Source organism: Bos indicus, chromosome 3 (genome assembly GCF_029378745.1).
Source record: "Bos indicus isolate NIAB-ARS_2022 breed Sahiwal x Tharparkar chromosome 3, NIAB-ARS_B.indTharparkar_mat_pri_1.0, whole genome shotgun sequence".
Taxonomy (NCBI): Eukaryota; Metazoa; Chordata; class Mammalia; order Artiodactyla; family Bovidae; genus Bos; species Bos indicus.
In genome coordinates this window covers 39,088,486-39,232,664 of record NC_091762.1, presented here as the reverse complement: position 1 = coordinate 39,232,664, position 144,179 = coordinate 39,088,486, and the positions used below count along the sequence as shown (strand labels likewise).

At 37.1% G+C, this 144,179-nt stretch overlaps 1 pseudogene; it reads left to right on the top strand.

Annotated features, from left to right (window-relative positions):
• The first annotated feature begins 96,384 nt into the window (after nt 1-96,384).
• Nucleotides 96,385-129,628, top strand: LOC139180206 (large ribosomal subunit protein eL43-like; annotated as a pseudogene).
• The last annotated feature ends 14,551 nt before the right edge of the window (nt 129,629-144,179 follow it).

The following is a 144,179-nucleotide window of genomic DNA, read 5'->3' as shown; positions in this document are numbered from 1 at the left end:
ATATATTAATTTTTTTTCTAGATATTCCTATGTGGGGGAAGGAAAATAAAAGGTGAGCACAAACATTTACTCTGGGGATGCTGCTGTTGGTGTTCAGTTGCTAAGTCACGCCAGCTCTTTGTGACCCCATGGACTGCTGTGCACTAGGCTTCCCTGTCCTTCATTATCTCCCAAAGTTTGTGCAAACTCATGTTGAGGAGCCAACTCATTTGAAAAGACCCTAATACTGGGAAAAATTGAAGGCAGGAGAAGGGGGCGACAGAGGATAAGATGACTGGATAGCATCACTCACTCAATGGACACGAATTTGATAGATATGTTTCATTTTTCTTTCCCAAATAATCCTGCGAAATAAATATAATTACCACTGGTTCAGAGATGAAGATATTGCTATTTAATTTCACAAAGATGTTAAATGACAGAGATAGGATATGAATTTGGTTCCAATTGCATACTGTTTATTTTTCCTATTATAAACCCTCAAAACACTATTTTAACCAGGGAGGAGAGTATATACTACAGTGAGTAATCATGATATGGAAAATTCATAAAATTATAAAGAATTACTTCCTTACATCTCTTGTGGTTTTTTTCTCTCCTATCATACATGCTTACATTGTAATTACTTTGACTTGGACAAAGTGTAGGATATTTTATTATTGCTGATAATTTTAAATAAATTATTTATTTGAGGTAATAAAACATCAACTGAATGCTCCCTTGAGTTCCTTATTTTATATCCTTTAAAATACAGCCCAAAGACCAAAAAAAAAAAAAAAAAAAATGTTGAATCTACACCCTAGATAGCCTAGTTTCCTTTGAATTTCAGACCTGCTGAGTTTTAACATTTGGACCCACTGAATCAGGTTTAGGGTTTTTTACTTACAAGCTTCCTTACAGAGGATAACTTTTATCTTCAAAAAAAAAAAAAAAAAAAGTAACATTTTTAACTGCATAGCATGTCCTGGCAAAGATTTCGCTTTATATGAGAAACTCTGGCATTATTCACTGAAATTTCTTAAACTAAATCAAGAAGTCAGCATTGGCAATTAGATTACTGGAATAGTTTACCTTTTCTAAATATGAGAGTGTGTAAAACAGAGACCGCATACAACAAACAGACGCAGCAGGTGTGAGACAGACTCAGGTTGGAAAACTGCCAACTGAACAGCTCCACCAAAGTTTTATTATCTAACCAGAAACACATTTTGTTGATATTTAGATTTTATCCCCATAGATTAACTTCTGCCAACTGGATACAGTTCAGTGAACATGACGGCTGTAACCATTCCAGATTTAGGTAACTAATTGGCATTATAATCTGTGCTGTACCCAAGAATTTTCCCTGCTTGCATACAAAGACATTGGTAGACTCATGCAACTTCAACCATTTCTCAGAGTCTTTATACCAGTCCACAGACATACATGCATGCTTTCCATCCATTGGAAAGGTTTAACAAATAACTGAGATAATAATCAGACAAATAAGATGCAATCAATAACTGCTTCTCAACTCAGTTTACAAGATTGCTTGTGAATTAATGAGTCCAAACTGAGGAATTTATAAAGTTAAATTCATAAAAGTCTTAATTTAAAAAGAGAGGAGGTATGGAAAGGACAAGACTGTATCTATACAGTAAGTCTTAAAAATTTTATTATCTGTGATCATTTATATCTCTGAATTAGATATGGTAAAAAATGTAGACTTCCTTGGCTCCATATCTCATTTATATTCAACAGGTATATTCAAATATACATAAGCATGCTTCTTTCCTGGTAATAACAATTTATGCTATTTCTCATATACAATGATAACTCAGTTTACTCATAAATTTGCTCAAGTCCCCACCTGCAAATACCATCAATGGAGATAAGGTTTCAACAGAAGTTTTAAGGGGACATAAACAGTCTGGGTCTTCCCAGGTGGCTTAGTGGTAAATAATTCACCTGCCAAGCAGATGTGGATTCAATCCCTGGGTCTGAAAGATCCTCTGGAGAAGGAAATGGCAACCCACTCCAGTATTCTTGCCTGGAAAATGCCATAGACAGAGAAGCCTGGGAAGCTATAGTCCAGAGGTCACAAAAAGTCAGATATGACTTACCAACTAAACAACAAATATTTAGCCTATAGCAATCACCGCGATTGGGTTTCATTGTTCTACAAATTTATACAACTGGAATCATAGAGGATTCACTGTTTTTTTTTTTTTTTAATCTCTCTCATTTTTCACATATCTCATTTTTCACATATCATTTTTCAGAATCTCATTAATTTGTTGCATATTATCAATAGGTTTTTATTTTTCTGACGATCATTAAAATACATTTTTCTATTGGCCTGTTGATATTCTATGTTCTAATCTTTCACTTCTATGTCTTACCTTATTCAACTGGAAAAGATTTCCAGTAGAATGCTAACTGGCAATAGTTAGCATTGACATCCTCCCTTTATTTCTGATTTTGGGGACAAATCTCTTAGTCTTTAAAATTATGTCATTACATTAGCTTCAGTTTTTTTCAGATATATCTTTAGATGGTGGAATAAGTGTTTTTCTATTTCCACATTCCAGAGAGTTTTTTGCCTTCAAAAATAAACATTAAATTTTGTTTAAAACCATTCTTTTTTCTGCCATCTATTTAAATGAACATTTAATTTTCATTCTCAGTAAAATTTGGCCCATTGGAGAAAGGAATGACAAACCACTTCAATATTCTTGCCTTGAGAATCCCATGAAAAGGCAAAAAATTATGAAACTGGAAAATGAGCCCTGGTTGGTAGGTATCCAATACACTACTGCAGAAGACAAGGCAGTAGCCTCAGAAAGACTAAAGAGGTTGAGCCAAGGTGGAAACAATGCCCAGTTGTGGATGTGTCTGGTGGTGAAAGTAAAGTCTGATGCTGTAAAGAACAATACTGCATAAGAACCCTGAATGTTAGGTCCATGAATCAAGGTAAATAGAATATGGTCAAATAGAAGATGGCAAGAGTGAACATTGACATTTTAGGAATCAGTGAACTAAAATGGATGGGAATGGGAGAATTTATATGAGATGACTATTATATCTACTGCTTTGGGCAAGAATACCTTAGAAGGAATGAAGTAGCCCTCGTAATCAACAAAAGAATGCAGAATGCAGTACTTGTGTGCTATCTCAAAAATTACAGAAAGATCTCTGTTCATTGCCATGGCAAACCATTCAACATCACAGTAACCCAAGTCTACACTCCAACCACTAACACTGAAAAAGGTGAAAAGTGAACGGTTCTATGAAGACCTACAAGACCTTCTAAAAAAGAACATAAAAAAACGATGTCCTTTTCACCATAGGGGACTGGAATGGAAAAGTAGGAAGTCAAGAGATACCTGGAGAAATAAGGAAGTTTGGTCTTGGAGTACCAAATAAATCAGGGCAAAGGCTAACAGATTTTGCCAAGAGAACACACCAGTAATAAGCAAACACTCTTATTAAACAACATGAGCTGACTCTACATATGAACATTGCCAGAAGGTAAATACTGAAATCAGATTGATTATATTCTTTGCAGCCAAAGATGCAGAAGCTCTATACGATCACCAAAAACAAGACAAGGAGCTGACTGAGGCTCAGATCATGAACTCCTTATTAGAAAATTCAGACTTAAATTGAATAAACTAGGGGAAAGCACAAGGTCATTCTGTTCAGTTCAGTTGTTTAGTCATATAGAACTTTATGTGACCCCATGGAGTGCAAAACACCAGGCTTCCCTGTCCATCATCAACTCCCGGCGCTTGGTCAAACTCATGTCCATCAGGTCAGAGATGCCATCCAACCATATCATCCTCTGTCATCCCCTTCTCCTCCTGACTTCAGTCCTCCCCAGCAAAGACTCTTTTTAAGGAGTCAGTTCTTCACATCAGGTGGCCAAAGTACTGGAGCTTCAGCTTCAGTATCAGTCCTTCCAGTGAGTATTCAGGAATGATTTCTTTTAGGATTGACTGGTTTGAGCTCCTTGCAGTCCAAAGGACTCTCAAGAGTCTTCTCTAACACCACAGTTCAAAATCAACAATTCTTCAGGACTCAACTTTATGGTCCAACTTTCATATCAATACCTGACTATTGGAAAAACTGTAGCTTTGACTAGACAGACCTTGTTGGCAAAGTAATGTCTCTGCTTTTTAATATTCAGTCTAGGTTGGTCATAGCTTTTCATCTAAGGAGCAAGTGTCTTTGAGTTTCATGGATGAGGTCACCATCTACAGTGATTTTGGAGCCCAAGAAAATAATCTGTCATTGTTTGCATTGTTTCCCCATCTATTTGCCATGAAGTGATGGAACCAGATGCCATAACCTTCGTGTTCTGAATGTTGAGTTTTAAGCCAGCTTTTTCATTCTCCTCTTTTACTTTCATCAAGAGGTTCTTTAGTTCCTCTTTGATTTCTGCCATAAAGGTGGTGCCATCTGCATATTTGAGGTGATTGATATTTCTCCTGGCAATCTTTATTTCAGCTTGTACTTCATTCAGCCAGGCATTTCACATGATGTACTCTGCATATAAGTTAAATAAGCAGGGTGATAATATACAGCCTTGACGTACTCCTTTCCCAATTTGGAACTAGTCCTTTGTTCCATGAGTGGTTCTAACTGTTGCTTCTTGACCTGCATATAAAAATTCTCAGGAGGCAGGTAAGGTAGTTTGGTATTCCCATCTCTTGAAGAATTTTCCACAGTTTGTTGTGAGCCACACAGTCAAAGGCTTTGGAATAGTCAATGAAGCAGACAAAGATGTTTTCTGGAATTCTCTTGCTTTGTTGGCAATTTGATCTCTGCTTCCTCAACCTTTTCTAAATCTAGCTCGAACATCTGCAAGTTCTCAGTTCATGTACTGTTGAAGCCTTGCTTGGAGAATTTTGAGCATTACTTTGCTAGTGTGTGAGATGAGTGCAAACATATCATAGTTTGAACATTCTTTGAAATTGACCTTCTTTGGGATTGGAATGAAAACTGACCTTTTCCAGTCCTGTGGCCTCTGCTGAGTTTTCCAAATTTGCTGGCATAATAAATTCAGCACTTTTACAGCATCATCTTTTAGGATTTGAAATAGATCAGCTGGAATTCTATCACCTCTACTAACTTTGTTTGCAGTGATGCTCACTAAGGCCCACTTAACTTCCCACTCAAATATATCTGGCTCTAGGTGAGTGATCACTCAGTCTTGGTTATCTGGGTCATTAAGATCTTTTTTTGTATAGCTCTTCTGTGTGTTCTTGCCACCTCTTCTTAATATCTTCTGCTTTGGTTAGGTCCACATAGTTTCTGTCCTTTATCGTGCCCATCTTTGCATGAAATATTACCCTGGTATCTCAAATTTCTTGAAGAGACCTTCAGTCCTTTCCATTCTATTTTTTCATCTACTTTTTGGCATTGATCACATAGGAAGGCTTTCTTATCTCTCCTTGCTATTCTTTGGAACTCTGCATTCAGATGGATATATCTCTCCTTTCCTCCTTTGCCTTTCTCTTCTCTTCTCAGCTATTTGTAAAGCCTCCTCAGACAACCATTTTGCCTTTTTGCATTTCCTTTTCTTGGCAATGGTTTTGATCCTCGCCTGGTGTACAATGTCATGAACTTCTGTCCATAGTTCTTCAAGCACTCTCTCTATAAGATCTAATCCCTTTAATCTCTTTGTCATTTCCACTGTATAATCATAAGGAATTAGATTTAGGTCATACCTGAATGGTCCAGTGGTTTTCCCTACTTTCTTCTATTAAAGTCTGAATTTTGCAATAAAGAGTTCATGATCTGAGCCATAGTCAGCTTCTGGTCTTGTTTCTCCTGTCTGTATAGAGCTTCTCCATTTTCAACTGCAAAGAATATAATCAACCTTTCAGGTATGACCTAAATTAAATCCCTTATGATTATACAGTAGAAGTGACAAATAGATTCAAGGAATTAGAACTGACAGAGTACCTGAAGAACTATGGATGGAGGTTCATAAGACTGTAAGGGAGGCAGTGACCAAAACCATTATCAAAAAAAAGAAATGCAAGAAGGCAAAAAGGTAGTCTGAGGAGACCTTACAAATAGCTGAGAAAAGAAGAGAAGTGAAAAGCAAAGGAGAAAGGAAAAGATACACCCAACTGAATGCAGAGTCCCAGAGAAGAGTAAGAAGAGATAAGAATGCCTTCGTAAGTGAACAATGCAAAGATATTGAGAGAAACAATAGAATAGGAAAGACTAGAGATCTCTTCAAGAAAATTAGAGATACCAAGGGAACATTTCATGCAAACATTGACACAATAAAGGACAGAAATGGTATGGACCTAACAGAAGTAGAAGAGATTAAAAAGAGGTGGCAAGAATACACAGAAGTACAATACAAAAAGTTCTTAATGACTCAGATAACCACAATGGTGGGGTCACTAGCCTAGAACCAGACATCCTGGAGGGTGCCATTATGAGGGCTTTGGGAAGCATTACTATGAACAAAAATAGTGTAGTGATGGAATTCCAACTGAGATATTTCAAATTCTAGAAGTTGATACTCTTAAAGTGCTACACTCAATATACCAGCAAATTTGGAAAACTTAGCAGTGGCCACAGGACTAGAAAAGGTCAGTTTTCATTCCAATCCCAGAGAAGGTCAATGCTAAAGAATGTTCAAACTACCAAATAATTATACTCATTTCACATGCTACCAAGCTAATGGCTAAAAATCCTTCAAGATAGGCTTTTAGAGCATGTGAACCAAGGACTTCCAGATGTAAGAACTGGATTCAGAAAAGGCAGAGAAACCAGAGATAAAATTATGAACATAGCATAGATCATAGAAACAGCAAGTGAATTCCAAAAAAAAAAAAGAAAACCATCTACTTCTGTTTCACTGAGTATGCTAAAGCCTTTGACTGTGTGGATCACAACAAACTGTGCAAAATTATTTAAGAGATGGGAATACCAGACCATCTTACCTGACTCCTGAGAAACCTGTATGTAGGTCAAGAAGCAACAGTTAGAACCACTCATGGAACAAAGGTCTGGTTCCAAATTTGGAAAGGAGTACATCAAGGCTGTATATTGTTCACCTGCTGATTTAACTTATATGCAGAGTACATCATGTGAAATGCCAGGATAGATGAATCACAAGCTGGAATCAAAATTGCCAGGAGAAATATCAACAACCTCAATAATGTAGTGGAGAAGTCAATGGCACCCCACTCCAGTATTCTTGCCTGGGAAATCCCATGGACGGAGGAGTCTGGTAGGCTGCAGTCCAAGGTGTCACTAGGAGTTGGACACGACTGACCAACTTCACTTTCACTTTTCACTATCATGCATTGGAGAAGGAAATGGCAACCCTTGCCTGGAGAATCCCAGGGCCGGCGGAGCCTGGTGGGCTGCCATCTATGAAGTCGCACAGAGTCGGACATGACTGAAGCGACTTAGCAGCAGCAATAATGTAGATGAAGCCACTTTAATGGCAGTAAGTGAAGAGGACCCTCTTAATGAAAGTAAAGACCCTCTTAATGAAAGTAAAAGAGGAGAGTGAAAAAGCTGGCTTAAAACTACATATTCAAAAACCAAAATCATGGCATCTGTCCTATCACATCATGGCAAACAGATGGGGAGAATGTGGCCATGAAATTAAAAGACGTTTGCTCCTTGGAAGAAAAGCTATGTCAAACCTAGACAGTATTTAAAAAGAAAAAGGAAAAAAACAGAGACATCACTTTGCTGAGAAAGAGGTCTGCCTAGTCAAAGCTGTGGTTTTTCCAGTAGTCATGTGTGGATGTGAGAGCTGGACCATAAAGAAGGCTGAGCACCAAAGAACTGATGTTTTTGAACTATGGTGCTGGAGAAGACTCTTGAGATTCCCCTTGGACAAAGAGGGGATCAAACCAGTCAATCCTAAAGGAAATCAACCCTGAATATTCTTTGGAAGCTGAAGCTCCAATACTTTGTCCAACTGACAGAAAGACCTGATTCACTTGAAAAGACCCTAAAGCTAGGAAAAATGAGGTTAAGTGGAGAAGGGGGTGACAGAGGATAAGATGTTTAGATGGCATCACTGACTCAATGGAAATTAGTTTAATCAAACTCAGGGAGATAGTGATGGACAGAGAAGACTTGCATTGTGCAGTTCATTGATTTGCAAAGAACTGGAAAAAGCAACTCAACAAAAACAATCATCTTCTCAATATATGGCTGGAAAAATAAAATTTAGTTGAGTTTTTCATCCATAGTCAAAAATATTTTAGTCCGCAATTCCACTTTTTGTAACATCTGTGTCTGGTTTTGCTATTGAAGTAATTCTGACCTTTAAAATTAATTGGCAAGTGTACCCTCTTATTTTTGAAAGAATTCATATGTAACTCATATTATGTCCTTTTAAAATATTTCATATAATTCTCCAGTGAAGCCAAGTGTGACTAGAGTTTATCCTGTGGGAAGATTTATTATACACTATTCAATTAATTATCATAACCTTATTTGGGTTTTTTTAATCTGATTTTTAATAACCTGTAAGGTCTATAGTCTGTCCACGCCCTCTAATTTTAATTATATTGGCTTAAAATTTGTTGATATTTTCTTGTACTTTTAGTATCTTTGCTGCTGCTGCTGCTGCTGCTGCTAAGTCGCTTCAGTTGTGGCTGACTCTGTGCGACCCCAGAGACAGCAGCCCACCAGGCTTCCCCGTCCCTGGGATTCTCCAGGCAAGAACACTGGAGTGGATTGCCATTTCCTTCTCCAATGCATGAAAGTGAAAAGTGAAAGTGAAATCGCTCAGTCGTGTCCAACTCTTAGCGACCCCATGGACTGCAGCCTACCAGGCTCCTCTGTCCATGGGATTTTCCAGGTAAGAGTACTGGAGTGGGTTGCCAGTATCTTTAGCAAATATAATGATATCTCTATTTTTATTCTTAACAATGGCAATTTAGATCTTTTTCATAATTGGTAAAACTAGACTTTTATCAATTTTACTGAACTTTCATAGAAAGTCACTTTTTGCTTCCACTGATTTAATTTTATTCTATTTTGTATTCCAAATAAACATACAATGTGTCTGATAAACACACATTTTCCATCTCACATGGAAACATAATAAATAATTCTGAAAAATCAAAAGTCTTTCCAGCTTCTAGGTACATAAATGTCTTTCAGAACTGCTCAGAAGGTAGAAATTGAATGTGCCATCCAAGTTATAATAGTCTACCTGAATCACTCAAGCATTGCCTGTCAAATCATCTCTAGATGGTGTTGGAATAATCCTGTCTGGTTATCTCCTTGTATATTCTTGAGGAATTTTCTCTGTGGCTTACTAAAACTTTGTTCTTTAGTACCCCTTTCTATCTAATAAACTCCATTGATCAAACACATGTAAATTCTTACTTTTATACTTTTAAGGAGGCTGTATTAGTTAGAGTTTTCCAGACAAACAGAACCAGTAGGAGATGTTGGTTTTATCCTTTTATAACTGGCTTACATACTTATGGGGGATGGCAAGTCCAAATCTGCAGAGATAATGTTCAAAGGTTATCAGCCAAGAAAATTTCCTCTTACTTAGGAGACAATCAGCCTTTTTTTCTATCCAATCCTTCCACTGATTGGATGAGGCCCACACACATTAGAGAAAACAATCTGGTTTACTTAGTCTTCCAACTTAAATGTTCAGATCAGATCAGTCACTCAGTCCTGTTCGACTCTTTGCGACCCCATGAATCGCAGCAGGCCAGACCTCCCTTCCCTCACCAACTCCCGGAGTTCACTCAGACTCACGTCCATCGAGTCAGTGATGCTATCCAGCCATCTCATCCTCTGTTGTCCCCTTCTCCTCCTGCCCCCCAATCCCTCCCAGCATCAGAGTCTTTTCCAATGAGTCAACTCTTCGCATGAGGTGGCCAAAGTACTGGAGTTTCAGCTTTAGCATCATTCCTTCCAAAGAAATCCCAGGGCTGATCTCCTTCAGAATGGACTGGTTGGATCTCCTTGGAGTCCAAGGGATTCTCAAGAGTATTCTCCAACACCACAGTTCAAAAGCATCAATTCTTCAGTGCTCAGCCTTCTTCACAGTCCAACTCTCACATCCATACACGACCACAGGAAAAACCATAGCCTTGACTAGACGGACCTTTGTTGGCAAAGTAAGGTCTCTGCTTTTGAACATGCTATCTAGGTTGGTCATAAATTTCCTTCCAAGGAGTAAGCGTATTTTAATTTCATGGCTGCAGTCACCATCTGCAGTGATTTTGGAGCCCAGAAAAAGAAAGTCTGACACTGTTTCCACTGTTTCCCCGTCTATTTCCCATGAAGTGATGGGATGCCATGATCTTCATTTTCTGAATGTTGAGTTTTAAGCCAACTTTTTCACTCTCCTCTTTCACTTTCATCAAGAGGCTTTTGAGTTCCCCTTCACATTCTGCCATAAGGGTGGTGTCATCTGCATATCTGAGGTTAGTGATATTTCTCCCAGCAATCTTGATTCCAGCTTGTGCTTCTTCCAGCCCAACGTTTCTCATGATGTACTCTGCATAGAAGTTAAAATAAGCAGGGTGAAAATACACAGCCTTGACGTACTCCTTTTCCTGTTTGGAACCAGTGTGTTTTTCCATGTCCAGTTCTAACTGTTGCTTCCTGACCTGCATACAGATTTCTCAAGAGTTAGGTCAGGTGGTCTGGTATTCCCATCTCTTTCAGAATTTCCCACAGTTTGTTGTGATCCACACAGTCAAAGGCTTTGGCATAGTCAATCAAGCAGAAATAGATATTTTTCTGGAACTCTCTTGCTTTTTCCATGATCCAGCGGATGTTGGCAATTTGATCTCTGGTTCCTCTGCCTTTTCTAAAATCAGTTTGAACATCAGGAAGTTCACGGTTTACGTATTGCTGAAGCCTGGCTTGGAGAATTTTGAGCATTACTTTACTAATGTGTGAGATGAGTACAATTGTGCAGTAGTTTGAGCATTCTTTGGCATTGCCTTTCTTTGGGATTGGAATGAAAACTGACCTTTTCCAGTCCTGTGGCCACTGCTGAGTTTTCCACATTTGCTGGCATATTGAGTGCAGCACTTTCACGGCATCATCTTTCAGGATTTGGAATAGCTCCACTGGAATTCCATCACCTCCACTAGCTTTGTTCGTAGTGATGCTTTCTAAGGCCCACTTGACTTCACATTCCAGGATTTCTGGCTCTAGGTCAGTGATCACACCATCGTGATTATCTGGGTCGTGAAGATCTTTTTTGTACAGTTCTTCTGTGTATTCTTGCCACCTCTTCTTAATATCTTCTGCTTCTGTTAGGTCCCTACCATTTCTGTCCTTTATCAAGCCCATCTTTGCATGAAATGTTCCTTTGGTATCTCTGATTTTCTTGAAGAGATCTCTAGTCTTTCCCATTCTGTTGTTTTCTTCTATTTCTTTGCATTGATCGCTGAAGAAGGCTTTCTTATCTCTTCTTGCTATTCTTTGGAACTCTGCATTCAGATGCTTATATCTTTCCTTTTCTCCTTTGCTTTTTGCTTCTCTTCTCTTCACAGCTATTTGTAAGGCCTCCCCAGACAGCCATTTTGCTTTTTTGCATTTCTTTTCCATGGGGATGGTCTTGATCCCTGTCTCCTGTACAATGTCACGAACCTCATTCCATAGTTCATCAGGCACTCTATCTATCAGATCTAGGCCCTTAAATCTATTTCTCACTTCCACTGTATAATCATAAGGGATTTGATTTAGGTCATACCTGAATGATCTAGTGGTTTTCCCTACTTTCTGAATTTAAGTCTGAATTTGGCAATAAGGAGTTCATGATCTGAGCCACAGTCAGCTCCTGGTCTTGTTTTTGCTGACTCTATAGAGCTTTCTCCATCTTTGGCTGCAAAGAATATAATCAATCTGATTTCGGTGTTGACCATCTGGTGATGTCCATGTATAGAGTCTTCTCTTGTGTTGTTGGAAGAGGGTGTTTGTTATGACCAGTGCATTTTCTTGGCATAACTCTATTAGTCTTTGCCCTGCTTCATTCTGTATTCCAAGGCCAAATTTGCCTGTTACTCTAGGTGTTTCTTGACTTCCTACTTTTGCATTCCAGTCCCCTATAATGAAAAGGACATCTTTTTTGGGTGTTATTGAGACTAACTTAAATGTTAGTCTCATCAAAAAATCCTCAAGGACATTCTCAATATGTAAGTCAAGTATCTGAGCATTCTGTGGCCCAGTAAAGCTGATACATAAAAGTAACTGTCACAGGGGCCAAAAATGGCAAATGAAAATAAAATCTCATTCTCAATTAGCTTACATCTGATTCAACAAATCACAGACATTTACTCTACATTCTCCATATCCAATATTCCACCAGCTAGACACACCTGGTGAATGTTTCATGAATAAGCCAAAATAAAATGTCAAATGGTTGTACCCTGGCAGTACAACAGGTTGGTAAGAACCTGGAATTCAAAAGCAGATTAGGATTTTGAACCAGGATTCAATTTTGTCACCAGATGTAACGTCTGTGATCTAATGCACTTTATATAATCGAGTGACTCTCAAGAGTCTTTTTCAACACCACAGTTCAAAAGCATCAGTTCTTAGGTGCTCAACATTTTTTTAGTCCAACTCTCACATGCATATATGACTACTGGAAAAACCATAGCTTTGACTAGACAGACCTTTGTCAGCAAAGTAACGTCTCTGCTTTTTAATATACAGTCTAGGTTGGTCATAGCTTTTCTTCCAAGGAGTAAGCATCTTTTAATTTCGTGGCTGCAATCACCATCTTCAGTGATTCTAGAGCCCCAAAAAATAAAGTCTGTCACTTTCCATAGTTTTCCCACCTATTTGCCATGAAATGATAGGACAGGATGCCATGATCTTCATTTTCTGAATGTTGTCTTAAGCCAGCTTTTTTACTCTCCTCTTTCACTTTCATCAAGAAGCTCTTTAGTTCCTCTTTGCTTTCTGCCATACAGGTGGTATCATCTGCATATCTGAGGTTACTGATATTTTTCCCTGCAATCTTGATTTCAGCTTGTGCTTCATCCAGCCTGGCACTTCACATGATGTACTCCACATATAAGTTAAATAATTAGGGTGACAATATACAGCTTTGAAGTACTCTTTTCCCAATTTGGAACCAGTCCTTTGTGCTATGAGCAGTTCTGTTGCTTCCTGACCTGCATGCAGATTTCTCAGGAGGAAGGTAAGGTGGTCTGGTATTCCCATCTCTTAAAGAATTTTCCAGTTTGTTGTGATCCACACAGTCAAAGCCTTTGGCATAGTCAATAAAGCAGAAGTAGATGTTTCTGGAACTCTTGGGCTTTTATGACCCAATAGATATTTACCATGTCACTGTCACTAAGATACAGTGACTTGAATTAGAATTAAAATCAAACATTTTGGCCAGGGTTGTAAAATCCAGTATTATCTGACCTGGGACTAATCCTCAGACTCATACTGCTTTACTCCTGTGCCCACTATATTCTAGTCATCCTGGTCTTCTTCCTATTTCTTGGAAAACCCAAGCTTGTTCTTCTAAAGGTCTTTGAAAATAGCTGCTGTCTCTGCTTGGCATAATCTTCAGCTATCTCTGTCTTCCTCTAGTCACTCAGATCTCATCTCAAATAGTGTTTCCTCAAAAGGTTTTTTTTTTTTTTCCCCCATCATGATTCTTAGTTGCACATATCACTATCTGATGTTGGTTCCTAATTTGTCAATCCCAATCATTAGAACTGTAGTTAGCACAGAGGAAGCATTCAATAAATGTTTTTTATGTAAAGGAAGGAATTATTTCAGATCACCTAAAATGTCACTTCACCATCATGCTTACCTCCTCCCTTTTCATTAAAATTCATTGGTGTATGATCATAAAGTTCTATAGATTCAAATTGGTAAATAAGTATAAGCTTCTCTTTTTTTAAGTTTAAAATCCCCAGATCTTAAGAATAATTTGTAGACCTATTGAGTCTCTTTATCTTAAATAACAACTAAATTTGCTAGTATAGTAGTTTTAAATTTTTGATTTAACTACCTATGGCCATTTTGTTGAATAATAATGTTTTCTTTTCTATAGATTTTTTCTTCTTTTTTCAGATGAATGGCTGAACACATGTGTATCTATTATTTAGGAGTCTTAGCTTTGACCACTGTAATCAATCACTGCAACGCACAGTCCCCTAAATGTTTCTTTTTCTTGCCTCAGTGGGTATTTAAATTTCCTATTAGAAATCACTGGGGTAAAAAGCTAGCAAGTATCTTAGCAATTTGAAGGTTACATGAATAACAATATACTATTTTAAAATGTAGAATAAAGACAGGATAGTTAACCAAAAAGTTACTTTTTTGGTATAAAACTTGAAACTTTGAAATTGGAAATGCAGAATAGCTTTTAAGCCTGCATTCCTATTTTTCTTGCCCCCAGGAGAAAAGAGCTCAGTCCTATTTTAAATTAATTCTGTGATACAATTTCTCATGAAAATTTTTTAAGTTTGACTTTTCCTAAAACTTGTCACTCTGGTGGTTATATTTTCCTAATCATGATGAGAAATAAAAATATATTTCTACCAGGCACTTAATTCCATTAGTACAGGTCCTTAACTGAGAGTGCCTTTTAACATAAACCAAAAATACTTTGTGCAGTCACTGAGTGATGGCAAAACGGTAACAAAATTTCTTATGATAATTGTTTCTAATCAAATTAACCATAAAGCAGCATATATTGCAGATAATTAGGTAGTTATTGGACTAGTTTTTTTTTTTTTTTCTTTTAACCCCAGACATTAACTCATGCCTAAATTATTACAAGGTAACATCAATGGATGTGTTAGCTTCTTCCTTTAGTCTTTTTTTTTTTTTTTTTTAGACTCTTTGGTCTTTTTTTCAATCACGAAGTAAATAATGTTTTAATAGCACAAATAATACCATGGTACTCCTGTACTCAAAATCATCAAATATATTTCTATTTCAGAGAATGAAAACCAAAAATCCAAAATGGTCACACTATTATTATAACCTTTACCTTGATTGATTTAATTTAAATAAAATACTTGATTGGAACTTTTTTCTTAAAGTCTGCTCAAATGTCATGACTTACCATTTGGGTTCTAAAACCATTCATATCTTTCAAACCTAACAAGGCCCCCAAATTTAGATTTCTCTAATTATTTCCTTCTCTGCTAGCATATCAGCCCATTTCTTTTTGGAACATGTCTCTTTTTTCAATATCTTTCCAAATGTAGGCAAAGGTAACCAACACCCAATACAAATCTTGTTTTTCCCATCTGGGCTTCCAATATTCACCCTCTATAGTGAGGAGGCACATGATCTACTATTCAAAATACAGCATGAGGCAATTTTGCAAAATATTTTGCCATTCCATATCATGGATCTCAGGCCATCCATACCATTAAATCTGTATTCTTATAATCATCACTCAATCGCTAATCCATTCTCACATATTTTGTTAGTCAGTTCAGTTGCTCAGTTGTGTCTGACTATTTACAACCCCATGGACTGCAGCATGCAGGCCTCCCTGTCCATCACCAACTCCTAGAGCTTGTTCAAACTCATGTCCATCAAGTCAGTGATGCCATCCAACCATCTCATCTTCTGTCATCCCCTTCTCCTTCTGCCTTCAATCTTTCCCAGCAGCAGGGTCTTTTTCAGTGAGTTAGTTCTTTGCATCAGGTGGCCAAAATATTGGAGTTTTAGCTTCAGCATCAGTCCTTCCAATGAATATTCAGGACTGACTTCCTTTAGGATTGACTGGTTAGATCTCCTTGGTGTCCAGGGGACTCTCAAGAGTCTTCTCCAACACTACAGTTCAAAAGCATCAATTCTTCACTCAGCTTTCTTTATAGTCTAACTCTCACATCCATACATGACTACTGGAAAAATCATAGCCTTGACTAGATGGACCTCTGTTGGCAAAGTAATGTCTCTGATTTTAATATATTTTATGGTTCTCTTATAATGCATTAAGTGCTCTATCAATCACTATAGGTTAAGCTATAACCTATAGTGCAAGATATAACCTATAACCTATAAGGTTATATAAGCTATAACCTATAGGTGCAATAACTATTACTGTAAACACAAAGATAAAAATCCCAGTGATTTGACCAAATTAAATTTCTAACATATCAAAGTCTGTTACCTAAATCAGCCTTTCTTGTGTTATCCAAAATATAACTCAGAGCAATCTTATCTGTAACAGTCAGCTATCTCATTCTGTAGCCTGTGATTGAAAAATTCTCTCTTTTTGAGTGTTGGTCAGAGACAGAGTTGTGCTCCACTGCAATCTATGAAAATAGGAAATATTCATTTTCCTAGCCTCCCTTAAAACTAATATATATGCAATCCACCCATAATCATCAGATGCACCCACACATGATTATTGAAGTAGAACATAAGAAACGCAAATGATGTCTCTGGGGATGGTGTCAGTTGCAACAAGAAATAGTACAGATGCAATAAGGGCTTGTGGACTAGCGGCAACATTCAGATTCTCTTACTAACAGTATCAAGTGTTTCTACAGCAAGAGCTAATACTTGGGGTAGCAGATTTCTATGAATCTGAGCATCTTTTTTTTTTTTTTTTTTGTCTCTATGACTGTTCCACAGTCCTTTGTGTGACTCAATAAACTGTCCAATATCTTTAATGGTAAAGGGTTTATCTGCTAAATCAGAGATTTTTTGTTTTTTGCTTGTAACTTAATTTTGACTGATATATGGTTTTAACAAGAATATAACCATTTTAAACTGATTCTTATCTTTAATGTGAATAAGTGAGCATCAGAACATTAAACTCTCATGTGAAACCTAGTGGTTGGATTATGTTGTGATGAGAATATTTGGCTACTCCAATAATATTTAATGAGCATTGTTCTCTTCTATTATATTCAAAGACTCATTATGAAAAGTTTCCTGATTTTTAAGACAAAGCAAGGAGTTGAAGGTTTTGGTAAAAGGAAAGGCTATGTCCTATGTTCTGTGACTTCTGTTTTGCTGCAAATGCCCTTCCATTTATGAACATAAATCTCATGAATCTGCAATTTAATGGATTCCATGCAAGTTACGAATGAATCATAAATGTTACCCTATACTAGTGAATTAGCAGAGCTCAAGACCATTCCAGAATACATATTGTTCTTTAAGGCAAAAACAAAATCCATGGGTTGCACCAAAAGCAGTTCTAAGAGGGAAAATTATAGTGCTACAAGCTTACCACAGGAAATAAGAAAAATCTCAAACAACCTAAACTTACACCTAAAGCAACTAGAGAAAGAACAAACAAAATCTAAAGTCAGTAGAAGGTAAGAAATCATAATGATCAGAACAGATATAAATGAAATAGAGACTAAAAAAGCAACAGAAAAGATCAATGAAACTAAAAGATGGTTCTTTGAAAAGATAAAATTGATACACATTTAGCCAGACTCATCAAGAAAAAAGGGAGGGGTATCAAATTAATGGGCTTCCCTGATGGCTCAGTGGGTAAAGAATCCACATTTAATGCAGGAGACATGAAGGATGCGAGTTTGCTCCCTGAATCATGGAAGATCCCCTGGAGGAGGAAAATGGCAATGCATTCCAGTATTCTTGCAATAAAATCCCATGGACAGAGGAGCCTGTAGGGCTACAATCCAAATGCTTGCATAGAGTTGGAAATGATGGAGTAACTAGTGTGTTGGTTGCTCAGTCGCTTCAGACTCTTTGTGACCCCATGGACTATAGCCTGCTAGGCTCCTCTGTCCATGGAGATTCTCCAGCCAAGAATACTGAGTGGGTTGCCATTCCCTTCTCCAGGGGATCTTCCCAACTCATGGACTGAACCCAGGTCCTCTGCATTGCAGGCAGATTCTTAACCATTTGAGTCATCAGAGAAAACTCACTAAGCAAACAAGCACACAAAAAATTATAAAATTAAAAATGAAATGGAGAAGTTATAACCAATACCACAGAAATACAAAGAACCATTAAAGTGTGTTAAGTTGCTTCAGTTGTGTCTGACTCATTGCAGCCAGCATTATCTGGTGAGTTCTTTACCACTAGCGCCACCTGGGAAGCCCAAGAGAGTACTACAAGCAACTATACAACAAAATGGACAACCTAGAAAAAATGGACAAATTTTAAGACTGAATCAGGAAAATAAAATATGAACAGACCAATTACAAGCAATGAAATTGAATCTATGATTTAAAAACTCACAACAAACAAAAGCCAGATGGCTTCACAGGCAAATTCCAAGCAAACATTTAGATAAGAATTAACACCTGTTCTTCTGAAATTATCACCTCCACAAAACAAACAAACAAACAAAAACAAAACAAAACAAAAAAAACTGTAGCAGTAGGAACACTCCAGAACTCATCCTATATGGCCACCATTGCTCTGATACCAAAACAAAGGACACGTTAAAAAAAAAAAAAAAGAAAATTACAGGCCAATATCATTGATGAACACAGACATAAAATTCCTCAACAAAATACTAGCAAACTGAATCCCCATATCAAATGGGATTTATCACATAGATGCAAGGATTTTTCAATACTCACAAATCAATCAATGTGATATACCACATTAACAAATGGAATAAAAAGCATGTGACCATCTCAACTGACGCAGAAAAGCTTTTGATAAAATTCAACATCCATTTATGAAAGTAAATATATTACTGACCACATAGCATTTGTGTTTAATTGAAACAGTACTGACATCAAAGTTTCTGAACTCAGTTTGAGCATGTGAGTGAGAATTTAGTAACAGTAGAAAACAGTTATGCATTTAATTCAAGGATATTTATGTAAAGCAAGACCCAGCTTGCTAGGTGAATATACAATGTTTCCATCTAAGTGAAAGTATACTTAAAGTAGAATCCTTTCTATATATTGAACAGAGCAAATAGATGTCATTAATAAATTATAATTTTTAAAAATCCAGGAACAGAAGAATAGACTTCAGTAGAAAATCAAACAAAAGTTTCAAAAACAAAAGTTTAAAAATTAGGTCAAAAGAGTATTTGACGTGAACTGCACACTTGCTATATATTTTCACTTAGGATGGGCTTATATATACAAGGTACACATGGCCCAGCTAATCACCTGTGGGAGCAGTAAGAAAAGAAATGCTTGTCTTATAAGGTTTTCTATCTATTCTTTTAAACCATCTCAATATCTTGTGGACAGGGGTTGTTGCCTGCCATTACAGTCAATAAAGGATGCTCTTGAAGGATCAAAACATCAGCCACTGCATATGTCCCCCTCCCCTGCACCTTGGTGCACCCTGTTGAAAATTCAGGAAGGAGAAAAACAAGAAAAATGAAAGCATTCAGTGCTTTGGTCCTAGATCAAGATGTATGCCTAAGGAATAATTTCAATTAACCCAGATTCTTGCATCTTCCTATATATAGTAATGCATGAAAATCACTAACTTGAGGTGTTGATTTTTCATGATTAGTAAAAAACAATCATTTGATGTTTGACTACATCTTTTTTTTTTTTTCCTGAAAAATAGGAAAAACCAAACTCCTTAATAACCTTGGTTTTAACCCGTCAGAGCAATTTCTCAAGAGCTATCTGAGAGGCTGTCTCCTGGGCTACAGTCTTTCATAAAATCCTTGAATAAAACTTAACTTGCAGCCTGTAGGTTGTGTGTTTTTCTTCACTAAGACAAATTGCAACTCAGTGTACCATTTTATATTTTTTAAATCTTCCTATTAATATATATCATAAAAGTTAGCACTGATGTCCCAAAACATTAGGTTTAAAATTTTAGATTATAAAAATACATATAATCTGCTTCCCAGCTGGTGCTACTGGTAAAGAAACCACCTGCAAATGCAGGATTCGATCCCTGGGCCTGGAAGATCCACTGGAGTAGGACATGGCAACCCACTCCAGTATTCTTGCCTGGAGAATCCCACAGACAGAGAAGCCTGGTAGACTACAGTCCATATGGTTGCAAAGAGTCAGACACGACTGAAGCAAGCAACTTATCACCTATCACGTTACCCCAGTTACTTCGCTGTTGTTCAGTCACTAAGTAGTGTCCAACTGTTTGTGATCAATCCGATGGACTGCAGCATGCCAGGCTTCCCTGCCTTCACTATCTCTGGGAGTTTGCTCCTACTCAAGTCGACTGAGTCACTGATGCCATTCAACCATCACATCCTCTGTCACCCCCTTCTCCTCCTGCCCTCAGTCTTTCCCAGCATGAAAATAAGTTATCCATTTTATAATCAGGAAAAATATCATTCCTTCCCACAGGTGCCCAAACCCAAATTAGGAGAGGAATTTCATAAGATATTGTCTCTCTTACTGGAGAATACTGTGATCAGAATTAAAAGTTAATTGATAAGACAACATTGTATGCTTGTCACACATCAAAGCATGTTGTTGCTGGTTTTTATCCCCCCTCACAGATACAATGCTATAAACTGCGGATAGTTTGCTTAAGTAATCTCTGGAGATACAACCTGAAGAAACTGATTGACACTTTTACTCCTTGTAAAAATGCAAAATTAATTTGGACTGTTCTCAAAATACAAGAAACTAAATCCCACGATTAATTGCAACCTCTTAAGTTATTAGATATTTCTCCACTTGACTACCCAGGCAAAAAACAAATTTGACTACAGCCAGTATGAGAAGCCTGAATCATATTACCATTGTTTCTATTATATTTGTTTTTGGTATGAATTACAAGTATGTTTTTATCATTTGAATGCAAGCTGATGTTTATATATAGCAAAATGTTATGCAGTTTGATATTGGGTTCTCTTTAAAATAGAAATACTTGAAATGTTTAGATCCTATCTTTTGTGAAATAAAATGTATAATCTACAATGTGGATTCTTTATAGTCATTTTGCCTTGTATAGAATATATTTAATTTATTCAAGAATAAATTTTGAAAAGGTTAAATTATATTTTACTATTTCTTATGTACTTCTGAATAGTTAAATTTATTAATATATTAAAATATGATTCTTCCTCACGGCTTTCTGGATTCTGAAATAGAATTACTTGAGTCTGAGTCTCAGCTCCATCACTTGCATTTTTAATCTAACCATGTCATTTAGCCTTATTTAATTTTTATGCTTGTAAAATGAAAATTTATTTACCTCATAATGTTAGTTTGGAAGATTAAATGAGGAAAAGTAGGTAGATATGAAATCCATTAATGTAATAATTATTACTACTCAAGGTGCTTAGTAGTTTACAGAACACTTTTCCATCTATATTAAAATTTATTCCTGCATTAACCTTCAGCCGTAGGTGTTATGAACTTCAGAAGTAAGAAAATGGAGACTAAAAGAGGTTAAGTGAATCAGATAATTAATAGTGACTTAAAGATACAATACTAATCTTCCACTTCCCTGTTCAAAAGAAACCACACGCAATGCAAATGCTGTGAGCTGAATTTATTCCATGTCTTCCTGAGGACTACAGCCTGAGACATAGCCTCTCAGATAACTCTGAGAAACTGCCCTGAAAAGGGAAGGAGAAGGTCAGAATACATGTGATTTTGACAAAGGGGTACAAGCAACCAAGCACAGGCTGCTGATCACGAAGAACAGATACCTTAGTTACTTGTTTCAGTGCTTTTCTAAGTATTGGAAGATGTAAGAACAGATTCATAAAACATTTCTCCTGAAAATATCTATCTGAAGTGCTGTTCTGCTAGTTTTCCTGAGCACAGAGTGCCTCATTCCTGATCTCTGCTCAGTTCCTCTCAGGGTGTGTTAAAAGTCAAGGTCTCCTGTGGCTGATGACTCAATCATTGCAGAGCCAGGTAGCAATCAAGCTTCTTTAGTTAGCTATGATGTTTCCAGAATGATGTTTAAGCTAGCAGAAATGAAGGGGCACATGAGCACAATTTCAAGAAGGTGATTTATCCAAGTTAACATTTTTGAGATGCTATGTTTTCTTTTAAAGACAAAGATATGATCAAAATATAAAAGCCTAGATGCTCTTAAGCTATGTGCCTTTGTATCTGTTCTGCTTAAAAGACAACAGCATGTTCTACAGATTTAATCTTAAGATAAATATCACAGAAAAAGAATATTACTGTTTATTAATCTGATAGTATCATTTAGATTAAAAATAAATTAGAGACCACTGTGAGTCTATCCTTGTCATACATGACAAGTACTAAAAAACCTAATATATACTTGTGTCTATAATTTTACATAGAAATAAATTCTGGAATTATATATACGAAAGTATAAACAGTGGTCATTTCTTATTTTTAACATAATGAATGTGTACTTTTTAAACTGTTTATATATTTTTATATAAATTTTGTATTTAGAAATTTAAAGGTACTTTTATCAATTAAAATAAACTATATAATAATCATTATATATACAAAATGTATGCACACAAATAATCACTTGATTTAAAAGAAAATCCTAAAAATAAAAGCAGTCAATGATAAAGATTCAAAGTATACAAGACTCACAATACATGGCACTATATATATATTTCCAGACTGACCTATTTGAGAAGAAAATAAACACATATGCATACTTATCTACACACACACACACACACACACATCAGGAAAGAGAGAAGAGTTAACCAAAATAACAATGAACAGTTGTTCTTTATCGAGTACTAACTGAAAATATAACACACAACAAACAAACATGAGCATATATTTTTACAACAGAATTATTTCAACATAAAAAATTGTTTTGTAGTATCACAAATCAACTGCTCAAAATAAAATTTCAGAACATTTTTAAACCATAAGGATGCTGTATTCAAACTTCAAAAAAAATTTAGCATTTCTAGGAAAGAAAAATTATATAAACAAAAACTTCAAATAAAATGTCACCATGAAACCCAAAGAAATTTGGAGTCATTTTGTTTAAACTAGAAAGTCAAAATAACTGAACAAGAACTCTATTGTGCTAAATATTGTCCTTCATAATTATAAACTCAGCTCATTTGTCATCTGCAAAAATAAAGCTAGGCTATGGCAAAGGATTATAAATATGGAGCAGTTTGAATTGCATATGTGGGCCAGAAGATGTCACTCTTGTTAAAAGACTGTCTAAATAATCTTTTCTGAAGGGTAATTGTCGACTATGGTTGTGGGCAGAATTTCAACATGTGAAGGATTTAGCCCTGACCCTCTTTTCACCTCACCACCTACTTTAGTCTAATGATAACAGGATCTGTAAATTAAAAGTGTCAGCTGCCCTACCATCAGTTTCCAAAGCTGTTTGGTCTAACTGAATTTATGGTCAATGGTTACATAAGTGGTGTTGCCAAATCTCTGTAATTATTACAGAGATGGAACCAGGCACAGAGAATAAATGTTGCTGCAAGCTAACCCAAGCTCTGACATTACTATAATTAGGCCAATGATTCATACCATTTGTTTCTCTTAGACGATATCTTTAGTAGCCAGATAATTAAGCTGCAATTTTTGAAATTAGGGATTTTCTCTTTGTGTGTGTGTTCAGTGTTTTGTTTTTCCTTTATAGAACTAGAATTTGGTTATTTAAAAATGGATGAGTTCTGGTAATTCTACACTCTTAATTACTCAAAGCACTTGTGATACCTTAGAGTGTGACCATCTGGAGAGGTCACTGGTGTGAGATATTTATGAGATTAACAAATAATTTTAAAAATAAATTTCCAAAATTAAGGCAGAATATCTAGCAGGTACATTCATTTAGTATTTCCAAAAATAAAATTAAAATAATCAGATGTGGTGTGTGTTTAATTTAAATGTTAACCTGCTCACATGTGGTATACTTTGTAAGAAGAAAATATAAGATTCTTACTATTCTTTGGATATGGAATGCATATTAGCTGGCATATAGTAACTATATATGATACTATCAGAACTCTTCAGGGAAGTTAATATTGTGATAAATAATTTCTTATTTTGACAAGACTGGCCCAGTTGTCTTTACCCAAAACTAAGAATAATGCTTTTTTTAAAAAAGAGAAATTCTGGGTTTAAATATCAATTCTCCAAATCATTAGGTTCAGGGGCTTGAAAATTTACTTAACTTCATTTATCTGTATTTCCTCCACCTGAAAATGAGACAATACCAATATCTTAAAACAGATGTGTGGGTTAAATAAAATACTATAAAGAAAACAATCTCTATAGCAATTGGCCTTACAGGATCTCAAAGATCATGTCGGCTCTTATGCTAAGTCTTTCCCAATGAGACTAATTATATGACCACAGGTGTCACAGCCTGTTTATCAAATAAACTGTCCAGCTGAAAGATTTCTAAAGTACGGTTATTCTACTGGTCCACCCTAGGTAGCATAACTTGATGGTTTGCTTTAATATTTTGATAAAATGAAATCTATATACACCTAAGCATTTTCATTTACAGCCTCATAAAATAGCTCATTCCATTTTGCATACATTTGCGTTTAGCTATACCTGTATGTCAATACCAAATACAGATGGTCAATACTGAAATCAGATTGATTCTATTATCTGCAGCCAAAGATGGAGAAGTTCTATACAGTCAGTAAAAATAAGACTGGGAGATGACTGTGGCACAGACCATTAACTGCTTATTGCCAAATTCAGACTTCAACTTAAGAAAGTAGGGAAAACCACCAGACCATTCAGGTATGACCTAAATCAAATCCCTTACAGCTATACAGTGGAGTGACAAACAGATTCAAAATCTGATAAACAGGGTGCCTAAAGAACTATGGATGTAGGTTCATGACATTGTACAGGAGGCAGGGATCAAGACCATCCCAAAGAAAAGGAAATGCAAAAAGGCAAAATGGTTATCTGAAGTAGCCTTACAAATATTCTTTTCTGAATAGAAAAAAAGCAAAAGACAAAGGAGAAAAGAAAGACATACTCACTTGAATGCAGAGTTCCAAAGAAGAGCAAGGCGAGATAAGAAAGCCTTCCTCAGCGATCAATTCAAAGAAATAGAGGAAAACAATAGAATGGGAAAGTCGAGAGAACCCTTCAAGAAAATTAGAGACACAAAGGGAACATTTCATGCAAAGATGGGCTCAATAAAGACATAAATGGTATGGACCTAACAGAAGCAGAGGAGATTAAGAAGAGCTGGCAAGAATACACAGAAAAACTATACAAAAAAAGATCTTCCAGACCCAGATAATCACGATGGTGTGATCACCAGCTAGAGCCAGACATTCTGGAATACAAAGTCAAGTGGGCCTTAGGAAGCGTCACTATAAGCAAAACTAGTGGAGGTAATGGGATACAAGTTGAGCTATTTCAAATCCTAAAAGATGATGCTGTGAAAGTGCTGCATTCAATATGCCAGCAAATTTGGAAAACTCGCCAGTGGCCACAGGACTGGAAAAGGTCAGTTTTCATTTCAATCCCAAAGAAAAACAGTGCCAAAGAATGCTCAAACTACCACACAATTGCACTCATCTCACACGCTAGTAAAGTAATGCTCAAAATTCTGCAAGCCAGGCTTCAACAGTACGTGGACCAAGAACTTCCAGATGTTCAAGCTGGATTTAGAAAAAACAAAGGAACCAGAGATCAAATTGCCAACATCCCATTGGATCATCAAAAAAGCAAGAGAATTCCAGAAAAAAAACATCTACTTCTGCTTTACTGACTATGCCAAAGCCTTTGACAGTGTGGATCACAACAAACTGTGAAAAATTCTGAAACAGATGGGAGTACCAGACCACCTGACCTTCCTCTTGAGAAATCTGCATGCAGGTCAGGAAGCAACAGTTATAACTGAACATGGAAAAACACACTTGTTCCAAATAGGGAAAGGAGTATGTCAAGGCTTATTGTCACCCTGCTTATTTAACTTATATGCAGAGTACATCATGAGAAACACTAGGCTGGATGAAGCACAAGCTGGAATCAAGATTGCTGGGAGAAATATCAATAACCTCAGATATGCAGATGACACCACTGTTATGGCAGAAAGTGAAGAAGAACTAAAGAGCCTCTTGATGAAAGTGAAAGAGGAGAGTGAAAAAGTTGGCTTAAAGCTCAACATTCAGAAAACTAAGATCATGGCAACCGGTTCCACCACTTCATGGGAAATAGATGGGGAAACAGTGGAAACAATGACAGATTTTATTTCTTTGGGCTCCAAATTCACTGCAGATTGTGACTGCAGCCATGAAATTGATAGATGCTTGCTCCATGAAAGAAAAGTTATGGCCAACCTAGACAGCATGTTAAAAATCAAAGACATTACTTTGCCAACAAAGGTCCATCTAGTCAAGGCTATGGTTTTTCCAGTAGTCATGTATGGATGTGAGAGTTGGACTTGAAAGAAAGTTGAGTGCCAAAGAATTGATTCTTTTGAACTGTGGTGTTGGAGAAGACTCTTGAGAGTCCCTTGGACTGCAAGGAGATCCAACCAGTCCATCCTAAAGAAAATCAGTCCTGAATATTCATTGGAAGGACTGATGCTGAAGCTAAAACTCCAATACTTTAGCCACCTGATGTGAAGAGTTGACTCACTGGAAAAGACTCTGATGCTGGGAAAGTTTGAAGGCAGGAGGAGAAGGATATGACAGAGGTTGAGATGGTTGGATGGCATCACCGACTCAATGGACTTGAGTTTGAGTACACTCTGGGAGTTGGCAATGCACAGGGACGCCTGGCATGCTGCAATTCATGGGGTCACAAAGAGTCAGACACAACTAAGCGACTGAACAGAACTGAACTGATACCTGTATGTACTAACAGTGAAAGTGAAAGTCGCTCAGTAGTGTCTGACTCTTTTCGACCCCATGGACTATACAGTCCCTAGAAATCTCCAGGCAAGAATACTGGTGTTGGTAGCCTTTTCCTTCTCCAGGGATCTTCCCAAACCAGGGATCAAACCCACATCTCCTGCATTGCAGATGGATTCTTTACCAGCTGGCCACAAGGGAAACCCAAGAATACTGGAGTGGGTAGCCTATCCCCTCACCAGCGGATCTTCCCAACCCAGGAATGGAACCAGGGTCTCCTGCATTGCAGGCACATTCTTTACCAACTGAGCTATCAAGGAAGCCCTAATTAATTTAAAATTGCTTTCTCATTGTTACTTCAATCTATCCTTAAACCTGGACTCAGTGGCTATATAAAATAGATTTTCTGTATCAAAACACATTAATACTTTATGAAAGATCATTTTATGGGGCTAAAATTCAAATTCTTTTAATATTTATACATATTAATATTTTGCTACATTTATTATTCTCATTTGCTTTGAGGATTTAAAAAATGTTGCTTGTAAAAAAAAATGTAGCCCAGTGCCTCACATATAATAAATGTCAGAATTTTATATTATCTTTGCCACAGCCATCATTTTATGTGCTTGTGCCTAAGAACACACATTTCATCATTCTATTTTTTAATAATATTTTGATGAAACCTGCCTATAGTGTCTGAGAAGTGGAATTATCATCCCTAATATTCTAGTAGTTATTTTAATTTTTGTTGTTTTGACATCATCATAACATTGATTCAAGGTGAGTTGTCCTAAACAAAAATTCTTACAAAACTTAAGAATATAATGTGTTCAAAGGACAGGAAATCTAAATGACTTAAAATAGACCAGTATCGTTGATTAATTTAACTCAAATGTAATGGAATAGGTCTTGATTCTGACACAGCATGACAGAGAAGCACCAGTGATGTTACCTAAACAAATGGTGTTAGCAAAATCTAGTCTCTTTCTCTCTCCTTGTATTCTGGTTCATCTATATGGTTCAATTCTATGAAAAACTTTTATTTATTTTCTCTGGAACAAAACTGAATAACTTATGTTATAATGGAACTAAACTGAATAATCAGAATGTGAGAAAGATACACAAAGGGAGATAAACAGAGAGACATAGAGAGTTGCCTACATTGTATTACACCTGAAAATGTTATTGAGATTTCCAAAGCCATTCTGATCCTGATCTGATCTATGAACCTAATTTTTCCACTTTATGGAACTTATTAATGACTTCTGTCTGTTTCTAGTTTTACAAAATTTCATCATAACCTATTGATCTTTCTTTGCAAATTGTCACGTGACTCAACAGGTCCTTTCAATTTGGAAAGTCATAGTCTTCAATTACCAAATAATTTTTGAATTATTCCTCCGGTGACTGCCTTATTTTGATTTTTCTCTATTATTCAGATCTTACTTCTTCTGGAGTGGTCCTCTAATTTTCTTATCTTTCTCTCCTATTTTCCCCACTTTTCTTGTTTTATTGTTTGTGCTATTTTGGGGGAGAATATAATATATAAATGCATCCATATGTGTACATATGCTGTTTTATTTTACCTGTTTTATAAGGATTAACATCTTAGTTTCATCTGCGTTCACTCTGAGTTAGATCATGCATGCTTTTGTATGTGTAACTTCAACTATTTTGTAGAAAATTATATAAAAATATTATTATTATTAAACTGTTGTAGCTTCTGTATATCATACAAGATATTTTATTTTCTAACTCAGGAGCTAATATTGAAAAAGAAAGCAATCATTACTCAATGTATAAAGAGTTTTGCCCTAGATAATACTGTTATGCCTTATTATGTCACCACCCTTAAATAAAGAAGCACAAGAAGCATTAAAGTTCAAGATTCAAGGACTAGTTAAATTTTATGTCAAATGTACAAAATATCAGAATGTACCAGTATTCATAATCTGCTCAAGAGATTTTTCAAGCATTGAAATCCATGCTTCTTTGAGAAAGAAAATTTGAAAGATAACTTTGGATGAAACACCATTGGGCCAGAAGGAAACAAAGAACAGTATACTCGAAATAAAAGGGAGAAATATAAGAAGGCTAACCCCAGTGGTAGAGTTGAATACTTCAGGAAATATTTTGGAAAACCACATTGAGTCTTCTCAGATTCCTTTTTAAGAATAAATACAAAATAATATGGGAGGAAATTAAGTCATGGAAGTCATATTTGTCATATACATTGACAAGTACATCCTTTAAGAAGACATAATCTCCCAAATCAGGAGTTTTATTACTTTGAGACCAAAAGGTAAGAGCAAGAAATAATTTGCTTACATGCAAGACTTTTGTTCATTTCCTAAGTCTAGAAATTATAATGGTAGATTTGTGTGTCTTTGAGTATATGTGCAAATACACCTACTATCAAAGACTGCTAAATTTGACTGAATTACATGGGAAGTCTGTGAGAGCTGCCTATATATTCCTAAAGTTAAACCAAAAAAATCATTGCATTTTATTTTTAATTATTTTGAAGTTAATCACAATAAATAATTTTAAGTATATTATTTAAACTTTCATAATAAGATGCTTATTGCTATTATGTATAAATCTAATTTTAATATGAATATTTTGTTACACTCGTTATATAGTTATTATATTTTATTATATAATCATTAATTTAACAGAGTCTTAAAATAAATGCTGAAACAGAAATTCAGGAACAGAAGCAATCATGCAATTAAGCAATCTTAACTTTCGTGCTTTGAGATTAGTAACCAAACTTGGTAAATGAGAAATATCAAGTGATGATTTTACTTTTAATGAAAAGGACAAAAAATAAATAGAAGGCACATGTAACAAACTATGTAACAACCTACTTAATAACAGATTCCACTTATTACCATGCCAATTATAGGACTGTGCATTTTTATTCCTTGTTGATTATATACATAATTTCAAATTTATGGAAATTTTTAAAGAATTATACAATTATACCCTTTACCCAGATCCATAACCTTTACCCATATCAACTGCTTATGTTTTTGACTCATTTGTTTTCTCCTTGTGCTGTTCTGTGCTCTCCTCATCTCCTCACTTCTCTTCTCCTCTTCTCTTTCCTCCTCCATCTCTTTTTCTCCCCTCTTTTCTCTTGTTTTTTCTTCTCTATATACATTATATCCATATCTATTTCTATAGTGAGAGAAATAAAGTTGAAGACATCATGCCAATTGCTCTTTCACACTTATAAACAAGGCTTTAATCTTACCTGACCTCACTATAATGATCAAAGCCAGAAAATTTATTCTATTGATCCAGTACTATAATTCACATTCCATATTTACATTTTATCAATTGCTCAATAACGTCCTTTAACTTGTTTTTCCGCAGTTCAGGTTCTGATCTAAAATTACACACTTAAAGATTATTATACATCTGTAGTTGTCTCTGTTCTGCATTGATTCCTGTTTTGTTTTGGTTTTAATTTGGATATTTAGAAGAGTACAAACCAGTGTAAGATATCTTCGCCTTGCCAAATCCAGTTTGAGACAAATCTTGTGGACAAAAGTGAGGAGATTGTCAAAGAGATTAAATATTTATTCTACTTTTGTGCTCTGTTCTATAACATATGCATGTTTAAAGCAATTTCCCTCCAAAACATCTTTGGATAGAATTCATATTTATCATGTAGTTCTTTGTTGTTGTTGAGTCGCTAAGTTGTGTCCAACTCTTTTGCAACCCCATGGACTTTAGCTGGCCAGGCTGCTCTGCCCATGGGATTTGCCAGGTGAAATACTGGGATGTGTTGTCATTTCCTTTGCCAGGAGATCTTCTGGACCCTGAGATTGAGCCTGTGTCTCCTGCTTGGCAGGCAGGATCTTCACCACTGAGCCACCTGGGAGGGCCAGGTCTTTATAGAGTCTACCATATAATTATCACTTTATCTATTTGAAATGTGGCTCTCCTTAATGTCTGAATCCAATATTCACCTTTATTTTTATTAGAAGATTTTTAAGAATCTTGAAGAGAGTACTATAAAAGATTTAAACTTGGTGACAAATCTAGGCCCATACAATTGTTGCCAAATTCATTCTGTTTGGAATAGTTATACTCCAAACCCAATACCATCCCTTTGGTATACATGCGGGAAAAGAAACAACAACAATAATGGATTCATTTTGATGTTTGGTGAAACTAATACAATTGTGTAAAGTTTAAAAATTAAAATACAATTAAAAAATTAAATAAAGGCAGAACCACAAAAAAATAAAATAAAATAAAATTAGTTGAATTTTATAATCATAAAAAAAAAACATGAATCAATGTCACTGAAGAACTATTAACAGTTCATCCACTTGAAAGCATGTTTTCCCAAGTCACCCTGCTTATTTAATTCATATGCAGAGTACGTCGTGAGAAACGCTGGGCTGGAAGAAGCACAAGCTGGAATCAAGATTGCCGGGAGAAATATCAATAACCTCAGATATGCAGATGATACTACCCTCATGACAGAAAGTGAAGAAGAACTAAAGAGCCTCTTGATGAAAGTGAAAGAGGATGGTGAAAAAGTTGACTGAAAGTTCAACATTCAGAAAACTAAGATCATGGCATCTGGTCCCATCACTTCACGGGAAATAGATGGGGAGACAGTGGAAACAGTGTCAGACTTTATTTTTCTGGGCTCCAAAATCACTGCAGATGATGACTGCAGCCATGAAAGTAAAAGACACTCACTCCTTGGAAGGAAAGTTATGATCAACCTAGACAGCCTATTCAAAAGCAGAGACCTTACTTTGGCAACAAAGGTCCATCTAGTCAAGGCTATGATTTTTCCAGTAGTTATGTATGGATGTGAGAGTTGGACTACAAAGAAAGCTGAGCACTGAAGAATTGATGCATTGAACTGTGGTGTTGGAGAAGGCTCTTAAGAGTCCTTTGCACTGCAAGGACATCCAACCAGTCCATCCTAAATGAGATCAGTCCTGGGTGTTCATTGGAAGGACTGATGTTGAAGCTGAAACTCCATTACTTTGGCTACCTGATGCAAAGAGCTAACTTATTTGAAAAGACCGTGATGCTGGGAAAGATTGAGGGTAGGAGGAGAAGGGGACGACAGAGGATGAGATGGTAGGATGGTATCACCAACTCAATGGACATGAGTTTGGGTGAACTCCAGGAGTTGGGGATGGACACGGAGGCCTGGAGTGCTGCAATCCATGGGGTCACAAAGAGTCAGACATGACGGAGCAACTGAACTGAACTGAACTTTCCCAAATCAAGGAAAAATTCGTTCATACCTTTAGCCAGGCATGGAAAACACGGGACTCAGTAACCTGCTGTTGTTTACTTTCTTATTCAAATAAATAATCAATTTTTCCTTTCAAAATATTTATTCAAAATGCTTCATTCATAAAGACACATGGAATGATTATTCATTCAACGATTCCCTTTTCAATAGTTACTTATGCTTACAAAGTACTATACCAGAATCTAGATATAAATGGTAAGAAAAAATGGATATGGCCTTATTAAACCTAAATTCCAGTGAAAAGACAAGTATCAGACAATAATCACACAAATTATTATATAATTTTCACCTGTAATATTCATATAAATGGACAGAGTTATGAGAAAATGATGTTCATACCAAAATCTGGAAAAAGAAAAAGAGTTTGCCATTCAAACAGTATGAGGAAAACAGAACTGCTTTGCCATTCAAAAAGTATAAGAAAAACAAAACAGTAATGATAACTGATTGGTAAGAAATAAAAAAGGTTTGACGGCAAATGAAATAAAAATGTATTGCAGAAGTCCACTTTGGATAAAGGTGATTTGATGAAAACCAAAGCACTGCATGAATTTGAGATATATTTAAGGGGCAAGTAAATTGTTGTCATATACCAACAGGATTGTCTCTATTATTCAACTTTGTCCATAATCCATTCAGGAACATATTATTGAATACCTCTTATGTGCCAGAACTTAACTGCAGTCTTGAATGAGATGGATTTGTTTTCAAAGACATGAGTCTAGACAGACAGAAGTGGCTAGCATATTTTTTAACATAACTTAATCAGCTGTTTTCTTAATAGTTTTAGACAGCCCCAAACTAGCAATTAATTCTGTTAACATCTAGAAATGTGGATATTTATAAAGACTAATTAAAAACAATTCCATATGTATAAAATTTAATAGCTCAGCTTTTAGTGTGCCTTATTTTCAACAACACTCTACTCAGGAACATTTGCTAAATTTCTCATTTAAATACGATGATAAAGCATCCTTAAGCCCTGCAGGGCCAAATGTGTTGACTTCCAAAGATTGTTCCAACATTTGTAAAAACGTCTTATCACTTTCACTATGAACTCTTCCCAATAAGCAGATAAATAATAATTCAGCAAGTAATCTAGACCCATTATCTCTTCTCCCTTCTGTTTAATCCAACCTGTTTTGCTTCTTGGGTACTTAATCAGAAGCTTGTAAGATATCTATTACAGATTATGACACTATAAATCATGTCCTTAAAGTGCGAAACATCCTTGTCAGAACATTCAAAGTAGCTTTTGAGGGCAAGCAGAGTCTATCTCTTTAGAAGTATTGATTGCAAGAAACAGAGAGCAATACAAGCTAACCTAAAAAGAGGACTTATTGGAAAGATTTTGTATCTCACAAGGGCCAGATCTTGTCATAGCAGAACAAGGTGTGTTCCAGAGGATCACAGAGCAGGAAGAAACAGAGCATTTCCCTATTGAGAAGGAAAGGCTCATCAATGTGACATTGTTGCCAACGAGACTAGCAGCATGGAAACTATGCCTCCTCTAGATCTGCTGTTTAGGCAGACCTGACCAAAGCTGGCAAATTACTGCTATGTGAGACTGGCTGCTGCTTGACAGGCCAGTTTGGGCAGAGTCCACAGGATGCCAGTACTAAGTACAGTTAGCCAAATTCTAGGGTCTGATTTTTCACTTTACACAAATTCTAGACTTTCTTGGAAAAATGACAAGGTGCATCAAAACAACACTCACAAATCACCAAGAATGTGGCTTAGCTCCTTCAGTCTGTGGTTTTGGGAGATGGCCAATACTGAGCTCATGATACCACACTCTGTGGGCCCATAAATCACCTCTCAGGATGGACGTGGTCCACTCCCAGCACATCTGAGGGCAGGGTAAGCAGAGCTACAGCTGGCAGAAGGGCCACTTGAGAGAGAAGTTGGGCTGGACCAAGCACCCCGCGAGACCACCACATGAGATCAAGCCCCGAGCACTGACTCCAGGACCCTACACTACCAGAGAACTAACCGTAGTGGGTATCAAACGGTGAGAACTCACACAAAGGAAACCACTTCAGTACAAGACCTGGCATCACACAACCACCAGTAGCACCCTGTGCAGGCCAGTTTTCTTATTGGCCTGTCATCTAAACAGCAAACAAAATAAAAATACAAACCAAATCATCAGCAGACAGGATTATCACCTCACTCAGTCTTGCCCATCAGAGGAAAAACAAACAAACAAAAACTCAGCACAAATCTAATCCTATATGAAGCTTACACCACTGGACCAAACTTATGAAGGCAGAAATCAAAAGGAAAAAAGAATTCAACCTTGAAGCCTGGGAAAAGGAAACCTCAATAAGACCTTTTAACACAATAAGTTAAAAAGAAAAAACATAATAAAAAGGCTACACAAATGAAGGAACAAACTAGAAACAAAGAAGTCCAAATACATGGAGGGGAAATAGGCAAACTACCTGAAAATGAATTCACAATAATGATAGTAAAGATGATCAAAAACCTTGAAAACAAAATGGATAAAACACAAGAATCAATTAACAAAGACCTAGAAGAATTAAAGAATAAACCTGCAGAGACAAACAATACCATTACTGAAATTAAAAATACTGTAGAAGGAATCAACAGCAGAATATCCAAAGCAGAAGAACAAATTGTGAGCTGGAAGATGAAATGGTAGATAACTTCTGAAGAGCAGAACAAAGTAAGAAGAATGAAAAGATCTGAGGATAATCTCAGAGACCTCTGGGACAATATCAAACACACCAACATTTGAATTATAGGGGTCCGAGAAAAAGAAGAGAAAAAGAAAGGGTATGAGAAAATTTCTGAATAGATTATAGTTGAAACTTTCCCCAACATGGAAAAGGAAATAGTCAATCAAATCTAAGAGGCACAAAGAGTGCCATACAGGATAAACCCAAGGAGAAGCACACCAAGACATGTACTAATCAAACTAACAAAGATTAAACACACAGAAAGAATATTAAAAGCAGCAAAGGAGAAGCAACAAATAACATACAAGGGAAACCCCATATGCTTAACAGCTGATCTTTCAGTAGAAACTCTGTAGGCCAGAAGGGAATGGCAGGATGTATTTAAAGTACTAAAAGGGAAAAATCTACAACCGAGATTACTGTACCTGGCAAGCATCTCATTCAAAATTCATGGGGAAATAAAAAGCTTTTCATATAGTCCAGAAATACAAGAGAAAAAAAAAAGACCTACAAAATCAACCACAAACAATTAAGAAAATGGCAATAGGAACATATATATCAATAATTACTTTAAAAGACAATGGATTAAATGTGCCAACCAAAATACACAAACTGGATGAATGGATTCAAAAACAAAATCCACTTATATACTGTCTACAAGAAACCCACTTACATCCCTAAAACACATATAGACTGAAAGTGGGAGGGTAGAAAAATATATTCCATGAAAATGGGAAGCAAAAGAAAGCTGGAGTATCAATCCTCATATCACACAAAACAGACCTTAAGATAAAGAAGATTGCAAGAGATAAGGAAGGACACTACATAATGATTAAGGAACCAATCTAAAAGGAAGACATAACAATTGTTCACATCTATGCACCCAACATGGGAGCACCTCAATACATAAGACAAACACTAACAGACATAAAAGCAGAAATTGACAATAACACAACAATAGTAAGAGACCCCACTCACACCAATGGACAGATCATCAAAACAGAAAATTAATAAGGAAACTCAAGTCTTTAATGATACACTAGATGAGATGGATTTCATTGATATCTTCAGGACATTCCATCTAAATGGAGAAGACTACACCTTCTTCTCAAGTGCACATGGAACATTCTTCAGGATAGACCACATCTTGGGTCACAAATCAAACCTCATTAAATTTAAAAAATTTGAAATCATATCAAGCCCCTTCTCTGACCAAAATGCTATGAGACTAGATATTGATTACAAGAAAAAAAAAAAACTAAGATATACAAACACATGGAGATTAAATATCACATTTCTAAATAACCAAAAGGTGACTGAAGAAATCAAAAGGGAAATCAAAAAATTTCTAGAAACAAATGATGGTGAAAACACAACAAGTCAAAACCTATGGGTTACAGCAAAAGCAGTCCTCAGAGAGAAGTTTAGAGCAATACAATCCTACCTAAAGAAACAAGAAAAACATTGAATAGATAACCTAACTTTACACCTAAAATAACTCGAAAAAGAAGAATAAAATACCCCCAAAATTAGTAGAAGTAAAGAAATCATAAAGATCCAAGCAGAAATAAATGAAAAAGAAATGAAAGAAACAATAGTCAAGATTAATAAAACTAAAAGATGATTCTTTGAGAAGATAAATAACACTGACAAGCCTTTAGCCAGACTCATCAAAAAAAAAAAGAAGAATCAAATCAACAAAATTAGAAATGAAAGAGGAGAGGTTACAACAGACAATGCAGAAATACAAAAGATTATAAGAGACTATTTTGAAGAGCAACATTATATTATGGCAATAAAATGGATAACCTGGAAGAAATGGAGAGTCTTAGAAAATTTCAATCTTTCAATACTGAACCAGCAAGAAATATAAATTATCAACAACCCAATTATAAGCACTGATATTGAAGGTGTGATCAAAAATCTCCCAGAAAACAAAACTCCAGGACCAGATGGCTTCACAGGAGAATTCTATCAAATATTCAGAGACAAGCTAATGCCTATCCTTCTAAAACTCTTTCAAAAAATTGCAGAGGAAGGAACACTTCCAAACTCATTCTATGAGGCCACCATCACCCTGATACCAAAACTAGACAAAGACAACACAAAAAATGAAAGCTACAGGCAAATATCACTGCTGAACAAAGATGCAAAAATCCTCAACAAAATTTTAGCAAACAGAATTCAGCAACACATCAAAAAGCTCATACACCATGATCAATTTGGGTTTATTCCAGGAATGCAAATATTCTTTAATATACACAAATCAATTAATGTGATACATGATATTAACAAATTGAAAGATAAAAACCATATGATCATCTTAATAGATGCAGAAAAACCCTTTTAGAAAATTCAGTACCCATTTATGATTAAAACTCTTCAAAAAATGGTCATAGAAGAAACCTACCTCAGCATAGTAAAGACCATATATGATAAGCCTACAGCAAACATTATTCTCAATGGTGAACAAGTGAAAGCATACCCCTTAAGATCAGGAACAAAACAAGGGTGTCCACTTTCACCTCTGTTATTCAACATAGTTCTGGAAGTCCTAGCGACAACAATCAGAGAAGAAAAAGAAATAAAAGGAATCCACATTGGAAAAGAAGAAGTAAAGCTCTCACTGTTTGCAGATGACATGATATGTACATAGAAAACCCTAGGTATAGTATCAGAAAATTACTAGATCTAATCAGTGAATTTAGCAAAGTTGCAGGATACAAAATCAGTACACAGAAACCACTTGCATTTTTAAATACTAAAAATGAAAAATCAGAAAGAGGAATTAAGGAATCAATCCCATTCACCACTGCAACAAAAAGAATTAAATATCAAGGAATAAACTTACCTAAGGCAACAAAAGAACTGTACACAGAAAAATAATAGACACTAATGAGAGAAATCAAAGATGCCATAAACAGATGGAGAGATATTCCAAGTTCCTGGCTAGGAAGAATCAATATTGTGAAAATGACTGTACTACCAAATGCAATCTACAGATTTAATGCTGCTGCTGCTGCTGCTGCTGTAAGTCACTTCAGTCGTGTTCGACTCTGTGCGACCCCATAGACGGCAGCCCACCAGGCTCCGCCATTCCTGGGATTCTCCAGGCAAGAATACTGGACTGGGTTGCCATTTCCTTCTCCAACAGATTTAATACAATCCCTATCAAATTACCAATGACATTTTTCACAGAACTAGAACAAAAAATTTCAAGATTCATATGGAAACACAAAAAACCCCAAATAGCCAAAGCAGTCTTGAGAAATAAGAATGGAGCCAGAGGAATCAACCCTCCTGACTTCAGATTATACTACAAAGCTATGGTCATCAAGACAGAAAAACAGAAGGGCATAAAAACAGAAACATAGACCAATGCAACAAAATAGAAAGCCCGGAAATAAACCCATGCACCTATGGGGACAAAGGAGATGAGAATATACAATGGGACAAAGATAGCCTCTTCAATAAAAGGTGTTAGGTTCAAATGTATTCTTTTTAATGGCTGAGTAATACTCCATTGTGTATATGTACCACTGCTTTCTTATCCATTCATCTGCTGATGGGCATCTAGGTTGCTTCCATGTCCTGGCTATTATAAACAGTGCTGCGATGAACACTGGGGTACACGTGTCTCTTTCCCTTCTGGTTTCCTCAGTGTGTATGCCCAGCAGTGGGATTGCTAGATCATAAGGCAGTTCTATTTCCAGTTTTTTAAGGAATCTCCACACTGTTCTCCATAGTGGCTGTACTAGTTTGCATTCCCACCAACAGTGCAAGAGAGTTCCCTTCTCTCCACACCCTCTCCAGCATTTATTGCTTGTAGACTTATGGATTGCAGCCATTCTGACTGGCTTGAAATGGTACCTCATAGTGGTTTTGATTTGCATTTCTCTGATAATGAGTGATGTTGAGCATCTTTTCATGTGTTTGTTAGCCATCTGTATGTCTTCTTTGGAGAAATGTCTATTTAGTTCTTTGGCCCATTTTTTGATTGGGTCATTTATTTTTCTGGAGTTGAGCTGTAGGAGTTGCTTGTATATTTTAGAGATGGAAACAATAACCCTGTGTACGAGACAGCAAAAGAGACACCAATGTATAGATCAGTCTTATGGACTCTGTGGGAGAGGGAGAGGGTGGGGAGATTTGGGAAAATAGCATTGAAACATGTATAATATCATGTATGAAACAAGTTGCCAGTCCAGGTTCGATGCACGGTACTGGATGCTTGGGGCTGGTGCACTGGGACAACCCAGAGGGAGAGGAGGGGAGGGAGGAGGGTGGAGGGTTCAGGATGGGGAACGCGGGTATACCTGTGGTGGATTCATTTCAATATTTGGCAAAACTAATACAACATTGTAAAGTTTAAAAATAAAATAAAATTAAAAAATAAATAAATAAAAAAATAAAAGGTGTTAGGAAAACTGGACAACTACATGTAAAAGAATGAAATTAGAACGCTTCCTACAACCATACACAAAGATAAACTTAAAATGGATTAAAGACCTAAATATAAGACCAGAAACTATAAAACTCTTAGAGGAAAAGATAGGCAGAATGCTCAATGACATAAATCAAAACAAGATCCTCTATGACCCACCTCCTAGAGTAATGGAAATAAAAAAAGTAAACAAGTAGGACCTAATTAAACTTGAAAGCTTTTTCACAGCAAAGGAAACTATAAGCAAGGTGAAAAGACAACCCTCTGAATGGGAGAAAATAACAGCAAATGAAACTGACAAAGGATTAATTTCCAAAATATATAAGCAGCTCATGCAACTCAATGTCAGAAAAGCAAACAACCGAGTAAAAAGGGGGAAAAAGACCTAAACAGACATTTCTCCGAAGAAGACATAAAGATGGCTAGCAAACACATGAAAAGATGCTCAACATCGTCCATTATTAGAGAAATGCAAATCAAAACTACAAGGAGATATCACCTCACACTGGGCAGAATGGCTATCATCAAAAAGTCTACAAAAAATAAACGCTGGAGAGCGTGTAGGGAAAAGGGAATGCTCTTGCAGTGTTGGTGGGAATGTAAATTGATACAGCTACTATGGAAGATGGTATGGAGATTCCTTTAAAAACTAGGAATAAAACTACCATATGACCCAGCAATCCCACTCCTAGGCATATACCCTGAGGAAACCAAAATTGAAAAAAACATATGTCCCATTGTTCATTGCAGCACTATTTACAATAGCTAGAACTTGTACGCAACCTAGATGTCCTTCAACAGATTAATGGTTAAAGAAGTTGTGGTACCTGTACAACAATGGAATATTACTCAGCCATAAAAAGGAAAGCATTTGAGTCAGTTCTGATGAGGTGGATGAACCTAGAACCTATTATATACAGTGAAGTGAGTCAGAAAGAGAAAGATAAATATAGCATTCTAATGCACATATATAGAATCTAGAAAAATGGTACTAAAGAATTTATTTTCAGGGCAGCAATGGAGAAACAGACATAGAGAATAGACTTATGTACATGGGAGAAGGGAGGAGAGAATGAGATGTATGGAAAGAGTAACATGGAAACTTACACTACCATATGTAAAATGGATAGCCACAGGAATTTGCTATATGGCTCAGAAAACTCATACAGAGGCTGTGTGTCATCCTAGAGGGTTGGAATGGTGATGGAGATGGGGGGTGGTGTTCAAAGGGAGGGGATATATGTGTACCTATAGCTGATTCATGTTGTGGTTTGACAGAAAACAACAAAATTCTGTAAAGCAATTATCCTTCAATTAAAAAATAAATTAAAAAGAAAGAAAAGAATAAAAAATAAAAAAACACTCACAAGCTAAATCAAGAATGACTATGCCTGTGGTGGGGAGGTAGGAGACACTGCTCAAGATAATATTATTAGGAGGTGATGGAGCTGGGTTTGAACCTCAGACTGTTTGGTACCAAAGCCAGTGCTACTGCTGCTGCTGCTAAGTCACTTTAGTCGTGTCTGACTCTGTGCAACCCCAGAGATGGCAGCCCACCAGGCTCTACTGTCCCTGGGATTCTTCAGGCAAGAACACTGGAGTGGGTTGCCATTTCCTTCTCCAATGCATGAAAGTGAAAAGTGAAAAGTGAAATTAAAGTTGCTCAGTCGTGTCTGACTCTATGCGACCCCATGGACTGAAGCCTACCAGGCTCCTCCATCCATGGGATTTTCCAGGCAACAGTACTGGAGTGGGGTGCCATTGCCTTCTCCAGTGCTACTAGACTGTGGTATCTGGCACAGCTTCCAATGTAACTCCCAAGCACATGAGATTATCTTGTCCAATTGCTTCACAAGAGTTTCTCTGGTAGCTCAGTGGCAAAGAATCTGCCTACCAATGAAGGAGACATGGATTTGATCCCTGGGTCAGGAAGATTTCCTGGAGAAGAAAATGTCAACCCACTCCATTAGTCCTGCCTGAAAAATCCCATGGACAGAGAAGCCTGGTGGTCTACAGTCCATGGGGTTGCAGAAGAGTTGAATGCAACTTTGCAACTGAACAACAATTACTTCCTAAAGGCCTATTTTTACTATCACAGTGGGGCATAGGGTTTCAACCTATGCATTTTGCTAGGACACATTCAGCCCATAACATCTTGAAAGCTCAAATATTACCATTCATACTGTCACTGTTTTCCTTGAAGTGGTAGGCTTACTTTATTTTCAAAAAAATATAATTCATACACTCAAGTCTAAATAATCACCACTTGTCTTTCCATCATTTTTTTTCAAGTAAAAATGATGTTCTATGAAAAAGCCTCAAATTCAGTGTTTAATTTAATTGCACAAGTGTTCTTATTTTAATTAGGAAAATAATTTAAATTAGAATGCAGCATAAGGGTTCTATAAATAGTTTCCATTTTGTCAGTTTTTCAAAAAGTATGCCCTTGGAAATTGAGATTGATTAACATTGATAAATATTACTGCTTTTTCAAGGACATTTTCAAGTGATACTAGAACTTTTTTTATTGAGAAAACACAGCAGTAAAAAACACTATTAGTATTATAGTGCTAGTACTAAAGGAATTTGTTGACACTGCTTTGATTGATGCTATGCTTCTACTAATTTTATACACTGCTTGTTCATCATCAGTGTATTAATAAATATCAAGATAATGAAAAAGGGAAATAACATCTCACTATTATTATGGTAATTGTTTCTAATTTGCAGTCTCCCTGAAAGCAAAGCAGGGACCACTGGGTATCCACAGACTGCATTTTGAAAATTGCTGGCCTAATATGAGATTGCTTTCAAATAAGTTTTCTAGATTGTCAAGAAAAAAGATTGATTAGTTCCACAGTGTATGATACGCAAAGGAATCTGAAATAAAGAAGCAGAAGAGGGGAAACCAGGGATGAGACCAAAAAAATTTTTTTTTAAACCTAGTGTCTAGACAGTAAAGAATCTGCCTGCAATGCAGGAGACCTGGGTTCCATCGCTGAGTCTAGAAGATCCCCTGTAGAAGGGAATGGCAACCCACTCCAGTGTTCTTGCCTGGAGAATTCCACTGACAGAGTAGCCTGGTGGATGGGGTTGCAAAGAACAGACATGACTGAAGAACTAAAACACTCACACATGAGAAAGTAAAACCCATAATTTCAAGAGGAGAATAGAACACTTACACATTGGTGTAAGAATGAAAGTTGGTGGAAAGAGGAAGAGAGGAAAAAATGATTCAGTATGGTTGCTGGCAGAATGTTGGCGCTGCCTTAGTAAAGATGTGGATTTATACAAACCAGAACTATGAAACCATTATGATAAACATCTTAGTTCCTGAATAGTCTTAAAAATTAGTAGTATTTAGTTATGAATAGTCTTATAGATCTTCACAACCTGAAACAGCATACACACGTTTTGAACAGAAAAAATGTAATGAAATGTTTACAGGTCCTTCCATCAATTGACATTATTCCTCCATGTGTTATTTATCAGAAGGTAAATCTATTGTATCAAAGGGGGAATTTCATTAGATTTCATTAATAGGAACCACATGCATTAAGACTGTGAATTAAGAAATATATGTATGGATCAAGTGGGGAGAAAGAACAATACCTAGGGCTTGGTTATATAACAACAGTAATAATAATGAATAATTCCTATGAACAAAATATATTTTCTGTCTTTTTTGCTAATTAAAAGAAGACTGAGAAAAATGAGGGCACATCTGGACACCAAAAATACAGGACAACAATCTCAATAAAATCAGGAGTCACACATAATTTCTAATTACCTTTACCATAGTAAAACTTACCATATATATGAAAATACAATAAAAACTAATCATTGGCAAGACTAACTAGTTTCTTTTTAAGGAAAAAATTGGGAAGAAGTTCAGAAGGGAATTTCAAAGGAAATGAAAAACAGAGCTTGAGAGATTGATTTGGGGTTTTATATAAGATTAATTTTATTAGGTTTCCATGTTTAGGAATTTTCAATGCCCTGGACCTTCCTCTAACATGTTTATACACAACACTGACTATGTGTCTGAGCATTTCAGTAGCCATTAAGTTTTATTTATGGCTTTTATTGTGTAAAAGCAATGGTGTAGTTAAGATTCCCAGAGAATTAGCTTTGGAAATTCCATTTGAATTGTCTGAAGTAACAATAATAACAATACCTAGATTACTAAGAAAATTTAAACCCACTCAAACATGTAGATATAGGGTAGTACAGTGAGTTAATAATTACATGATACTTGTACATCACCACTCATTATTTAAAAACTTTATTGATCATAAGAGAATTGGAGAGTATTTGTTTATGTTCAATTGAAAATCCAGCATTATATTTTCTTGGAAATAAAAAGGAAGTGAAATAAAGGTCAAGTAGATGAATAATAAGCTGACACCAGCCAAGACAGTTCTGGAAAAGGGTAATGATAGTGGTTTACCTTCCAGATATTAAAAAAGTAAACATAATGCTTTGTGTTGTACATTAATTTTATGATACATTTTCTGTCTCTTCCATAAGTATGGACTATTTCTTAACTAAAATGAAAAACAGATGTCGCCATTAAAAGCACAAACAAATCAATGGTACAGGACAGGATCAGATCCAGGTAAACACAAAAACTCAGTATCAGATAAAAGTAGTATAGTATTACTTAATACTTGTCACTAGCACAATTGTTTCTTAAATATAAACTTACAGAAGTTTCTCTTTTCTGTAAGGAAAAGGAAAGTACTTTTCTAAGGAAAAATAAGTTACAAAAGATAGTTAAACCTTTAACATTTGAATAACTCATACAAATACATCAGGTAAATGCAATAAAATGAAAAAATGCACATAAAATCATAAAGGAGTGGCAAAGAACTAACAAATTATTAATACATTTAACTGAAACAAAGGGGATAAAATTATAATAAAATATCATATACAGTTCTTAAATTTATTAAAGTTTAAAAATAGTGATACTTAATATTGGCAATAGTAGGTTTGATAGACATTTTCATATTCTTTTATGACAATGGAAATATTAATAAAAATGTTTGTGAAATACTATATTTTCTATTAATTCTCATTGAAAAATTAGTTTTTCAATTCTTAAGAAATACAAAGTGATAAAATAATTAGAGTATTTGACAAAGGCTTATGTACAAGAAGTGGCAAGATCTGAAGATCTGAGACTGGACTTAAATAAATGTAGTAGTCTTCTACTTTCTAAGCATGATTTATGAATTTTCTTTTTATTATTGAATAACTCTTTGCAGGGGCAAAATTTCATCATTTTAACACCTTATTAAAAAAAAAAAAAAAAAAAAAAACCTCTGTTCTAGAATAGTTTCAGGGAGAATGGCATTGAAATATGTATAACATCATATATGAAACGAGTCACCAGTCCAGGTTCGATGCACGATACTGGATACTTGGGGCTGGTGCCCTGGGACGACCCAGAGGGATGGTATGGGGAGGGAAGACGGAGGAGGGTTCAGGATGGGGAACACATGTATACCTGTGGCAGATTCATTTCAATAAATAGCAAAACCAATACAGTATTGTAAAGTTAAAAAAAAAGAGAAAACACATATTTTATGCTCAATAATAGAAATGACTGCCTAAATAAGCATTGTAGAAATATGTTAACCAGGAAGATGGGCTTACACAGTTAATAAAAAAAGAAAAAAATTCTGTCACTGAATTTTTAGAAACACTGGAGTAGGTTTTATACTTTATGAAGTTTTTAAATTTAGACATGGTCAAGATGAACTTGTTTTTAAAAAAAACAACAAAAGCAGGGAAGAAAAGGAAATCATTTGGTGAGAAATGATGGAGGAGTTTTAATGAACTCCTGGAACAGTCCTATCTAGGTGTGATTAACTTATTTATATTTGGGGGATTAAGAGCCTGTCTCATGGAATAAAAGTCTATAGAATGGGTGACATCACCATGGCATCCAATACAAACAAAACATACAAGGAGTTGTTTTTCCAAAGAGCACAGCACTATCTATTAAGGTATTTAATACTGAAGAAAGAATAAGATAACAAAGATAAAATAAACACTGCTGCTGCTGCTAAGTCGCTTCAGTCGTGTCTGACTCTGTGCAACCCCATAGACAGCAGCCCACCAGGCTCCCCTGTCCTTGGTATTCTCCAGGCAAGAACACTGAAGTGGGTTGCCATTTCCTTCTCCAATGCATGAAAGTGAAAAGTGAAAGTAAAGTCTCTCAGTCGCGTCCGACTCTAGCAACCCCATGGACTGCAGCCCAGCAGGCTCCTCTGTCCATGGGATTTTCCAGGCAAAAGTACTGGAGTGGGGTGCCATTGCCTTCTCCTAAAATAAACACATGAAACCTGTAATCACTTTTTAATGACTGGAAGAAATACTTAGGAAAAGAATTGATAGATTATAGGCTTTCTTTTCCTTAATTAGCCTGGAGTCTTACTGCATTTGGCCTTTAAGGAGAGTGAGTGCTCTTCCTCAGTAAAATATAGTACATGATGGCAAGCTGAAATGCCTCCAGTCACAGCTTGGGAAAAATGCTAGATGAAATTGCAAAATTATATTATTAAAGGCTTCAGGGAGCACTATATAAATAATGAGGGGCAGAAGATCAAAATTTTTAGAGAATTATTTTGATGTAAGAGTAAACTCCTGGAGTTGGTGATGGACAGGGAGGCCTGGCGTGCTGCAATTCATGGGGTTGCAAAGAGTCGGACACGACTGAGTGACTGAACTGAACTGAACTGAAACTATCTGTTTATTGAGGGTTTCTTTTTTTCCCTGTGAGTATATGCCAGGCTTCCAAAGAATATTCACTAAATTCAGGGATTATTTGAAAGACAGAAAAATTAGTCCAAAAGCTTCAGAAACGCAAAGTAAAATTATTCACTGTCTTGTAATAGCTGAACACAAAGATCTGGTAATGTAGGTGCTGCCATCAAAACATCACAAGTACCCACCTTAAAAATTGTGAAATGACATTTAAAGGACAGAATTAAATGTACTCTCATCTTTCAGAGATGAGGAGGTAAATCTCAGGCTCTGAATCAGAGTTCTCCCAGGGCAAACCCTAGAAACAAGGGTCAGATAAGAGAGACAGAAACTTGCTAAAACTGTAACCAAGACCCCATGCAGCTGAATCACTTTAAGAATTAAGGGTTTGCCTCCACACTGTTCTTCTGTCTGAGGAAAGGAGGACAATTTCTGATGGAACAGAACATCATTTGGAGCCTCCACATAATGCTGGCATATGATAACACATTCATTTTATGTTTATGTTTACATGTGTTTTGTATTTCTAGTACACAACCAAAAATTACATTCAAAGAGGACAGCTAAATCAGAAAAAAAAAAAAAAAAATAAGGACTTAAAAAGCCAACCTAAACATATGCAAATGTTGTAGTTAACAAACAAGGACTTTAAAATCACTATGATATGTATGCTTAAGAAATATAAAGAGAACAGTAACATAGATTAAAAAAGATTAGGAACTTTAATAAGTATTTAAAAAATAAACATTGTATTTGAAACTTTAGAAATCAATGAATTTTTAACAGCATATTGACCACAGAAGAAACAAAAACTAGTGACATGAGGGAAGGATGAGTGAAAAAAAAAAAATCCAAAGCAAATCGCATACCAAAAAATAATTTAAAAAAGAGGTATGTGAGAGAAGTGTGGGTCACATGTAATATGTGCACTCTTTGCTGTGTATATTTATGTAAAATATTTTTAATTAAAATGTTTGTTCTGGTTAGTTTTACTTCTTTAATATAGCAGACATTCTTTGAGCCCATTTTATCACTTAAAAAAAAATCCCACTGACTTTTTAACTAACTGATCAGATCAGATCACATCAGTTGCTCAGTCGTGTCCAATTCTTTGCGACCCCATGAATGGCAGCACGCCAGGCCTTCCTGCCCATCACCAACCCCGGAGTTCACCCAGACTCACGTCCATCGAGTCAGTGATGCCATCCAGCCATCTCATCCCCTGTCATCCCCTTTTCCTCCTGCCCCCAATCCCTCCCAGCATCAGAGTCTTTTCCAATGAGTCAACTCTTCGCATGAGGTGGCCAAAGTACTGGAGTTTCAGCTTTAATATCATTCCTTCCAAAGAAATCCCGGATTTCTTCAGAATGGCCTGGCTGGATCTCCTTGCAGTCCAAGGGACTCTCAAGAGTATTCTCCAACACCACAGTTCAAAAGCATCAATTATTCACCGCTCAGCCTTCTTCACAGTCCAACTCTCACATCCATACATGACCACTGGAAAAACCATAGCCTTGACTAGACGGACCTTTGTTGGCAAAGTAATGTCTCTGCTTTTGAATATGCTATCTAGGTTGGTCATAACTTTCCTTCCAAGGAGTAAGCGTCTTTTAATTTCATGGCTGCAGTCACCATCTGCAGTGATTTTGGAGCCCAGAAAAATAAAGTTTGACACTGTTTCCACTGTTCCCCATCTATTTCTCATGAAGTGATGGGACCGGATGCCATGATCTTCATTTTCTGAATGTTGAGCTTTAAGCCAACATTTTCACTCTCCACTTTCACTTTCATCAAGAGGCTTTTAAGTTCCTCTTCACTTTCTGCCATACGGGTGGTGTCATCTGCATATCTAAGGTTATTGATATTTCTCCCAGCAATCTTGATTCCAGCTTGTGTTTCTTCCAGTCCAGCGTTTCTCATGATGTACTCTGCATATAGGTTCAATAAAAGGGTGACAATATACAGCCTTGACGTACTCCTTTTCCTATTTGGAACCAGTCTGGTGTTCCATGTCCAGTTCTAACTGTTGCTTCCTGACCTGCATACAAATTTCTCAAGAGGCAGATCAGGTGTTCTGGTATTCCCATCTCTTGAAGAATTCTCCACAGTTTACTGTGATCCACATAGTCAAAGGCTTTGGCATAGTCAATCAAGCAAAAATAGATATTTTTCTGGAACTCTCTTGCTTTTTCCATGATCCAGTGGATGTTGGCAATTTGATCTCTGGTTCCTCTGCCTTTTCTAAAACCAGCTTGAACATCAGGAAGTTCATGGTTCACGTATTGCTGAAGCCTGGCTTGGAGAATTTTGAGCATTACTTTACTAGCGTGTGAGATGACTGCAATTATGAGGTAGTTTGAGCATTCTTTGGCATTGCCTTTCTTTGGGATTGGAATGAAAACTGACCTTTTCCAGTCCTGTGGCTACTGCTGAGTTTTCCAAATTTGCTGGCATACTGAGTGCAGCATTTTTACAGAATCATCTTTCAAGATTTGTAATAGCTCAACTGGAATTCTATCACCTCAACAAGCTTTGTTCGTAGTGATGCTTTCTAAGCCCCACTTGACTTCACATTCCAGCATGTCTGGCTCTAGGTCAGTGATCACACCATTGTGATTATCTGGGTCATGAAGATCTTTTTTGTACAGTTCTTCTGTGTATTCTTGCCATCTCTTCTTAGTATCTTCTGCTTCTGTTAGGTCCATACCATTTCTGTCCTTTATCGAGTCCATCTTTGCATGAAGTGTTCCTTTGGTATCTCTGATTTTCTTGAAGAGATCTCTAGTCTTTCCCATTCTGTTGTTTTCCTCTATTTCTTTGCATTTATCCCTGAAGAAGGCTTTCTTATCTCTTCTTGCTATTCTTTGGAATTCTTTGGAACTCTGAATTCTGCGACTGTCACGCCTGCAAAGCACAGGTGGTTGTGACCGGCGCCTGCTAAGTGTGGCCGAGAGGAGCCACCCCACGTCCGAAGTCAGGGGCAGAAGCCGGGAGGACCCCATGCCCAAAGGGCAGCGGCCAAGAGTAGTTACCCCACGTCCGAGGTCAGGAGCAGTGGCCTAGAGTGCCAGACTGCGACGGCGCAGGATTGGCCAAGGGGAGCTGCCCCACGTCTGAGGTCAGGGGGTGCTGCCAAGAGGAGTTACCCCGCGTCCGAGGTCAGGGGTGGCCACTGGTAGGAGCTACCCCGCACCCCTAAGCCCGAGGCCAGGGGCGGTGGGTGAGAGGAGCTACCTTACACCTCCACACCCGAGGCCAGGGGCGGCGGCCTGGAGGACCAACCCCATGTCCAAGGAGCCCTGGCTGTGTGGGCTCAGGAGGGCCTAGAGGAGCTATCCCTCGTTGAAGGTCAGGAAGGGTGGCAGTGAGGAGATACCCGTCGTCCAAGGTAAGGAGCAATGGCTGCGCTTTTGCTGGAGCAGCCATGAAGAGATACCCCACGCCCAAGGTAAGAGAACCCAAAAAAGACGGTAGGTGTTGCAAGAGGGCATCAGAGGGCAAACACACTGAAACCATACTCACAGAAAACTAGTCAATCTAAGCACACTAGGACCACAGCCTTGTCTAACTCAATTAATTAACTGAGTTGTTTATCAATTACATCATAGAGGACTGTCATTTTTACAAATACGATCATGACACTAGCTATATAACACCATTTACTCATGTTAAAAATACTTGTATTAATTTTAACATTTTTACTGTTTTGCTGCTGAAGAGATCTTACCAAGTTTAATTTTGAACATATTTTAATAATTCATTCAATTATTTTGGATATACTTTTTTTTTATAATCAAAGGATATTCATGATCAGACAGGTCAGATCAGATCAGTCACTCAGTCATGTCTGACTCTTTGAGAACCCATGAATTGTAGCACGCCAGGCCTCCCTGCCCATCATCAACTCCTGGAGTTCACTCAGACTCACGTCCATCAAGTCAGTAATGCCATCCAGCCATCTCATCCTCTGTCGTCCCCTTCTCCTCATGCCCCCAATCCCTCCCCAATCAGAGTCTTTTCTAATGAGTCAACTCTTCGCATGAGGTGGCCAAAGTACTGGAGTTTCAGCTTGAGCATCATTCCTTCCAAAGAAATCCCAGGGCTGATCTCCTTCAGAATGGACTGGTTGGATCTCCTTGCAGTCCAAGGGACTCTCAAGAGTCTTCTCCAACACCACAGTTCAAAAGCATCAATTCTTCAGCGCTCACCCTTCTTCACAGTCCAACTTTCACAACCATACATGACCACAGGAAAAACCATAGCCTTGTCTAGATGAACCTTTGTTGGCAAAGTAATGTCTCTGCTTTTGAATATGCTATCTAGGTTGGTCATAACTTTCCTTCCAAGGAGTAAGCGTCTTTTAATTTCATGGCTGCAGTCACTATCTGTACAGAAGCTATTGATCACAACTAAGTGTTTTCTAAAGACTAGAGTTCTCTAAGAAAATTGGAGATACCAAGGGAACTTTTCATGCAAAGATAGGCACAATAAAGGATAAAAACGGCAAGGAACTAACAGAAGCAGAAGAGATTAAGAAGAGGTGGCAAGAATACACAGAAGAACTGTAAAAAATAAAAAGTCTTAATGACCCAGATAACCACGATAGTGTGGTCACTCACCTAGAGCCAGATATCCTGAAGTGTGAAGTCAAGTGGACCTTAGGAAGCATTACTATGAACAAAGCTTGTGGATGTGATAGAATTCCAGTTGAGCTAATTAAAATTCTAAAAGATGATGCTATTAAAGTGCTGCACTCAATATGCCAGCAAATTTGGAAAACTCAAAATTTGGAAATTCAAATTTGGAAAACTCCTGGCCACAGGACTGGAAGGTCAGCTTTTATCCCAATCCCAAAGAAAAGTAATGCCAAAAGATGTTCAAACTACCAAAAAAATTGTGTTCATTTCACTTGCTAGCAAGGTAATGCCCTTCAAACTAGGCTTCAGCAGTACCTGAACTGAGAAATTCCACATGCACATGCTGGATTTATAAAAGGCAGAGGAACCAGAGATCAAATTGTCAACATCCGCTAGATGATAGAAAAAGCAAGGAAATTAAAAAAAAAAAAATCTACTTCTGCTTCATTGACTATGCTAAAGCCTTTGACTATCTGGATCACAGCAAACTGTGCAATATTCTTAAAGAGATGGGGATACCAGAGACCTTACCTGCCTCTTGAGAAACCTGTATGCAGGACAAAAGGCAACAGTTAGAACTGGACATGGAACAACAGACTGGTTCAAAATAGGAAAAGGAGTACGTCAAGGCTGTATATTGTCACCCTGCTTATTTAACTTATATGCAGAGTACATCACAGAGAAGGCAATGGCACCCCACTCCAGTATTCTTGCCTGGAAAATCCCATGGGCGGAGGAGCCTGGTAGGCTGCAGACCATGGGGTTGCTAAGAGTCAGACACAACTGAGCGACTTCACTTTCACTTTTCACTTTCATGCATTGGAGAAGGAAATGGCAACCCACTCCAGTGTTCTTGCCTGGAGAATCCCAGGGACAGAGGAGCCTGGTGGGCTGCCATCTATGGGGCCGCACAGAGTCGGACACGACTAAAGCGACTTAGCAGCAGCAGCAGAGTACATCATACAAAATGCTGGGCTGGATGAAGCACAAACTGGAATAAAGATTGCAGGGAGAGATACCAATAACCTCAGATAGGCAGATGATACCACTTTAATGGCAGAAAGTGAAGGTGAATTAAAAGTCCTCTTGACGAAGGAAGGTGAAGAGAAGAGTGAAAACGCAACATTTAAAGAACAAAGATCATAGCATCTGGTCCCATCACTTCATGACAAATTGACGGGAAAAACTGGAAACAGTGTCATATTTCATTTTCTTGGGTTCCAAAATCAGTGCAGATGGTGACTGTGGCCATGAAATTAAAAGACACTTGCTCCTTGGAAGAAAATCTACGACAAACCTAGACAGTGTATTAAAAAGCAGAGACATCACTTTGTCAACAAAGGTCTGTATAGTCAAAGTTATGTTTTTTTCCAGTAGTCATGTGTAGATGTAAGAGTTGGGCCATAAAGAAGGCTAACCACCAAAGAATTAATGTTTTCAAACTGTGGTCCTGAAGAAGACTCTTGAAAGCTCCTTGGAAAGCAAGGAGATCAAACCAGTCACTCCTTAAGGAAATGAACCCTGAATATTCTTTGGAAGGACTGATGCTGAAGCTGAAGCTCCAATACTCTGGCCACCTAATGTGAAGAGTCAACTTACTGGAAAAGACCCTGATGTTGGGAAAGATTGTGGGCAAGAGGAGAAGTGAGTGACAGAGGATAAGATGTTTGAATGGCATCACTAACTCAGTGGACATGAGTTTGAGCAAACTCAGGGAAATAGTAAAGGACAGGGAAGCCTGGTGTGCTGCAGTTCATGGGTCACAAAGAGACATACATGACATAGCAACAGAACAACACCCCAGGTGGTAAAGTCAGGTAATACGCACAACTTAATCCATACTCCACATTCTTAAATTTCATTATTTTAAATGTCATGAGTCATATTTGATGGAAATTAATAATTGTGTTTCATCCTAGTTGACTGGGAGTATTACTAACATAGTGATTCTTCCCAAGTATATTTACAGCACATAAAATGGGTCTTTTCCCAGGAATAAAGACAACCAGTTCCCAAAGAATACATAATAAAATTCAGCAAATATTTTAAATAGATGAATGTATAGGTAAAATTGTTCCTTTATCTAGAACTTTTTAGTTTTACCATTTTAAAGTGTCCATTTCCTAAGCTTAATTTAATCCTTTTTCTCATATACAAAACATATCCTAGATTCTGCATCATATTATATGAATATCACAGAAAAGCATACATTGAACCATAGTACTTCCAAGACTTTGGAAACATCAACACTCAAAAACCAATTTGTGGTTGCTCACTTAAGTCATGTCAGACTTTTGCAACTCCGTGGACTGTAGCCCACCAGGACCCCTGCCCATGGGATTTTCCTAGCAAGAATATTGAAGTGGGTTTCCATCCCCTCCTCCAGGGATCCTCCTGACCTAGGGATTGATCCTGTGTCTCCTGTATTACAGGCAGATTTCTCACCCACGGACCCACAGGGACACCTGATATGTGGCTAGCTCTTCCTATTCCAGGAGAAGGCAATGGCACCCGACTCCAGTACTCTTGCCTGGAAAATCCCATGGGCGGAGGAGCCTGGTGGGCTGCAGTCCATGGGGTCGCTGAGGGTCAGACAGGACTGAGCGACTTCACTTTCACTTTCATGCATTGGAGAAGGAAATGGCAACCCACTCCAGTGTTCTTGCCTGGAGAATCCGAGGGACGGTGGAGCCTGGTAGGCTGCCGTCTATGGGGTCGCACAGAGTAGGACACGACTGAAGTGACTTAGCAGAAGTAGCTTCCTATTCCATTTGATGAATGTCAGGCCATAGAGTCAATACAAGTCAATTTGTTTTTTGAGACAGTGTATCTACATATACAAGGTTTCTGCATTTAACTTTTCCACATATCAAAGTATTAACAATAACAATATATCATGAAAGTAGAAATATTTCACCCAGCTACACGTGTGTATGTATGTATATATATACATAGTTCTGAATGTTTATACACACACACACACATGTGAATAAATTACAGTGATCATTTAATCCAAGGGTTAATGTATTTTTGTGAATTCCCAGGTGGTGCTAGTGGTAAAGAACCCACCTGCCAACGCAGGAGATATAAGAGACACAAGTTCGATCACTGGGTTGGAAGATCCCCAGGAGGAGGGCATGGCGACCCACCGCGGTGTTCTTGCCTGGAGAATATCATGAACAGAGAGGATCCTAGCAGGCTACAGTCCATAGGGTCACATAGAGTCAGACACAACTGAAACGACTTAGCACACATGCACAGCATGCATTTTTAATGGTCTCCCATTTACTTATGAGTTCCACAGAGAAACACGATTCTATATAAAATGACTTTAAGATAACAACATGTTATCTTGAATGTGCAGTTAAGTTTCCACTTAAAATACACAGGCATTTTCTTATTAATATTCCTAAGAAACGAGTCAGTTCAGCTTTTCTTTTCAAACCAGACCACATAATAGGGACTCAAAAACTAACTGTGGTTAGAGGCACTACATGGTGAAACAAAACACAACAAAGGATGACCACCTTTATCTGTGCCTGGAAAGATGGGAAACAAAACTAGTATTTAGGGTAAACATTTATCTATTGCATAGGTCAAGCTCTCTTTTAAGCAAGCATACATGCACGCACGCACGCACACACACACACACACACACACACACATGCACCTTATACTGTAATACCAATATGTTGGAAATAAGGAAACTAAAGCCCAGAAAAATGGAGATACTTTATTAAGGTTACATAATATTTTGAACAATGTTATGTAGTAAGAAGTAGCGTTATGATTTAAACTCAAGCAGTGTATTTTCATGATTCATAATCTTAACTAACATAGGTTTTCTGAGCTACCCCTGAAATATTAAGAGAAACTGAGAGTGTATAGACATCATGACATATATCTCTAGTTCTGAATGTTTACAAAACACATAGCACCATGCCTAACATGAACACTCAACTCAGGCTCCCTTTACGTTTACCCTTTTCCATTGTACTACATGCAAAATCACTGTTTGCTTTTTCTTTAGAAAGAATTTAACAGTACCGCATACTCTAGACTGTCAGGCAAAAATCTTAGAAGACATATTAAACTGAAAAAGTGATTTATGTTGTTAAGTGCAGTGGAGTAACATAAGATAAAATTTGCCTGGAATCTCCAAGTTTGCAACTGTCACTTGTTATATAATAATAGCAGCAATTTCTTGTGTCAAAAAATATTCAATTCAGAGAATAAATGTTATGGTAACCATACATATAATTTATATATTATATATAGTGCTATTTTCTGAATGATGCTATCCCTATATTCATAAGGAGAAGGCAATGGCACCCCACTCCAGTACTCCTGCCTGGAAAATCCCATGGATGGAGGAGCCTGGAAGGCTGCAGTCCATGGGGTCGCTGAAGGTCAGACACGACTAAGCGACTTCACTTTCACTTTTCACTTTCATGCATTGCAGAAGGCAATGGCAACCCACTCCAGTGTTCTTGCCTGGAGAATCCCAGGGACAGGGGAGCCTGGTGGGCTGCTGTCTATGGGGTCACACAGAGTCGGGCACGACTGAAGCGACTTAGCAGTAGCAGTATATTCGTAAATTGAAGCCCTAACCCCTGATATGATGGTATTTGGGGATGGGTTCTTTGGAAGGGAAGTAGGTTTAGATGAGGTCATGAGAGTGGGTCTTCATGATGGGATCAATTCCCCTGTAAGAAAAACACCAGACAGCTGACTATCCACCGTGTGAGGACACTGTCATAAAGTGTGCAACCCAGAAATAGAGCTTTTACCACAACCAGATCATTCAGGTCCCAGGATCTCGGACTTCCAGCCTCCAGAATTCTGAGACAATAAATCTGGCCTTTAAGTACAATCTGTGATATTTTATTATGAAGCCCATGTTGACTAATGGAAACAGCATCAAAATACTGCCATATATATTATATTGAATAGCCACATACTATTATACATGTTAAGTTAATATTCTAATTATACTTAATTATACTTAATATACATGTTAAATTAATGTTCTAATTTTATTACATAGGTCCTGTCTTTCACTTAAACTGTAAAAATAAACATTTTCAAAGACTGGAAGAATTGAAGTGGTTATATAGTAATACTAAAATATGTCTACTGCAAAAGTTACTAATTTAATCTGCTTACTTTGTCCACTAAATAATAACTGATATACTTAATATAATTAAGTATAATATTATACTATTAAATTACATGCTAATTAAGTTATATGCACACAAAATCCACTTGTTTTATTTGACCATCGAGGAAAAAAATCATAATGTTTGGCCCTGTTATCCTTCCAAAACTTTTAGTTTAACTATAATGTTAATAATCCAACTCTTTGCGACTCTGTGGACTGTAGCCCACCAGGCTCCTCCGTCCATGGGATTCTCCAGGCAAGAATACTGGAGTGGGTTGCCATTTCCTTCTCCAGGGGATCTTCTTGACCCAGGGATCGAACCCAGGTCTCCTGCATTGCAGGCAGACGCTTTAACCTCTGAGCCACGAGGGAAGCCCAATTACAAGAAAAAAACATAGACATTTATATTACAATAATTTTTCATTTTAATTGTTGCTCTTCCATTATGACAAAAATTTATGTTTGATTTTGATTGCCACTAGTATCAGCAATTAAAGTTAACTTCAATGGCAACCCACTCCAGTATTCTGGCCTGGAGAATTCCATGGACTGTATAGTCCATGGGGTTGCAAAGAATCAGACACAACTCAGCTACTTTCACTTTCCAAAATATTTTTAAGATAATTTTAAATAACTAAATATTCATCAGTTATTATTTAGTGGACAAAGTAAGCAGATTAAATTAGTAAGTTTTGCACTTGACATATTTTAATATAACCACTTCAATTCTTCCAGTCTTTGAAAATGTTAATTCTACAGTTTAAGTGAAAGACAGGGCCTATCTAATAAAATTAGAACATTAGTTGACATCAAGAGCCAAATATATACATTAAGCTCTACAGTAAATATTAACCTCTACTCAAAATTCTTTTCCATTCAGATTGACTAGATGTTGCTGTATTTGGGTTTGTTGAAAATTTAGCAAGTCCATTGCTATCACCAAATATACAAATCTAAACTTCAGCTTGTTGAGGTCTCTGGCCATATCTACTCAGATATTCCTGATTTCACTGTTTAGCATTTAACCTATTATACCAGAATATATTGAGTAGATAATCATATGCACATACATATAGGCTCCTTCTTAACAGTACAATGATTAGAAAAGTGTTGCTATAATTGTGAGAAGCAAACATAAGTTTACAGGCTTTTAAGTTCTGATAAGAATTTTACTTCAAAAATGGAAGGTTCTATCAATCATAATTTATATTTTTATAGGTGCCCAAATATGTCTAAAGATATGTATTTCAAAGCAATGGCTCTTTAATGTCCTGATAATTCCACAAAAACTTGTGAAGTGATGTCATACTTTAAAAATATCATTTATGTTTAAAGGCCATAAATGATTCCTTTTCTATTTCTTTTTTCATAAATACGAGAATGATGTTGTTATTCCAACCTCTTAGACAATATAATTAGTGAGAATATGCCTGGATATGACCTCACTTTGGTAGTTCTGCCATTTAAGCTATAACTTAATTAAGACATTGGAGGAAATTTGATACAAATTTGATACAAATTCAAATTTGTATCAGCTAAACTGGTAACCCTAAGAATGAGGTGTTATCATTAAAATTAACAATATCCAAATTCCTAAAATGTCTTTTAAAATATTTAATATTTGTACTTCCAGACCATCAGGTTTGAATGACAAAATTTGATGTTTCATCAATTTTATGGTATATATGTGTTTTGTTGGGTTACAGAGAAGAATAAAGGGAAAATAACACAATTTTAAAATAGAGTAACAATCAGAATTCACATTAAGAATTCTGATGCTAATATCAAATGACAAACTCCTTGATTAGAAACCAAGTAAAGTCAATTCTTCATCATAGAAACATATGGCATTGGACATAGTTAATAACATTTATTTCAGGGCTCTTTTTTATAATTTGCAGTTTATTGCCACTTTAAAATAAAAGCATATTTTATTTGGATGTATTCTTCTCTGGGTTAATCTGTTTGTTGCTGCTGTTAAATTTTGGAAGAAGCAGGTAATGAAAAAGAAAATAATTATAACTAAATTTAATTAATGTTCTCTATGCACCAGTTATAGTACTAAATATTTTATTGATGGTCTTATGTATGCAAATGATCATCTTACTATAATTTCATTCTAAGGCATATTAAAAAAATGACATTGAAACCTTAGTAATGATGTTTTGTTATATGAAATAAAAGCCCAAGTTGTTACAAAACCAACTAGTAATCTATAACTATTAAATTGATATTTCCTCTATGGTCATTGCATTATCATTTATTTTTTATTATACTAGATATTAAAATTAAAGCATTTTAGTGGGTTTTATAGAAATAATAATTAGCATAATCATATACATAATTTGGAAGACATAATCATCAGAATAATGTTAAATTTCATTTAGGCAATTTATATACGCAAAGAGTCGGACACGACTGAGCAACTGAACTGAACTGATATACTTCAGTTCAGTTGCACAGTCGTGTCCGACTCTTTGTGACCCCATGACCGCAGCATTCCAGGCCTCCCTGTCCATTAGCAACTCCCGAAGTTTACCAAAACTCATGTCCATTGAGTCGGTGATGCCATCTAACCATCTCTTCCTCTGTCGTTCCATTCTCCTCCAGCCCTCAATCTTTCCCAGCATCAGGGTCTTTTCATATGAGTCAGCTCTTCACAACAGGTGGCCAAAGTATTGGAGTTTCAGCTTCAACAACAGTCCTTCCAATGAACACCAAGGACTGATCTCCTTGCAGTCCAAGGGACTCTCAAGAGTCTTCTCCAACACCACAGTTCAAAAGAATCAATTCTTCTGTGCTCAGATTTCCTTATAGTCTACCTGTCACATCCATACGTGACTACTGGAAAAACCATAGCCTTGACTAGACAGACCTTTGTTGACAAAGTCTCTGCTTTTTAATATGCTATCAGGGTTGGTCATAACTTTCCTTCTAAGAAGTAAGCGTTTTTTAATTTCATGGCTGCAATCACCATCCGCAGTGATTTTGTAGCCCAGAAAAATAAAGTCAGCCACTGTTTACTCTGTTTCCCCATCTATTTGCCATGAAGTGATGGGACCATGATTTTAGTTTTCTGAATGTTGAGCTTTAAGCCAACATTTTCACTCTCCTCTTTCACTTTCATCAGGAGGCTCTTTAGTTCATCACTTTCTTCCATAAGGGTGGTATCATCTGCGTATCTGAGGTTATTGATATTTCTCCTGGCAATCTTGATTACAGCTTGTGCTTCCTCCAGCCGAGCGTCTCTCATGATGTACTCTGCATATAAGTTAAATAAGCAGGGTGACAATATACAGCCTTGATGTACCCCTTTTCCTATTTGGAACCAGTCTGTTGTTCCATGTCCAGTTTTAACTTTTGCTTCCTGACCTGCATATAGGTTTCTCAAGAGGCAGGTCAGGTGGTCTGGTATTCCCATCTCTTTCAGAATTTCCCACAGTGTATTGTGATCTGCACAGTCATAGGCTTTGGCATAGTCAATAAAGAAGAAATATATGTTTTTCTGGAACTCACTTGCTTTTTGATGATCCAGTGGATGTTGGCAATTTGATCTCTAGTTCCTCTGCCTTTTCTAAAACAAGCTTGAACATTTGGAAGTTCAAGGTTCACGTATTGCTGAAGCCTGGCTTGGAGAATTTTGAGCATTACTTTACTAGCATGTGAGATGAGTAAAATTTTGCAGTAGTTTGAGCATTCTTTGGCATTGCCTTTCTTTGGGACTGGAATGAAAACTGACCTTTTCCAGTCCTGTGGCCACTGCTGAGTTTTCCAAATTTGCTGACATATTGAGTGCAGCACTTTCACAGCATCATCTTTCAGGATTGGAAATAGTTCAACTGGAATTCCCTCATGTCCACTAGCTTTGTTTAAAGTGACGCTTCCTAAGGCCCACTTGACTTTGTATTCCAGAATGTCTGGCTCTAGCTGGTGATCACACCATCGTGATTATCTTGGTCATGAAGATCTTTTTTGTATAGTTTTTCTGTGTATTCTTGTCACCTCTTCTTAATATCTTCTGCTTCTGTTAGGTCCATACTGTATCTGTCCTTTATTGAGTCCATCTTTGCATGAAATGTTCCTGTGGTATCTCTAATTTTCTTGAAGAGATCTCTAGTCTTTCCCATTCTATTGTTTTTTTCTATTTCTTTGCATTGATCGCTGAGGAAGGCTTTTTTTTTTATTTTATTTTATTTTTAAACTTTACATAATTGTATTAGTTTTGCCAAATATTGAAATGAATCCGCCACAGGTATACATGTGTTCCATATCCTGAACCCTCCTCCTTCCTCCCTCCCCATACCATCCCTCTGGGTCATCCCAGTGCACCAGCCCCAAGCATCCAGTATCGTGCATCGAACCTGGACTGGCAACTTGTTTCTTACATGATATTTTACATGTTTCAATGTCATTCTCCCAAATCTTCCCACTCTCTCCCTCTCCCACAGAGTCCATAAGACTGTTCTATACATCAGTGTCTCTTTTGCTGTCTCGTACACCGGGTTATTGTTACCATCTTTCTAAATTCCATATATATGCGTTAGTATACTGTATTGGTGTTTTTCCTTCTGGCTTACTTCACTCTGTATAATAGGCTCCAGTTTCATCCACCTCATTAGAACACTTTCTAACACCATACACAAAAATAAACTCAAAATGGATTAAAGATCTAAACGTAAGACCAGAAACTATAAAACTCCTAGAGGAGAACATTGGCAAAACACTTTCTGACATACATCACAGCAGGATCCTCTATTACCCACCTCCCAGAATACTGGAAATAAAAGCAAAAATAAACAAATGGGACCTAATTAACCTTAAAAGCTTTTGATCGCTGAGGAAGGCTTTTTCTCTCTCTTTGCTCTTCTTTGGAACTCTGCATTCAAATAGGTATATCTTTCGTTTTCTCCTTTGCTTTTCACTTCTCTTCTTTTCACAGCTATTTGTAAGACCTCATCAGATAGCCATTTTGTTTTTTGCATTTCTTTTTCTTGGGGATGGTCTTGATTTCTGTCTCCTGTACTATGTCATGAACCTCCATCCATAGTTCACCAGGCACTCTATCTGTCAGATCTAGTCACTTAAATCTCTTTCTCACTTACACTGTATAGTCATAAGGGATTTGATTTAGGTCATACCTGAATGGTTTAGTGGTTTTTCCTACTTTCTTCAATTTCAGTCTGAATTTGGCAATAGGGAGTTCATGATCTGAGCCACAGTCAGCTCCTTGTCTTGTTTTTGCTGACTCTATAGAGCTTCTCCATCTTCAGCTGCAAAGAATATAATCAGTCTGATTTTGGTGTTGACCATCTGTTGATGTCCATGTGTAGAGCCTTCTCTTGTTTTGCTGGAAGAGGGTGTTTGCTATGACCAGTGTGTTCTCTTGACAAAACTCTATTAGCCTTTGCCCTGCTCCATTCCGTACTCCAAGGCCAAATTTGCCTGTTACTCCAGGTGTTTCTTGACTTCCTACTCATATACTTCACATCAGTTAAATGTAAATAATTAAATTTACTTTGGTCTGATACTACAGAGGACTATTACAAGTTTTAGAGACTACTGAAATATACACACAGTTCTTATTTCTCCCTGATTCCCTGCCCTTCTTTCCTAGGGACAGTACATTATTTGTAAAATTGGCTAGATTCTAATGATAGGCAATTTACAAATATTTTAGATTTTTATTTTTCTTCTGTTTTTCCAGGAAAGTATCTTAAAATACTCATGCTTTATGTCCCTTTCCCATGTTTCTGAAAATAAGAGATTTCTTGATATTCAACATTTATGAAATTTGGAATCATCAAAAGTGCACCTTGAATTTTTAATGGCAAGTGTCTGTTTTGTATATTAGAAGTCATGAACTAGCAAAAGATAAGACCAAGCCCAGAATGTTATACAATCTTAGGATGCCTGTAGCCCTGTCTCTTTGTCATGTATAGAATGACCTGAGAGTGTCCTGGTTATGTCTGCTATCACAGCATAATGATGGTCCTTTTCATTCTTAAACATGTACCAATTCAGAAGATAAATTATATGGTCATTCTATTTATATGAAATGTAATAGAAATGGGAATGGAAGCAACTCAGAGACCCTGGAAAAAGTATTTAATATGAGACCACAGGAACTCTTTCAATATCTTAGAGTTATGCCTCAACAGAGCATACTTTGATTTCCCATGCACAGTGAAAGATGGGTAGTCAGTATTAACTGCCAGGATGTTATGAGCAAAAAAAGAGCATAGTTCTTTATTATCTTATGACTCTAGAGAGTCACTCTATTAACTTGGTTACTGACATAGCTACAGAGGAATTTTCATTTTCTTTTGTACAATCAAATCTCATTTACACTTATATATTTAAATTAAATTGAAGAATATTTTAAGTCTATAGTCACAGATGGCTCAGTGGTAAAGAATCTGCTTTTCAACACAGGAGACACAGGCAATGCACGTTTGATCCCTGGGTCAGGAAGATCCCCTGGCAAACCATTCCAGTATTCTTGCCTGGAAAATTCCATGGACAGAGGAGCTTGGTGGGCTATAGCCCATGGAGTCACAAAGAGCTGGACATGACTGTGCAGTCACGCATACACAGTCACTGTAAGATAGCCAATATAGAGCAATATTTCAGTAACTATAAACAGGAAGATTGGTATCGTTATATACACATTAGAATCAGTGGATGAAGATGGATTTTCACAAAATTGGAGAACTGAGGATCTCATTTAATAGATATAGAAAGGAGCTTCAGAACGTGTACTGAACAGATCAAAAAAAATTTTTTTTTTCGTTTTCTACAGATGATAGCAAATTTTTATCAGTTTAAGAAACACCACCCTGACTAATTTACTTTGTACTATTATTTATTAAGAACCTTTTGTACCTGAGATATTCTGCAGGATGCCAGGTAGATAGATGAACACAAATATAATTATTATTTTGAGATCCTGGTATGGCATTAAATGAACAACTTTACTACTAGTTATATACCAGGAAACTGGTCAGTGTTATCAAGAAAAAGAGCAGGAAGCTATTTAAAAGGATAACAGGAAAAGAAGTACTTCTCACTGGTAGTAGATGGCTCCAATATGAAGGGGTTGTCATTGTAATGCCACCTCACTGCCACATGAATACGCTTGTGATTAGTGTTAACAGTTAGATTACAATTCTCTTAACAATGATTTTTTTTTTTTTTTTTCCTTTTCAGAAATGGGGCCATGACTTATGGAAGGAAAATCACTACTCTGTCTGGGAAATTTACTATTTATTGGAAGACAGATAGCTGCCTTAACTTTGGAATCACTATCTGGAAAGGATGTATGGGCCTAGATCTACCAGCAGGCATATTTTCCATGACATGGGAAAAGTTTTCCTAAGGAAGCTGTCAGCACATAAGAGGGCAAAGGTTAGAGATGTAGAGACAGAGCTCTGATGACAGTTGTTAGCATGCTCGTGTCTCTCTGCACACAGCTGGTCTTGAACTCAGTTTCACTCTGAATTTCCCAATTATGTGAGTCAGTGAATTCTCATTTGGTTTATATTAGTTAGACAGTTGAGTTTCTGTCACTTGCAACTGGAGAATACTAATATTTTTGTGAGATATAGCAAAACAGATTCTAGATTTATGCTTAATCTCAGAGAGTAGTCCTATATTTTTTTCATCTCAATAATGTCATGTTCATATTTCCATATTTTTATGGTTGTGAGATAGATGCTTTTTTTCCATTTGGGGACCACTTTAAAAACCCAAATTCTACCTAAGAAAAGGAGCATGCATTGCATTTTTTATAAAAAGCAAACAAAACCCTGTAGGTTTCTTTATCTGAGTAACTTCTAATGATCTCTGAAATCACATCACAGTACCAGGGTAAGCACTAAACCAGAACTGGAAACGTCTTATAATTCTCAAGGAGTCAGAGTATGTCCTTGTCTGAAGGACACCTAAAATTCCAGCACGGCAGCTAAAGGGCATCTACATTAGCGAGAAGCTGGATGCTTAAACAGCTAGATGGTGAGAGTAGGTTTCAGATCAGATCAGTCGCTCAGTCGTGTCTGACTCTTTGCGACCCCATGAATCGCAGCACTCCAGGCCTCCCTGTCCATCACCAACTCCCGGAGTTCACTCAGACTCAATTCCATCGAGTCAGTGATGCCATCCAGCCATCTCATCCCCTGTCATCCCCTTCTCCTCCTGCCCTCAATCCCTCCCAGCATCAGAGTCTTTTCCAATGAGTCAACTCTTCACATGAGGTGGCCAAAGTACTGGAGTTTCAGCTTGAGCATCATTCCTTCCAAAGAAATCCCAGGGCTGATCTCCTTCAGAATGGACTGGATGGATCTCCTTGCAGTCCAAGGGACTCTCAAGAGTCTTCTCCAACACCACAGTTCAAAAGTATCAATTATTCACCACTCAGCCTTCTTCACAGTCCAACTCTCACATCCATACATGACCACAGGAAAAACCATAGCCTTGACTAAATGGACCTTTGTTGGCAAAGTAAAGTCTCTGCTTTTGAATATGCTATCTAGATTGGTCATAAATTTCCTTCCAAGGAGTAAGCGTCTTTTAATTTCATGGCTGCAGTCACCATCTGCAGTGATTTTGGAGCCCAGAAAAATAAAGTCTGACACTATTTCCACTGTTTCCCCATCTATTTCCCATGAAGTGATGGGACTGGATGCCATGATCTTCGTTTTCTGAATGTTGAGCTTTAAGCCAACTTTTTCACTCTCCTCTTTCACTTTCATCAAGAGGCTTTTGAGTTCCTCTTCACTTTCTGCCATAAGGGTGGTGTCATCTGCCTATCTGAGGGTATTGATATTTCTCTTGGCAATCTTGATTCCACCTTGTGTTTCTTTCAGTCCAGTGTTTCTCATGATGTACTCTGCATATAAGTTAAATAAACAGGGTGACAATATACAGCCTTGATGAACTCCTTTTCCTATTTGGAACCAGTCTGTTGTTCCATGTCCAGTTCTAACTGTTGCTTCCTGACCTGCATACAAATTTCTCAAGAGGCAGATCAGGTGTTCTGGTATTCCCATCTCTTGAAGAATTTTCCACAGTTTATTGTGATCCACACAGTCAAAGGCTTTGGCATAGTCAATAAAGCAAAAATAGATGTTTTTCTGGAACTCTCTTGCTTTTTCAATGATCCAGCAAATGTTGGCAATTTGATCTCTGGTTCCTCTGCCTTTTCTAAAACCAGCTTGAACATCAGGAAGTTCACGGTTCACATATTGCTGAAGCCTGGCTTGGAGAATTTTGAGCATTACTTTACTAGTGTGTGAGATGAGTGCAATTGTGTGATAGTTTGAGCATTCTTTGGCATTGCCTTTCTTTGGGATTGGAATGAAAACTGACCTTTTCCAGTCCTGTAGCCACTGCTGAGTTTTCCACATTTGCTGGCATATTGAGTGCAGTACTTTCACGGCATCATCTTTCAGGATTTGGAATAGCTCAACTGGAATTCCATCACCTCCACTAGCTTTGTTCATAATGATGCTTTCTAAGGCCCACTTGACTTCACATTCCAGGATGTCTGGCTCTAGGTCAGTGATTACACCATCATGATTATCTGGGTCGAGAAGATCTTTTTTGTACAGTTGTTCTGTGTATTCTTGCCACCTCTTCTTGATATCTTCTGCTTCAGTTAGGTCCATACCATTTCTGTCCTTTATCGAGCCCATCTTTGCATGAAATGTTCCTTTGGTATCTCTAATTTTCTTGAAGAGATCTCTAGTTTTTCCCATTCTGTTGTTTTCCTCTATTTCTTTGCATTGATTGCTGAGGAAGGCTTTCTTATCTCTTCTTGCTATTCTTTGGAACTCTGCATTCAGATGTTTATATCTTTCCTTTTCTCCTTGCTTTTCCCTTCTCTTCTTTTCACAGCTATTTGTAAGCCCTCCCCAGACAGCCATTTTGCTTTTTTGCATTTCTTTCCCATGGGAATGGTCTTGATTCCTGTCTCCTGTACAATGTCACGAACCTCATTCCATAGTTCATCAGGCACTCTATCTATCAGATCTAGGCTCTTAAATCTATTTCTCACTTCCACTGTATAATCACAAGGGATTTGATTTAGGTCATACCTGAATGGTCTAGTGGTTTTCCCTACTTTCTTCAATTTAAGTCTGAATTTGGCAATAAGGAGTTCATGGTCTGAGCCACAGTCAGCTCCTTGTCTTGTTTTTGCTGACTGTATAGAGCTTCTCCATCTTCAGCTGCAAAGAATATAATCAATCTGATTTAGGTGTTGACCATACATTATGTCCATGTATAGAGTCTTCTCTTGTGTTGTTGGAAGAGGGTGTTTGTTAACTTCCAGTAAATGAGCAGCAGTCTCTGGAGTAAAAGGTATTACTGACTTAAATGCTGATCACTTAAAAGGAGCTCCTTCTGCATAAGTAAATAAGGAAGCTTCAAATAAATAGAAAACAAGAGGTCAGTGCACACATTATTCCTAGAGGTTCATGGTGGCACAGCAGTGCGGAGTTGTGGGAAATGGTCTCTGTAAAGAGGGATTACTCTCTACAGAGGGATGACTGTGCTGAGCATTGTTGAACATCATAATAATCAAAACAGTCTTATTTTCACCATGTTTTATTACTATTTTAAAAAATTATCTTTAGGTAATGCACACTCTTTTTGCCAGAAATGAGAACAGACTGCTCTAACTGTGCTACACCATTGGTACAGTAACAGCTTTGAAATGTTGGAAGAACTGTGACCACAGGTGGAAAGAGATTTCCAGTTTTATTCACTAGTACAGAGAGCCCTAGGAGAGAGGATACTTTGAATGACAAGAAGAGAAGTAACTGCTAATAGATGATGGCAGAACAATTGGCCATCAAAGAGGAAATGTAACTACAAAAGATCATCACAGACCTGTGTGCAATGCCTCTCTATTAATTAATATAACAGTACAGGGGAAAAACACAGTCCTTAACACCAAAGAATGGTAATAGACAAGAGTGCTTCCTGAGATACAACGACTGTGGACACATTGTGGTACTTTTGCTACTCCAATCTACATATGTAAATCCCTAAAATCTGCGTTTCACATACTGTATTCTTAAATAAGGTAAACTACACATGAGTTTCCAGATGGAGTCCAGCTGCCTAGCACCAGAGCTTGTATTTCAATTACACTGTCATGTTTAAACTCTTATGTTGAAGCTTTTTTCATTGTCTCCAATATACTGGATTCCATACAGCTCTTTTGCAGAATAACTCTGCAAGCTAAAAGTATGACATCAAAACTCTGAATGGCAAATTTTCAGGTACAAGACAACAGGGCCCAGATACACAGCTATTTGTGGCTTTGACATAACCTACAGGGCAAGCGGATATGTGTGTGGGTGTGCTCAGTCCTGTCTGACTCTTTGAGATCCAATGGACTGTAGCCCGCCACACTTCTCCACCTATGGAATTTTCCAGGCAAGTATACTAGAGTGGGTTTCCATTTCCTTCTCCAGGAAATCTTCCTGACCGAGGGATTGAACCCAAGTCTCTTGAGTCTCCTCCACTGGCAGGTGGATTCTTTACCACTACACTACCTTGGAAGCCCAATCCAAAGAGAAGAGATAGTAAATTTCTGGAAGTGGATTCTTTACATGTTCTTCAAACAATATTTCATAATCATTACTTCTCTTACATAGAATGAAACTGAAGAATGGTTTTATGTGTCAGCTGTTTATATTCATCTTGTTGTTCTGTCACTATGTTGTGTCCAACTCTTTTATAACCCTATGGATTGTACTCCACCAGCCTCCTCTGTCCACAGAATTTCTCTGGCAAGGATACATGCCATTTCTTCTCAATCCAAGAATCAAACCCCCATCTCCTGTTTCTCCTGCATTAGAAAGTGGATTCTTTACCAATGAGCCACCTGGGAAGCCCATATTTCATCTTCAGATCAGATCAGATCAGTCGCTCAGTCATGTCCGACTCTTTGCGACCCATGAATCGCAGCACACCAGGCCTCCCTGTCCATTACCAACTCCCGGAGTTCATTCAGACTCACGTCCATCGAGTCAGTGATGCCATCCAGCCATCTCATCCTCTATCGTCCCCTTCTCCTCCTGCCCCCAATCCCTCCCAGCATCAGAGTCTTTTCCAATGAGTCAACTCTTTTCATGAGGTGGCCAAAGTACTGGAGTTTCAGCTTTAGCATCATTCCTTCCAAAGAAATCCCAGGGCTGATCTCCTTCAGAATGAACTGGTTGGATCTCCTTGCAGTCCAAGGGACTCTCAAGAGTCTTCTCCAACACCACAGTTCAAAAGCATCAATTCTTCGGCGCTCAGCCTTCTTCACAGTCCAACTCTCACATCCATACATGACCACAGGAAAAACCATAGTGAAACACTATTTGTGTAACATTTCCTTTCAAGTTATACCATTTCTAATTCCTTTAATTTATTTAAATATTATGGAATTTAAAGATTACAAAGTACCTTCAATCTTTTGCCTTTTAAACTGATGATAGTTGAAATTTCCCTTTCATTTAGATCTAGCTGATCAAATTGCCAACATTTGTTGGATCATAGAAAAAGCAAGGGAATTCCAGAAAAATATCTAATTCTGCTTCATTGACTATGCTAAAGCCTTTGATTGTGTGGATCACAATAAACTGTGGAAAATTCTAAAAGAAGACTACCTCCCCTGTCTCCTGAGAAACCTGTATGTGGGTCAAGAAGCAACAGTTAGAACCCTACATGGAACAATTGAATGGTTCAAACTTGGGAAAGGAGTACAAGGCCATATACTGTCACCCTGCTTATTTGACTTATATATAGAGTACATCATGTGAAATGCTGGGCTGGATGAATCACATGTGGGAATTAAAATTGCCAGGAGAAATGTCAAAAACCTCAGATAACGCAGATGATACCACTCTAATGGCAGAAAAGAAGAAAGTAAAGAACTTAAAGCCCTCTTGATGAAGTTGAAAGAAGAGAATGAAAAATCTGGCTTGAAACTCAACATTAAAAAATCTAAGATCATGGCATCTCGTCCCTTCAATTCAAGTCAAGGAAAAAGTAGAAGCAATGAGATTTTCTTTTCTTGGTCTCCGGAATCACTGCAGATGGAGACTGCAGTCATGAAATTAAAAGACACTTATCCTTGGAAGGAAAGCTGAGACAAACCTAGACAGCATTTTAAAACACAGAGTCATCACATTACCAACAAATGTCCATATAGTCAAGCTGTGGTTTTCCCAGTAGTCATGTATGAATGTTGAGAGTTGGGGGTTAAAGTAGTCTCTGTGTGTGCTCAGTTGCTCAGTCATGTCTGACTCTGTGACCTCATGGAGTAGAGCCTGCCAGGCTCCTCTGGCCATGGAATTTTTCAGGCAAGAATACTGGAGTGGGTTGCCATTTCCTCCTCCAGGGGATCTTCCAGATGCAGGGATCAAACATATGTGTCCTGAGTCTCCCAAATTGGCAGATGGATTCTTTACCACTGAGCCACCTGGGAAGCTCCAACAGAAGACCAAGTGCCAAAGAACTGATGCTTTCACACTGTGGTGCTGGAAAAAACTCTTGAGCATTCCTTGGACTGCAAGGAGATAAAACCAGTCAATCCTGAAAAAAATAAACCCTGAATATTCATTGGAAAGACTGATGCTGAAGCTTCAGTATTTTGTCCACCTGATGCAAAGAAGAGCCAACTCACTGGAAAAAACTCTAATTCTGGGAAAGATTTAAAGCAAGAGGAGAGGGGGCAACAGAGGATGAGTTGATTAGACAGCATCATCGACTCAGTGGACATGAGCTACTGCAAGCTCCAGGAGAAAGTGGAGGACACAGAAGCCTGGCTCGCCCCAGTCCATGAGGTCATAAAATTCAGACATGACTTAGTGACTGAAAAACAAATAACAGCAACTTAAAGTTTTCATGGAGGTCATAATTAGATATATCCATACAATCACACTCATTTCATTCACATCCTAGTAAGGTTATGGTCAAAATCCTTCAAGCTAGGTTTCAGCTATGTGACCCAAGAACTTCGAGATGTACAAGCTGGGTTTAAAAAAGGCATAAGAACCAGAGATCAAGTTGCCAACATTCTTGAATCATAGAGAAAGTGAAGGAATTCCAAAAAAACATCTACTTCTGCTTCATTGACTATGCTAAAGCTTTCGACTATGTGGATCACAACAAACTGTGGAAAATTGTTAAAGAGATGGGAATACCAGGCCACCTTACCTGTCTCCCTAAAAAGCTGTATGCAGGACAGAAAGTAACAGTTAGAACCTTACATGGAACAACAGATTGGTTCAAAATTAGGAAAGGATTACAATAAAGTTGTATATTGAAACCTTGTTTATTTAACTTACATGCAGACTACATCATGTGAAATCCTGGGCTGGATGAATACAAGCTGGAATCAAGATTTCCAGGAGAAATAACAATAACCTCAATGACAATAAGATGGCAGATGATATTCTAATGGCAGAAAGCAAAGAGGAACTAAAGAACCTCTTGATGATGGTGAAAGAAGAGAGTGAAAAAGCTGACTTGAAACTCAACATCTAAAAAACTAAGATCATGGCATCCAGTATATCACTTCAGGGCAAATAGAAGGGGAAATATGAAGGCAATGACAGACTTTATATTCTTGTGCTCCACTGTGGATGGAGACTGCAGCCATGAAATTAAAAGATGATTGCTCCTTGCAAGGAAAGATATGACAAACCTAGACAACATATTAAAAAACAGAGGCATCATTTTGCCGACAAAGGTCTATTTAGTCAAAGCTATGGTATTCCCAGAAGTCATGTATGAATGTGAGACCTACATCTTCAAGAAGGCTGAGAGCCGAAGAATTTACGCTTTTGAACTGTGGTGCTAGTGAAGACTCTTGAGAGTCCCTTGGATTGCAAGGAGATCAAATCAGTCAATCCTAAAGGAAATGAACCTTGAATATTCATTGGGAGGATTGATACTGAAGATGATGCTCCAATACATTGGCTACCTGATGCAAAAAAAATGACTTTTTGGAAAAGACCCTGATGCTGGAAAAAAATGGAAGGCAAAAGAGAAGGGGATGGCAGAGAATGAGATGGTCAGACAGAATCACCAACTCAATGGACATGAATCTAAGCAACCTTTGGGAGATAGTGGAGAATGGGAAAGCCTGATATGCTGTGGTCCACAGAGTCACAAAGAATCAAACATGACTTAGCGACTGAGAAACAACAGTAACATATTTTGTTTCAATAGTTCTGTATTTTTCCATTTACATGTATACACAGCTCATGGGGATCTAAGTTTGTCTATCTTTTCTATGTTGTCAAAACTCTTTAAGTGAATATTATTCTTTTCCAATCAGTTTAATTTCTGCAAAATTTTAAACTTAACATCTGAGGATAATTTTGATGCTATATAATACTATTTAATTCCATTTAACTTTAGACTCTTTGAGAGTAGGAGATATGTTTATATTTCTCATGGTTATCCATAGTTCATAAGAGTAGCAAGGATATATTGAATTTGAATAGAAAACATTTATAGGGACACTGGCACATGTTTCTTTTCCAAAATAAATCAGTCTAAACTTCAGTAGCTGCAATCTCAAAAAATGTAGGTTGGAATTAAAGTTTCATTAATTTTTATTAGAATTGTATTGTAATCATAGCTTATTAGGGAGAAATATGTATCTTCATACAGAAGATGGTATATATCTATTTGTATAGGCTGTTTTGTTATATTTTAGTACATATATGAAATTCAGAATGCATATAGCTTGCAAATAAATTCTATATCTTTAATATTAAAGTTAACACTAAATAATTCCTCTGTATTATTGTGAATGGGACTTTCTATTATACTATACAATGTCCTGGTTAATTATATAGCTTATTATTTCTTCAGTTATTTGAAAAGCAGAAAATTTCACAATAATTATACCATTTACACAAATAGTGACAACTGTCAAATTAAACTGACAAATAGTATTTAATAGTGATGACATTAAGAAGCTTTGTCTTCTAATAGAAACCACTTTTAGTCTTTACCCCCAAATATGATTTTGGATGTGGGTGAAATAGTTTAAATTTGGTTAGTAGACTAAATTATGCTAATAAACAGTGTACTGTTAATATTCACATTTTCTGAAGTGCACATTATTAAAATTTTTATTTTACTCATTAATAAGGAGGCTTATGTTTGATATCCTATTGTTGAATCTTCCTCTTTTCTAGATTGAACCTTGTAGAGTTTGTTAAAAAGCTCTCTAATAGTTCTGTTACATCATTCTTATAATATGTTTCAGATTTTACTCTGATAACTTTCATTTTAATCTTTGCATGTTCATTATTCAGTAACATTAGAAGATAGTTTTTCATGTACTCTTATAGCTGGACTCTGGTATACAGTTTATATTAGCATGCTGAAATCGATTGAGGGATTTTCTTTACTTCCTTTTGCTCTAAATCAGCTACACTAATGCAGATGCTATTAATTTTTGAATACTCAAACAAACATCTGTGTAGAATATTGGAACTAGTGTGCGTTAGAGGGGGTTAAATTTGATAAACTTCATATACTGCAAGATTATTCATTTACTGAGGTTTCCTATTACTTCTTGCAAATGTAAGTTCCCCTTCAATAAATTATGCAGATTTTCAAATTCATTACCATTTGTTTGTATAGAAAATAATTCTCTTTTAATTATTTCTATTTCCTTTCTATGGTGATATATTATTTTCATGTGTAATCTGTGATTTAACACCTGCTTTTCATTATTTTTTTTATCAATGTCATTTTCCAAAAGATTAGTTTTTAAAAATATTGTAGTTTTAAAAAGTAATAGCTTGACATTATATCAGTGTAATTATTCCACATCTCGTTTGAAAGCTGGTTTGAGTGCATTCTGCTTCTTGCAAATTATTCCTAAGACAAACTACTTTCAAATAGTTTAGTAGATATTTAAGTTTATAAGTTTAGTAGATATTTGACCATAAATTTCTATAAAGTTTATATAAAGTTATATAGTATATTTGAGTAATTTTTAATATGGCATTTTAAAAATAGGAATGTTTGCCTCATTTATATGTATTTAGTTTGTTCTCATATTTATGATCTTATACAATATTCTCTGTTTTAATGTTTTTCTTCTCTTTTTTTTTCACTTTTATCAGCTGTAGAATATTTTTTAAGTTTCTATCCATTACTTCAATTAAAACAGATGTTATTTTTAAACATTTATAAAACATATATAAGGTTTAATTAGTAATTAAGTACTATGTATACAAAATCATTTGGAGATTAGTAGTAGCCCACTCCAGTATTCTCGCCTGGAAAATCCCATGGATGGAGGAGCCTGGTGGGCTGCAGTCCATGGGGTTGCTAAGAGTCAGACAGGACTGAGCGACTTCACTTTCACTTTTCACTTTCATGCATTGGAGAAGGAAATGGCAATCCACTCCAGTGTTCTTGCCTGGAGAATCCCAGGGACGGCAGAGCCTGGTAGGCTGCCATCTATGGGGTCACACAGAGTCGGACACGACTGAAGTGACTTACCAGCAGCAGGGGCAGCAGCTCACTATAAAAATCCCTTTCACCAGGTATGACCATATACACAAAGATGCTTCCAAAGCCATGTTAGAACTACATGACCTGTTGGTTCTAAGTCAGTCAAGATTCTCTAAAAGAAACTGAAATATCAGTAGTGACAAGCCATGTTAGTCAGAGGTAGGGCTCTAAAAGCAATGTCTGTGAAATCTCTACATGTAACATATGCTTGATCTTTGCTTCTGTTAGAATACAACTGCTTTTGATCCTATCTGAGATCAGACTCTTCACTTGTATAATATATCCATGAACTTCAAGTCACAGATGGATTCCATTGTTGCATTAATTCCTATTCTGTCCTGCATTTTCACCCTCATGACTAACTGATTTTCATAGGCATAAAATATGTTTCAATATCACTCATGTTGAAAAATTTAGCAAATATACAAAACATCTTGTCACTCTAGTCTTCTCCAAATACTGCTCTTATTCTGCACAGTTTATAGCAAAACTATATCTTTCATTCACTATTATATCCCCAGCATTTAGTGAATTTCCTGACACAGTAAAAATGTGACCATTTTTTGATTAGATAAATAAAGTGAAGATGCCTGATTTCCTGCTTCTTTTTAAATTCTGAGAACACTCAGATATCATTTCAAGAATCATCTTTTTCATTCCTAGTCAGAATCACTTTTGGTATGTCAGCTTTGTTAGTGAAGAAACCAGCCAACCAACAATTTTTTCCACCTCTCATATACCCAGTTTGTTGCCGAAAATCATTTTTAAAGATTATATGTTCAGTTGCATATTTTTAACATGTGTCATGGTTAATAAATAAGTTTCTTAATGTTATTTTATCCCAAAACAATGTTAATGCTACCTTATGAAACATTTATAAGTATATGCTTGTAATGACTACTTTTATTTAACTTTGTTTTTGTATTTTATACACACACCTGTGCATAAATTTTCTTTTTTTGTTATCATTTAAAATTGTTCTTGTTATATGTGTTTTATTTTCTTCACATATATTAATTATCTGGATAATACTGCTGTTCTTTAGACTCAGGAGATATTATCTCTCAGGTTGTCTTTGTTTCCAATATATTTTTTTCACCATCCTACAAGATTTTCTTGAGATGATTCTTTACAACACTGAACTGATGTTTAACAGAATTGATTCTGTTTTTTGTTGAATATAATTTTTCTTATTATTGTTTCCCAAAACTGTTTGCTTTGACGATTTATTTTACATCTAACTTTGTAGTAGTCTATGCAAGAAATTCCCATTTGCCATTCCCTTCTCCAGTGGACAACATTCTGTCAGATCTCTCCACCATGACCCGCCCATCTTCGGTTGCCCCATGGGCATGGCTTAGTTTCACTGAGTTGGCAAACCACTTCAGTATTCTTGCCTTGAGAACCCCATGAAAAGCATGAAAAGGCAAAATGATAGGATACTGAAAAAGGAACTCCCCAGGTCAATAGGTGCCCAATATGCTACTGGAGATCAGTGGAGAAATAACTCCAGAAAGAATGAAGGGATGGAGCCAAAGCAAAAACAATACCCAGCTGTGGATGTGACTGGTGATAGAAGCAAGGTCCAATGCTGTAAAGAGCAATATTGCATAGGAACCTGGAATGTCAGGTCCATGAATCAAGGCAAATTGGAAGTGGTCAAACAAGAGACCACAAGAGTGAATCTCGACATTCTAGGAATCTGCAAACTGAAATGGACTGGAATGGGTGAATTTAACTCAGATGACCACTATATCTACTACTGCGGGCAGAAATCCCTCAGAAGAAATGGAGTGGCCATCCTGGTCAACAAAAGAGTCCGAAATGCAGTACTTGGATGCAATCTCAAAAGTGACAGAATGATCTCTGTTCGTTTCCAAGGCAAACCATTTAATATCACAGTAATCCAAGTTTACGCCCCAACCAGTAATGCTGAAGAAGCTGAAGTTGAACAGTTCTATGGAGACCTACAAGACCTTTTAGAAGTAACACCCAAAAAAGAAGTCCTTTTCATTAAAGGGGACTGGAATGCAAAAGTAGGAAGTCAAGAAACACCTGGAGTAACAGGCAAATTTGGCCTTGGAATACAGAATGAAGCAGGGCAAAGACTAATAGAGTTTTGCCAAGAAAATACATTGGTCATAGCAAACACCCTCTTCCAACAACACAAGAGAAGACTCTACACATGAACATCACCAGATGGTCAACACTGAAATCAGATTGATTATGTTCTTTGCAGCCAAAGATGGAGAAGCTCTATACAGTCAACAAAAACAAGACCAGGAGATGACTGTGGCTCAGATCAAGAACTCATAATTACCAAATTCAGACTTAAATTGAAGAAAGTAGGGAAAATCACTAGACCATTCAGGTATGACCTAAATCAAATCCTTATGATTATATAGTGGAAGTGAGAAATAGATTTAAGGGCCTAGATCTGATAGATAGAGTGCCTGATGAACTATGGAATGAGGTTCGTGACATTGTACAGGAGACAGGGATCAAGACCATCCCCATGGAAAAGAAATGCAGAAAAGCAAAATGGCTGTCTGGGGAGGGCTTACAAATAGCTGTGAAAAGAAGAGAAGCAAAAAGCAAAGGAGTAAAGGAAAAATATAAGCATCTGAATGCAGAGTTCCAAAGAATAGCAAGAAGAGATATGAAAGAGATCAGTGCAAAGAAATAGAGGAAAACAACAGAATGGGAAAAACTAGAGATCTCTTCAAGAAAATTAGAGATACCAAGGGAACATTTCATGCAAAGATGGGCTCAATAAAGGACAGAAATGGTATGGACCTAACAGAGCAGAAGAGATTAAGAAAACGTGGCAAGAATACACAAAAGAATTGTACAAAAAAGATCTTCACGACCCGGATAATCATGATAGTGTGATCACTGACCTAGAGCCAGACATCCTGGAATGCAAAGTCCAGTGGGCCTTAGAAAGCATCACTATGAACAAAGCTAGTGGAGGTGATGGAATTCCAGTTGAGCTATTTCAAATCCTGAAAAATGATGCTGTGAAAGTACTGCACTCAGTATTCTAGCAAATTTGGAAAACTCAGCAGTGGCCAAGGACTGGAAAAGGTCAGTTTCATTCCAATCCCAAAGAAAGGCAATGCCAAAGAATGCTCAAACTACTGCACAATGGCACTCATCTCACATGCTAGTAATGCTCAAAATTCTCCAAGCCAGGCTTCAGCAATATGTAACCTGTGAACTTCTTGATGTTCAAGCTGGTTTTCAAAAAGGCAGAGGAACCAGAGATCAAATTGCTAACATCCGCTGGATCATGGAAAAAGCAAGAGAGGTTCAGAAAAACATCTATTTCTGCTTTATTGACTATGCCAAAGCCTTTGACTGTGTGGATCACAATAAACTGTGGAAAATTCTGAAAGAGATGAGAATACCAGAACACCTGATTTGCCTCTTGAGAAATTTGTATGCAGGTCAGGAAGCAACAGTTAGAACTGGACATGGAACAACAGACTGGTTCCAAATAGGAAAAGGAGTTCGTCAATTTGTATATTGTCACCCTGCTTATTTAACTTATATGCAGAGTACATCATGAGAAACACTGGACAGGAAGAAACACAAGCTGGAATCAAGATTGCTGGGAGAAATATCAATAACCTCAGATATGCAGATGACACCACCCTTATGGCAGAAAGTGAAGAGGAACTCAAAAGCCTCTTGATGAAATTGAAATTGGAGAGTGAAAAAGTTGGCTTAAAGCTCAATATTCAGAAAATGAAGATCATGGCATCCGGTCCCATCACTTCATGGGAAATAAATGGGGAAACAGTGGAAACTATGTCAGACTTTATTTTTCTGGGCTCCAAAATCACTGCAGCCATGAAATTAAAAGACGCTTACTCCTTGGAAAGAAAGTTATGACCAACCTAGATAGCGTATTCAAAAGCAGAGACATTACTTTGCCAACAAAGGTCCGTCTAGTCAAGGCTATGGTTTTTCCAGTGGTCATGTATGGATGTGAGAGTTGGATTGTGAAGAAGGCTGAGTGCCGAAGAATTGATGCTTTTGAACTGTAGTGTAGAAGAAGACTCTTGAGAGTCCCTTGGACTGCAAGGGGATCCAGTCCATTCTGAAGGAGATCAGCCCTGGGATTTCTTTGGAAGGAATGATGCTGAAGCTGAAACGCCAGTAGTTTGGCCACCTCATGCAAATAGTTGACTCATTGGAAAAGACTGATGCTGAGAGGGATTGGGGGCAGGAGGAGAACTGGATGACAGAGGATGAGATGGCTGAATGGCATCACTGACTCAATGGATGTGAGTCTGAGTGAACTCCTGGAGTTTCTGATGGACAGGGAGGCCTGGCGTGCTGCAATTCATGGGCTCGCAAAGAGTTGGACATGACTGAGCGACTGAACTGAACCTAACTGATGCAAGAAATTGCTGATCTTTTCATTTTCCACTCTCTTCCCCATAACTCAGGTAAGCCACTTAATATTTTCCCAAATAAACATATAATAGATTCTTTCATTTTCCAAACACATTTTTTATCATTTACTTAAAAACCAAGGCTTGCTCGTATTACCTTTTCTTCCCCCAATCCTTAATAGAGACATGTCCTTTACAAGAGATACCTTAGTTAAATAGCCATCATAAATCAACAATGGTAGTCATTTTCTATAGCAGCAGGATGCAGTACTTATGTAAACCAGAAAATTAATATTTAAGAAAAAGGACCCAAGCCTGATATTATTTCTCAAGAGAATATCTAAGTTTACATGTGCATGCTAATTTCATAATGTTTAGCATTGATTCTATTCCTTTAATAAAATATCACAGCTTAACATTTGTATTGTGCCATAAAATTATGAGATTTCCATTAAGACACAAGTAAGGAATATTTCTATATACTCAAGGTTTTCTGTAAAGGAGAATCAGGCACTAAGATTATAACTCAATATCTTTACCCTTCTTGTGTATAAAAGTGAACACATACACATTAAAGACACATACAACTTTTTATTTTGGCATTATTCAAGAGAAACATGAATCTTCTTTGTAAGACAAACTACTCAACTACGAAAGAAAGTGAAAGTCAGTCGTGTCCGACTCTGTGCGACCCCATGGACTGTAGCCTGCCAGGCTCCTCTGTCCATGGGATTCTCCAGGCAAGTATACTGGAGAGGGTTGCCATGCCCTTCTTCAGGGGATCTTCCTGACCCAGGGATAGAACCTGAGTCTCCCCCATTGCAGGCGGATTCTTTACCATCTAAACCACCTGGGAATAGACTCAACTATGGTCAAAAGCTACATCCAAAATATTAGCATTTAAAATTCCATTAAATGACACTTTATTTTAACTTAGTAACCATACTTGTTCTATAGAAAGAATATTGTAGTGCTTAATCACATGACAACACCTAAGGACAGAAGTTCTGTCTAAACAGTCTTTGTGCTTCTATTGCATGAAGCATGGTATTTTTCATTTAAAAATTTGAATGCAGTTTTAGTGAGTATATTAATATTTGAAATACACAATGACTATTTTATAACATTTTACAAAATGTAGGCAAAGCATTTCACTAATTCATAGCTCAATAATTTTGTCACTACAAATGTTTGGGTAGGTCTTCTTATAGCTCAGATATCATGATGACTAACAGTTGTAGCTTTAAAAGTTGGGAATTCCTTAGAAAACACATTCGATAAATATACAAACATAATTCTGATTAATAGGAAATCAGTTGTCACGGTAGTTCTTTAGAAAACATATCCTTTGTCTTCAAAGCACGTTACTCAGTGGGGTGTTTGTAAAATACAGGTCATGTGAAACTGGTAATTTTAGACCTCATTATATATTTGCTTTTATATAAGATTTATTTGAGATATGGAATTTGCTCGGGTATGGTGGCTATTTTTGTGCCCTAAATCCCTTAAAGCCTCCATATTTGTCTTTTACTGTTAAAATCATAAAATGTACATCAGACTAAGAATTCTTATCCTAAAAGAAATGACCATTCTAAATAGCTTTTAAAATGACCAAGGTAATAAACTAGCTACTAGAAATTTGTCAGCTAAGCTATCAACCTTTGGATCCAATTCAAATGTGTATGTACATAATATTTTAATTTCTATACACCAGTCAGAGACTCAGTTGAGCAATAGCCATGATTCTCTCTGATTAAAAAGTAAATCACATCTTCTGTACTGACAACATAGCTGGTAGTGAATACACATTAAAAACACATTAAAGGCCTTTTTCAAAGTGGCAGTTACTTGACAATTAAGAACATAGTATTCTTTGTATTTCTTTTCTATAATTTTCTATAATTAAAGGTAGGAAGCAATTGACATATATTTATTCAAAAATCATCAAAATGACAAAATTGCTGCTAATTAGCATAACATGTTTGCTCATTTGAAAAAAAGTTATTCAGTAACCATGTATATGACAGGTACCAAGAACATAAGAAAATCATATGGTTGAATTTTGGGTCGATGTTATCTGATTATGCTTCCTTGATATAACTTGTAACTGACATAAATGAGGGATTAGAGGTATTACTTATCTGAATTAGAGATAGAGGAAATAGGGAGAGACATACAGGTTGCAGGGAAAAGGAAGGAAAAGTCATTGCATGAAGAAGGAAGAACATCTGGAAAGTTGAGTGGTAATGGAAGTGAGAAAAATTGCATATATAATAGAATGCTCATGGTGCAGTTTAGCTAGTACACAAATATTCTTTTTGGGAAAGAATAGTTTAGCTAGTACACAAATATTCTTTTTACTTCCTTTGCCAGAGTCTTGATTTCAAATGTCTTTATTGATTCTGTGAATGTTTTATTTTATCTCTGGAGTTTCTGAATTTTATGTTTTGATCACAGATTTAATTCCTTTATTTCTGCTTATTTGACTCAAGTCTGACTAAAGTCCCACAAGTGTTGATGGTGTTCTTAGTTCTAAGACTATAGCTCTAACAGCCTTTATAATTTCATGTTTGTTTTTTTTCCCCCTAAAAGGAGATATTCTAATTTTCTTTAAAAAAAAAAAAAAAGGTGAAGAGGGTCTTTCTCCTACAGTGGGATGCTATAGATGGCATTTTGAGTGTGTGTGTGTGTGTGTGTGTGTGTGTGTGTGTGTGTAGGAGAAATATCTATTTGGATCATTGCAGAAAACAACAGATTGAAAACAATATTGCCAGAATGCAACGCCAAAGCAATTAGTCATAGGAGTATGCAACTCTTCTTTCCAAACAGAGGGTTAGGAGGGGCATACAGAATGAAATGAAAGAAATGGGTAATTAGTGGCTACTTATAAGAACATGGAATATTAATAGTTCCATAATGGTACCCCAAAGCTGAGAACACTGACTATATCTAGCATTAAGCCAAAAATCTTGCATTTAATAGATGATTAATAATTAGACTCTAAAATAGATGTATCCAGATCAGCTTTATATTTATGATATTTGGAAGAGGGATTAGCTTTGCTCAGCAAAATTATCATTTACAGAATATTAGTGCTAAATTTAAATATGTAAAAAAATCACCTATTCCCTTTCTTCCCTTAATATGTTGTGATGGTTACTGTACCAATAATTCAATGTTACATCATTTTTGCTTATTTTATTTGTTTTTAAAAGTGAAACCGTTAAGAACATCTATATGTGTCAATAAAGCTTTCTATGTGAGTTATTAAATTTTTCTAAATTTGAACAATGTAGAATCCTTTAAATTTATCTATCATTTCATATACTCCTGCTAATATCTTTGAATAACAGTTATTTCTGAATATCAAGAAATATTTTGTGAATATGAAAAATAATATTTAAACAATTTTTCTGTGTTTTAAAAAATATCAAAATAATAATGGGCACGCGCTCACTAAATTTACATGAAATAATATTTTATTTATTTATTAGGGAGGAAATAACATCACAAAAATAAACATTTTCTAACCATAAAATATTGCCAGATAACCAACAGGGATTGAACATCATGTTGGAACAAAAATAGTCCAGAGCTATACTTTCAAAGTTGAGCACCTGTTGTAAAATAACCATCTGTGATTAACTGTAATTTAATTATGGATTCATTGCTTTTGTGTACACTGGAAGGATCTCACAGGTCCTCCCCAGTTGGTCGACAATAAACTTTTGGCATTTTGCTAAAGAAACTTGCATATTCTCTTAATAACACCTGCTAACTCTATCTCATGGCAAATTTTGCAAAGAGCTTCTGGGACTTTATCATGGCATTGACAGGCAAATAAATGATTAAACCTGGAATCAAAAGTTGCTTTCATTAATCATCTGCCTTAGAAAGCTGATGCCCTCAGCTTTTGGATAAGTTGGTGTTTACCTGTAAAAAGTAATATTGCAACTTCAGGTATTTACTGGAATAACTCAAATATTTGTGGATTATTTGTGTAGTCAAACATTTGTGATTCACCTTTATATTTTATGAGGATTTTTATCATTTAACTCACAACTATTCATCTAATTCTTCTCTCCCTTTGTAATAATTAGATTGCAATGAATTAAAGGAGTGACAGATTTTACCTTTGCACTGATGATTATCTAATACCTGTCTTTATTAGATTTTTTAAAAATATCACATTCTCATACTATAAAAATTCTTCAATAAAATATAACTGGCTCAATGTTTTCTACCTTAACAATAGCCATGAGGTACAACCAACTTTTCCCTGACCCAGATTACCTTCTGGAATGCCAGAGTGAGGAACATGGAGTTCACATGTACTATAAAATAACTAAAACCACCATTTCAGAAATCTTGTATTTAGCTAAAGCCACAGAACAAAACAGAAACTGTTTATCCAAGGGAAACTATTGAACTCTGACAGCAGAGTCTGTAACAGTTTTTTCAAGCTAGTCAAATCTTCTCTCCACCCCTAGATAATCTGAATAGTTCTACACCACTCAAAGAGATTCGATTAGTTAAAAGAAGAGGAGAAAGAGAAATGCTCAGGCCCAGAGGACTTTACTGATAAATTCTTCCAAATGTTTGCAAAAGATTCAATACCAATCACAAGCTCTTCCAAAAAAGCAAATATCACTTCCCAACACATTCTATGAGGCCACTGTTACTGTGAAACCAAAACTAAAGACAAAAGTTCAGAGCAATTTCCCTTACAATTAGAAATACACTATATCCTCAATGAAACACTGACAAACTGAATCCAGTAACATATGAAACGCTGGACTGGAAGAAACACAAGATAGAATCAAGATTGCCAGGAGAAATATCAGTCACCTCAGATATGCAGATGACACCACCCCTATGGCAGAAAGTGAAGAGGAACTCAAAAGCCTCTTGATGAAAGTGAAAGTGGAAAGCGAAAAAGTTGGCTTAAAGCTCAACATTCAGAATACGAAGATCATGGCATCTGGTCCCATCACTTCATGGGAAATAGATGGGGAAACAGTGGAAACAGTGTCAGACTTTATTTTTCTGGGCTCCAAAATCACTGCAGATGGTGACTGCAGCCATGAAATTAAAAGATGCTTACTCCTTGGAAGGAAAGTTATGTCCAACCTAGATAGCATATTCAAAAGCAGAGATATTACTTTGCCAACAAGGTCCGTCTAGTCAAGGCTATGGTTTTCCCTGTGGTCATGTATGGATGTGAGAGTTGGACTGTGAAGAAGGCTGAGCGCCGAAGAATTGATGCTTTTGAACTGTGGTGTTGGAGAAGACTCTTGAGAGTCCCTTGGACTGCAAGGAGGTCCAACCAGTCCATTCTGAAGGAGATCAGCCCTGGGATTTCTTTGGAGGGAATGATGCTAAAGCTGAAACTCCAGTACTTTGGCCACCTCATGTGAAGAGTTGACTCATTGGAAAAGACTCTGATGCTGGGAGGGATTGGGGGCAGGAGGAGAAGGGGACGACAGAGAATGAGATGGCTGGATAGCATCACTGACTCAATGGACATGAGTCTGAGTGAACTCCGGGAGTTGTTGAGGGACAGGGAGGTCTGGCGTGCTGCGATTCATGGGGTCGCAAAGAGTCTGACATGACTGAGTGACTGAACTGAACTGATGAAACATGGTGGAGTGTATCTCAGAAATGCAAGGTGGATTTAAGATTAAAAAAAAATCAGTGTAATACTATATGTTAATATAATACATGATAAAAGTCACATAATCATCCCAACACGTGGGAAAAGCATTTAGAAAATCCTACACCCTTTTTTGAGAAAACTACTTAACTAGAAATAGAAGGGAATGTCCTTATCTTGAGAAATCTATCCAAAAAACACTCACTGTTAACATATTTAGTAAAGACTGAATGTTTCATCCCAAAATCAGAAACAAAAGAATATACATTTTTGCCACTTCTACTTAACATTTAAGCAACTATCTGAACTAATAATGAAGTTCAGCTCTATGGCAGGATCTAAGAGCAACCTACAATGTAAGCTGTGTTTGTTTATATTAGCAATCAATGATTTTAAAATAAAACAATTCCTTTCATAAAAGCAACCAAAAATGAAATACCTAGGGATAAGTTTGATAGAAAAACATAAGACTTGTACATTAAAAAAATTCCAAACATATTGAGAGAAAGTAAAGATCTAAACAAATGAAAATACATCCCATGTTTAAAGAATTAACATTGTTAAAATGGTAACACCTCCCAAAGTTATGTATAGATTCGAAGCAATCACTGTATAATTCCTGCTGGAATTGTAGAAATTAAAAAACTGATCCTAAAATTTACATAAAAAGTCAAGGAACCTAGATTAGCCAAAACTATTTTAAAAAGCAAACAAAGCTGGAGGACTCAAACCTTTAATACTACAAAGTTAACTGTAAAAAGACAGTGTTGCATTGGCAAAAAGATAGACACAGATCATGAAATAGAATTAGGATTCAAGAAAAAGCTATATTTAGGATCTATTGCTTTTTGACAGAGGTACCAAAATAATTCACTGGGGAAAAAGTTTTTTCAACAAACAGTGCTGAACAAATAGATCAGTTCAATTCAGTTGCTCAGTCATGTCAGACTCTTTGTGACCCCATGGGCTGCAGCACGCCAGGCCTCCCTGGCCAATCACCAACTCCGGGAGTGTACTCAAACTGATGTTCATTGAATTGGTGATGCCATCCAACCATTTCATCCTCTGTCATCCCCTTCTCCTCCTGCCCTCAATCTTTCCCAGCAGTGGAGTCAGTTCTTCCTGTCAGGTGGCCAAAGTATTGGAGTTTCAGCTTCAGCATCATTCCCTCCAAAGAAATCCCAGGGCTGATCTCCTTCAGAATGGACTGGTTGGATCTCCTTGCAGTCCAAGGGACTCTCAAGAGTCTTCTCCAACACCACAGTTCAAAAGCATCAATCTTCGGTGCTCAGCTTTATAGTCCAGATGTCACATCCATACATGACTGCTGGAAAAACCATAGCCTTAACTAGACGGGCCTTTGTTGGCAATGTAATACCTCTGCTTTTAATATGCTGTCTAGGTTGGCCATAACTTTCCTTCCAAGGAGCGAGCATCTTTTAGTTTCATGGCTGCAGTCACATCTGCAGTGATTTTGGAGCCACCCAAAAATAAATTCTTCCACTGGTTCCCCATCTATTTGCATTGAAGTGATGGGACTGGATGCTATGATCTTAGTTTTCTGAGTGTTGAGTTTTCAGCCAACTTTCTCACTCTCCTCTTTCACTTTCATTGAGAGGCTTTTTAGTATCTCTTCACTTTCTGCCATAAGGGTGGTGTCATCTGCATATCTGAGGTTTTTGATATTTCTCCCTGCAATCTTGATTCCAGCTTGTGCTTCAACCAGCCCAGTGTTTCTCATGATGTACTCTGCCTATAAGTTAAATAAGCAGGGTGACAATATACAGCCTTGATATACTCCTATTTGGAACCAGACTGTTGTTCCATGTCCTGTTTAACTCTTACTTCCTGACCTGCATACAGATTTCTCAAGAGGCAGATCAGGTGCTCTAGTATTCCCACCTATTTCAGAATTTTCCAGTTTATTGTGATCTGCACAGTCAAAGGCTTTGGCATAGTCAATAAAGCAGAAATAGATGTTTTTCTGAAACTCTCTTGCTTTTTTGATGATCCAGCGAATGTTGGCAATTTGATCTCTGGTTCCTCTGCCTTTTCTAAAACCAGCTTGAATATCTGGAATTTCACGGTTAATGTATTGCTGAAGCCTGGCTTGGAGAATTTTGAGCATTACTTTACTAGTGTGTGAGATGAGTGTAATTGTGCGGTAGTTTGAGCATTCTTTGGCATTGCCTTTCTTTGGGATTGGAGTGAAAACTGACCTTTTCCAGTCCTGTGGCCACTGCTGAGTTTTCCAAATCTGCTGGCATATTGAGTGCAGCACTTTTACAGCTTCATCTTTTAGGATTTGAAATAACTCAGCTGGAATTCCATCACCTCCACTAGCTTTGTTCATGGAAAATAATGAACCTGAACTCATGCTTCACATCTTTCACAGAAGTGAACTCAAAATAGATCATCAACCTAAGTGTAACAGTTAAATATGAAAAATTCTTCAAGAAAACATAGGAGTAAATATCTGTGATCTCAAGTTAGGCAAATTTCTTATACAAGCCACCAATTACAAATGCCACCACCCTCAAAATAAATAAATTAAAGTTCATCAAAATTCAAATGTTAGTGCTTCAAAGACATCATCAATAAAATTTTAAAAACAACAAGAAATGGGAGAAAATATTTCCGCATAATGTATCTGACAAGGAAACTGTATCTAGAATACATAAAACAATACTTACCATTCAATAATAAAAAATGAATTACCCAACTAAAAAATATACAAAGGATGTGAATAAACATTTTTCCAGGTAAAATATTTAAATAGCCAACAGTCACATGAAAATACATTCAGCAGCTCATGTATCATTAGGAAAAAACATATTAAAACCACAACCTCAGGAAACTACTTCCCACCCTACAAAGATGACACAGACAAGAGCAAGAATTAGCAATGATTTGGAGAATTGGGACTCTCCATTCACTGAGAGAATAGCATTGAAACATGTATATTATCATACGTGAAACAGATCACCAGTCCAGGTTCAATGCATGAGACAGGGTGCTCAGGGCTGATGCACTGGGATGACCCTGAGGGATGAGATGGAGAGGGAGGTGGGAGGGGGGTTCAGGATGGGGAATACATGCACACCTATGGCTGATTCATGTCAATGTATGGCAAAACCCACTACAATATTGTGAAGAAATTAGCCTCCAATTAAAATAAAAAAATAAGATGACAGAGAAAAAAAAAAAGATGAGAGAGGGAAAAAAAAAAAGAAGGTCAACTGTATCATGGCTGATGGAAAATAAAACTTTTGGTGGTGAGTATACTGTAGTGCTTCAGAATTTGAAATATAATTTTCCATACCTGAAATTTATATAATGTTATAAACCAAGGTCAGAGAAGGTAATGGCACCCCACTTCAGTACTCTTGCCTGAAGAATCGCATGGATGGAGGAGCCTGATAGGCTGCAGTCCATGGGGTCGCACAGAGTCAGACACGACTGAGCAACTTCCCTTTCCCTTTCCCTATTCATTGCTGCTGAACATGTAAAATGATGAAGACACTTAGGAAAACAGTTTGGCAAATCAACAAAATCCTAAATGTAGAGTTACTACATGACCTGGCAATTTCACTCCCAGATATATAGCCAAGGAAATTAAAACATGCTCACAAAATGTTGATAGCAGCATCATTTATAATAGCACAACAGTGGAAACAAATCAAATATAAATCATCTGATGAATATATGAATAAAAAAGTATATTCACACAATGGATGTGGCTATAAAATAAATGAAACTCTGCTCATGTTACTACATGGGTGAAATTTAATCATACTACACTAAGGAAAGGAAGACAGTCACAAAAGACCACAGAGTGTTGAATTCCATATGTGAGATGCCCAAAAGAGGCAACTATATATAGATAGAAACTAGACTTGGATTAGTGGTTGCCTGCCTTCAGATAAGACTTTTTTCTCTGAACTTCTCAAACTTTTTTTTGCTCTCTTCATCATGAATGATCTTTCTTCTGTTTGCCTGAAGCCCAATTATTTGGGACCCTAATACTGGAGTGGGTAGCCAATCCCTTCTTCAGGGGGTGTTGCTGACCCAGGGATCAAACTTGGTTCTCCTGCACTGCAAAGAAGCTACCAGGGAAGCCTATTTGATAATTACAGCTACAAATTTATTACTTTCACTTCGAGTTTCTCCATTACTTAATATGCACAGGTCCTTTACACCTTCTTCTTACCATTCTTTTTTTCTCATTATCTACTTATGGATATTTTTGTGGAAAAATATGCATAACATAGGGTTCACTGGTGGTTCAGTGGTTAAAAAAAAAAATCTGTCTGCCAATGCAGGAGACACAAGACATGGTTTTGATCCCTGAGTCAGGAAGATCCCTTGGAGGAGGAAAAGACAACCAATCCAGTATTCTTGCCTGAAAATTTTCATGGACAGAGGAGCCTTGTGGGCTATAGTTCATCACACTACAAAAAGTCAGACATGACTGACTGTACACACACACACACATAATGCTTATTATTTAACTATTTTTAAGCATACAGGTCACTGGCATTAAATATATTAACATAATTGAACTATTGCCACCATTCATGTCTAGAATTTCTCTATCTTCTCAATTTGAAACTCTGTACTCATTATACAAAATCCCCATTTTTCCTCCCTTCATCTTCAGACAACTACCATTCTATTTTCTGTTTCTATGGATATGGCTTATATGTACCTTCTATAAGTGAAATTACACACCTTTTGCAACTCTTATTTGAGCTGTCTATTTGATAAAAATTTATTCAAGGTTCATCTATGTAGCACATATTAGAATGCTCTTTATTTTTAAGGCTGAGTAATATTCCACTGTGTATATATATATATATATATATATATATATATACACACACATATATATACCACATGTTGTTTATCCATTCATCTGCAGAATGGAGAAGTCACTTGGGTTGTTCCCATCTTTTGCCTATTGTGAATAATGATGATATTAATGGGTGTATCTGTAGAGTCCATGTTATTTTTTTGTGTATATACCCAGAAGTGGAATTGTTATATCATAAAATAATTGTATGTTTAATTATTTGAGGAACTACTATAGTATTTCCCATAGAAGCTACATGTTCTACTCCATTCAGGAAGCTATGACAAAATATCTTAAGCCAGGCAGCTTAATTTAACAACATTTGTTTTCACACATCACATATTTAAGAGCAAAGGAAAGTGAATATGGTCAATTCACTGACTACCAATGAATCAGCTTTGATATCTGTAATCCTATAAAAATTTAACCAAATCACATCCAATAGTATATTAAAGAAAAAGATAAAATATAATTTGGAGATTCATTTTAAATGGAAGTTGCTACTGGACCCTGATAATATTGAATACTTGATCATGACACATTACATGTTTTTATAATCCAAACTTCCCATAATGAACTAGATATTATACGGCCAACCAAGATATTGAAGTACGTGTATGCAAAGTACAGCATCATGTGGAAGATACAAAAGTTATAAACAGATGGCTTATAATGTACTTGCTCCAAGTGCATTACTATCTCTCCCTCACTCAAGCAAGAAAGTAAGCAGAAAAAAATATGTGAACCTAGGCCCATAGATTGCAGTATTATATACTAGAAGCGTACTGCATCATTATATCTCCAATCAAGGTAACAGGAATCCTCCTATTGGAGAACACTTTAAATGGTACATCTAGACACCCAGTCTATGGGAAGGAGAAATTATCTCAGGACATTGATGTCTGTGTTCACTGTAGCAAGATTGTTCAGGCATTTAGAAATAATCAAGTTGGAAGAGTTAGATCATAAAGAAGGCTGAGGGCCAAAGAACTGGTGCTTTTGAACTGTGGTGTTGGAGAAGACACTTGAGAGTCCCTTGGACTGCAAGGAGATCCAACCAGTCAATCCTAAAGGAAGTCAATCCTGAATATTCATTGGAAGGACTGATGCTGAAGCTCCAAAACTTTGGGCACCTGGTGGTAAGAGCTGACTCTTTAGAAAAGACCCTGATGCTTGGAAAGATTGAAGGCAGGAGGAGAAGGGGATGACAGAGGAAGAGATAGTTGGATGGCATCACCAACTCAAAGGACATGAGTTTGAGCAAGCTCTGGGAGATGGTGATGGGCAGGGAAGTGTGGCATGCTGCAGTCCCTGGGGTCGCAAAGAGTTGGGCACTAAACTGAACAACAACAAAATTGGAAGAGTGGTAAAAAAGTAGATCTATCTAATGGGTCATAGAGATGAGTCTCTCAAAAGTTGCTCTGAATGTAATGAATTTTAAATCTAAAACAAACAAAACAAAAAGCAACAAATAAGACAAAAAAAAAGTCTGCCTTGGCATAGCATGCTCTTACTACAGTGTTCAGGCAGACAAGATGACCGTTATGTCACTGCACATTTTACTGCAGCTGAATTGCCACCTGATGGCAAAGAGAATGTGGAAGAATAATAGAAATTTTGTAAACACCAGCAGTGATTCTTAGATATTTATCCACAGTTTTAATATATATGCATTTATGCCAATTTCATTCTCTCCCTCTCTGTCTCATCTATCACTTTATATAAAAGTTACATGAGTGATAATATAGGCTTGAGATTGCTGTTATCAAAGAGGAATTGTAACTAAATGGAAGAATGAATCTCACCCAGAAATGAAATTATGAGTTGATATCTTTGAAGATATCTTAATTTTATAAGAGGGTAATGATAATCTTTTCATATTTAAGAGATGCATTTGCTCACATTAGTTAAAGCATGCTACTGTCTGGAAATGTATGGACAGATATTGAGTAGTTGAACAGGTCAAATACATTGTGTATGATGAACTGACATTAAGCATCTTTTTAGTGCTCAAGTGGACCTTCAACAAAGAACAGACTGGAAAGTTGAAACTACTTTCCAAATTCCCTTTCATTTGGGTTCACTGATGAGATGTTCTTTGCCAACTAAACCATCAGGTAGTTCCAAGTTGGACTTCAGTTGGCTTCCCCAAATTTCTGCTGAATGAAAGCCAAAGTTAGACTGTTGAATGGCATGAGAGAGAAAGAACCAGAGTATTTTTCCTCTCTCTGTGCTTCAGGCTTTATCTTTGGCAGCAAGTTAACTTTTCCACAGCTACTAATCCAAAATGGAATGGCCACTATGGTTCCTTTTTCTTGGATAGCTCTGGACTCTGATGATGTTTTCTCTTTATCTTGTCTTTCGTTGAGAAAAGTAACAGTGCTTTCTTGCCCTTTAATCTTGAGAGTTGGGGAAGGAAATCACTATTCACCACTGGCATCTAAAAACTGCCTTTATTAAATTCCCTCTCTCTTAAGTTCTGAGACTGGTTTTTGTGTTCCTGGGTAACACTAAAATATTATGGACATTTCAAACAAGATCTTTGAGTTATAGATAGAAGCTGTTACACTAGACTCGGCATTCAATGTCCCATCAAAACTGCATTTGTATCAGGAGTCTGTTGAATTAAATCAGCATTTCAGGGATCTACTCACTGTTTTGTTGATGTTGAGCTGCAGATGTGGCAGTGGCTTCCTGTTGCTAATTTTCAAATATACAGATGGCAGCTAAGGCAACATGTTCTCAAACTTACTGTTTCCAGTGATATGATCTGATTTTCTAAACACTTTCTCTTCTTTAAAAACAGAAAAAAAAAGTAAAGCCTAAAATGGACCATTTCCTTGTGCTAAACCCTAATTAATACAACCTGGGTATTTAAAAATATACAATTAAGGTCAGGTTCACATACATTTTACATTACATTTTAAAATAGTTTATATTTTTTCTGATCCATATTGAACTATAATTTTTAAGGAAATTATTGTTTAAATTGTAGATTTTCTTATAATATTCAATATTCTTCTCTTAAAAAATAGTTTCTAGCTATTCACAGCCCTTCGAGAGTTTCATAAAGCTTGGATTGATTAAGCAAATAAAAACTAAATCCTTAGTTGAAAGGCAATTTACAGGAGTTATGTTGTCATGAATTTAAAATTATATTGTTAAAACAACTTTTCTCAAGGGTATCCAATAACTTGAAATATCTAATAACATGAGGGTTTAAAGTTTAAATAAAACTCAATTTCTCTTGGGAAGCTTTTTTCCCCTGTTCTTAGGGATTTCGGAATTAAAATATTAATACATATTACAATATCTTAATTTGTATTTTAATCCAGCAAACATTTCTTTTAATCAGAGTGGTGTTACCAGTAGGACTATGTGATCTGGAAAGCTGAGCTGTATATTTGATCTGAATTAATAAATTTTTAATGCTAATTATTATCCTATCAAGAAGACTGCAAACACCACATAGTATATATTACTAATAAAAATAGTGAAGGACAGAGTTACAATGTGTAGAAAATAAAAATGAGATAAGACATGGTGACTTTGAAGGAGATGGAATTAAGTTCTAAGATTTCTTTATAGGAACATACAAAGAAATATATACATATGTATATGTAAGTCTATTTATATATAAATTTATGAAAGAGAGGCAGTATCTACCTACCTATTTATAGAGAGGTCTACATACAAATCGATAGATAGATATAGATACAAATAATAGCTATAAATATAGACAAAGAGTAATTCTTTAGTGTTCTAGGAGTGTATATTTTATGTAAACTTAATAATGCAAAGCATATAGTGACTCCATTGTAATAAGTCATTTGGCATCTTCACAAAAACTGGTAAATTTTAATTACTACAGCAATTAGGAGGATCTTAGAAAATACTTATAATTAGCTGAAGTCATATGTTTTTGTTGTCACCCTGGAGCTTTAAGGTTGCCATATGTTGTCTTTAATAATTGCTACAGTTGTCTACTCTATGCAACATAAATACTTATTAAGTTACAGTAGTTTACATAATACATTCAACTGTAACAAATATATGTTTAAAAAATGCCTGTTTTTCTTTTCTCATTTTATTTAAAAATACATTCCTCTTCCCTCCACAAAACAAGAATCAAAGGAATATTCAAAGAAAATCATATGGGAAATAATGTAAGCAAATAAAAACAGGCATACTGAAGTAAGGATCAGAAAATCTGGAAATTAAGAAGTTTTTCCCTCCGTGGTTTGTGATGTGGGAAATAATATTTAACCTGTTTCAGACTATTTGTCACTTTAGTTCAAGTAAATTAATAGAGATGAATTCTTCTTATGTACTTTGAATAGAATACAACATACAAACTGAAATATAAGTTTAAAGTATTTTAAACTTGCTTTTCTTTGAAGACAGTTTTGAAATCAGACATTAATAAATTACATGATGCCTCTGATGATCAAGAGAAATACCAGGAACATCCCTTATAATAGAACTCCAGAAGCTATGGAGAAAAAGGATGACACACCCTATTCCTTTTGCTTCAAATTCTTCTGCCTAGAACATCTATATCTCTCCTTGTTTTTGCACTTATCCTAGGGCCTGGGCATGGGTGTTAAGTCGTTTTAGTAGTGTCCAACTCTGTACAACCCTACCGACTGCAGCCTGCCAGGCTCCTCTGTCTGTGGGATTCTCCAGGCAAGAATACTGGAGTGGGTTGCCATTTTCTCCTCCAGGGGATCTTGCCGACCTAGGAATCAAACTTGTATCTCTTACATCTCCTGCATTGGCAGGCCAGTTCTTTCCCACTAGCGCCACCTGGGAAGCCCATCCCCGGGCCTGCCGCTGATGCTAAGTCACTTCAGTCGTGTCCGACTCTGTAAGTGGTAGATTCCTTTAGAACCACTCTTGATAAAGAGTTCAAGAGTAAGCTTTAGTTTTCTCTAGGTATTAGTGATCCTTTTATATGTGAACTGACTTGCTCAGGATCCTATTTTTCTAAAATTCTCTGAATTCTGTGGAAACAGAAGCTCCCTTCCAGTCAGAGTGAATGAAACTAAAGCCTTTAAGGAATAAATAATATATAATTACATTTACATTAATATGGGCCATTTCCACTATCTAACTCTCTCCCCTGAGCCACCACAACAAAGATGAGTAAGGCAGAATTTTCCTCTGAAATTTTATGCAATTTTGTAGTTTTTCTTTAAAAACTGTTAGGATGAACTCCATCTTGAATTATTTCCTTTTTCTTTTCCTAATGCTCTTATGCATTAAAAATATCCCTCTACCTTTCAGAGGAGATTTTAATTGACTAGTTACAATCTTTTGCCTTTCCAAGGCATACTGAGCTTCCCTTGTAGCTCAGTCGGTAAAGAATCTGCCTGCAATGCCAGAGACCTGGGTTCAATTCCTGGGTCAATAGAGGACATGGCTCATATTAATTTAAATGTAATTCCATATTATTTGTTCTTTAATGGCTTTAGTTTCATTCAGTCTGATTAGAAGGGAGCTTCTGGTATGCAATATGTAAATGTAATATGAATTACATTTAAATTAATATGCTTCCATATGTGACAGGACACACACGAGATAAGGATGTGCTATGTCTGAGATCTTTTTCTAACTATACCACTGCCCTGCTTGTATTCAGTACTTAACATTTTATATATTTCTGGGCACTGAATTTCTCACGTTGCTGAGCTCTGATCAGCATCAATAAGATCATATTTTTGTGTGGAGTGGAGGAGAGTAACAGAGTCTATACCAGGAAAGTTGTACATCAGTCTGTAAAATCATAAAATGTTGGAGTCTCTTTCCTCAGAGATCACCTCCTGACTGTGAGGTAAAACTGTTTTATCTAGGCATTTCTGATGCCTTGTTTTATCTGAAAAAGACAATCACAAAACTATTTCCCCAAAATGCAAGCCTTGGGCTTGGTGGGCAGTCTTGTATTCCATTGGTGTGATCTAGATCATAATTTTTTTAATAATCAGGCATCAATCATTTCATTTATATTGAAATAAATAACTTTTCTTTGACACGTTTTTTATTATTTATTCTTTTTGAACACCATCAGGGACTTATATTTTCAAAAACAACTAGCTTTAGCAGTAAAAAATATTTTTAAGATAACATAATTATCAAATTGTATTTTAAAACATTGTTAAATTTTGTGCATCTGAAATTAACAATGAATTCCCATATATTATAAACTTCCAAAAAGAAATTTCCTGGAAAATTATCTTTCAATAAAAAAAATTTATCTTTAATGAAAAATTAATCTATCCATTTTTTCTTACGCTCATTGTTATCCAAAAGGAATGTCTGTATATATCTAGTTAAATATTCTCATTAAATGCTATCATTTTCTAAGAGATTGTTTTATATACAAAACTGTTCTCGTACACTCAAAAAACATTAAATTATACTAAAATTCATGAGACTGTATCCTTAGAAATATAATTTGACAAAACAATATAATTTTAAAACAAAAGCAAACCAGTCTTTCTAGATAGTATAATATGAAAGGGCTTATCTTAAGAAGAGATGAACTTTGAAGAAAGAATTTGGCTGTGAATATTTCAAGATCAGTAACACATTTTTGAGAGAGGTATTGTTGATTTTCACTTCCAGCACTCCTCAAATGTGGCAATAGATGGTTGCCAATTATACTCATAAGGTGTATTAAACCCAAAACTAATTTAGGAAACCACCAACTTGAAAAAAAACTAAAGCTAACAACAATTACAGAGGTGTGACATTGGAAGAGAATAGACAGTTTGGATAGATTCATGCCTATACCAAAGTCTAAAGTATTAAAGACAAATTATTTAACTTGTAAAACTAGCTAGCATTTTATAAAAAAGAATTATAAATTTATATCCCAATGGGAAATCATACACTGGTATTCATTCTAACTGTATCAAAAATTTTAATATAAAAAAACCATATAAGAATTAGATGTAAAATTAGCATATATTAATCTCGAATGGTAAGTTTGTAGCTATGATATTAAAGATAAAACTTGAAATCTAATAATTTTATTACGTGGAAATTAAATTCTAAAATCATATTTTGCAAGACTAAAAGCACTATAAACTAAAACTACAAAGCAAAAACTTTTTCCATGCCCTAGTGACAGTTTTCACATATATATTTAATATGTAAAGGTAATGGAAATATATATTAGAAAATGAAAATAGTCTTGATCCAATAAAATAATGCTTTATACAAGTTACAAAATAAGCTTTTAACATAACCTTTTATGTTACAAGGTTGTTACATATATTGGTAAAATACTCAAATTTGCCAGTAATAAAACAATTGCAAACTAAATGGCAAAAGCAAAACGGTTTTCACTTTGCAAAACTTTATAGTAAAAAGCAATACTAATAACCAATGCAAGTGACTGTATGTGGAAATAAACTGCTTGTAAAGTTTCATAAAATACAATCTTTGGAGGAATAAAGATATTCCTATCCTTAAAACTTTTCTTACTCTTAATCCTAAAAATATCTCTTGCAGAAAAACATATCAAAATGGAAAAGTGTAAAATCAGCAGTATTATTCTAATGGGAAGATTTTAGACATGACTTTATTCCCCAATTGCTGAGATCTTTGATGAGTATCTAGTGACTCTTCATGACCACATGGACTGCAGCCTGCCAGGCTCCTCTGTCCATGGGATTTCCCAGGCAAAAATACTGGAGTGGGTTGTCATTCCTTTCTCCAGGGAATCTTCCCAACCCAGGGATCAAACCCTTGTCTCCTGCATTGCAGGCAGATTCTTTACCATCTGAGCCACCAGGGAAGCCCTATTTTAAAGTCTATACACATCAAGGTAAATAAGACAATGCACGATTTAAGAAACCTTAAAATTTAATGTATATATTCAGGGAGTATATGTTATTATATCCAATGAAGCTTACTAAATATGTGTAATAGGTTTTTGTCTCCTAAAAGCATTAGGGGAATGTTAATATTATTAAAATAACCTCTGGTCCAGTCCATCAAGTTATAGTTGGGCTTGTTTGGCTTCTTTTTCTTTTTGTGTTTAACCATTTCCGAGGTTCTATGTTGCTATACGTGATATTCAGTTTCCAACATGGTCCCCAATAATTTCAACATTCCCACCCACACTTCCCTCCTTTGGTGAACTGCAATCAGTAAGAAACAGCGGTGTGTGGCTTCTCATGTTAGGTCATGAAAGATATATGACTTCCATCTTATTCTTTCTCTGTGGTCACTTTCTCTTGGAATAGCCACTGCCATGTTATGAGGACATTCAAGCAGCCCTATGGAGGAGTCCAGGTAAGGAGGAACTGATCTTTCTGCCGATAACTAGTCCTGATTTGGGCTTCCCTGATGGCTCAGTGGGTAAAAAAATCTGTCTGCAATGCAGGAGACACAGGAGATGCAGGTTCGATCCCTGGGTTGGGAAGATCCCCTGGAGAAGGAAATGGCAACTCACTCCAGTATTCTTGCTTGAAAAATCCCAGGAACACTGGAGCCTGGCAGGCTATAGCCCTCGGGGTCACGAAGAGTTGGACATGACTGAGCATTGGAGTCAGAGAGAGCCCCAACTTGCCAGGTGTGCAAGGGAGTCACCTTGCAAGTGAATGCACCAGTCTCATGCAAGTCTTTACATGATTGGAGCCCAAGATGATATTTTAACTGCCACTTCAGGAGAAGTCCTAAACCAGAACTCTAAGCCACTTCTAGATGCTTGACATCATGAAAAAGTATGATACAATAAGTATAAAGTACTCATTTTTCTGGTTCCAATACGCACAAACACCAGTTACCATTGTTTAGTTAAATAACACTAGCTCCCTGATGACACTATTCAAATTATATAATACATTGCTATTGCTATTGCTAAGTCACTTCAGTTGTGTCCAACTCTGTGCGACCCCAATAGACGGCAGCCCACCAGGCTCCCCCGTCCCTGGGATTCTCCAGGCAAGAACACAGGAGTGAGTTGCCATTGCCTTCTCCAATGCATGAAAAGTGAAAAGTGAAAGTGAAGTCGTTCAGTTGTGTCCAACTCTTCGTGACCCCACGGACTGCAGCCTACCAGGCTCCTCCATCCATGGGATTTTCCAGGCAAGAGTACTGGAGTGGGGTGCCATTGCCTTCTCCGATATAATACATTAACTATGAGTAAATATGGAACACACAAACTTGAACACACAAGCTCTTCTTTCCATAAATTTCTATGTAAATATACATGGTGCTATCATTTTCAGTGAGTAATCATGTCATTTTTTCCAAATCTGTCACGGATTGGTCACTGTACATTTGTTGCTCAGTTCATTCACAAACTGCAAGGTGTGTAGTTGTGTTGCTACTATGCATCCTAGTGACACACCCACACATCAGCTTATGAAAATGGATAATCAAAAGAGGGCACTGATGGGACTTCCTTGGTGGTCCAGTGGTTAAGACTCCATGCTTCCACTGCAGAGAACACAGGTTTGATTTCTGGTCTGGGAACTAAGATCTTGCATGGCATGTGTTGTGACCAAGAAAGGAAAGAGGGAGCTGGCCAACAAAGATGAAAGTGCAGCAAAGAAAAAATGTGAATATTTTGTTGCACTGCACAAATAACTGCAGGATTCAGATCAAGTGTAAATCTAGTTTTAGAAGAAATTTCAGAAGAGCCCCACATTTACTTTAATGACCTTGTCACCCTTTTGAAATCCTTAATTTTTTTCTTGAACATTTGTTTTGTCAATGAAGTCTCATAAAATAACTGAGTATACATGAGAGCAAAGGAGACACAATGTGTGCCTGCCATTTCTTGCTCAATCATTTGCAGATAGTTTTTGCATAGAACAGTATGCAAAACATACTGTATCCCATACATGCAAAACAACAGTATCCCATTTGCATAGAATTATGGTAGACCCTCTAGGTGTGGGAGGTCAAAGGAAGCATAGGCATATCTCATTTTATGGTGCATCACTTTATTGTGCTCTATAGATATTCTTTTTTTTTTTTTAATTGCAACCCTACACTGTATAAATCTATTGGTACCATCTCCCATAGCATTTGCTAACTTTATATCTCAGTGCCACATTTTGGTAATTTTTGAAATATTTCACACTTTTTTTTTTTTTATTATATTTGCATGGTGACCTTTCAGAGAAGGCAATGGCACCCCACTCCAGTACTCTTGTCTAGAAAATCCCATGGACGCAGGAGCCTGGTAGGCTGCAGTCCATGGGGTCGCTAAGAGTCGGACATGACTGAGCACTTCATTTTCACTTTTCACTTTCATGCATTGGAGAGGGAAATGGCAACCCACTCCAGTGTTCTTGCCTGGAGAATCCCAGGAACGGGGGAGCCTGGTGGGCTGCTGTCTATGGGGTTGCACAGAGTCGGACACGACTGAAGCGACTTAGCAGCAGCAGCAGCATGGTGACCTTTGATCAGTGACATTAGAATTATAATTATTTTGGGGCATCACGAACCACACCTAAATAAAACAACAAACAATCTTATAAATGTTATGTGTTCTCCCCTCTCCCCTCTCCTCAGTCCTCCCTATTCCTTGAGACAAACAATACTAAAATTAGGCCAGCCAGTTAATAATCTTACAACTTCTGTGTGTTCAAGGGAAAGCAAGAGTCACACTTCTCTCACTTTAAGTCAAAAGCTAGAAATAATTAAGTTTCATGAGAAAGGCCAAATGTTAGGTGACTTGCACCAAACAGTTAACCAAGTTGTGATTTCAAAGGAAAAGTTATTGAAGGAAAGTAAAAGTGCTCCATCAGTAAATATACAAATGATAAGAGACTGAGAGTCTGATTGTTGATATAAAGAAAAGTTTTAGTTGTCAAGATAGAAGATCAAACCAGCCAGAACATTCCCTTACACCAAAGCTTAATTCAAAGCAAGGCCCTAAATCTTTTCAATTCTATGAAGGCTGAGATAGGTGAGGAAGCTGCAGAAAGAAAGATTAAAGCTAGCAGAGGGTGGTTCATGATGTTTAAGGGAAAACACCACGTCCATAACATAAAACTGCAAAGAGAAGCAGCAAGTACTGATGTAGAAGCTGCAGCAAGTTATTCAGAAGATCTGATTAAGATAATTAATTACTTACACTAAACAACAGAGTTTCAGTGTAGATGAAATAGTCTTCTATTGGGAGAAGATGCCCTCTCAGACTTCTATAGCAATAAGTCAATGCCTGGCTTCAAAAGACAGGCTGATTCTTATTAGGGGTTAATACAACTGGCGACTATAAGTTGAAACCAGTACTCATTTACCATTCTGACAATCCTAAGGCCCTTAAGAATTATATTAAATCTACTCTGCCAATGCTCTATAAATGAACAAGAAAGCCTGAATGACAGAACACCTATTTACAAAATGTTTACTTAATATTTTAAGCCCACTGTTGAGATCTACTGCTCAGGGAAAAAGATTTACTTCAAAATATTACTGCTCAGGGATCATGTACCTTGCCATCCAAGAGTTCTGATGAAGATGTACACAATTAAGGTTATTTTCATGCCTGCCAACACAATATCCATTCTGCAGTCCATGGATTGAGGAGTAATTTTCAACTTTCAAGTCTTATTATTTCAGAAACACAATTCATAGGCCTATAGCTGCCAGATATAGTGAACCTTCTGATGGTGTCAGGAAAAATAAGTTGAAAATATCCTGAAATCTATTCACATTGTAAATACAATTAAGAACACTTGTGAGTCACTGGAAGGGAGCAAACTATCAATGTTTACAGGAATTTAGAAGAAGTTTATTTCAATCCTCGGGAAATACTTTTAGGGATTCCAGACTTCAGGGGAAAAAGTAAGTACAACTGTGGCAGAAATAGCAAGAGAACTGGAATTACAAGTGGAGCCTGAAGATGTGACTGAATTGTTGCAATCTCATGATAAATGGATGAGGAGTTGCTTCTCATGAGCAAAGAAGGTGGTGTATTGAAATGGAGTCTAGGTGAAGATGCTGTGAAGACTGTTTAAAGGACAACAAAGTATTTAAAACATTACATACACTAAATAGATAAAGCAGTGACAGGTTTGAGAGGATTGATCCCAGTTTTGAAAGAGGTCCTATTGTGGGTAAAACACTATCAAACAGCATTGCATGCTACAGGCATATTACTGGTGAAGAGTCAACTGATGTGGCAAGTTGTATTGTTGTCTTACTGAAGAAACTGCCACAGTCACCTCAATATTTATTAAACATGAATAAGTTTTGTGAAGTGTTCTACTCGGGGCAGGAATAAAATACATATGCATAGATTAGCTATGAAATATGGACTGTACAATTTCTGTTATTCCTCATACACATGAAATGCCCTTACATTTGCTTTTAAAACTGGTATTGAACAAAATAAATATGAACAGAAAAATTCATGTTAATAATTAAAATTTTAATTTTCTTTACTTAGAACTATGTTAATTAGCAACACAATAATGTGATAAGTTGAGACACAAAAAGAAAAGGAAACACAATAAATTAATAACTTCAATATAGATTTTTCCCTCTTTTTTAAACACATCCTTTCCCCCAACCTCCCTGCACAGAAATGATGTAGCTGGCCCTGATTGAAGACAAAGTTACATAGTTAAAGAATGCAATGAAGTCTAGGATATATAGACTGTTTGGGTAGTCTCATGTCTCAGAAAAACTAGAGATCCAATTTTAATTAAGAAATAGCATTCACCTGCTGTCTACCACTTCCACCAATCCCTGGTGGCACCTGGCTGGTGAAGAATTAGCTGGTGCACGTGTGCAGGCCGTGGGATTCAGTGTCCTCAGAGCACTTTGTCCTCAGGGCCCTGTGTGTGTGTGTGTTGATGGGGGTGTAAGGGTGTGCCTGGCGGGGTGCACTAACTCCTGGCACCAGCATCTGCCCCTCCTGATGCTGTGAGGCAGCTTTCAAGGAGCCTGGTACAGGTTGTACAGGGGGCAAGACAGCTTTGCTCAGGTAAAACAGGATGGCCGGGGTAGGCGCTCACCTCTAGAGGCTCAAACTGGACCCCAGTCTGGTAAAAAGTATGCTGAACCCAACGTCCTGCAGCTCAGGGTTGAACAGACTGTGACCCCTGCCCTGAGAGGTCCACAGCCCTGGGAACCAGCCCATTCCATCTCCCTCCACAGTCCATCTAGTGTCATCTGCCAGTCACCGGACAGTGAATTCTAGAGGTAGGAACATGTTCGTATAAAGTGGAAGACGAAGGGAAGGAAATCTGCCCAGTGACCCTGAAGTGACTCTGCTGAAGCCATTAAACACAGAAAGTCTGGAAGGAGCACCTGTCTATTGCAGAGATTACCCCTTCTAGCTGTGCAGTGCAGTGGTAAGGATAGCATCTGAATGAAACTGCAGGAAAAACATCCAGTTTACATGGCTGGCCCCACAAGGGGTGGGGCATGCACCTTGGATCAAGGCCTAGAAGTAGAAGGGCAGGCCAGGGCCCTCTTCCTGAGGCCAGAGGGCAGTTCTGAGGATTCCATCACTTCCCACAACTGGAGTAACATCACAAACGCAGCCAGATGTCTGCCACCCAATTGTGGCCTTGAGGGCCAGGGTACAAATACACTGGGCAGGCACCATCTGACCATCAGGTTCTCTCTTCCCTGCCATTCACGATAGCCCCAAGCTAGGTTCTGCACCCCCATCCAGTCACCAGACAAGTCCCCGGGGTCCATTCACATCAGTCATCATCAAATCCTCAAGGACTACCAGCAGTCCCTGCACACCAGCTGCCGTTTTCACTGACTTGTGACCTCATCTCGGCTCCCCACCCTGTCACAGCCCCTCCGTGTTCAGGGCCCCTTACTGCCCCTCCCGCACCCTCAAGTCCCATTTCATTTCTCTGAAGCTTCCTGTTTTCGATGGTCTCAAGCCAGGTGGCACTGCCCGCTCTGCCTTACTTTAGAGGCCCCTACAGCTGCCCCAACTTAGGGCTCATCACCTGTCTGCAGCCCAAAGCGCTCAGCCAGACAAGCGTTTCCTGTACCATGCACAGAAAGCCAAGTGGCCAACAACTGAAAACACTTTATTTTTTACAAAAGCAGCATATAGAGTAGGGGGAAGTGTACAGGGACGTGCAAAAAGGAGAGATGGGAGCAGAGGCCTGGACTTACCTGGAACCACCTCCAGGTCACTGATGCTGGGCCAGGGTGAAGAGAGTGTGTGCTGGGCAACACCTCACGCTGAGCAGTGCAGGAGGAGCAACCTGCGCCAGTGCTGGAGTCCACGCCCTAATTCATTCTGGGAGCCGGCAGGTGAACCTGCACCAACACCCCACCACCATCTGTAGGTGGCTCTCTGCAAAGACACTCAGGAAGGAAGGAGGGAGGGAGGGATATATTTTTAGAGTGGATCATTGATACAGAGCTAGACCTGTGGGGCTCCTGGGCATAAAAACCTTCCTGAGATCCCCATTTCGTTGATTATAGGAAACAGGCTTCTTTCAGCCTCCTTGACCTCCTATAAGTTCCAACCAGCAGGTTCAAGCAGTTGTTAATTAGGGAACAGAGGGGATGATAGAGGAGAGATTGAGAGTCTAGAGAAACAACAGTGTAGCCTGGGGCAAGGTCCTGGTTTCCCATCAAGGGAACTATATCTTTGAGCTGTTTTGCAGATACTAAAGCTCCCAGTCTCCTGGAGAAGGCAATGGCACCCCACTCCAGTACTCTTGCCTGGAAAATCCCATGGACGGAGGAGCCTGGTAGGCTGCAGTCCATGAGGTCGCTAAGAGTCGGACAAGACTGAGCGACTTCACTTTCACTTTTCGCTTTCATTCACTGGAGAAGGAAATGACAACCCACTCCGGTGTTCTTGCTTGGAGAATCCCAGGGACGGTGGAGCCTGGTAGGAGGCCGTCTATGGGGTCACACAGAGTCGGACACAACTGAATCAACTTAGCAGCAAAGCTCCCACCAGGTGAGAGAAGTTAATGGTTTAGATGATATGCTGCCCACAAGGCATGGAGATAACAGACCAGCTAGAACCAGAAAGTTGATAATGCTGACTCCCACTTGCCTCACCACCACCAAGTCAGAAAAACGTCCAGGAGCTGATCACACCCTCTTTGAACCATTAATATAAAACTTCTCACTACCTCTCTATGTTGGGACACACAATTTTGAGGGCATTAGTCCACTGTGGCCCCCTTTGCCTGGCAAAGCAACCAAGCTATTCTTTTCTGCTTCAGCCAAAAACTCTTGTTTCCAAGATTTAATTCAGTGTCGGATACTGAAGCCAAATTCAGCTTCAATCATTAAAGAGCAGTCAGTTCAGTTCAGTCGCACAGTTGTGTCCAGCTCTTTGTGACCCCATGGACTGCAGTACCCCAGGCTTCCCTGTCCATCACCAACTCCCAGAGCTTACTCAAACTCATGCCCATTGAGTCGGTGATATCATCCAACCATCTCATCCTCTGTCAGATTCATTCTAAAAAGTCATGTGCTCTCCATGAGATTTCTCTCATAATTTTCCCTGAAAATAGAATATTAACGTTTAGTAATTGGACAGATGGAGTAGTGATTCCCTCAGTTTTTAGAATGTTTATCACAATGCTACCATGCTAATATACAGCTTCCTCTTCCAGTGGAAGCAGGCTATTGTAAATCCACAGATAAGTGGGATGCATAAGGAATAGTTGGACTTCCACACACATTGTGCTATGAGTGCAGTTTTGTTTATAGACTGTATAAATAGAGAATCTCAGCTGCATCATTGGAACTAAATGCTAAAGACTTTTTCTAACCCACTTCCTCCATTCAGGCAAGTATTAGAGTCACCCTAAATCAAGTGTCACACTTCCTTTCAACTTTTTTTTCTTAAAAATCAGTTTTCACACATACAAAAATTCCCAGAAATTCACTGGGACTTATGCTCAGGTGCTGTTTTCCAGGTGTTTCTGTTTTTATTTATTTATTTTTTTCCAACTACAATTTTATTTTATTTTTAAACTTTACAAAATTGTATTAGTTTTGCCAAATATCAAAATGAATCCGCCACAGGTATACATGTGTTCCCTCAACTGAAAAAAGAAAAGAAAGAAATGCATACAGGAAATGGCAAGCAAAATGTTCAAAGAAACGAGTGTCTTATACAAGTATTAACATATACGCACATGTATTAGGTGAGAAAATTTCATATTTATTGAATACAGAATTTTTATCTTCTTTATATTATAGTGTCATTTAAATTATTCTTTTAGCCTAATATCATAAGAGACATTCCAATTCCCAAAGCTTTGACATCTGTGCTCTTTGCAAACCTTTGCCCAATGTTTTTATTAACTCAATTTAATAGAACCTTTTCTATGGTGACCTTAAGAATTTAATAACTCCTCAATGCAAGGACAATACCACCTGCAGGCTCCACTGGGATTAAACCGTGGTAGTTCAATATGTCTGCTGGTACGCACTGAAGACAGAAAGGAGTGGGGGAAGCAGCCACACAAATCAGTCGCTTCCCTCTAACCAACAAGTACTGCTACTATTCATGATGGTCAGTCCCAGACACATGTAGAAAATGTCTCCGGTTGCTAAGGCAATACGCAGCTCACTTGCAGCTCTTAACTAATATTAATCTAACTTTGATCGTGTCAGATAGGCTAGGATCTTCAATTCCAAAGTGTCTCTCTTCCTGAGAGACACTGTGCATATCTTATAGATACGATCAATATGTTATTAGTCAACAACCTGACACTAGCCCATGAATTAATCCCTTTCTGTCAACCTGGCAGTTTCTAGTCTTTTGTAACCTCATCTTCTCAGTATGGATGGGACCCAGCTTAATCCAATTAAGATAAAATTAAACTTTTTTCTTGTGGTAATCTCCATCTATGTTAATTCAAATCTCTGAGGACAGCTGCTCCAAGCAAATAATTTTATGCTTGACCTTTTATGTGCAACATTAAAGTAGCTTTCAGATGTATGCACAGGACATCAATAAGCTGTCTCTATTGTCACCCTCCCTTAACATCCTAGTAGTGCTGGAAAAAAATTCAACTGAACACTGGGGATTGCTAAATGACAGTCATATATTTATTTGGGTTGAAAAAAGGACTCTGTCACTTTAGCTTTGTGTTTAGTATACACAGGACCTTTGTGTTTTTGAAAAGTAAATTAATAATAAGTGGTGATCATACTGTGGGCAGTATTGTGGTTTGAAGAGCAAAAATGTAATATGCAAAACCAATCATTTATTTTCCTGGTCCTTATGTGACACTATCTGCTAAGAAATAAAGCACTAATTGGAAAGATTAGCTTCTAAATTGAGGCATTAACATTAGGCATTCTATCATTTGACTAATGTAAAGATTATATTAGGATAGTGTCTCAAGCTTTATTCTTAAGAACCTAGAAAGCTCAGCTTTGAACCTTAGTGACTGTCATGTTTTAAAGATTGCAGATCTAGTAATCCCCAGGCCAACATTTGAAAGGGGTTTATCTCCTGGGCAAAATTGTTTCCATTTAATATCCCTTCCTTCCTCTTCTAGTGCACCCTACTCTCACCCCTTAGCTGACTTTGGTCTCCATCTAACCTCTTTTAAGGCATTTAGGGAAATCTTGCTTTCCTCTCCAAAAGAACTTGTTCTGAGGGAAAGATAAATGACAAGTCATTTCCACTTCTATGTGAGTTTAAAAAAATACATTGCCTCCTCCAGCTCTGTGAGAATAAGTCTTTGACCCTGCTACTGAGAAGTGAATATTGATAAGGAAGCAATGAAAATAGTTTTACTTCAACAAACTCTGGATATTAGTTTTTGTTCACAGGTGATTATTGCATAGGAAGCAAAGATTCTAAAAATTGAAAATGGTCAGTGAAGACTAATTCATTTTGCTGTTTCTATCACCTGAAAAATCCATGTGTGTGTATATGTGTGTGTATATATATATATGTATACACATCAGTTCGGTTCAGTTGCTCAGTTGTGTCCAACTCTTTGCAACCCATATATACATATACATATATATATATTAATATATATAGCCTATATGTTTAGTAGAAAGTGTTTTGATAGAATAGCAAATATCTATATACTTTGGCTATCTACATTTTTATAAATGACATCTGCTTGAAATTCTTGAAATTCTTTGGTATGCTCAAATATTAAACATTTTCTCATCAGTTCTGGATTATTCTGTCATTTCCCCTGTAAACAGAGAATTCCCCCATCCTCTAGCTTTTTCCTTCAAAAATTCCATGTAAGTGTGTTGAGGATTTACAATTTTCCAAGTCCCTTAGTTTATTTTTCACTTTTTCCTATCTCCTTTTTGCCTCTAGACACTCTTCCTGTTCTTTTACTTTTTTTTTTTTTTCCTCACTGGCTTAATTCAAATGTGGACCACTGTTGCGTTCTGGACTTCCTCTTTAAGTTCACTTTATTATATTATAAGGGGGGCTGATAATGAGTAAGATAATCCAGAAAACCTCCCTTGATTCTCGCCTTCCTACTGGGGTGTGGATATGGTGGCCTGTTTAAACAGATGATTACAATACCTCACCCAGGAGTATAGAAGCCAGGATCAGTGCTTCTAATGGGAAAGCATTTCTCAGAATGCTGAGGAAGAATTAAAATGTCAAAAATCAGTAAAGTCAAATAGATTGGAGAGAAAACGAAGAACTCCCCAGCAATTGCCCAGTGAGATTAAGCCAGTTAAAATGTGTTTGGGTTTTTTTTTTTTTTTTTTTTCATTTTGTATGCTTTTCTTTTTTATTAAACGATTAAACAATTTTGCTATGTGAAAGCATTCTGCCATGTTATCAATTCATCCAAAAAGCAATTTCTTCTGGCTACATAAAATGCCACATTTGGGCTGTCCCAGCTAAATTAACCTTTTCTTCTTTTTTGGACACTGAGTTGGTTTCTAGGGGTTTACCTTTATATATATATATATTTTTTTTTTTGAGCAGCTAACTCTACTCAGCAAAGTTTCGTATCTCCTGGGAATGAGACCTGGGCCCAGCCTTGTCCCCAGACAGGATCCCCTGGACCTGAGAGCCCCCAGAGCCGAGGCACTGAGCTGACCCTGCATTTATTACTGCCAGTCCCCTCGGGTTCCAGCCCTGCAGCTGTGGGCCCTGGGAGGGTAGCAGACCTGGTGAATGGAGCCCAGGAAATGTATCAGGAGAAGTTGCTTCATTAAGGGATCCCCACAATAAAAGGATGGTTGAATCGGGTGACTCCTAAGACCATTTCCAGTGTCCTAAGGAATTACAAGTTTGCAGAGTAGTTAAATTTCTAAAATATCGGAATACTACATAGCAAACAGCGTTAGTGTTTGTTTGTTTGTTTTTTTAATTTTTCAGCACTTTATTATTTTTTTTTTGATAAATTTAACACCTTTTATTGCCATACCTCATTTTACTGTGCTTTGCTTTTAGTGAGCTTTATAGATACATGTTTTTTTTTTTTTTTTTCCTTGTTAATTTTCTGTTTAGTTGATCTATCCATAAGTATGAGTGGGGTATTAAAGTCTCCCACTATTATTGTGTTATTGTTAATTTCTCCTTTCATACTTGTTAGGATTTGTCTTACATACTGCGGTGCTCCCATGTTGGGTGGATATATATTTATAATTGTTATATCTTCTTCTTGGATTGATCCTTTGATCATTATGTAGTGACCTTCTTTGTCTCTTTTCACAGCCTTTGTTTTAAAGTCTAATTTATCTGATAAGAGTATTGTGACTCCTGCTTTCTTTTGGTCCCAATTTGCATGGAAAATCTTTTTCCAGCCCTTCACTTTCAGTCTGTATGTGTCCCCTGTTTTGAGGTGGGTCTCTTGTAGACAACATATGTAGGGGTCTTGTTTTTGTATCCATTCAGCCAGTCTTTGTCTTTTGGTTGGGGCATTCAACCCATTTACGTTTGGGATCTCTACAAGAAAATGCATCCTGTGCTGGAGCTCAGAGGCCCCAGGTTCAGCCTCTGTGGGGGCCAGAGGGTAGCGCTATACTCAGGGAAGCAGGTCCAGGCCACCCGCTGCCCTCCCAGCTACCCCACACGTGGAAACTTTTTCATGGCATTTTATTTCTCATATTTTATCTTTAAAACAGCTACTTTGTTTCTTAAAACAGGGTAAACACACTTATTTCATGTCTTATGTCCAATAAACTGCAATGTCTTAATTTTGAGTGTATTTGCTGCCTACTATTTCTGCTGGCTAACTCTCATGGTTTTTTGATTCCTTGTGTGCTTTGTGATTATTAAAGCTCATGGGACTGTGAGATTTACGTCTTGATTGATGTAGGAAGGAATGAATATTTAATAAAGAATTATTTATGTTCCTCCAGAAATAAATTTGTGTTTCACCAGGTTTCAACCACAAATTCAAATGAGAGTCATAAAATTATGAATCACCAGCAAAAACTTTCCCCCTTCCTCCAAGGGCCAGTTAAGATACATTTTTTGTTCCTCTGTTATGTATGTCCAGTGTACTTCTACTTCATATTTAAGAAGAGAATGTAACATGTAGATTCTAGCTAAATGTAAATTGTTTCTTATTCGATTCCCCACAAATCTGCCTACCACAAGACTTAACCTCCTGTCCCTTAATTTCCATAGTCCTCAAAAATCACAACTCCTATAAGTATAGAATTGATCTCAGCTAATCTGTAGCAAACTCATTTATTTCCAGGAATGCCTGGAGCCTTGGTGTGTCTCTTGGTCAAAACTTGACTAATTTGTACTGAATAATGATTAGTGTAGTCTCGTGCTAGAATTTGAGACAAACCAGAAGGCAAGTTGCACCAGCTTATCAAGAGTGTTTATAGAAAAATGAACAGGTTGATGGTTTGCACTTCATTTCTGTTCTCTTGCATCCCACTATTAAACACAGTAATACAGGGGAGTTTTTGCTACACTAACAGAGAAATATAAAAAGTCCTCCTCCTTCAATGAGATAAAGATGCCCCTAAGACCTAGCGAACGGCAGAGGATGAGATGGTTGGATGGCATCACCGACTCAGTGGACATGAGTTTGAGTAAACTCTGGGAGTTGACAATGGACAAGGAGGCCTGGCATGCTGCAGTCCATGGGGTCGCAAAGAGTCAGACATGACTGAGTGACTGAACTGAACTGAACTGAAGACCTAGGTAGTCTTTCTCCCCATCATGTAATGATTAACAATCTGATGACAAACTGTGAATTGTGTAACTAAGAAGGGACTCTGGGAGCTGTATATGTAAGTCTTGGACCTGTCTGATGTTTGCCTGTGCTTTTCTTCCTCCTGCTGTACATATATTTTACCTTAGTGAGTATATACCCCATGGAGTATTATGAGTCCTTTCAATCACCTGACCCTGTGTAATTGCTGCTCAACCATTTGGCCGTACCCTCAGGGCAAAGCTTTCAGAACATTCTTGCCTGCTGCTCAAGTCCCAGGATTCCTGCTCTCTTTGTTTTTATCCTCCTAGAATTTCATATTTTCTTGCCAGATCAGCTTTCCATTTTTTAATATTTTAAAAATATTTTATTGAGCAGTTTTAGTTGCTTTCAGTGAGAAGGTCATTTAGGATGTCTGATATGTCATACTGACAGAAATGTAAGTCAGTGAAAATTAATATAGAGAGAAACTGTAACTAAAGGAGATACCACCCAGTATTTCCTCATCAGAATATTAAGAATTGCCTTTACTGAAATAAATTGCCAAATGCTCATTTTGCATGCCACTATTACCATCACTATTATATATACGTGCACACACAACTACTTAGCAATATGTATGTGTGTATGCAATTTATGTATAGAACAAATTAATAATTTTAAATGTTGGGGAATTTACAATGTTTCCAAAATATTTTTCAACTTAGTTGATGTAGTGGAATAATCCATTATTAGTATACTTTACTTTAACCTAAATATTATCCCATAGAAAATGACAACTTACCATGAAAGAGACTAAGCCTTGTGCATAATTTTCATCCCAATGTGAATGAATGAATATATTATCTTTTTATTGATTACAATTTGTAATAAGAAAGGAAGGGGGAAATGATGGGTTCATTGGTAATCTGGAAGAAGTCTTATGGGAACAGAGATGTATGCTAGTTCAGAAGAGGAGAAATAGGAAGAATCTAGGGAACGAAAGGCAAAGTTGATCACATGTGCTTAGTTCTGGGCCAATATGTCCTGAGAACCCATGAAGAAGTGTTGTAGTTTCACCTAAAATGCTTCAGTTGGCTAGGTTGTATCTATTTGGCAAAGTAAAGGAAAGAGGTACCTCATTGCTTTATGTATCTACCCACTTGGCTTCCTTTTAATTGGCACCTGCCCCCTATCTGAGTGGTAGGTGGCACAGACTCAGTGAGTGTTCTGCAGCTGAGCAGCTATGTTGTGTCAGCCTCCTTCAAAAAGACTCTAAGCTTCATTTTTGAGCTTCGGAGATTTTAGTTGGTTTCATTTGTAGAATATCTACAAATAAACCTTTCACCTGAAAAAAGATGAAAGACGTTTCACATAGAGAAATCATCCAGGGACCCAAACAAGGAGACAGCTGGAGATAGACTATTTAAAAATCTGTTCCGCTGGTTCTGATAACTTAAAAGGATAAAAATGTCTGTATAGAGCTGAGAGGGGGGAATAAGGCACACAGTTTAGTGGCTTCCTTCCATTGGCTTTTTGTCCTTCTAGTTAGCTGAAGAGGTTATTTTCTTCTGTAAGAAACACACCGCTGTGATTTTTTTTTTAAGTAAATAATAATGTTTCAAGAGCAATAGTCAATCCTTAATTGAATGTCTGGTAAAATTCTAGATCTGTCAAAATATTTTTTTGGGTTCAGATGAAACTAGACAACATTTTAATTTTAAATAAAAAACAATTAACACCCTTGTTTCCAGTTAGTTTAATGCTGAAATGGGAATGAAGGTTATCTATCAGTGGATATTTACAAGTGGCAGTTACTTTACACTATTCTTATAACCTCAGTAAACAAATGTCAGTACTTATAACAACAATAGCAGCTTTCCTACCCTCATTTTTGGGAGGTGGGTAGTAGAAGGCTTAGGAACATAAGAAGATTATAATTTTATGTTCAGATTTGTTCCCATTCCCCCATAACAGTCTACAACTATAAAGTACACACTCTCTGGAGCCGAAGTATTCACATTATCTGCCTATTAGCTCTGCAATGACAACCAAAGTATTTAAACTTTATAAGCCTCATATTCTGTATCTGTGAAATGGAGACATCACAGAGTTCTTGTACTAATACATAGTTGAATACATGAGTTTGTGTAAAATAACTACAGTGATTAACCAAAGTTAATCCTAAGTATTAGTACTAAGTATTAGCAATAATTATCACTAAAAATTGGAAAGCTCTTTATTAACTTTTGATCAATTGATAAAGAAGATCAGGAAGAACATAAGAAATTTGGTTTTATAAACATATACCTTTAGATGAAAGAAAATTTCATTTTCTCACCATGGGAAATTAAGGACAACCTCTGAAACTCCTGGGGAAAACAGGCAAATTTCCTATCTTGTTTCCACAGATAGTAAAAATATGTATTTTATTACTTACCCAGATTGAGATGCTGAGGAAAGATAATACTGTAACTGTAACTTGGGAAAGTGGTAGAACATGGTGACTATATTGTAAGGATTCAAATGCATAACAATAAAAATTCATAAGGTTATCACTACTTGTTTCTATTGTTAGACTTATTTTTTAAGCCACACAGATCTAGAAAACATTTTTTTTTCTTATTTTAAAACGTATCATAAATCATAGTTGTGCTGCTGCTGCTGCTGCTAAGTCGCTTCAGTCGTGTCCGACTCTGTGCAACCCCAAAGACGACAGCCCATCAGGCTCCCCCGTCCCTGGGATTCTCCAGGCAAGAACACTGGAGTGGGCCGCCATTTCCTTCTCCAATGCATGAAAGTGAAAAGTGAAAGTGAAGTCGCTCAGTCTTCGACTTAGCGACCCCATGGACTGCAGCCTACCAGGCTCCTCTGTCCATGGGATTTTCCAGGCAAAAGCATAGTTGTGCAGTGTCTGTTATATACTAAATGCCCATTAAGTGACAAAGTTATCATTGTTTTTATTGTCATCCTTGTCATTATTACTATTATTAGTACAGATTGTATTTGAAAACCCAGACCTTGTTTATTTTTTTGAAATAACTCTTAAATAAGATATCAAAATAATAAGTAATACACACAGTAATGGCCACCCACAGAATACTGACATTAAGCAACATTTTGTGCAGCCTTTTATTCCATACATGAATAAGAATAGACATAAAGCTCTTTTTCATAAAATAAGTATTGGGTACTTTTATTTTACTTCATTATTAGTTTGTTTAAACAAACTTTGTGGAATGTTCCCAGAAATTCTGTTTTCAAATGTCATCCTCAAAGGTAAGAATAAATCTATTTGTCAGTAAAGAGTGTTCCCTCTCCTATATGTGTATATTACCATACTTACTGTGAATACTCAGAAAGCTGTGGGCATATTGCTAGAAAATGTTACAATACACAAGATAGTCCATTATTTCTGCATTAAACACAAAATTGAATACTTAAATTTAAAGACAGGAGAAACTACAAATGATGTGTGAGCATATATACTTAAGTCTCTCCCTCCATCTTCCCACCTCCAAAAAATAATTTGAAACTACATCAAGGGACTTCTCCGGTGGTCCAGTGGTAAGACTTTGTGATCCAAATACAGGGGGCCTGGGTTCAATCCCTGGTCAGGGAACTAGATCCCACATGCCACAACTAAGACCCAAGCAGCCAAATAAATTAAAAAAATAAAAATTTTAAGAAATCACATCAAGCAGTGAGGAGCCAATTATTGCACAATATGTCTTAGCATTAATCACTGTCTTTATTATATAACACTTGTTCAGATGACTTTAAAATGTGAATTTTATAATTTTTAGAAACATAGTTGCTCAACATATATCAAGATGGATTTTAATGCCATTTCTGACTTACTAGTGTTTAAGTACAATTTTTATCATATATATTCATAAATTATTAAGTTATCCAACTTGAAAATCTTACTATTAATTTGTTCATGTTTTCAACAATTCCATTCCTTTCCAAGTATGCACACTTGTTTCTACTCGTGCTATAATAATAGGATTATATAAACTAAAGGTTAGTTAGCAGTTGGATACTTGACAAAGATGGCAGAGGAGCCCCTTACAAATGCCATGCTCCATTCCCCTTGTATCAAGAATCCACTCTGACCTCTAAGAGTAGCACACTGTACAATCCTCCAAGTCATAAAATAATCTATATCTTCCATTTTATATGTAATATGTCAAACCCTCACTTTGCAGCATTTTTAGCTGTTGTGGTAAATTTAACAGGAGAATGAATGAAAATTTGTACACTGAAAACTCTAGGGCATTATGAGAGAAATGAAGAAGGCACAAACAACTGGAAAGATATCCATGTTATGGATTGGAAGAATTAATATTTTTAAAATGACCATACTACCCAAAGCAATCTATAGATCCAAGATCATATTTATCAAAATTCTAATGCTTTTTTTTCCCCACAGTAATAGGGAAAAAATCCTAAAATTTATATGGAACTAAAAAAGACCTCAAAAAATAAAATAAAATAAAATAAAAAAGACCACAGTCATCTAAAGCATTTTGGGAAAAAAAGAATTAAGCTAGCAGTATCACACTTCTTGATTTCAAAGTATAATACAAAGTTATAGTATTCAAAACAATATGATATTGGCATAAAAACAGACATATAGACAAACAGAACAGAATCAAGAGCCCAGAAATAAATCTATGCATATACAGTTAACTATTATTTGATAAAGAAGCCAAAAATACTCGGTGGAGTAAAGACAGTCTCTTCAATAAATGATGCTAGTAAAATTGGATATTCACACATAAAAAAATTAACCAGACTCCTATCTCATACCACTCATAAAAATTAACTATAAATGGATTAAAGGCTGAAATGTAAGACCTGAAATAATAAAACTCCTATTAAAAAGTGGGGGGAAGATTCATGACATTGGTCTTGGTGAAGAGTTCCTGGAAGTGAGGCCAAGTATATAAGAAAGAAAAACAAAAGCGAAAAAGTGGGACTACATCAAACTAAAAAACTTCTGCACAGAAAAAAAATCAATAAGATGAAAAGGTAACTGATGGAATGGGAAAAAATATTTCAAACCATCTATCAGATAATATCAAAAATATATGAGGAACTCATACACATCAATAACAAAGAGTAAATAATCTGATTTAAAAATGGGCATAGAACCTGAATAAATATTGTTCCAAAAAAGACACACAAGTGGCCAAAATGCATAAATATATGCTAAACATCACAAGTCACAGAAGGGAAATACAAATCAAAATCATACTGAGAACTACTGCACACTTGTTAGGATGGCTATTATCAAAGAGAAGAGGCAATAAATGAGGGCAATGACATGGTGGAAAGGGAACTTTGTGCATTGTTGGTGGGAATGTAAATTGATTCAGCTTCCATGGAAAACAGCATAGATGTTCCTCAAAAATTAAAAAATAGAGCTACAGTGGGATCCAGCAATACTACTTCTGGGAATACATCTGAAGGAAATGAAATTACTCTCTTGAAAAGATATGTGCATACCCATGTTATTGCAGCGTTATTCACAATAGCCAAGACGTGGAAACAACCTAAGCATCTATTGATAGACAAATGGATAAAGAAATGTTTGTGCATAATTATAGATATATGTAATGTAATATTATGTGGCCATAAAAGAGGAAAATCCTGCCATTTGTGATGTGGATGAAACTTAAAGGAATTGCACTAAAAATGAAATAAGTCAGAGGAAAACAAGTACTGCATACTCTCACTTACATCTGAAATTTTTTTAAAAAGATACAGAAACATAATAGATTGGTGGTTGCCTGGGGCAGGGCATAGGTAAGGGAAATGGGAACTTGTTGGTTAAATGGTATAAACTTTCAGATATAAGATGAATAAATTCCAGGGATCTAATGCAAAACAATGCAAAGAAATAGAGGAAAACAACAGAATGGGAAAGACTAGAGATCTCTTCAAGAAAATTAGAGATACCAAGGGAACATTTCATGCAAAGATGGGCTCGATAAAGGACAGAAATGGTATGGACCTAACAGAAGCAGAAGATATTAAGAAGAGGTGGCAAGAATACACAGAAGAACTGTACAAAAAAGATTTTCACGACCCAGATAATCACGATGGTGTGATAACTCATCTAGAGCCAGACATCGTGGAATGTGAAGTCAAGTGGGCCTTAGAAAGCATCACTATGAACAAAGTTAGTGGAGGTGATGGAATTCCAGTGGAGCTATTTCAAATCCTGAAAGATGATGCTGTGAAAGTGCTGCATTCAATATGCCAGCAAATATGGAAAACTCAGCAGTGGCCACAGGACTGGAAAAGGTCAGTTTTCATTCCAATCCCAAAGAAAGGCAATGCCAAAGAATGCTCAAACTACCGCACAATTGCACTCATCTCACATGCTAGTAAAGTAATGCTCAAAATTCTCCAAGCCAGGCTTCAGCAATACGTGAACCGTGAACTTCCTGATGTTTAAGCTGGTTTTTGAAAAGGCAGAGGAACCACAGATCAAACTGCCAACATCCTCTGGATCATGGAAAAAGCAAGAGAGTTCCAGAAAAACATCTATTTCTGCTTTATTGACTATGCCAACGCCTTTGACTGTGTGGATCACAACAGAGTCGGACACGACTGAGTGACTGAACTGAATGCACAACATGATGGCTACAGTTTACAATGTTGTGATGTATACATAAAATGTGTTAAGAGACTGAATCTCAGATATTCTCACTATACACAAAAGGTAACTATATGAGGTTACCTTAGATGTGACTGATGTGTTAACTAACCTTATTATGATAATCACTTCAAAATATATAAGTATATCAAATCATCCACACTGTACACTGTAAACTCATACAATGGTATTTTTTAAGTTTATCTCAATAAAGATGAAAAAAAAGGAAGTCAGTCCTCATAAAGAGAAATATATTAACTATAATCGAGGTCCTATATAACTAAAGCCCTAGTATTAAAAACTGATGATGAAAAATGCAATCACTGTCCAAATCTTCATCTGGAAGTATGTAACAAGGGTAACTAACATTAGATCATTCAGGTTTTAAATTGCTAAATATAGATTGAAGGTATAATTACATTTTTATGAATTAGACAAATGAGAAGTTAGTTTTAGAGTAGTTGAAATTCAGTGGGCATTCAGATATCTAGAGTGCTCTCCAAGTGCAAAGATACCATGCCTATATAAAATTAATTTTGGATCCCCTGGAAATCTAATATCCTAATTGCTATGTTCGTGTCACTCAAAGCTTCACTGATGTTAACCTGGTGGGAGATACTATGAGAAATTTAAAATAAGCAGAATTTGAAATAGAAGGAATTAGCACAACCATTTTTTCTGTTTCAAGTTCTGCTCATTTTTAATCCAAAACAGAAGGAATTCGCACAACTATGGGCTCCCTGGTGGCTCAGATGGTAAAGAATTTGCCTGCAATGTGGGAGACCTGGGTTCAATCCCTGGGTTGGAAAGTCCCCTGGAGGAGGGCATGGCAATCCACTCCAAAATTCTTGCCTGGAGAATCATCATGGACAGAGGAGCTTGGCGGGCTACAGTCCAAGGGGTCGCAAAGAGTGGGACACGACTGAGCTACTAAGCACAGCACAACCATAGGTGACTGAGATTCAAGAACAGTATTACATGAGTTATAAAGATAGAATATCAATATCAGGCTGGTAATGGTAAAAATCAGTATAGTCAGGTTCTGACTTTTTAATGAGCCAAGTTCACAATAGTAAATTGCGGGAGTTGTACCAGATGCATATCAGAAGGGGTCAGCAAAGAGCTATCTGGGCTGGAGAAAGCATTCCATTTGAAAAGTAGAGAAGGAGGGAACTAATTTAATGTGGATTAAGTTACATGGAAAATGCTATTCCAAACCAATATCAAATCACACCCAAGGTGACCTCTAACCTTCTGCATGTTATTTTCTCCTGGTTTCCTCCCTGTCTCTCTGAACATTTCTCCTCAGTTTTCTTCCCTGGGTCTTTTTTTTTTTTTCCTGTTCTTATTGTTTAAATGCTAAGTCATGTCCAACTTTTTTGTGACCCCATGGACTATAGCCTGCCAGGCTCCTCTGTCCTTGGGATTTCCTAGGCAAAAATATTGGAGTGGGTTTCTTTTCCTCCCCCAGGGGATTTTCCCAACCCAGGGATCAAACTCATATCTCCTGCATTGGCATGTGACTTCTTTACCACTGAGAGCCCTGGGAAGAACAATGTAGGGATTCAGTTCAGTTCAGTCGCTCAGGCATGTCTGACTCTTTGCGACCCCATGAATCACAGCATGTCAGGCCTCCCTGTCCATCACCAACTCCCAGAGTTCATCCAGACTCATGTGCATTGAGTCAGTGATGCCATCCAGCCATCTCATCCTGTCGTCCCCTTCTCCTCCTGCCCCTAATCCCTCCCAGCATCAGGGTCTTTTCCAATGAGTCAATTCTTTGCATGAGGTGGCCAAAGTATTGGAGTTTCAGCCTCAGCATCAGTCCTTCCAATGAACACCCAGGACTAGTCTCCTTTAGGATGGACTGGTTGGATCTCCTTGCAGTCCAAGGGACTCCCAAAAGTCCTCTCCAGCAGGATTACATTTGGTTAAATCTCACTGACAGGATTTCCAAGAGTCTGATTACAGAGATGGATCACTGGGATCAGTCAGTTCCCTCATTAGCTGTATCATCAGATTCCCACCATGCTTCTCTCACATTGAGGATGCTCAGGAGAAGACACATCATCCATGTGCTCACATAAAGCATATCCTCCCCGTCCTTCCCACCCCTCCAGACAAAAAAAAACCCTGCAAATAAGTTGTGATTTTCTGGCCTTTTCACTGGAAACCATAAGTCTGAGTTGGCTTATTCAAATGTTTTCTCATTTACACAATGAGAGAACGTGGATCTTTTTTTTTTTCCTGTATGCAACCCCTTAAATATCGGTTTTCCAGAGTTCTGTCCTTGGTCTGCCTTATTCCTACTTTTCATCTTCTCCATCTCTTTATTTCAATCTATATCCTTTCATCAACTCCCACAGTGATAATTATGAACAGTATGCCAGCAGACCCTCTGTGAGCATATAAGGCAGCCTTAGTGCCAATGTGCCTTTTCTTGACAGATGGATTTCAAATAACTATCCCTATGTCTTCAACACAAAAAGGCTTCTTTTCCTTCAGACTTCTGGAATCCCATTCTCTAGGGTTAAGAATGTCTTGATCAAACTAAAGCCTGTTTTTATTATTTTTTTCACATACTCCCAGCCAAGCCACATGTTGCAAACCATAAAAACCAGTTTTATAAATCAAGAATTCACAAACCTCCATCACTAACCATTCTTTCAACACCTAGACTATCTTTCAATCAGACATTTCCAAGGAAAACAGTTTCTTCTCTTTGCTATTTCCAGTGCACACTTTCTAGTCTTTATCTTGTATTTTCAGTATTTGAAAATGCTCACCTTTTATTCCTCAAAATGTTCTATGTCAGCTTTAAGGAAGTATTTTGTCTACCTTGTTTCCTTTACTATTTTTCAGCTATGGGGTCTGTGTGTGTTGTGTGGTTTCAATATTGATTTGATGATAAATAAACATTGGTTTTCAGGAGGAAGTCAACTCTCAGTCTTGCTACTTTTCTCTCTGAATTCTTTACACAAAGGCTGTCAAATCCATGGCTTTAAGAGCTTTCTATATTTGAAGACTCCCCAGATTTGTACTTATATCCGCAAATGTGATATCTTCCCTTAGAGATCTCTTGGGCACCTAAAAATAAGCGTAAGCAAAACAAAAAAAGTACATCTTTTCCCCTAACCATGATATTTCTTGGGCTGCACCCATAACTAATAGTAACAGAAGCAAGCATCCACTTATACAAGCCTGAATATTGAAACTCATTCATAATTCTTTCCTCTACTTTACCATCTGTCATCTATCACAAAAAAGTCAATAGCTTTCACTAATTTATCTTCAAAAATACAGATACCTTCTCCCCATCTTCCCTATTCCTGTTAGAATTCTTGTCTCTTTCTTAGATTGCTACAATCAAACTTCTAATAATCAGTTCTAGTCTATTTTTGTCTAGTCCACTACAATCTTCTACAATGTAAGTGTGGTCAGTTCACTAATCTATGCATTTCCTTTTAGCTGTTCTACAAAATCTGTGTAGAAATGTGCAATATCTTTAAAGTCTGTATTTACTCTTCAACTATTGCTCTAGCTAGAACTCTTAAGTTCTCCGTTTCCCATGTGCTCTCTCTAGCAGTAGTAATAAAATACTTCTAATATAAATAAAATCATAATAGCAGCAAATATTTACCAGGCATTTTCTATGTGCCAAATATTGCAGTTTCCTAAATACAGGAAACTCTTGTCTCCTGTCTTTGTGTTGGATACACTTTCTTTCTAGAATGACTTTGCATTCTGTTTATTCACCAGTGCTTGTCCTTCAAACTAGGCACCAACTCTCCCTAAATTAGTGCCTCTTGTCTGTGCTCTCAAAGTATATGATTTACAATGTTTTAAAATCACAAAGATATACTACCAAAACCTTGATATGGAATTCAAAATAGTTCCAAAAGTTTTAAACAATGCTTTTGTTTTTGAACACACCAAATACACACTGTAGCTCATGTATAAGGGCTGGAGAGAAAGTGTGGGTCTGGATGGAAGGGCAGGGAGAGATTGGGCTAGGGTGTACTGAGGAAGGGGAGGCTCAGAGGAAGTCACAATCAGGGTCAAAGCACAGATACCCTGACCACTTTTCCTGGAAATAAGTGGATCGAGAAAGAACTCGGTAGTTCTATAGGCCAGCAAAGAAGTCTTGGAATGAGAAACACCTGGGTGCCAGGGCCCTTTGTCCCAAACTGGGAGTCTGGCTCATATTACCTATCAAACCAACCCCAATTCAATGCCTCAGTTAGAGTCACAGTGCAGCAGTGTCTCCCCCAGGGGATCCAGCCAGTTGTGGGGGTTCAGGCTCTGTCACAAGTGGTATGCTCAGGAGCAGGACCACCCAAAGGTCAGAAACAGGGAACTTTGAATGTCTGGGCAGTAAGTTGAATGCTTTCCAGAAGTCCAAAAGCCCAGGGCACCAACACAGGCTTCTGGAGTGGCCCCTAGGTTAAAGATTTAATGAGAAACCATCTGTTTACCAAATAACACAGGTAAAGCATTTTATACACAACATTATATCATTTCTGGAGTAGGAAATGGCAACCCACTCCAGAATTCTTGCCTGGAAAATTCCATTGACAGAGGAGCCTGGTGGGCTACAGTCTGTCGGGTCCCAAGAGTTGGGTATGACGAGCTTTCATTTTATATCATTTACATTTGGCACATAAACTTAAAGGCTTCTAAATGAACTGAGACTTAAATATCTAGATAATTAATGAGAAATTGAGGTTTTTTTACTTTAGAAACTTGGTCTTAATTATATTCATGTTTGTTTTAGCAATGCATCAATAAATTCTACACTTAACATTTTCAGTTCAGTTCAGTCGCTCAGTCATGTCTGACTCTTTGCAACCCCATAGACTGCAGCATGCCAGGCCTCCCTCTATCACCAACACCCAGAGTCCACTCAAACTCATGTCCATCGAATCGGTGATGCCATCCAACTATCTCATCTTCTATCATCCCCTCCTCTTCCTGCCTTCAATCTTTCCCAGCATCAGGGTCTTTTCTAATGACTCATTTCTTAGCATCAGGTGGCCAAAGTATTGGAGTTTCAGCCTCAGCATCAGTCCTTCTAATGAATATTGGGGACCTATTTCCTTTAGGATTGACTGATTGGATCGCCTTGCAGTCCAAGGGACTCTTAAGAGTCTTCTCCAACACCACAGTTCAAAAACATCAATTCTTTGGTGCTCAGCTTTCATTATAGTCCAACTCTCACATCCATACATGACTACTGGAGAAACCATAGCTTTGACTAGACGGACTTATTTTGGCAAAGTAATGCCTCTGCTTTTTAATATGCTTTCTAGGTTGGTCATAGCTTTTCTTCCAAGAAGCCAGTGTCTTTTAATTTCATGGCTGCAGTCACCATCTGCAGTGATTTTGGAGCCACCCAAAATAAACTTTCTCACTGTTTCCATTGTTTCCCCAACTATTTGCCATGAAGTGATGGGACCAGATGCCATGCTCATAGTTTTCTGAATGTTGAGTTTTAAGCCAACTATTCACTATTCTCTTTCACTTGCATCAAGAGGCTCTTTAGTTCTTCTTCACTTTCTGCTATAAGGGTGGTGTCATCTGCATATCTAAGGTTATTGATATTTCTCCCGGCAGTCTTGATTCCAGCTTGTGCTTCCTCCAGTCCAGCATTTCACATGATGTACTCTGCATATAAGTTAAATAAGCAGGGTGACAATATACAACCTTGAAGTACTCCTTTTCGTGTTTTGAACCAGTCTGTTGTTCCATGTCCAGTTCTAACTGTTGCTTCTTGACCTGCATTGACCTGCATACAGATTTCTCAAGAGGCTGGTCAGGTGGTCTGGTATTCCCATCTCTTGAAGAATTTTCCACAGTCAAAGGAATAAATAAATAAATAAATAAAATAAAGTCAAAGGACTTTATTGCATAGTCAATAAAGCAGAAATAGATGTTTTTCTGGAACTCTCTTGCTTTTTTGATGATCCAGCAATGTTGGCAATTTGATCTCTGGTTCCTCTGCCTTTTCTAAATCCAGCTTGAACATCTGGAAGTCCACTGTTCACATTCTGTTGAAGCCTGGCTTGGAGAATTTTGAGCAGTACTTTGCTAGCATGTAAGATGAGTGCAATTGTGCTATAGTTTGAAGTACTCTCTGGTACTTAACATTTTGTTAAAATTAAATATGTATTCACTCTATTATCTTTGGAGATGTTATTGACATCTTGGAACCAGGTATTACTGGAGTCAAGATATCAGTTTTGAGTCTATAGTTGTCCTGACAACATTTGTTCACTAATGATTTTTAAAATGAAATATAAATCCTAGCTTTTTCTGTAGTCAGCTCCATTTTAAATGTCAAATTATATTTAGAACAATATGCCTAACTCTCAAGCATGTGATTCAGGTATTATTCTGAAATCAATACCATAAGCAGATTTTCTCAACTTCATATGGAGAAATGATATGACACCTCAAGATCTTGTCTTGAAATTTCTCTAACATTGACGTTAAGTGTTAGTTGCTCAGTCGAGTCTGACTCTGCAATCCCATGAACTGTAGCTTGCCAGGCTCCTCTGTCCATGGGATTTCCCAGGCTGGAAGTACTGGAGTGGGTAGCCATTCCCTTCTCAAGGAGATCTTCCCGACCCAGGGATGAACACAGGCCTCCTGCATTAGAGGCAGAAGCTTTGCCGTCTGAGCCACCAGGGAAGCCCTCTAACATTGAAACATTCCACAATCAAAGCAAAAGATAGAAGTTATTAATCACTTTCATTTTGAGCTTGAAAGTCTGAATACAGAAGTCTCTCTAACTTTTCTCCAAATGCTTTAAACCTTTAATATTGTGTAACCCGATTTCAAGCAGGTTCAAGCTATTCTGGAATACGGTTTCAACAGATGATTTTCTTTTGTGGAAAAGTAATCTAAGTATCTGACTATGGTAGGAAAAAATATATCAACATTCATGCAAAGGAACTAAACAGAAACCCACTCTCTATTCCATCAATAGTACTAAATTTACAGTTTATATGCCTTTTCCTTTGTTTATTTCTGACATATATTTATTTGTCTGATTTTTCTACCATGTTTCAGTTCAACTTCCAGGTGTTATCCTTAACCTCCAGTCATACTGTGTTGTGTCACATTTATAAGAGATCTTTTACTTATAATCCAGAAATTAAAGGAATTCACTTTCAAATCACACAAAGACATCGAGTTTGTTAACGAAATTCATTAGGAATGTATGTGCTTTCATTTTTAAAAGATAATATTGAAAAATTTAAAAATCACATTAGAAATGAATAGATCATACCCTTCTATTCCATTAGCCAGAACTAATGAATAACTTGTCCTCAGGGAAGCTGAGGCTAAAGTTTACTGAGGATTGTTTGTTTTGTTTTGGTTCTAATACTCCATTGGTCACAGAGCAAAACCAAATTGTGTGACCTGTTGAATCAGTTACACACTATCAATCTACACATTTCTATAAAAGAAAGCTGTAATGCCTCCAGAGGAGTTTTAGCAGTTTAAAGAACACAAAATAAATCACTAATATAACATGTCATTCCTATCTTGGTCAAGAGCTGGTAAACTCTTTGGTAGCACAAAGCTACCGCAGATTAGCTGCAAGTTGACAGTATTGTACACACTCCTCTTTCCCTGAACATTGGAGGCTGAACTGCACTTCAGGTTTTTCTATGTGTAAGTGCCAGAGTACTGAGTAGGGTAAAGGAAAAGGCTCCTCTTTGATAGGAACATTTTATCTTACTGACAGATGAAGGGCATTGTAAAGGTTTAATCAAATAATTTGTGAGCATGCATACACAATGGTACAGGGGAAATATTCTCTACAGTGATACGAGTGTCCCGGTCACTTATTTTCGAATATATTAGAGACTATATAGGAGGATCTAATGTGGCATAGACAGAAAATTTCACAGAATCAACCAGTTCTTCTTTTTCAATATCACGCTCCCTGAATCCGGTGACTTACTAATTGGATTCTTAAACCACTAAATGTTGAAGCAGATGTCATCCAATTTGAAACTATGGACAGAAGCATATCTAATAAAATTAATCTTAATACTCAAATTCCCTTCTGGATTACAGATCAACCTGATTATTCCTAGGTGAGCTATTAAACTTGAGTCCAAGATCTACCTCCTGCTGTCTCACCAGGAATCTGTCTGAGCAGCTGACAACCTGCTTCTACAGCTCAGAATTCTAACAACACTGCATATGAGCAGAAATAATACTATCTTAACTCACAATTCATTTCAGTATGTAAGCTGATAGTCTAACTCATACGTTAATTCCTTCTTGTGAAAAAGTAAAAACATGAAATTAACTTGGAATTATATGTATTTGCAAATTTCAAATGTATATATATTTTTTTGAAAAACACAGAAAACAATTTTAGAAGACTAATGCACAAGTCCCGTAAACAAAGTAAACTAGAAAGGATATTGAATGGTAGGTGCATTAAGTCACTCATGTGTTTTAGAGCATAGTTTTATATACATGAAAAAAGCATTTATTTTCCTTCTAGTGTTCTTTAGTCTAAAATGTATTGGGACCACTTATTGTTTTATAGCTGGAATGATTTCTCTCTGCAGTAATATATATTTCTGCATTTGAATTCAAATAAAATATTTTATGACAGCTACAAGCTATAATAATATAATCAAAATTAATCATGGTAATGATATAAAAAATATATTGGTGGCAGATGTTCATATGAAATAATTTTTTGGTGCTAGTATCTTGAAGAATATTAAGCAAAATGCAATGTTACAATAATTTTCCAGTATGTACTGAATTTCACAAAATAAAGAATTTTATACAGCTTCTTTTCTGTCTTTTGTATACTTTTCATTTGGAATTTCTATAAGATCATACATCTGCTTAACCAAGTAAAATTTTTGCCACATAGCCCTTAATTTTGTAGTCATAGCCCTCCTCACTATGTCTTTTCCTATCCATCAGGGAATGGTTTCCTATGAGCCCCTAAAATGGGACTTTTGTTAGCAGGACACAATTGCTTCAGAAATAAAATCACTTTATGAGGTAAGAAGCATGTAAAAATCTGTTCGTATCTCAGTGTGGGGACAGATTATAATGAACAAAAACATCAGTAAAGGAGGGAATTCTTCATACATTACCAAAGATCCTACTTTTCCTGTTTTCCTATAAGTCAAATTACTGAAACTTGTGAGTTAGAATATTAATTGCTTTAAGAAAACTGAAAACTATTCCTACTCTTTCAAAGCTATATTTATTCAGGTCATATAATTGACATCATGATAAAGTTATATCCTGGTAATGTAGATGCTGGAAAGTATGTGATCTTGATTGATATTTGTGTTCTAAATTCTTTCAGAAAATGTGTCCCCTAAACTTTTCTGCCCTTAGATTACCTAAGAGAGTTTTAGTCCCTGTTGATATTCACAGCGGTTTCATGATGAGAGATTTATTTTTTAAAGTCCTTTTGACATACGAAGGTGCAAAGTGAAAGAGGAAGGATGTTAAGTTGTTCCACATGGGACACAAGGCTGAAAGGTTCAAACTGTGTTGATATTCATGAAGCACAACAACCAACTCCTATTTTTTAAATACTGAACATAAGAATGTTCCACTTTACATTTCAGAGAGATTATTAGCTAAGTGATTAATTTACTAAAATGCATTCAGACTGTAGAACAATGGCCAGGAGAAGGTTGATTTAAGAAAATACCTATTGATGTTTTAACATAGGCCAACGTTGCTAAAAAAAATCCAGCTCCTTAGATGGATATGATTTCCAGATGTCTTCTCTTGAAGGGATTTGTAAAACTAGGGAGCTACAAAATAGGCTTTTCTTTCTTTTGGAGGATTAATTTGATAAGAATTTTTAAAACTGTAGATGTTCATAGTTTAATGCTCAGATGTATATATTTTTTTAAATTTTTGTTTACTTTAGTCCCACTACCACTCCAATGTCTAACCTCTCTTCTTCCTCATATTTCAGATCTTGCAGAAACTATATCTATCAAACCAAATTCTTTCTGAAATGCATCTCCTGCCTTAATTCCAGTTATTTTGGATTCCTGGGCTTCATTTGTTCATCATATGATTGTCTTCTCTTTGTGAGTGTAAACTCATCTATCCTTCTTGCTTCTTTATTCCCTGACCAGCCATCTGTATAGTGACACACTTTATCTGTGCTCCTATAGTAACTGACTATACATTTAAATTCTTATTTTATTTATTCATTCTATCCCCAGATTATAAATTCCTTGATAACAAAATGATCATGCATCATTGTACTGGGATTTCCTCAGGAATTAACATAATGCCTGGCATGTAGGATGTGCTCACAAAATAATTAGCTGGTTAATAAAGTGCATCTACCTATCTGCTTACACAAATCTCACCTGTCCTACAAGAAACGTATAACCACCATTGCCAAGAAAAACCTTCATACATCATAGTCTCCTTTAACTCATTCAACTCCTGAATAGATTAGCATATCAAAACAGAAAGTGATACTATTATAAATATTAACATTAACAAAACTATCCTAAAAGAGACAATAGTAATATAACTTTGGGCATTTATTGATTGCTTAACAAGTATTATACAGTGTGTTAAGTGTGAGAAAATACGTGACCTGTCCAAAGCAATACAGCTTGGGCTGAGGTACATCAGAGAGTGAAAACAAAGCCTGTTTGAATTGAAAGTCCATTATAATTTTTGAATACTTTAATGTATAGGCTTTATAAAGCATTTCCTATTTGAACAATATAAATATTTCAATAAATATCAGTTATTATTTTGTTGTCAACTTTATCTTTCATTGCTGTCCAGTTAGTTTATTTATGCAAAACTTTGGTCTTCCCTGGAGGCTCAGACGGTAAAGCATCTGCTTACAATGCGGGAGACCCGGATTCAGTCCCTGGGTCGGGAAGATCTCCTGGAGAAGGAAATGACAACCCACTCCAGTATTCTTGCCTGGAAAATCCCATGGATGGAAAAGCCTGGTAGGCCAAAGTCCATGGGGTTGCAAAGAATCGGACATGACTGACCGACTTCACTTTCACTTTCTTTCCACAATGCCAAGCACATACTTTCTCGCATAACTGTATCTAAGTTAGAAGTGATACCTTGCTGCTGTTGCTGCTGCTAAGTTGCTTCAGTCGTGTTCGACTCTGTGCGACCCCATAGACGGCAGCTCACCAGGCTCCACCGTCCCTGGGATTCTCCAGGCAAGATCAGTGGAGTGGGTTGCCATTTCCTTCTCCAATGCATGAAAGTGAAAAGTGAAAGTGAAGTCGCTCAGTCGTGTCTGACTCTTAGGGACCCCATGGACTGCAGCCTACCAGGGTCCTCTGTCCATGGGATTTTCCAGGCAAGAGTACTGGAGTGGGGTGCCATTGCCTTTTCCAGAAGTGATACCTTAATACTTATAAAATACCAATGGAATTGAACTGGCCCCAAAACAAAGCCATAGACATCAGTACAGGTGAAAAAGATATGGATGCTGTATAGTGTTAAATGCTGAATACTTGTTATATTAAGATCATTATAAGCCTCAGTTATCTAAATGCAAATTAGACTGAATTTCTAAGTAGATGTAAAATAATGTATATTCTGTAATGTAAGTCTCTGCAACAGTTTTAAAAGTTGAACTTTGTGTCTAAAAAATACATCTTTAAAATATTTGAGGTTTAAATTCCATTATATTTCGTGCCTGAAACATCAAAGCTACATGTTCTAAAAGTTATTTATAGAACCATCCCATTTATAAAATAAGGAAAATAATGTTTCTTCATTGACAGTAAGACTATGGCAAGTGTAAATGTATTCATTTCACTTTAAATCTGTGTTTCCATCATTTTCCCAATGCCTAGAAGTCTAAGAATTCTCCTAATCACACTGTAGAAATTGTAGTCTTTTTTTTTCCCCTGACATGGCTTTTCAGTTATATTAACTCTTTAATCTCTTATTTAATTTTAAAAGTTCAGTTCAGTTCAGTTCAGTCACTCAGTCATGTCCAACTCTTTGCGACTCCATGAATCGCAGCACGCCAGGCCTCCCTGTCCATCACCAACTCCCAGACTTTACTCAAACTCATGTCCATAGAGTCAGTGATACCATCCAGCCATCTCATCCTCTGTCATCCCCTTCTCCTCCTTCCCCCAATCCCTCCCAGCATCAGGGTCTTTTCCAATGAGTCAACTCTTCACATCAGGTGTTTCAGCTTCATCTTTAGCATCAGTCCTTCCAATGAACACCCAGGACTGATCTCCTTTAGAATGGACTGGTTGGATCTTCTTGCAGTCCAAGGGATTCTCAAGAGTATTCTCCAACACCACAGTTCAAAAGTATCAATTCTTTGGTGCTCAGCTTTCTTCACAGTCCAACTCTCACATCCATACATGACCACTGGAAAAACCGTACCCTTGACAAGACGGACCTTTGTTGGCAAAGTAATGCCTCTGCTTTTTTTTTTTTTTTTTCTGCTTTTTAATATGCTATCTAGGTTGATCATAACTTTCCTTCCAAGTAGTAAGTGTCTTTTAATTTCATGGCCGCAATCACCATCTGCAGTGATTTTGGAGCCCCCAAAAATAAAACCTGACAACTGTTTCCAGTTAGGGAAAAAATAAATATTTCTAGTGCATGTAAGTTAAAGTTAATGGGTCAAAAATTAAAACTATAAACATAAACACAAAAGTTCACCAAAATTTCTGGATCTATAAGCTCCCTTCCCTTGGGATAAAATCAAAGATATCAACAATACCAATATATCAGACCATACACTTAGTATTCAGTTCAATTCAGTTTAGTCACTCAGTCATGTCCTACTGTTTGCAACCCCTTGGACTGCAGCATGCCAGACTTCCTTGTCCATCACCAACTCCCGGAGTTCACTCAAACTCATGTCCATTGAGTCGGTGATGCCATCCAGCCATCTCATCCTCTGTCCTACCCTTCTCCTCCTGCCTTTAATCTTTCCCAGCATCAAGGTCTTTTCAAATGAGTCAGTTCTTCACATCAGGTGGCCAAAGTACTGGCGTTTCAATTTGTCAGTATACCTCTCACCTCGCCATAACTGCAAACAGTACTGCAGCATTATCACAAGAATAACACAGTCTTCCCTGTGTCACTCACATGGAGAATCTAGTCTCTATCCTTTAATGGCACAAAATAGAGAATGATTATAAAAAGTAGTGTCTATATTTTGGAAACTTCTTTAAAATGAATGTTCCATATCTTTAAGTGTTGATTCCTGCTTTCCTGTATGCTCAGTTGCTTCAGTTGTGTCCAACTCTTCTGCAACTGTGGACTGTAGCCACACAGGCTACAGGCATGAGTGGGTTCCCATGCGCTCCTCCGGGGTATATTCCTGACCCAGGAATACAATCAGCATCCCTTATGGGCAGATGGGTTCTTTACCACTAGTGCCACCGAGGTAGCCCAAGTGTTTCACCTTCTTTTAAAAACTTCAATGTTTGTGGGAAGACATGATTAACACAACAAGAAGGTCAGAACTGTCAATAAATATGGGACTCATTATAGTGCCTCCCTCAGGAAAATGCTGAAGAAAATTGAAATCAGCCAGCATGCCGCATATACTTGCTCCTTCTGTGGAAAGTCCATGATGAAGAGACAAGCTGAGGGCATCTGGCATTGTGATTCTTTCATGAAAATGGCAGCTGGTGGTGCCTGGACCTACAACACTGTTTCTGCTGTCACAGTATAGTCTGCCATCAAAAGACTGAAGAAATTGAAGGACCAGTAGAAGTGCCACCATTTGAAACATTTCTAGCATATAATAATGAGTTAATTTATAATGACAAAAATTAATATGTGTAACACTTAAAAATCACAATAAAAAAGCACTAAAAACTGGGCAATTATAGGAAAAGATACACTTACCAAAAAACTCAAGCAACTCTCAAATTTACTTCTACTTAACTAATTCTGTGTAATTTTAAGATTTAAAGTTAAAGTAATATATTCATTTTATAATCTACTCTATTTTTCAGAAATAACAAGACTTTTATAAATCACACACAAGAAAAGAGACACAATTTAATAAGAAAAAGTAATTCAAGTATAAATTAGCTACTTGTTATGTATGAAAAAAGTAACAAATTTTAGGATTTTATTTTGTAAGTTCAAAAATTAAAGAAGTTTACAACAAATGCAATGTGAAAATATCATATCTCAACTAAATTTATTATTATGAACATTTCAGAAACTGTAATGATTAAAGATAAACATTATGATGCTAAAACAGTAATAAATATCACCAGTTTAAAGAATTATGTGTCATTAAACCACAGTTCGAGATTCATTATTATTTAACCTCTAAGGAAATTGTGCTATTTCATAGACCATGCAGTTTTCCTCATCATGACTTACTAGGGATGTCCAAGAAAATATCATCAATTACCAACCATTCTTCATGTTAGACATTGAGGTATCGCAGAGGGTGAGCTGTGAAAGGTTTAATAATGGCCCATCAAAGATGTTCACATCCTCATTCCCCAAACCTATAAATACCTTCCATGGCAAAAGGAACCTTGTTGATGTGATAAAGTTAAGGATCTTGAGATGGGAACCTTGTTCTGGATTATCTGGGTGAGGCCAATTTAATCACAAGGGTCTTTATAAAAAGACAATAAGAGGGTCAGACACAGATAGTATTGTGATAACAGTAGAGTAGAGATTTGAAGATGCTGTATTTCTGGCACTAAAGATGGAGAAAGAGGTCATGAACAAAGGAATACAGGTGGCCTTTAGGAGCTATGAAAGGCAGGAAAACCAATTCTCCCCTAGACCCTTCAGAAAGAATGTAGCCCTTCTGATCCATTTTAGAAATTCTCCTCTTAGGAACTGTACAAGAAATATACATATATATATATGAAAAATAGCACAAGGGGATTTCAAGCAAATAGATTGTGAAACAAGGGGATTTCAAGCAAATAGATTGTGAAACAATGGAAATAGTGACAGACTTTATTTTTGAGGGCTCGAAAATCACTGCAGATGGTGACTGCAGCCATGAAATTAAAAGACATTTGCTCCTTGGATGAAAAGCTATGACCAAACTAGACAGCATATTAAAAAACAGAGACATTACCACTTGCTGACAAAGGTCCGTCTAGTCAAGGCTATGCTTTTTCCAGGAGTTTAAAGCTGAGCACTGAAGAATTGATGCTTTTGAACTGTGGTGTTGGAGAAGAATCTTGAGTCCCTTGGACTGCAAGGAGAACCAGTCCATCCTAAAGGAAATCAGTCCTGACTATTCATTGGTAGGACTGATGCTGAAGCTGAAACCAATACTTTGGCCACCTAATGCAAAAACTGACTCATTAGAAAAGATCCTGATGCTGGGAAAGATTGAGGCCAGGAAGAGAAGGGGATGACAGAGGAAGAGGTAGTTGAGTGGCATCACAGACTCAATGGACATGAGCCTGAGCAAACCTCAGGAGTTGGTGATGGACAAGGAAGCCTGGCGTGCTGCAAACCATGGGGTTGCAGAGTCAGACATGACGGAGTGACTGAACTGAACAGAACTGAACTGATATAAGAATAAACTTTTGTTGTTTTAAGCCAATAAGTTTATGGTAATTTGTTATGGCAGCCATAGGAAACCAGTACATCTTCCTTCTGCTAAAGACTACTTCCAACAATCTTGATGTTTAAGGCATTCCAACTATATTCCTGATTCAAAATTAGTTTCCTAGGAAATCTGAAAATTAGCAATGCTTTAAGGCAGTCAAATCTAATGTGGAGCTTTCCCAGGAGGAACACATAACAAGTGTGCATAGTGATGCTTTCCCATTACTTCTGCAATGATAACTACGACGTTATGTTTAGTTAACCATGCACTTGAAAAAAGAGCATTTTTAATTATTTCAGCGATGTAGTATCCAACTCGACATTGATATACATAGACTCAAAGTGCTTTGAAGTCCTTTAATATAGATGGAGGATGCATGGAAACCAGGTAATTAAAGGAGACGATTCAGTTACAACTTTACAATGGGGTCATTGGGGACACAAACTCTAAATGTATAATTGGAAGAGACATATTTGATAATTATCTTAACCCCTACATTGAGTCCTTTACCAGGGGAAAAAGAGCTAGTACAAGTAGAAATTGGCTGGAAAATGCTTTTGCAACTGAATTGTTGGATCTTTGCCCATGTATTAGCACTCAGTTTTCAGATTCATTTATATTCCAGAAGATAGAGACTGTCTCTTCCCTCCTCAGGGATTTGCTTACATTACAGGGTAGTAAGGATGAAGTCTCACTCTAGAAGGAAAGATGGTCAGGTTTGCCAGTTCTCCTTTATAAGAGTGGATGATTTTGAAGCTTGCTATTCCTCAGCCGTGATACAGTTCAGCTGTGTGCACAGCATCCACCTGGACCTCTCTCCACATTGCCCCAGTGGAATTTGTGTGTCAAAGGGAACATTTGTCATCTGCTACATTATGAGTAGTAAAGTGTCTAAATTTACTTGACTTGTCTCCTTACCAGGGCTTCCCAGGTGGCACTAGTGGTAAAGAATCTGTCGACCAATGCAGGAGATGCAGGTTCAATCTCTGGGTCAAGAAGATCCCCTGCCGAAGGAAGTGACAACCATTCTGGTATTCTTGCCTGGGAAATCCCATGGACAGAGGAGCCTGTTGGGGTAGAGATTATGGGGCCACAGAGTCAGACACGACTGAGAGACTCAGCACAGCCTTACCAGTTGAATCTAAGAAAGTGTGACTAACCGTCCTAGAAGCTTCCACCACACTTAAATTTAGGGACTATATGATCATTTTCCAGTAGTCTAACACATATTCTAATGATAGTTTGCCTTTTCTGCTTATAAGAACTTAATTAGCACCATTAACCAAAGACCCATAGAAAGCTCTATCCACTGACACAGACTCCTTCATAACATTCCCTCTTACACAAAGTCTCTCATAATGTCCAACTCTGTGCGACCCCATAGACGGCAGCCCACTAGGCTCCCCTGTCCCTGGGAATCTTCAGGCAAGACCACCGGAGTGGGTTGCCATTTTCTTCTCCAATGCGTGAAAGTGAAAGTGAAGTCGCTCAATCATGTCCTACTCCCAGTGACTCTATGGACTGCAGCCTATCAGGCTCCTCAGTCCACGAGATTTTCCAGGCAAGAGTACTGGAGTAGGGTGCTCTTCTCTGCTCTCATAATGTAAAAGACCTATTTTCCAGGAAAAAAAAAAAAAAAAGGTTCAGTAGTAGACACATGAATCTGGGATTTGTTCGTTCCATTATTCAGAACCTCCCAGAACATTGGCCCAATAGTACGCAACAGTGATCTCTTGAAGGGTCAACTGAGCTGTCCTTTTGGAGATTATGCCATGTAAAGATAGAGTACTATTCTCCAGGACATGGTATACAGTCGGAATTAATGATAATGATATGATTCTATTTCCCCAGGAAACAGGCAGTAAGGATTGGAGTAGAATTGTCTCTGTTTATCATCATACTCAGTAATCTGTTTCAGGGAATGTGTGCTTTATATCACTGCAACACACTGAACTCTGGTGATTTAGCGATTTCAATCCCAGATAGAGAATTACTCCACCAGGGGCACAGCAAGCAACCTCTAAGTTTTAAGCTTTTATTTGATCATTACTAGCAAGGGGAAAAAAATTACCATCTTGGCAGGCATGCTATTACTACACAATGTTGTTATTTAGCCGTTCAGTCGCTCAGTCACGTCCAACGTTTTGCAACCCCATGGACTGCAACACACCAGGCTTCCTTGTCCTTCACCATCTCTCCGAGCTTGCTCAAATTCATGTCCATTGAGTCAGTGATGCCATCCAACCATCTTGCTCTCTGTTGCCCCCTTCTCCTCTTGCCCTCAATCTGTCCCAGCATTAGAGTCTTTTCTAATGAGTCAGCTCTTCACATCAGGTAGACAAAGTATTGGAGCTTCAGCTTCAGCATCAGTTTTTCCAGTGAATGTTCAGGATTTTTCCAGAGATCAGTGGTTTGATCTCTTTGCAGTCCAAGGGACTCTCAAGAGTCTTCTCCAACACCACAGTTCAAAACCATCAATTCTTCGGCGCTCAGCCTTCTTTATGGTCCATCTCCCACATCCATCCATGACTACTGGAAAAACCATAGCTTTGACTTCATGGACTTCCATTGGTAAAGTCATGTCTCTGCTTTTTAGTATGCTGTCTAGGTTTGTCATAGCTTTCTATCCAAGAAGCAAGCATCTTTTAATTTCATTGCTGCAGTCACCATCTGCAGTGATTTTGGAGTCCAAGATCCAAAAATTACTATTACTATACAATAGGGGCAGGGAAAACTTTGGTATTCTGTCAATGTATTTATCTCTTGGAACTCCTTCATCTTCTATCCAAAGTAAATGAACAAATGTTTCAGTTATGGTCTGAGAAGGGTCTAACAATCAGAGGTTCAGACTGTTCAAGGGATGAGGTTCTGAAGTTAGGGAAGTCACCTAAACCAGCAGCAATGTTGGCCTATGGTAGAGAGATTTTAAAATGGATAAACAAGAGGCAGACAAAAAAATCTCAGATGTGGCCTTGAGAACAGGTTTAGAGGTTTATTTGATAAACCTTGTAGATTTATTCAGGAAAATAGCCTGACCAGAATATTGGAGAAAATATTTCCAGGACTTCTTATACGAAGCAAATGAATTAATGAATCACAAAACTTGGACTGAAGTTGATGCATTGGTGTGCCACCCAGAAACTCCCTCTGGTATTAAGATACTCACTTCCCAGCTGTTGAGAGTGAGTGATGCTAATATCCCTCAGCCAAGTCCCTGTGTATACTGTCTTTAGCAGAAAAGAGCTGCTTTACCCCATGCCACACTCCTTTCTCAAAAGCTGCCTCACCCAAAGACTGATGCGTGTAACATAGGAAGCTTAGAATGATTCCTTCAGAGATGGATAACTGCAAAATGCCATCCTAGCTCTAGAACACCCTATGCTATCCATGAGGTCTTTTCTGCAATGTATCACAGTTCTGCTCTGCTCTCTACTAAATCCGTCCACATTAGTGACTCTGTATGTGTTGATCCCATGGGTACTTTCAGTAGAATTTCTACACATAAAGCTCTATCTCTGGATACTCTCTAAAGAATCTGATCTAAGAGAAATATAAGAAGCATGTGAAAGCCATAAGATAATTTTTCAGGATACCAAATGATATTTATTACAAATTCTATGGTATGTTCTCTATTTCCTAATGATGACCTATTTATATATCAGAGACTCTTGTTTGAAGCAGCAGTAGTTTTCTGGATTAGCCATTAGTATGACAACTACTACCACAAATTCCATTCTTCCTCTGAGCAAATTACCTGTCCTTCTATAGTAGGAGCCCACAGAATTGAAGTGTAAAACTGACAAACCAATTTTTCAGATGAATTTGCAGACACTCCAGCCAAAAGTAAGACAGAGGTGGAAGGAATATTGTTCACACAAGAGAGAAATAGATCTTTTCCTTCGATTTCTTTCAAAAATTTGAGATGATAAATGAACTGATAGCAACAGCATCTATATTTTCAGGGAAAATGTCTTCATGTTTCATTTATCTGGTTATTGAAATACACACAATATTTGAATAGTATTCAAGAATCCACATGTAAAAAATTGGTAATGTTTCATCCATCCTATATATATTCCACAAATAATATGTGATATAATTCAGAATCTCATCAGATCAGATCAGATCAGATCCGTCGCTCAGTCGTGTCCAACTCTTTGCTACCCCATGAATCGTAGCACGCCAGGCCTCCCTGTCCATCACCAACTCCCAGAATTCACCGAGACTCACGTCCATCAAGTCATTGATGCCATCCAGCCATCTCATCCTCTGTCGTCCCCTTCTCCTCTTGCCCCCAATCCCTCCCAGCATCAGAGTCTTTTCCAATGAGTCAACTCTTCGCATGAGTACTGGAGTTTCAGCTTTAGCATCATTCCTAGAATCTCATACTGCTACTGCTGCTGCTAAGTCACTTCAGTCGTGTCCAACTCTGCTCAACCCCATAGACGGCAGCCCACCAGGCTCCCCCGTCCCTGGATTCTCCAGGCAAGAACACTGGAGTGGGTTGCCATTTCCTTCTCCAGTACATAAAGTGAAAAGTGAAAGTGAAGTCGCTCAGTCATGTCCGACTCTTAGCGACCCTGTGGACTGCAGCCCACCAGGCTCCTCCATCCATGGGATTTTCCAGGCAAGAGTACTGGAGTGGGGTGCCATTGGGTACATTCTAATATTTAAAGATATTTGATCCTTCATTCTTGACATATTTGTATCCTTATAGGATTTTTTTCCTTGATATCTTTTCCCTATAGGATTATTCATTTTTATTTTCTGATTTTCATTTGTCTTTTTTGTTAATTGTCAATATGTGTACTTTGTTGTTTATAATTATAAGGTCCATAATTTTTTCTTTCATGATACTATTACTTAAGCAAAGAAGACAAGATTTTTTTTTTAATTGGGTCCTGGCATTTCATTTAACACTGGTAACTTGGTGATCTGGGTTATTTCTTGCCTACTTCACACATCTACACAGTATTGAAGTTCTGTGCTTTTGCTCACATCTTTCACTTGGAATTTTTCTTCAGCAGCCCTTAAATTCATGCCTGGTTTTCAGGTACGGTTTCTTTCCAAGAACTTACTGACACATCTACATTGTACACTTTATTATATATAAATAAAATAAATCCTCTTTCCACAACTTTCCACCAACATGTTTGAAATTATACTTTTTTACTCTCTGTTGCTTTTTCCTTTAAAAAAACATAGAGCAGATAATAAAACCTATCTGGTCAAATTTTTCTGTTTTCCTTTATAATTTATATCACTTCTAATTTTAATACTCCTTCACCCAAGCATTTGAGACATATAGCATTTGTTTTAATTCTGTTTGCTATTTTAAAATGTAATCTTCAATTAAATTTTATTTTTAAAAGATGTGAAATAATTATTTAAGTTAATTCATTTATTTCAAATTTTAGGACACTATTTCCAATATTATTTTAAAAATATTATCTTTCCCTTCCATTAATTTGGGATTTCTACTTTATTATTTCTTTAATTCTTTTATATTGAGTTGGCTCAAAAGTTTGTAACATCTTACAGAAAAACCTGAATGAACCTTTTGGCCAACCCAATATTTTAAAATCTGTTTGAGGGAAGTTATTGTTCAATTCCTCTGTTTATGTTATCAAAATTTTTTAAGAATCATGTGTTTTATTTCAAATCACCATGAGATGACTTTAAACAGCTATCATTGGCATGTAAGTTTTCTCTTCTATAAAATGTGATAACAATATAATTAAATCTTACTGTAAGAATGAAATGTAAGCCTATATCATACCCATCATTAGAATCTGGAAATGGTAATTCATTACTGTTCATCAATTTATGTATTTGTTTAACAAATATAAATTAATTTAGGTTCTACTTTATTCCTGCACTATGCTGGACATTGAAATATATTCAGTTCAGTTCAGTCTAATATGTACTTAGTGAATGTCACAGTACTTCAGTTTAGTTCAGTTGCTCAGTCATGTCCAACTTTTTGTGACCTCATGGACTACAGCACGCCAGGCCTTCTTGTCCGTTACCAATTCCCAGAGTTTACTCAAATCCATGTGCATTGAATCAGTGATGCCATCCAACCATCTCATCCTCTGTCATCCCCTTCTCCTCCTTCCCTCAATCTTTCCCAGCATCAGGGACTTTTCAAATGAGTCAAATTTTCCTATCAGTTGTCCAAAGTATTAGAAGCTTCAGCTTCAACATCAGTCCTTCCAATGACTATTCAGGACTGATTTTCTTTAAGATGGACTGGTTGGATCTTCTTGCAGTCCAAGGGACTCTCAAGAGTCTTCTCCAACACCACAGTTCAAAAGCACCATTTCTTTGGCACTCAGCTTTCTTTATACTCCAACTCTCACATCCATTCATGACTACTGGAAAGACCATAGCCTTGACTAGATGGACTTTTGTTGGCAAAGTAATGTCTCTGCCTTTAAATATGCTGTCGAGTTTGGTCATAATTTTTCTTCCACAGAGTAAGTGGAATGTATTAGTGAGAGTAATTTTTGAAACAAATAGGCTTTGCTCCCCAAGATGTCAGTGTGTTTTGATAAATGAGAACAAACAGAGATGTTACTGCTGGACACATGCTAAAATAAGTGCATATTTGTGTGCTAAATTAATGAAAAGGAATCCAGATAACCCAATTTGTGGATCTCCAAAATGATGTGACCAAAAAGAGGTGATGCTTGAGTTGAGACATGTATATTCTGGTCAGTACACTGTTAATCTAGGGGACCAAACTTTAAGGCATACTGTCAATGTTCTGAGAGTAAATCTTAGGTGAAGTAAAAAAAAAAAAAAAAAAAATTAAAAAAAAGAAAATTAAATTAAAAAAAAAAAAATCCTGGTTTTTGAAACATGTAGTTCACAATTGTCCTTAGATCTAGTGATTAATTAACATTATCCTTCTTTACTGCCATCAGTCTTCTAGACGTACCATTTCTACTAAATCTTAAGACAGCATCTCAGCCATTGCACTGAAACTACCTGCTAGCAGCACCTAGGATGGCCAGTATTCTGTCAGGTTTTCACAGTTTGGTATAAAATGGTAAAAATTATTTTTCAAAGATTTTTTTTGCTATCTTGTCCTGTACTGTTTTCTATTTGCATTTGCTAATAGTTGTCTCAAGTTAAAATTAATATCCAACATGGAGTTTTATTGCAACGGCATTAATGTCTAATTTAGTATGAGGTGATATCTTTATAATGTTCAATCTTCTCATTCTAGAAATCTCTTTATTGCTTTACTCAAGTCTTTATTGTACTCTTGCCTGGAAAATCCCATGGATGGAGGACCCCGGTAGGCTGCAGTCCATAGGGTCGCTCAGAGTTCAACAGGACTGAGTGACTTCACTTTCACTTTTCACTTACATGCATTGGAGAAGGAAATGGCAACCCACTCCAGTGTTTTTGCCTAAAGAATCCCAGGGACAGGGGAGCCTGGTGGGCTGCTGTCTATGGAGTTGCACAGAGTCGGACATGACTGAAGCGACTTAGCAGTAGCCGTAGTAAGTCTTTATATTTTCCAGGAAATATTTGTGGGTTAACTATTTGAGTATCATACATTTTGTGCATGCATACTAGGTTGCTTCCATTGTGTCCGAATCTGTGAGACTCTAAGGACTGCAGCCTGCCGGGTTCCTCTGTCTATGGGATTCTCCAGGCAAGAGCACTGGAGTAGGCTGCCATGCCTTCCTCAAGGTCATCTTCCCAACCCAGGAACTGAATCTGCGTCTCTTATGTCTCTTGCATTGGCAGGCAGTTTCTTTACCACTAGCACCACCAGGGAAGCCCCTAAATATTTTATATTATAATGTTTTTCAAGTATGTATGCTTTTTTATTTTTGTTGTTTTGAGTAGAATATGTTTCAACATAATCTACTTCCTAATGGGGATTGGTTGTAAATTGCAGTAATACAAGAGGCTGAATTACTAATGATCAGTGAGAAATAAAAATCATACACACACAGATATATAAGCATCTGCTTTGGGAAGGCTCCAAACTGTCAAATAAAACTTCAAAAAGCCACTTTTTGTGTACTGGGACACATCTTGAATTCGTAGTACAAGATATTCTATCAGTAGGGCAAGCTCAGAGAACATACTTAAGGCTGGGGATTCATAGTTTATATTTTCAGTTTTCAAAATGTTCTCTCTAATAAATCTACATATTCCTGGTTATTCACAGTAAGCAACCCAAATAGATTAAATATATCTTGCTAAAAATATTTTCTTAAGAATTCCCTCAAGTATCTTACTGCTATCATATCACATCCAAATGTTCATGAGGGAGTCTGAGAGTGGTGTTTCTCTTTTAATTAAATTGTTAATAACTATATGCTTCCATCACTCAGAAAATAAAAACTTATGACTTTGCACATTACTTCTGTTTCATTTATTTTAGCATATTCCTTAAGAAATAATTTAAATATTTGTTGTAATTTTACTCTATCTTTATTGATCATCAATTATTAATCTATATAATTACTTATTTATAAAATGGAAATATAATAAGGTTTACATTATTCATTTTCTTTTCTACCCTTTCAATTCTGCTTCTCTGCCTTCTATTTGAATTTTAATTCTTATGCGTGATATCTTCACAATCTTCAACAAATGGTTTCCCTTTTCATCTCTAATGTGTTCTTATCTCCTGAACATTTGCTTTGTCTTATTTTATATATTACTTACTAGGTCTCCAGTTTGAGAACACTATTTTGTTTGTTCTAGAACACTGTATTTTTGTAAAAAAACAGACAAAAGGAATTTTTTTTCTTCAAGTGTTCAATTTGATGATCACTATATTTATTTTTTGAGGGAGGGGAGAAAATATAAACTCACAATTAATTCCTATAAGTTTAAAGTGAAGTAACTCAGTCGTGTCTGAGTCTTTGCAACCCGGTGGACTATAGCCCACCAGGCTTCTCCATCCATGGGATTCTCCAGGCAAGAATACTGGAGTGGGTTGCCATTTCCTTCTCCGGGGGATCTTCCCGACCCAGGGATTGAACCCTGGTCTCCTGCATTGCAGGCAGATGCTTTAACATTTAAGCCCTATAAGTTTACTAGTGATTTTTTTAAAAAGCGTATATGCAGAATCAGTGTTTCCCAGACAGTTTGCAGTGGTTGTACTTGTGCTATCTCCTAAACCCTTCCATGTCCTCTAGGATGATCAAAGAATTGGTCCCACGGGTGTCTTCCGTCTATACATATTAATTCCCAACACTGACAATAGATTGTTCAACACTGACTTTAGCAAGTCCTGATTTCTGCTGCCATGATGGACTGAGATGAAAACATTTCCCTGCTCCCAGCATCTATTTTTCTGAAAATAAGAAACCTAATTTTATTTTTTAAACCTGAGTCTGTCACTTATTTAGGGACAAAACAAAGCAAAAGCAAATAATCTTTGTTTCATTTACCATAACATATTCCACATACTGGAAAATACAGCAAATAACAGTTAACCATCCACTGAATTTCAGCTTATTAAAATTGTGCTATCTTTCTTTAGATTTCTCTCTTTTAAAAGAAAAATATATTATAGATATATTAAACACTCTCCTACAATTGTTGCATGTCATTCTCAATAATAATTATGTACTTTTCCTACTTGTTTTTTGCATCTTTGTAACCATTAATAGTGTAAACATACATCAATTGTTTGTTTTTAAAATTTGCACAAATAGCATCATACTGTACATTTTTTAACCTTCATAAAAAGGACAGATTCACCTGGTCTTTTTCAATCATTTATTTATGTACATTAAAAATCCAAGTGAGAAATGGATGCTCAAAAGCAGTGTTGCAATTATGAGTAAAAAACTAAGATTCTCAGATACAGCAGCTTTGATAACATGGAGTTGCTGAATTTACTCCACATTTTTGAGAGAAAAGTAAACCCCTACTTGTTTAAGACACTCTTTATCAAGTTTTCTCTCACTTTGAGCCAAAAGTAAATGCTACCTAAAATGCTCTTTACTATGTAATTCCTGCTACATTTAAAATTCTCCTTTCAATACTTGAGTCAGGATTTGTACACCTTCTGTTCTGTGTGTGTGTGTGTGTGTGTGTATGTGTGTATTTAGCCCACTCCATAATCTTTGTGATCAACATGGTTGCTATGGCTACTAAAAGCTCTAACCTTTTAGTTCCCCTTGACCTTTATTCGCATTCAGTCTCAAACCAGGATCAGTAATTATTTGGATAATATGACAATATTATATTCCATGAGCCACCTGTGTTTACTTCCCCCAAGCAAGTAGAATCTTGGTCCACTCAAAATAGGTAAATGACATGCAACAATAAGAAGTTGTTTTTGTCCTTAGAGTTAAAGAAACAAGGGAAAACTAGTATTATGGAGTCTAGAAAGAGCTGCTCTTTCAGTAAAGAGGCCATCAAATAGAAAATATGGCAATAGAAGAGCAGAGCTACTTACAGAATGACTATCAGATAGGATGAATTCAGGGATAACAAAATGTAGGACTTCATTCCTTTCACTGCGTTTTCCTCTTAGTGACTCCCATTGGCAGAAACCAACAGGATGCCAATTGCAAGGTGTCCTTGGTGAAGCAATCTGTAGATACCAGTCCTTCATGACAAACATCCAAGGAGAGAAACTTCCTGATATAGTGAAGTACAAAGAATAATCAACTTAGCTGGTGTATCTTTCTTCATATATATTGACTGTTTGTTTAATCTTGTCTAACTCAATGAAACTAAACCATGCTGTGTGGGGCCACCCAAGATGGATGGGTCATGGTGGAGAGATCTGACAGAATGTGGTCCACTGGAGAAGGGAATGGCAAATCTCTTCAGTATTCTTGCCTTGAGAACCCCATGAAAAGTATGAAAAGGCAAAAAGGTAGGACACTGAAAGGTGAACTCCCCAGGTTAGTAGGTGCCCAATATGCTACTGGAGATCAGTAGAGAAATAACTCCAGAAAGAATGAAGGGATGGAGCCAAAGCAAAAACAACACCCAGTTGTGGATGGGACTGGCGATAAAAGCAAGGTTTGATGCTATAAAGAGCAATATTGCATAGGAACCTGCAATGTTAGGTATATGAATCAAGGCAAATTGGAAGTGGTCAAACAGGAGATGGCAAGAGTAAACGTCAACATTCTAGGAATCAGTGAACTAAGATGGACTGGAATGGGTGAATTTAACTCGACCATTATATCTACTACTGTGGGCAGGAATCCCTTAGATGAAGTGGAGTAGCCATCATAGTCGACAAAAGAGTCTAAAATGCAGTACTTGGATGCAATCTCAAAAACGACAGAATGATCTCTGTTTCTTTCTAAGGCAAACCATTCAGTGTCATGGTACTCTAGGTCCATGCCCCTACCAGTAATAATGAAGAAGCTGAAGTTGAACAGTTCTATGAAGACCTACAAGATATTCTAGAACTTGAACAGTTCTATGAAGACCTCTAAGACATTCTAGAACTAACACCCAAAAATGATATCCTTTCCATTATAGGGGACTGGAATGCAAAAGTAGGAAGACAAGAAACACCTGGAGTAACAGGCAAATTTAGCCTTGAAGTACAGAATGAAGCAGGGCAAAGGCCAATAGAGTTCTGCCAAGAAAACGCACTAGTCATAGCAAATATGCTCTTCCAAAAACACAAGAGAAGACTCTACACATGGACATCACCTGATGGCCAAAAATGAAATCAGACTGATTATATTCATTGCAGCCAAAGATGGACAAGCTCCATACAGTCAGCAAAAACAAGAGTGGGAGCTGACTGTGGATCAGATCATGAACTCCTTTTTGCCAAATTCAGGCTGAAATTGAAGAAAGTGAGGAAAACTACTAGACCATTCAGTTCAGTTCAGTTCACTTGCTCAGCCGTCTCTGACTATTTGTGACCCCATGAACTGCCGCATGCCAGGCCTCCCTGTCAATCACCAACTCCCGGAGTTCACTCAAACTCACGTCCATCTAGTTGGTGATGCCATCCAACCATCTCACCCTCTCTCATCCCCTTCTCCTCCTGCCGTCAATCTTTCCCAACATCAGGGTCTTTTCAAATGAATCAGCTCTTCCCATCAGGTGGCCAAAGTATTGGAGTTTCAGCTTCAACATCAGTCCTTCCAATGAACACCCAAGACTGATGTCCCTTAGGATGGACTGGTTGGATATCCTTGCAGTCCAAGGGACTCTCAAGAGTCTTCTCCAACACCACAGTTCAAAAGCATCAATTCTTCGGTGCTCAGCCTTCTTCACAGTCCAACTCTCACATCCATCCATGGCCAAAGGAAAAACCATAGCCTTGGCTAGATGGACTTTTGTTGACAAAGTAATGTATCTGCTTTTTAATATGCTGTCTAGATTGGTCATAACTTTCCCTCAAAGAAGTAAGTGTCTTTTAATTTCATGGCCGTAGTCACCATCTGTGGTGATTTTGGAACACAGGAAAATAAAGTCAGCCACTGTTTCCACTCTTTCCCCATCTATTTGATATGAAGTGATAGGACAGGATGACATGATCTTAGTTTTCCGAATGTTGAGCTTTAAGCCAACTTTTTCGCTCTCCTCTTTCACATTCATCAAGAGGCTCTTTAGTTCTTTTTAGATTTCTGCCATAAGGGTGGTGTCATCTTTATATCTGAGGTTATTGATATTTCTCTCGGCAGTCTTGATTCCAGCTTGTGCTTCCTCAAAACCAGCGTTTCGCATGACGTACACTGATTTAAGTTAAATA